The sequence below is a fragment of the Balaenoptera physalus genome (genome assembly GCF_965194825.1).
Source record: "Balaenoptera physalus genome assembly, chromosome: 6".
In the NCBI taxonomy this organism is placed as follows: Eukaryota; Metazoa; Chordata; class Mammalia; order Artiodactyla; family Balaenopteridae; genus Balaenoptera; species Balaenoptera physalus.
In genome coordinates this window covers 109,917,941-110,062,119 of record NC_138885.1, presented here as the reverse complement: position 1 = coordinate 110,062,119, position 144,179 = coordinate 109,917,941, and the positions used below count along the sequence as shown (strand labels likewise).

The following is a 144,179-nucleotide window of genomic DNA, read 5'->3' as shown; positions in this document are numbered from 1 at the left end:
GTACACGCCTCAACGGTAAGGACCAAGATCCCTGAGACGCCCCACCTGGCCACCACGCTGTGCTTCGCTCCAAGTGAGCGCTCAATAAATACCGGCCACACAGAACCGCGCTCCAAATGATTACATCAAAAGCCTTCGGTAACTCTGGAAGGAATTAGGACTGACCTTTGAGTAATTACTTCAAGACTGAAAAAGGAACAGCAGCAACGCAGAGCCTCAAAACCACTCCAGGAATAATCAAAATAAGAGAAAGATGTTTGGGAACAGATTCTGCAGTTCAGTTTCTGTTAAAGGGAGATGGCTCTCATCCTTCAAGCAGAAGAGAAATTAAAGTCATCGCCTCAATCCAATAGCTGGAAAGTGTCTTTATCGTGAAAATTCAATTAGCAGTCTGTGACCTCCACGTCACTTCTCCGTCTGTAGCTCCACTCCCTTCCCGCTGAGGTTAAATGCACCACAGAGGTCAGGAAGCGCCCCATTTAGAAGATGCGCCCTCGCCTTTTTAGAATGAGCTGTGCTTTGATTTTACACCTACGCTAAAGAGGCTGCTGGGTCAACGTTTATACGCGGGTTCCGTGGAAATTATTTCGCAATTATTACCTGTGTGTACCAAACGGAACTTATTTAAGTTTCCAGGGTATTGGCAGTACGACACCACCACCACATGATAAAAGTGCTCAATTCCAATGCTTGGCCAAACAAGAATTGTCCAATACACTTAAAATCTGATAGCTTTTATGTAACAGCCACTTAATAACTATCATAATACCTGCTTGTAAGGTACTTTAAAACATAGAGGGCGTGGACTGAACTCATCATGGGATAAGAATGCCTGTTGCTGTGCACTTCAAGCTGTCAGACTTCATGAAAGATCACGGCACAGCTGGGTATCTGACTGGTATAATATGGGTGCCAAGGCGCTCGCTGGCTAATTCAGGCTGATCAATTTCAAGCCATTCTAGTGTAAAGAGTGAATTATTCATAAACGTTTAGGGAACAAATCATATGACCTTAAACATTCATGCCCCCCACCTCAATTTCACCAATCTTTGTCTCCGATACTCTACTGCTGGTCTGTTAAATGTACATCACTGTAATCCTCCCACACCCATGATTCCATTCAAACAGCTCGCTCTAAATAGTCTTTTCACAGTAGGAATGTACAGAGGTACGCCTGGCTACAGAACTTTATACAGAGACTAGTCTATCTATTTATACCCACACAAAGAGAATACAAAGCACGCCGTTCATGAATACTAAGCGCTCAGCATTAATGACACCCCTTAATGATGGGTCTGCTGACCTCTAAGCCAGTGATACACGAAGCACGGATCTGGGCTGAACTCAACCACAGCCAGAGGAGGTCTGCTGGGTGCTGCCCTCCTCTCCCAGGAGCACCAAGTACGACAGCCACAAGCAGCGCCAGTGACCAGGTCGGAATTTCTGGCAACTTGACCCTTCTGGCCTGGTAATTCAGCATCCCTCATGTTTTCAAAATACCACCAAGCATCACTCTGTCCTAACTCTGGGTCTACCGTGTTCGAGGCAGTCCCTTTTTTGCCTTGGAAATTGCGCTGGCCTTAGCGCCGCCTAACACGCATCAGGAATGTCCACAGAGGAGTCCAGAGCAATCTGACGATTTTCTTTGTGCTTAGAACTTGAAAACTGCATTTTCTCAACACCGGGAAAAAGGGAAGTATGTCTTTTCATTGAAGATTTTCACTGAGAAGGAAACCAAAGCTTCGCAAAAACTGTCTTCCCAATTTATCTCCCTAACATCAGAACATTTCTCTGAAGTGTAGCACTGACATTTACAAAATTTCATTTAGACACCGTTAAGGACCATAAGGTTTCTCTGAAAAACCAGAGGGGAGGGGGAAGGGAATGCATGGTTACAAAATAAGAAGGTAGAGAAAACCATCCCAAAGGACGCAGAAAGGAAACACGCTCTCCCATATCCGACACACCTGTGTCAAGTGTTCACGCTATTAGAGCTGAACCGTGTCTCCCCAAGGCTCAGATGCTGAAGCCCCAACCTCCCAGGACCTCAGAATCTGGCTGTATTTGAAGACAGGTCTTTAAAGGGATGATTAAGTTAAATGAGGTCACTAGGGTGGGTCCTACTCCAAGAGGACTGGTGTCCTTGTAAGAAGAGGAGATGAGGACACAGACACACACAGAGGGACAACCACGTGAGGACACAGGGAGGAGACGGCCGTCTACACGCCCAGGAGAGAGGCCTCAGGAGGAACTAGCCCTGCCCACACCTGGATCTCACATTCCAGCCTCCAGCACAGGGAGGAATAAACGTTTTGAAGCCTGCCCCACCCTGTCTGTGGCACTTTGTTACGGCAGCCCTCGCAGACTAATTAATACACGCTATGCCATGCTCTGTGCCAGGCCCTGCTCTCGCTCCGAGGTATGGACAGAAAAAGCAGAAGGGAAGAGCTTTCAAGGTTGGTCTTGCCCCGGGCCCTCGTGTGTTTGGGTGGAACTCCGCTTTTTTCTCTACGCCTCTCTTTTCTCACCTGTATAATGGGATAATATGACATGAAGGCCATCATTAGGATTTCCTGAGAGAGTGAATACACAGTACCCAACAGAACTCCTCATACATCCCAAGCATGCAATGCACACTATCGTTTTTAAAACTGGGCCGCACCCAGGCCAATTCAACCTGTCTCTATGAGGTAGGAATTGGGCACCAGAAAAATCTGTAAAGCTCCTGGGGGCTGGGGCAGAGGTGGGCACACAGGTGGAGCAGAAAGATGAAGATCAGGAAGCCCGCCGGGCCCAAAGGCTTTTTTACCTTGAATCTCACGATGCCGTTGTTAAATCCACACTATTATTATTCCCAAATTAAGAACAGTGGCCAGCGCTGGGGCAGTTCTGGCAGGGGGTGGGAGAGGCGGAAACAGAGGTAAATAATCTTTTAGGCGCGCCGATCCTACGATCCTACGCGACGGCCCAGGGGAGATGTGTGGGGGCAGCAGGTGACACTGCTCTGAGCCCAGCAGAGCCAGGGCGGGGAGGAGGGTAGCGGATCAGTGAGGCCTCACCCCTCAGGGGGATCTGGGGTACCCCCTGGGCCTCTCCTGCTCCTCATCCAGTTCACCAGCCCAGCCGGCAACGTGCTCACATCAACACGCCCGTCCCGGCTCCAGGGTTACCTGCTGATTGCCTATGGGACCGCTTTACAAACAGCCCAGGGAAAATGCTCTTACAGTGACTGTGTTTAATCTTTAATGTGAAACATTCCATTGTTTGAGAAGGGGAGCTGTTTCTAATTGAATACATCTACAAATACGATGAGAAGGTATGAATTAAGGTGAAAGGGTAAAATGTGCCATTGAAAAAACAGATGTATTTTGGAACAAATCCAGAAATGTCTTCCTCCTGTTACATGTTAAGATTTCACGGGTTGAAGTCAAGCCAGAAACACGCATATTTGTGATGGAAAGACAAGTACTACTCCTTAAAATTGAGAGACCAGCAGGATTTTCTCACTTTATTCTGAAAGAAAAATGTAAATACTTTTGAAGGGGTAGTGGGGAAAAAAGGAAACATGCAATACTTTAAAAAAAAGAGCACTGTTTTACCACTTTAAAGCCATGGATAATTTAAGAACATAAAAATATGTGATGTGGTCTGTTCATTAAAGTGTAAGATTTAGTATAAATTGAATTTTAAACTATAATTTACCCAGACAACAATTTCAAATGTAATGACTGAATATGCTTTAACTGCTTCTAAATCCTGCTGGCAAAATTTAAGGAAACTCTTAATTTCTGCCAATTTATTAAGAAGCAGGCAAACTTGAGTACAGAAAAAAATCATTAATAAAAAAGTTTTCTGAACTTGGTGACCCCACAAGGTCAAGCAGACCCAGAAGCTACTTGTTTAACAAAAGAAGAGGAGCCAAGATGAGAGAAAAGACCACCTCATTCCATTAAAATAACATCTGGCTTCTTATCGACATGTGTTCATTTGAAAGACAACGATAAACAGGATCCTTCTCATGTTCGCTTTTCAAAATTATCCTTTTAAGTCGAGGAATTCATAAATGCTTTCCCTCACGTTTACGAGGTTTTCTATTCTGTCCTGGGTTGTGTTTACGCCTCCATGTGGTGTGTTTCTAGACATTAACCTGTTCATCCACGTTTTGGAGAGGAAAAGCATCTGGAACGGAGGTTTCCTACCAGTTTTCACCCACAGCCTCCTAAGCCCTTCTTGCTCTTCTTCCCTGTCAACAGCCGAGGAAATGCAGCACCCACGACCGAGGGTGGCGTGTCTCAGCCCTGGAAACCAGCGGGACTCCGGCTACTTCGTGGGGCAGCCGTGCAGAACCGCAGACTGCACTCCAGCTCCCCGCGCCTACGCGGATTCTGAGCTCATCGCACTCCTCGGGGGCCCATCCTTCAACCAGCCTGAAATTCTGCACTGCGGGCCAACGCTGAGTGTGCGATCACCCCTCCCAAGACGGGTGAGGGATGAGTGAACAGGAAAGGGAAATGAAGAGGGACCAACTTCCCTTACACAGTAAGTGGGTCACGGGCATGAAACGTACCGCGTGCGGAACACAGTCAGTAATAATGTCGTATCTCTGTATGGTGACAGATGGTAGCTAGACTTACCGTGGTGATTATTTTGAAATGTACAGATATAGTGAATCACTATGTTGTGCACCTGGAAATGACATAGCGTTGTAGGTCAATTAAACTTCAAAAACAATCAAACAGACAATCAAAGTCACAGAAAAAGAGATCAGATTTGTGCTTACCAGAGGAGGGGGCTGGGAGGAGGTGGAAGTGGACGAAGACAGTGAAACGGTACAAACTCCCAGTTATAAAGATAAATAAGTACTAGGAATATGTAATGTACAGCATGGTGAATATAATCAACACTGCTGTATGTTACACATGAAAGTTAAGAGAGCAAATCCTAAGAGCTCTAAATAATTATTAGAAAATTATCAACAACAAAGACAGAAAAAGATTCCTGTCCAGAGCTGAAGCGATTGACCAGTGTCTAGCTGACCTGCTGGCAATAAGAAGTCAGGACTTGGCCAAGGCTCAAGGAAACCGGCTAAAAGCAAAATACTTTGTGTAATTTCTCCCTCCTCTTAGATGGGCAGGCACGGGGCAGATAAAGGACATTCCCCAAGACTTTCATTAAAACTAAATTTGTTACAGGATCTTAAATGTCCTGATCTCTGGAGAGCAGAGACAAAGGTGCATAATGGAGATGTCAAAAAATTCTACTTCCTGGGAATTCCCTGGCCGTCCAGTGGTTGGAACTCCGTGCTTTCACTGCCGAGGGCCTGGGTTCGATCCCTGGTGGGGGAACTAAGATCCCGCAGGCCACGTGGTACAGACAAAAAAAAAAATTTCTACTTCCTGCTTCTCCCCTCTTCACAGTAGGTGCCTTCTGAATTATTACTGTAAAGAGAAGCAATCTTTTTTTTTTTTAAGTAGGAGATAAATATATTATTCTACCAAAGGACAAATGAATGTCCACGTGGATCCTGACGAGAGTGAAATCAGGTGTGCTCCTGGTGCCCGGACGGTATGGAGAACAAGACCATCGCTAGCTGCAGGCGTCTGCATGCACAGTGCAGGTCTCTGCTTCCCTTTACATACAAAGCTACGCTGCAAACTCAGTATCCACAAAGGGAAAAATAGGCACAAACACCAAAACCGAAGCTAACGTATCAATCATTTCAAATTAAACAAACAAAAACGCTGCTGTGGAAACCTGGAACTACTTGCGGTCGACATTTAGTGTCATGAAAACCAAAGCTTCAGCCATTCTCAGCAAACGACCTCAGCCAAAGACCTGAAGTTTGGAGGTGAGTCCTATGTCTCACCTCCACAGCCCACAATGTGGTCTGGGTTGTGAATGTAACTTTTGTATTTATTTACTCTCTGTAACACCAGTAATACAGCATCAACCAAAATGACAGTTTTCTCTTTTAAAAAGCCTCTAATGTGAAATGCAAAAAGTAAAAAAATAAAAGATTTAATGACAACCATGATGGATGAAATGTATTTCTGGAAAAAAACAACAACAAATAAACAGCCAGACTGAAGGCACCCAGAGACTTTTATCACAACCCAGTTCCAGCGCTCTCTCACATCTTTTAAAGTTTGAATCACGTATTCGACAAAAAGTCTGGTTTTGGGGAGCCCTGAGGGCATCCGTCAATGAAAGCAGCTGATTTATAAACAGAATTAAGTGATTATGAAAACACTGCGGCGTCATGAAATGCTTAAAAAGCACAGCATTGTTCCAAAGTTTCCTCGTGCACCTGCAACTGGGATATTGTCATCTGGTTCTGAAACACAAATATTTTTTCAGCTTTAAAAACACGCACAATCCTGTAGATCCAAAACGTGCCCAGTACCCTGTCAACGTTGTTCTTTCTTCCCCAAATCACATCATTAATAGCTATGCCTCTGGAGGGATGTCCAATCTTTAAGCTGGCAGATCTCAGTCACAACACATGTGTGTGTATACACACACACACACACACACACACACACACACACACATCGTGGCAGGGGAATACATCTGTGTCCCACTTTATTCAGGGACTTCAATATCAGCCCCTCGTCACCTCTGGGGACCCCATCAGTGATCTCTAGATGCTTTTTCATTGCATATCCCTCTCAGTGAAAACCTTTTAAGCATTAACTCCAACTCATGTAACCTATTAACTAGAGATAACACACAACAAACATTATATGCATTTTTCATAGACCACAAATAGACATTTTGTAACTATTAAATAAAAATACATAAACAGAGAACTTAAGTTTCTTCCTGCACTCCAGTAAATCCCATTGTCACTGCCAGAGGATATGCAGTCCACTTGGGAGCCCACTTTGTGAATTAAAACCTGAGACAAGGCATTTCTGTCACCCTCTACCCCAACTAAACATGGAGACTATTGGTGTCAAGGAAATGTACTAGGAGGCCCATGAAATTTATCAGGCAAGTCTAATTTCCACAGGCCTCTCCCCTTGTTCTCATCTGGTCTACAACAGTTTCTGTCATGCACTGGACACATGAGATCATTACTTCTTATTTTCACCAACTTCTGAGCTGGGTGCCCCTCCAACGCTGTTTCTCCTGGCAAGGCTTTTTGAAGAATTACGCTACAGATCTCTGGAAATTGTTGAAACTGGCACAGAATCATCGTGCATCTTAGAAATACAAACCTAATGTGATATTTTTTCATAATCAAATTAGGAGTTAAACCAAAGCGCGTCTCCCAAGACTGACCTGTGACTGTCAGGGACTGGCAACCCTTGTTTTTACGTTGATCACTGTGAATACTTGAGTCTTTACCAACACAGAGTTGGCATTCAAGTTTCAAGGGATTAGAATGCCTGATAAGATTCTGCTGGGAAAAGAACCTAAGGCAAGGACCCAAGTTTATTCTGTCTCCCAAATGAATCAAATGGTAGAGACATCAGTTCTCTGCTCAACTGCTTTTCTAAATACAGCCTAAAACTCGGCAACCACCTGGAACTTTATAGGTGCTGAGAATTATGTCTGCATACCGGTGCTACAGATGTCTGCATCATATGAACGGGGTAACATCCCTCCAACTCCACTTTCTCATTTCTCATCTTCAAACGGATGTCAAGATAAGAAGGGTACCTCGACGGGTAGAGCTGACCCAGCTAAGGCTAAAAATCACCCCAACGCACTAGAAACAAAAAGCACTGCTCAGTTACACAGAATTTTCTCCAGTTCCCAATCATGACTTACGTGGTCTTACCATATTAAAGTATTTGTTATTACTGATTTAAGAAATAAAATGGCATCACATACAGTAAGCTTCTTTTGCCCAAATTTCCATCTATTGGAAAGTTTAAACAAGCAGAAGTGTTTGCAAATTCGATACCGGATGTTCACACAAACTCTAAAGCCCAATGACAACGGGCAAGTCTATAATAGTATGAGCCAAGCTCTCCCAAGAAGCGGACAGTGTCCCTCTAGCCTTGCTCCAACATGGATGAGGCTGGGTGTCCAGGTTGCGGTAGACATGAGGAAAGTCTTCAACATCTTGGAGAGAGAGAAGGTGATCATCACGCCGGTGGGGCGGTGGGGGGGGGGGGGGGGGAGGGGCGGGGAGAGTCCTCACCTCCTCCTGCCTCTGTATTCTCCCTGTGGGTTGGTGTTAAGTGTTCCAGAAAGGAAAGTGCTCCGGGCTGGCTATCTCGGGTCATATTCTGGGTTCCAGGCTCAAGGGAAGTAAGCAGAGAAAACTCTCATGTTTTCTTTACAGTATTCAAGCTCCATCCACCACGATAGGAAAAAATGACAGGAATTCAAGGCAGAGACACTCTCTTCAAGAATAAACACTATGAATTTTGCCGTGAGCATTGTTTGTGCTTATTTTACAGGGTCTCCTGAAACTGGGAAACTACAACACTCGTAAGAGTTATTCAGAGGCACCCCACAGCCCAAAGTGTCTTCTGAATTGCTGGGGTCTTTTTTTACAGTAAAACATGCAACTAACTTAGCAATGTTAAGTTGAATATTGTTTACTTCAATCATGGGTAAAATGTTAGTTAAAGCATGGAACATAGTTTACTCAAATTGCTAGTTAATATAAAACCACCATAATCCTTAACCTACAAAAGTGTTAAAAAAAAAAAAAAAAAAAAGAGCCTACGCAACATTTAACGTGTGCCTTTTCCACATTACAATCCGCAAACACGGGGTAGGAGAGGCCTCAAGATCAGCTCATCAAGCCTTTCACTCTACACGTGAGGACACACACAGGTTCAACAACTTCACACAAGCAGACAGGCAACACAAGGCAGGACACAAGTGACCAAAACGCCAGGCAAAGGATTCTCTAGAAAACATGATATTCCTTATTTGATCACAAATAGTGAAATTACGACCCAAGGTAAAATTCAGGTGAACAACCACATAGAAACACAGACGTAGGAATTTATTTCTACAACAAACTAATGCAAACACAACTGGATATTTTTAGTGTACTTTTTGGTCACGTTATCAACCCACTGGGAAAACCACGCCTCTTAATGTGTGTCCTGTTTTTGAAACTAAAGACATGAGTCTAACCTACTGATGCATTTTACATAGTACTGCTCCAGAAACAGTCTCTGAAAGTGCATCCAAAAATGTCCCATCTCAACTGATTTGGCAGCAAGGATCAACTGGCATAGGAAATGTGCAAATCCTATAGGCAGCTCCAACAAGATAGCCGATATATTTTCACTATGATTTCTTACAAGTATTAAGAAGCTCTAAGTTTTGGCTTTTCCTTGCTTTTGATAATATCCACAGTGCAAAATCATTCTGAGAAAAACACATGGGCCCAAGTGTGCCACAGTATAAAATTCATGAGTCAAGGAAGGTGCTCGAAGAGTGGAGAGATTCACTATTAGGCATTTCATCCTGAGTTAAAATGTGATTACCAAGACCAGGAGAGCAGAGCTGATCGGCAGGTGCCCCGAGTTAGGGGCTGAGAGAGCGGGGAGTATGGAGGGAAAGCACCACGGACACCTTTGGGGTGACGGAATTTAGTTGTTTGGTATCCTGATGATGGTGGTGGTTACAGAAATTTAAGCATGCTGAAATTCATAATTTATCACATAGTAAATTTAGGAAATATACAGAGAATACATATGTGTCTGAATACAGCACGTGTGTGTGTTTGTGTGCGTATGCCAGCCCTGAAATTTAACTTAAGAAAAGCAAGCAAGCAATTGATGGAGACCACCGTAACTAAAAAAGATATATTATTACTGTCATTATTGGATATTTCCACACCAATTCCCAACTTCAGAGTAGAGGAAAACCTAAGGACACTGGGCTCCAAGCATGATAATAATCCTCCTTCTGTTAATACAAGCCTGAGAAACAGATTTTATTTTCTTTCTCTCTCAAGAAGAAAACTAAGGCCAGAGAAGGTAACATGTGCCCAGAGGCGGTCAGTGCATGGTGAGCTGGCTGCAAACCAAGTGTCCCCGACCCCATGACCACCAGGAGCCCACAGGGCCCCCAACCAGGCTGGGCTTGGCGCTCCTCTTGGGCGGGGGGGGTCACAGGCCACGGGGCCACGGGCTGGCTCAGGAGGACCAGACTCCAGGCGCCAGCAGTGCCCATTCGTGGGAGAGGGCCCCACTGCAGGTCCGCACCCAGCTGCCCCCAGCCGTTCACGAATCAACTACTCACAGGAGAGGACAGGGCCTGAAACAGCATCCAGAGTCCTGCAGGCCGCAAACGCCTCCCACACTGATGTGTCCGCCCGCCCTCCCAAGCACGGCGGTGGAGGTTACCCCAAGTCCAGGTTAACCGACATCTCGCTGGGCACAGAGAGGGTCCGAAAACAGCAGACAGGTACCAGGTGTTCCCCTGATAAATACCCAAGTCCCAAGAAGCCGACCAAAGGTGAGACCCGCTAAATCTGCAATGACATCCGCAAAACCAGCAGGAAGGAGCCCTGCAGGCGCGCTGGCATCGGGGCTCTAAAATACTCGAGTTGAGACAGAGCTCAGGCGACTCGCAGCCGCCCCCCCGCCCCCAACACCTCCTGGCCTTGCGCCGCTCCCGCCATCCACTTCCCACCTCCTCCTTTCCCTTCTCATTTACTTCCTAATGTATCCCAAAACGGCCTACGGGAGCCGGAGCCGTGAGAACCACAGCGCCGGATACCTATCTTGACATCCAGCTGCCCGTGGACCTTGCTCAAGACAGGACTGCACGGCTGACAGCAGAACTCAGGGCTGGTGTCTCCACCCTGGCATCACGGCCATTAAGCACCGGGTCGCTCTCTGGGGTGGGTCTGTCCCGTGCACTGTGGGATGTTACGCAGCATCCACGGACCCCCCCCCGCCCCCCCGGATGCCAGGAGCATCACCGTCCCCCTCCCCCAACTTGTGACAACCACACGTCTCCAGATATTGCCAAAAGCTGCTTGACGGTAGGGGACAAAACTGCCCTGAGAACCATGGGCTGACCACAAGCTTCTAGAGCTCAACGCTGAAAACACGGTTCCAGTAAGCCACCATCTCCGCTACCTTCGTCCCTACGACGTCCCTTTCTCTCGAACCTGCGAGTCACACGCTCCATCTCCACCTCTTCCTTCCCAACTACCAAGAACAAACCAAAGCCATGGAAACGGTACCCAACTTCCTCCATCAGAAGAAAATACTCTCTCCTCTGTTTCCAAGTTTAAATTTGCTCCAATTTAACTTTTCAATGGCTTCCAGTTCACATCTGCAATCTTCAATCAGGCAGTGGATTCTCAATAAATATTTGACGACGGCGATAATGCACAGAAGTGCTTTGCAGGAGGCGGCCACCTCCATGGTCAAGTTCCCGGGGAGCACATTCCTTAATGACTGCGTTTTTCCCCTGAGGTTTTAAACTCATTTTCTCACAGCAGGCTCTCTTTCCCTCTACAAACATGTTGACTGTTTGTCCCTTCCCACATCCAGCGTTTATTTTGGTTGCTGAGTCTCGCTCTACTCACGTGGCCGGGGCCATCCAGTTGGTCGAGCCCCATGGAAAGGATGGACAGGAGGGAGGGCCAAGGAGGGCAAGACCCGAGGGAGAAACTCACATCCAGTCTCCACTCACGAGGCCAGTTACTTCCTTCACGCTAAAAATAGGTATGGAAAAAAAAAAAAAAGTTTATCTTTCCAACTTAAAAAACAAAAAAGTTTACAAAATGACTTTAGTCTTGCTTCCTGATTGAAACTATTTTTTAAACGTCTTGGGTGGTGAAAGATTAACAACTTATTGGAAGTCACGTACTCTTCTTTTTTAAGGGAGAAAAAGGAGGCAAATGCAAGGTATCCGGGGACACCACACCTGGGACAGTCTCGCCTCACAGGGCAGAGTGATCGTGCTTGTCCTCTGGCCCGGGTCAGGCCTGGCAATAACCACGTGTGCAGAGCCCAAGACCCAGACACCTGGCGGAAAGCTCAAGGAGGGGGCAGCCTCAGGGTTGGGGTGTGGGGTCCTCCCTCCCAATAGGTAACTGATGAAGGGTCTGAATTCCTGACACTCAGGACCTACATGAGATGGCTCTTGTGGGCCTGGCTTCCCTCTGCAGGAACCCATTGCCCGCCTCTGGAAGAGAATCATGGATATCCCAGGTGTCTCAAAAGCTTGACAGGTCACAGCAGTCCTGAGAGAAAGCAAGAGTGAGGACAAATGGCAGAGGGGGATCTGGGAAGTCACCTCTCTCACAGATGCAAAACTGGGTTTTTCCCCCCAACCACAAATAAAATTTCTAATACGTTGCTATAAAAAAATACAAAAGACTATGCAAAGAACACACCAACTAAGTAATAAAAATAACATCCTGACTCAGGGACCAGTATACAGGAAACGGCCAGCACTCAGCCGCTTTTAAAAAATACTTTGACTATTGTTAAGCCTCACTTTGTTGGAAGGATTCCTGATCAGTCTTTTAATAAGAGAAGATTTGACCCTCAAGAAATTAAACCTTAAAACTTAAGACATAAACTTGGGGGGAGGGGTAGGTAGCCCATGGCGAACACCGCTTTAAACATATCAGATAAGGCCTCTACATCACCTAAGGCCTCTAAATCACCTACGAGGGGCTTCACTGACGGTCACACCTTGGGCTCCCCACCATCCCAAGAGATGTTCGCCACGACACACTCAAAGGCAGGCAACATGGGGACTGGCTATGCCATTTTTCACATGGGGAAACTGAGGCACAAAGACACTAAATGCCGTGTCCAAGGTTAAATACTCAGTGAGAGACTCCAGCTTGGAGTTCTGGTTTTCTAATTCAAAAGTGATCCAAACCACCTCAATCTAAAAAACCACAGCTGTCAACCTCACTGAAATCACTTTCCTAGGTCACCTGCTAGCTGAAATGGGCCTACCTTTTTTTTTTTTAAAAGTCTACCAGTAAATTATTTCAAACTCTTACAGCCTCTCCCCTCCTCCCACAAAAAGTAAACTAACTCTCTTTACTGCCTTCTTTATCAATCCTTACTTGCAGTAACTATAGAGAATCGCCTTCCAATAGAACATTCTGCAAGTTCTGCGCTGTCCCAATATGGCGGCCACTAGTTACACACATCTATTGGGTATGTGAATTATGGGTAGAGCACTGAAAGAACAGAATTGTTTATTTTAGTAACAACAGAATTGTTACTGAATCTTAGTTTATTTGAATCTAAATATGCACATGTTGGCTAGTGGCTGCCACACCAGATAATTAAGCTACAGATGAAAACAATCTTTCCACTGTGGTGGACATTTCATGATTTCTGCTGAGATTCATCTAGGTGTACAAACAGATTTCAATGTAGGTTCTTCTGTGTGGGAGAGGGAGAGAAAGAGAGAGAGAGAGAGAGAAAGAGAAATGGTGTGTGTGTGTGTGTGTGTGTGTGTGTGTGTGTGTGTGTAATTTAACGAGCTTGTCTCCAAGTGGGAAGATTCACACTATGTATACACAGGAAGGCAAAATAACACCAAGCTTAAGAGCTGGGCTTTCGGAATCAAACAATCCTCCCTCCACCATATATTAACAAGTCAGTGTCCTCTGAAGTAGAATGAAAATAATTGCTGCACACAGGGCATTAAGTGCCTGTAAAATCCTCACTGCATGGCATTAGAGTAACATTAGGAAAACTACTCTACCTGCACAATACCATAACAACTAAAACTTACAGGCAGCGTTGTAGTTTTCAAAAAAATTACACGTACATTCCCTCTTTCTGTCCTTGCACTACCCAATGAGCACCACGATTTCAGTTCCCGTTTTTATTTTTACATACAGAAAACGACACTCAGAAAAGTTACAGGACTTGAAGGTCAACGGTAGAGCAGAACAACAGGGTGGGCCCTTTCACTAGTTCAGGCCAAACGGGGACAAAGGCTGCTTTTCTAGCAAAGCGTTAGGTGTCCTGATGGAGCTGGACTCGGGCTCTATTCCTCTTTCTGCTGGCTAGCGCTGAAACCCTCCTAACAGCTCACCCAGGTAGACTCATGATGCCATCACACAGATGAGAAAACTGACACTCCCATGGTTAAAGGTGAGATTCGAGACCAACTAGGATACCACACACTTCATTTAAACACCCAAACTTTCAGGAGGGGTGAGCTTTGGGAGATTTAAGGGTCAAGGTGTGAAATTTAAATGAGGGGTGTTGACAATTCCCAGAGTGACTTAAGCCCTGGACAGAAGCACAAGAAGAGCCAACCTCAGAAGATCCAATGACACACACCCTGCTGTGCACAACACCAAATCAACACCTGAAGTCTCCATTTTCGTCCCACAGGTGTGTGTTCCCTTCAGGTCTAGAATATCCTTAAGGGGCTATCTTAATAAGTGGGTCAAGTGATGCACTTCAACTTTCATCCCTGGATTCATCATCCAGCTGGGGGGTTTTCCACGAAAATCTGCCGTACGTTTGAGATATTAACATCCCTAAACATAAAAGAGTCATCTTCACGTCTCAACTGTTCCATACTCAACATTCGCGCCCCCCTCCCACCCATCGCGTCTTTCCTAGGAATGACTAGTTGTAAACTTTTCATAAAATCGTCCTGGGCAATTTCCTACACCGAGGCCACCGTTCAGGACGGAGGAGTGGCGCTCCCCTCCCCCTCCCAGGCTGGAGTCCCGCCCCTCCCCTTTCAGGTTAACCCAGGGACCCAGGCGGCGCGCCTGGAGAGAAAAACATCCAGCAGTCAGGTCAAACCACATGTGACAAAGCAAAGCAGAAACCGTGGCACAAGGAATAGGGCATGGGTTTCTGTTTCTTTTGGGGTTCTGCTCTACAACATCAGCGACAGAAAAGAAAGAAGGAAAAAAAAAAAAAACACCCCACCTCCGACTCTAACTTTGTGGAATTTCCAAAGCGAGGGGCTCGGAGAATGCGAGGCCGTGCTAAGAACGAGCCCCCGCGCGGGCCTCACCGCGCACGGACAGCGCACGTGAAGGGCAGGCCCTAACCCAGCGCCCGCGGGCCTCTGGCAGCCCCCAACTGTCAAGGACCCGGCGACCTCCGGCGACCCCCGAAGGCGCGCCCCACCCCGTTCCGAACACCGGCCCCCGTGGGCAAGGTCCCCCTGGGGAGCAGCGCCCAGGACGCGAATCTGGGGGCACCCCTCCCCCCAGCCCGGGAGCAACAGGTCTGCAGCCTCCCCAGGCCGCTCTCCGCAGACCCGGCCCGACCAGGGACGCCCCCCGTCCGCCGAAGTCGCCCCCAGCCCGCACTCCTCGCCCGGGCTGGGGAGCTCCCGACTTCCTTGACGGTTTCTGCGGCTCAAGAACTGAGCCGCCCAGGGCCCGCGCCGCCGCGCTTCCAGCCGGCCCGGGGCTGGCCGGCCCGCGCCCGGGGATGAATGGGGCTCCCCTCCCCCCACGGGGGATCCCGCGGCGGCGCAGGTCCGTCCAGCCAACCCCGGGTTGGGCAGACAAAGGGGCACCGGGGGACAAATCGAGCGCTTCCCCAAACTTGCCGGCCGCCTCCCCCGCCCCGAAACAAAGGAGCCCCCCAGCCTCCGCCCGCCCCCAACGCGCCGGCACTTTGGGGAGCAGCCAAAACGGGGTATTGTGCAGCCTGCAGGGAGCGCGCCGCACCCCAGCCCAAGCCCGAGAGACACTTGGGGACCTGCCCCTCCAAAGCCCCGGAGGCGGACGGAGCGTGCGGGCGCCCCAGGCCGCCGGCCTGACCCCGGAGGGAGGGAACCGCCGGCCCCCATGCGGGACAAGTTGGCGTTCCCCCCCGCCCCACCCCGCGCCCGGCCAGCCGGCCGGCCGAGCCCCGCGCACTCACCTCGCCGCGAGCAGCGCAACTTGCGGCGGCGCCGCCGCCCCGAACCTCCCTCCGGCCGGCCGTCGCCGAGCCCGGGCCGTGCCGCGGCCGAGGAGGGCCCGGCACCCGGAGCAGCCGCGCGCCGCCCCCGGGCCGCCCCCGCCCCGCCGCAGCCGAGTCCCCGAGAGGCGCGGGCGCTGGAAAGTTTCGGATGCCGAATGGCGGCCGAATGGCGGCCGAATGGCGGCCGAATGGCGGCCGAATGGCGGCCGAATGGCGGCCGAATGGCGGCCGAGGGGGCGGCGGCGGCGGCGGCGGCGGCGGGGCGGCGGCGGCGGCGGCGGCGGCGGGGCGGCGGCGGCGGCGGCGGGGCGGCGGCGGCGGCGGCGGCGGCGGCGGCGGCGGGGCGGCGGCGGCGGCGGCGGCGGCGGCGGGGCGGCGGCGGCGGCGGCGGCGGCGGGGCGGCGGCGGCGGCGGCGGGGCGGCGGCGCTGGCGCCACCTCGCTCCCGAGCGCAGAGAGTGCGGGGGGATGGGGGGGGCTGGGGCGAGAGCGGTGGCGGCGGCAGAGGGCGGGACGGCAGGAGGGACCCGCACGGGCAGTGACCTCCGGGGGGAGCGGCCGCCAGCGCGCCGACCCCGGCTGGGAGGACTGCCAGGGAGGCCGCCTCCGCCGCCGGGCCGGCCCCTCCCCCCACGGCCCCCAGCCCGCACCCTCCCCCACCGCCGGGGAACGGGAGCCCGGGTCCTCCCCCCCCGACACACCCCCCACCCACACGCCCGGGGGGGAGGGGCGCGTCCCAAGCCGGTCCCTCCCCCACGGAGGGTGAGGCCACCAGGCCTGCCCTCCCCCACAACCAAGAGGGGGAGAGTCCGCCCCCAACACAGCCCCTCCCCCAGGGCTCCAGGGAAGACTCGCGTCCTGAGCCGCCCCGTCCCCACAGCGGGGGAACCTGCAACCCTCCCCCGTCCCTCACCCCTGACTCTGCTCTCCCCGCCGCGCCCGGGGTGGCTGAAGGGAACCCGGGTCTCCCTAGTGTATCCGAACCCCGTCCCTTCCTCGTGGCCTCCATGCGGGCGGAAGGAGACGCAGGCCTGTGCCCACCCCGTCCCAGGCCCGGACCCAGCCAGGAGGGGACAGGAGCCCGGTCACCAGCACCGCGGTTTCCAGGGGAGGGGGGAACCGGGCCACCGCTCTGTTACCCTCCCCCACCTCCAAGAAGCAGCCGCCCAGCTGCCCTAGCAGAACCCCTGCAACCTGCCTGAGGACGCCGCTCCCTCAAAATCGGCGGCCGGCAGGGCACCCCAATGGTCTCCTCCCCTCCCCGGAAAAGTGGGGGCCCAGGGGGGAGCCTCGACCTTTGCAAAATGCCTCCAGTGAAGAGCCGGCAGTGCGTGGGGAGAAAGAAACTCGGGCCCAGCGGGGTGGAGGCTCCCGGCGGGGGCAGGGGGAAGAAGCCGGGCGCTCGGGCCTTCTCACCCCCGCCCCCGCCCGGAGGCGTCGGGCCTCGGGCCCCAGCCAAGTGCTAAGGTTGCCGCAGCTCGCTCGGCCCAGCTCTGGTGAACCCGAGGCCCCAGCGCTCCTGCCTCCCCTCCTGCTTGGCGACAACTGCCCCCCACTCGAGGCCTGAGTTCACTTAAACAAACATCTGCACCCACCCGCCGGCACCTTGGGTGTCTGCTTTGCCGAATATTTTAGAATAAGTTTGCCCCTCCCTTTGGCGTATAAGGAGCTTCGCCCCAAGAGCCCAGTACACACTCAGCGTTTTACACTGGCACCTCACTTGCTCCTTGCTGGGACACCGGGCCATTTGCTGTACTGGTTGTGCAGAGAGGGGGCCCGAAGTGAGTGTTTAAGGGGCTGGTCCTCCATCAAAAAGGCAGACTAAAAATTATGCTGCCAAATATTGCTGTGAAACGTCAGTGATGTAAAACGACGGTTGCTGCACATTATTATTAGAGCACATCAATAAAAGATACACTTACACAGTCTCCATAATTGTGAATCAGCAGAATAGATTTTGCCTTATTTTGTATCAGTTGCCATTCAAGGCCCCCCAAAAGGACGTGGTGGGACCTTCCCTTGAGCTTGCCCGTCGTTGCTCCCGGGCTCCCTGGGCTTGTGAGGACTGATGCTGAGGTATTAACAGGCAATCGAAAAACCAGGGGGGCAACAGAAAACCCGAGCGAGCTCCTGATGCAACCCTGCCCGGGTTACACGTGCTTCCCTTCCCCCACCGCCTGCTGATGGGAGCGCTGCGTTTTTTCCGCCTGTAGGGTCACATTGTGGTTGATTGATTCTCCTTTCGCCTTGCTCAGTCATTCAGATTTGGAAAGTAAATAACAAGTTGACAGCATTACAGCTCTCGCCTTTACTGGGACACGGCCCCCGGCTACCGCACACTCTCGAGTAGCCGCGCAGCCAAACTGGCCCTCTGGCTTGCCAGCCGTGCTTGTCCTTAGCCGCTTGGAAATTCCGAACTGAACACCATGAAAAGGTTCCTTGGTATGTTTTGATTACTTGGCAGACGCCAATCATTTAAAGTATGAGAAAGTGGTGGAAATCCTCGCTTCCAAACTAGGACCCGGTGTGACCACTTTTTTTACAGCTGGTCTTCCGTAGCTAACAATGCGAGGGAGCTTGGAATCCATCTTGCCTGTTTGATCGTGTCCCAATAATCCCAACGATCTTCTTGCAAGTAAGGAGTCGAGCACTTTTACCACAGACTCCTAGGAGCCCCCAGGGACTCTGTAAGACCTCAGACAGGAAACGCGACCCCCTACATTTATCCTAATAACACCGAGAAATTCCACCTTCTGAATGCTAGACGGGTGGTAGGAACGTGTTAAATTAGACTATTTTATTTCATCTGTTTTGCAGATTTTTCGAATGGTGTAAGAAAAGAGGAGAAAAAGCACATTAAAGTAGAGCAGGAAAGGAGCTAGTGCGTTCTGACAAAAGTATAAAGGTTAATTTGGAGGCCGTGAGCAGCAACGATCTACACAGGTATCCACTGCACAATATCTATATTCCAAACAAGTATTTTTGGTTGCTGACTGCAGGGGGCTGGAATACAAGAATCCGCTCGCAACAAATGCTATCAGTATTCCCCCTAAACAGTAGCCAAATGTTTAATAAAAAGGCAGCAGGAACCCACACAAATATAGTCAACTAATTTTTGACAAAAGAGCAAAGGTATTTCAATGGAGAAAGAATATCCTTTTTAACAAATGGTGCTGGAACAACAGACATCCATAGACAAAACAAACAAAAAAATTAATCTAGCCCAGACCTCAAGGCTTTTCACGGAAACTAACTTAAAATTGATCATGGGCCTAAAAGTCAAAAGCAAAAACATAAAACTCCTAGAAGATAATGTAGGAGAAAATCTAGACGACCTTGGGTTTAGCAGTGAGTTTTTAGATACAACACCAAAAACATGATCCGTGAACAAAAAAAAACTGATGAATTGGACTTACTGAAATTAAAAACTTCTGCTCTGCAAAAGACACTGTTAATGAAAAGACAAACCACAGACTGGGAGATATATTTGCAAAATCCATATCTGATAAAGGATTATATCCAAAATATGCAAAGAACTCTCAAAACTCAACAATAAGAAAACAATACAGAATAAAAATGGGCAAAAGATCTGGGAAAAAAAAACTCACCAAAGAGATATACAGATGGCAAACAAGCATATGAAAAGATGCAGAATATCACATATCACAATGAAAACGCACATTAAGACAAAATATGGGGAATTCCCTGGCAATTCAGGGGTTAGGACTTGGCGCTTTCATTGCCAGGGCTGTGTTCTGTCCCTGGTCTTGGGACTAAGATCCCACAAGCCACGCAGCTCGGCAAAAAATCAAATGCTAACAGGGTGCTGAGCAACAGGAACTCTTCCGCGTTGCTGGTGGGAATGCGAAACATAAGACCACTTTGGAAGACAGTTTGGCAGTCTCTTACAAAGCAAAACATACGATCCAGCAACCATGCTCCTAGGTGTTTACCCAACTAAGTTGAAAACTTATGTCTGCACAAAAACCCGCACAGGAATGTTCAACAGTTTTACTCACCAAACACCGAAAGCAACCAAGATGGTCCTCAGTAGGTGAATGGATAAACAAACTGTGGCACATCCACACAATAGAATATCATTCTGCAATAAAAAGAAATGAGCTATCAAGGCATGGGAAGACAAGGAGGAACTTTAAATGCCTATCACTAAGTGAAAGAGGCCAATCTGAAAAGTCTACATACTGTATGAGTCCAACTCTACGGCATTCTAGAAAAGGCAAAACTGAAAAGATCAGTGGTTGCCAGGGGTTCTGGGGATGGGAAAGAAGGGACGCATATGGGGAACACAAGGGATTTTCAGGGCAGTCAATGGATTCTGCATGATACTGTAGTGGCAGATACATGACATTTTGCATTTGTCCAAACAGGTAGACCTGTACAGAAACGGAAGTGAACTCCAATGTCAGCTGTGGATTTTATCAATATTGATTCATTCATTGTAACAAATGTACTACTGTTACACAAAAGATGTTAACACTGGAAATGGTGTGTGGGAGGAGGAAAATTGGGAACTCTCTGTACTATATGCTAAACCGTTCTGTACATCTAAAACTGCTCTTTAAAAAAAAGTCTATTATTTAAAAAAAAAAAAAAAAGACAGTAGGAAGAGGTGTTAAACTTCTCGTGAGAATTACTGCCCAGTTTTCATGGAATCCAATATGTAATTTCATCGAGGCCCATCTAACGGCTCCTAACACATAGGCCAATATTTGTTTGCATGACTGGCCTACTCAGAAAGGCCTGCGAGTCCAGGAGTCGTGTGCTCCATGCCGCAGTGGCCTCTCGGTGATGTTTGCAGAGCATGTCTCAGCTGTGAGGAAGCATCTGCCACAAGCTTCTCGAATGAAACAAAGAAGAGGGGTATGCTCGCCAACTTCACTTACAACCCTCTGGCCGAGGTTTGCTTTGGGGCTTGCTTCTACTTTTCCTCAGGGAGACTGGAACCGAAACTACAAAGGGAGATGGTTGTATCAGGTGGTAGCACGTGGTGAACGCACTTGGAGAAGTAAACAGGAGTGAGGACAGAGATTTCCATCACCTGCCTGCCGTGGATGTGAGATGAGGTGGGTGGTCGCCCCTTCTGCTCCCCTTGACCTGGGTAGGCATCCAGTCTTTTTTTCAAGATAGGATGAATTGTGTCTCCCGCCTCAAATTCATATGTTGAAGTCCTAACCCCCAGTACCTTAGCATGTGACTATTTTTGGAAAGACGGCCTTTAAAGTAGTAAATAAATCAAATGCAGTCATTAGGGTGACCCTTTCTTATCCAATCTGACTGGTGTCCTTATAAGAAGAGGAGACTGGGACACAGACATGCACAGAGGGAAGACCGTGTGAAGACACAGCAAGGAGGGAGGACTGGGGAGAAACCCACCCTGCCGACACCTTGACTTGAACTTCCAGCCTCCAAGACTGTGAGAAAATAAGTTCTGTTTGTTTCTCATTCTTTTTGGCTACGCTGAGTGCAGGATCTTAGCTCCCCGATCAGGGATCGACCCCGTGCCACCTGCATTGGGAGTGCAGAGTCTTAACCGCTGGACCGCCAGGGAAGTCCTAATAAATTTCTGTTATTTAAACCACCCAATCTTCGGTGCTTTGTTATGGCAGCACGAGCAGCAAATGCATGTGAGTTATTGCTGTTTCTTTTCTATTTGGAATGTCACATTCACTTCACATCCTTTGAATACTGAAAACACCTCACATTGGGCATGGGGATGTTCGTGCACAGTGTCGAATTTGATCCTCCCAGTAATACTGGAGGGCAGGGATTTTTATCTCCAATGCTCAGAGTAAAAGACTTGGCCCAGGAGGTTAAAGGATTGAGAGGAGGGGGTTTGTAAGCACTTCTACGCCCCAGACCTTCTTTGGCAAGTTACTGACTATATTGATTACCACTGCATAAATACATAAAATAATATACATAAGATTACAAGGAAACTCGATTCTGTAAAAATATAGTTAAATTAAAAAAAGAAATTCCAATGTCATAATACATGTGCTTCTTTCTCAGTACTTCCAATCATAAGCTCTAGAGGTGGTACTAATAACTTCTGTCATTTCAAAGTAGTGGTGGGTACAAATAAAATCTGCTTCAACTCTAACCTGCTCTGAAAATACATCAGACTTCTCTTGGTGACAAATTGGTAACAAATCAAAGATACAGTTAATGCTACTGTCATCTCCTCTATAGTCATAGTTGTCAGAAATGCTCAATTTGGGTTAACTGCAGAGGTTTTCCCCATCCATGTTCATGGACCCCCTGCAATCTCTCCCTGGGACCTTCCTGCCAAGGGAGGAAGTGCAAGCTGCATCCCATGACTCTCTATGGCCCTTCTGCCTACCTAGACTCATCCATGCCACCACCATGGACCCCCTCCCATGGCTCATGGGCCGGGACCCTAGAGTGAGATGACTTTAAGGGGATGCCAAAAACTTACTCATCCAGATAAGTAATACGTGCTTCCCTGGTGGCGCAGTGGTTGAGAATCTGCCTGCCAATGCAGGGGACACGGGTTCGAGCCCTGGTCTGGGAAGATCCCACATGCCGCGGAGCGACTAGGCCCGTGAGCCACAATTGCTGAGCCTGCGCGTCTGCAGCCTGTGCTCCACAACAAGAGAGGCCGCGATAGTGAGAGGCCCACGCACCGCGATGAAGAGTGTTTATTTTGACAAAATTCAACACCCATTTATGATAAAAACTCTCCAGAAAGTGGGCATAGAGGGAACCTACCTCAACATAATAAAGGCCATATATGACAAACCCACAGCAAACATCATTCTCAATGGTGAAAAACTGAAAGCATTTCCTCTAAGATCAGGAATGAGACAAGGATGTCCACTCTCACCACTATTATTCAACATAGTTCTGGAAGTCCTAGCCACGGCAATCAGAGAAGAAAAAGAAATAAAAGGAATACAAATTGGAAAAGAAGAAGTAAAACTGTCACTGTTTGCGGAAGACATGATGCTATACATAGAGAATCCTAAAACTGCCACCAGAAAACTGCTAGAGCTAATTAATGACTATGGTAACGCTGCAGGATACAAAATGAATGCACAGAAATCTCTTGCATTCCTATACACTAATGATGAAAAATCTGAAAGAGAAATTATGGAAACACTGCCATTTACCATTGCAACAAAAAGAATAAAATACCTAGGAATAAACCAAAAAAGAAAAACAAACAAAAAAAAAAACTGGTAAATGAAAACAACATTTAAAATTGTGTTGTCATTAGAGTATACACAAAGTAATTGAAGCTGTAGGTATAGAAGTGATTGCCTTGAGAAGACATGTATAATAAGGAAAGGAAGAAAGGAAGGAAGGAAAGAAGGAAGGAAGGAGGGGAAGAAGGAAAGCAAGAAGGAAGGAAGAGAAGGAAGGGAAGGAAAGAAGAGGTCTTCAAAAATAGGGAGATTTAAGTGGCATTTAAGTAAACCTGCCAAAGGGAGCAGTGGCAATCAAGGGACCTGAGTATTAATTAGGAATGACTGATCACGTGAGTCCCATGAGGGTAGGGATCACATCTGCTTCTCATTTCTGGAGCAGAGCACCTAGCACAGTACCTGGCCAGTAGACGCTCCATTCACAATTGTCCAGTGTTGTCCGTGGGGCAGGAAAGCTACAAATACCATTGGCTGCGGCAACTGGGTGACTGGGGATGTGTGCAAGCTGGATGGCAGGCAGTGAGTAAAGAAATGAATAGGGAACAGAAGTGCCCTTGACCGGTGGGGAGGGCCGCGTTGTGCACCCCTCTGCTCTCGCTGCAGGGAGATGGCTTAGCGACTTCTCCTGGGGAGGTTCCTGGCCTCCATAATCTGCAGGAAGCCCTCTCAGAGTCAGTGGGCGCCCCTTGCCTCCAGGGCCCTGCAGACCCCACAGCGCAGTCCTAATAACCTAACAGTAACACCCAGCCAAGCCCAGTCAATATACACCACCAGAGTCTGTACAATGACCTTTAACATCCAGGATGGACCAGACTTTCAAGACTGAGTTGTCAACAGTGAGACACCAGTGGTTGTGGATTTCCATGCACAGTGATGTGGTCCCTGCAAGATCCTGGGGCCAAGGTTAGAGAAGGTGGTGGCCAAGCAGCATGGAAAGGTGGTGATGGCCAAGGCGGATATTGATGACCACACAGACCTCGCCATAGAGTATGAGGTATCAGCTGTGCCCACCGTGCTGGCCATCAAGAATGGGGATGTGGTGGACAAGTTTGTGGGCATCAAGGATGAGGACCAGCTGGAGGCCTTCCTGAAGAAGCTGATTGTCTGACAAGCAGGGAAGCGTCCTGACTGCCCCTGCCCACCTGGGCCCCGTGGTCCCGGGGGACCCAGATAGAACTCATAGCCCTTCTGTGCCGGCCCTTCCTACCTCCTTCCTCTGCCTGGCCCCTGTGGGTCCGTGCTTTGGAGACCAGGCCTCCAAACACAGGAGCCTCAAGTGCTCCCAACCTGGCTGACCGCCAGGGTGGCCGCCCAAGGAGCGGTGCCGCCACCGAGCTGGGACAGCCGTCTCCTCACCCACTCTCTGCTCCTTCTAGGGCTTGTTGCCGTGCTCCCAGGATGCTGGGACAGAGTTCCGGGGCCAGCCTGCAGTAACAGCTTGGTCTCCCTGCTCCCTTCTGATCTGAACCCCGGTGCCTGGCTCATCTGCCTCCTGCATTTTTCTTTCCTGCTGCTGTTTTGTAAAAAAAAAAACAAAAAAAAAAAACAGAAGAAGCAAAAAAGAAACCCAGGGCTTCCCTGGTGGCGCAGTGGTTGAGAATCTGCCTGCTAATGCAGGGGACACGGGTTTGAGCCCTGGTCTGGGAAGATCCCACATGCCGCGGAGCAACTGGGCCCGTGAGCCACAATTACTGAGCCTGCGCGTCTGGAGCCTGTGCTCCGCAACAAGAGAGGCCGCGATAGTGAGAGGCCCGCGCACCGCGATGAAGAGTGGCCCCCGCTTGCCGCAACTAGAGAAAGCCCTCGCACAGAAACGAAGACCCAACACAGCCATAAATAAATTAATTAATTAATTACAAAACAAAAACAACCCATAGAATACAGTACCAACAGCAGACCCTAATACAATACACGGTCGTTGGTGATAACGATGTGTCAATGTAGGTCCATTTATTGTAACAAATGTACCACTCTGGTGTGGGATGTTGATGATGGGGAAGGCTGTGCATGTGTGAGGGCAGGGGGAGTATATGAGAAGTCGCTGTACTTTCTACTCATTTTGCTAATGTTTTGTTATTTGTAATTTCTTCTTCTAAAAAAAAGAGGATATTAAAAAAAAAAAAAAGAAATGAGTTATCAAGCCATGAAAAGACACGAAGGAACCTTAAGTGCATATTGCTAAATAAAAGAAGCCAATCTGAAAAGGCTGCATACTGAATGACTCCAACGATATGACATTCTGGGAAAGAAAGTAAAGAGATGTGATAGTCAGGGGTCAAGGGTCAAGGCGGGGTGAGGAAGTGATGATTAGGTGAAACACAGGAGATATTTAAGGCAGTGAAACTATTCTGTAGGATACCGTATTGATGGACACATGACATTATTTGTCAAAACCTACGGAACTGTATAACACAAAGAGCGAATTCTAATGCAAACTATGGACTTTAGTTAGTAATGGTATATGAATATTGGTTCATCAATTGTACTAAATTGTAACTGCACTAAGGCAAGAGAACTAAGAGAGAACTAAGAACCGCACTAAGGAGAAACTGTGAGTGGGAAAAGGAGAGGATATATGGAAACTCTCTGTACTATCTGCTCAATTTTCTTTTTTTAAATTTTATTTTACTTTATTTCTTTATTTCTTTATTTTTGGCTGTGTTGGGTCTTCGTTGCTGCACGCGGGCTTTCTCTAGTTGTGGTGAGCGGGGCCACTCTTTGTTATGGTGCACAGGCTTCTCATTGTGGTGGCTTCTCTTGTTGTGGAGCACAGGCTCTAGGCGCACAGGCTTCAGTAGTTGTGGCACGCGGGCTCAGTAGTTGTGGCTCACGGGCTCTAGAGCGCAAGCTCAGTAGTTGTGGCACATGGGCTTAGTTGCTCTGTGGCATGTGGGATCTTCCCAGACCAGGGATCAAACCCGTGTCCCCTGCATTGGCAGGAGGATTGTTAACCACTGCACCACCAGGGAAGCCCTATCTGCTCAATTTTCTGTAAACCTAAAACTGCTTTAAAAAATTGTTTATTAATTTTGTAAAAAGTGCAACCCATGGCTTGACCAGTTCTGTATATACCACTTTCTTAGGCAGTAAATTATCTTTGCAGAGCGCCTTTGGGCAACAAGCAATGATGCAGCATAGCCCACATAGACAGAAGGGTTTTGAAGACAACAAGCCTTCAAACTCATCCCCCCACTAGAGTGTGAGCAGGAATGACAGAAGGGGGAACAGAATGTGGTGTGTGGAACCCTGGGTCCCCCTTTTAGCTACAATCAAGGAGTCACTGAGCACATGAAGGCAGCCTCGCAGGGGTAGCACCGCTCTAAGAAACAAGCGACACTTCTGACTTGTTTTACCCAAATAACTTAAACAAGCAAATAATAACCAAGTGATTCATCCTACATGATCTTCAGTTTTCCCATTGATACAACTGACAGTATTATGCATTATAGATGCTGCTGTGTTGTTTTCAAGCCTTCCTTGAAAGCCTTCACAAAAACGTCAAAACATCCTCGCATATGATACTGATGATAAGGAAGTGGATATGTGTGATCACATATGAGATATCTTATTAAGGGAAGTGTGGGAGGGTTCTTCTTTAGAATATTTTCAAAAAGCTCTTCTAAACACTAGATATATTTTTTATTACTTTTACTGCTGTTCTTCTCCTACTTGTTACCTGAAGTTTTGTCTAAGGACCGCAGGGGTTTTCTTAACCTTACAAGTAAGTTTCTGTTGAGTAGAACCTCGTCATGCTACTTGTTGCTATTGATAGAGTTTGTTAAGCCAACAGTGAAAGCAATCTGTCCTCTCAATGCATGGTAGCACTTCAATAGTGGAGATTCTGGAATGAATTTTAAAATCAGAGATGAGAAGCATTTCCCCCACCCACCTGGGATTGGAAAGAGAAAATTCAGTAAGACAAAACAGGATGCAGAGCTTAAGAAGTGGGTTAGAGCCCACGAAGTTCTAAGAATCACAACTGTTGAAGAAATATTAAGCAGACCAGAAAATTAGTGAAATGAGTCCAGGTTGAGTGAGACTGAATGCTTTCCCCAAGTCCCACATGGTAACTGCCTTTTTTCTTCTGTAGGGGGAGAAAGAATTGGGAAGAGATTTCAGATTTCTAGAGATTCCCTTGAATAGTTCCTACTGGACTGCTCACTGGGACAATATTCTTTTTCCTCCCCAAGGTGGCCATATGCAGCAGCAGTTCACCCCATCCATTCACTCTCATCACTTAGAATGGAGTTGTCCCCATGCAAACATCGAGCAATGGCACCGTGAGAATTGATAGGCTCATGAAAGCAAGGCTGATGGGAGCCCTGGGGTGCACCCCCAAACTAAAAGGACTCAGGTTGCAAGACCTGTCACTTAACAGTCACAGCAGGATATATTTTTGGTAATTGAAGCCTAATTTGGATTGTGTTTTTGGAAAACGATAACATTAGTTTTCTAAAAACTAGAAAATTTGTTAGGGGGGAGTGGTGGCTCTCTCCAACTCCACTTTGAAGCTAAAATGGCAAACTGTTTGGAATACAAACTTTTCCTTCCCGTGGATTTATGTAGTAGATGTTTCAAAATGACTGGCAAATACATAGAATTCATACAAAGTTAGAGGCAAAAGGGTGCTCCAGAACCCTCTGGTTGAATCTCTTCACTCTATAGTTGAGGAGAATGAGGTCCAGAGAGGCTAAGTGTTATGCCCAAGGGCACACAGCTGGCTCACAAGACGAGACTTGAATCCGGATTGCCTATGTACTGGCCAATGCTCTTCCCTCTCTACTGTGCTCTACTTCCCAGCACCACAAGAGGACACCTACTGTGTCTTGCAGAATCTAGACTATTTTTTGAAAGCTTGGAACTAAACTTGTGACTAATTAGAATACAGTGTTCCACCACCTTTAAGTCACCAGCTAAAATCCACTGCTCCCCGTCGCAGCACGCCCGAGGCCTTCTGGGTAACCAAAGAAAGATTATTGTCTCAACTCAGTTCTCTGTGTCTAGGTACCCACAAAATGGAAATCACTTTACTTGGGGAAGAGCAAGAGGACAAGATGAGATGAAAAGGAAGCATGTTTAAAATGGATAAAAGGAGGCACTTTTTCCCCACTACACACAATTGAACTGGGGAACTCACTGCAGCAGGATATTAAGATCAATGGTGAAGATTTGTGTTTTAAAAGATTAGACATTTCACATGCATATCATCAACAGCGACACTCAATGGGATGAAAGTAAGATGGATGAAAGTTCTCAAGCTTCAGTGCATAAGTTGATCACCAACTGGGTCAGATGAAAAGAAAAAAAGTTGTCTACTGGATTAAAATTTCACAGAAAGGCAGATCTGGGGGGTTCCAGTCATTGCTGCTGTGTAACAAACCACTCCAAAGTAGTGGTGTGAACCAACAGGCATTTTATTATGCACATGGATACGGTGGATCAGGAATTTGGAGAGGGCACAGCAGGGATGGCTTGTCTCTGATTCATGATATCTGGGGCCTCAGTTGGGAAGACTTGAACAACTAGGAATGACTTGAGGTTGGGGGCTGGAATCATCTGGAAGCTTCTTTACCTAACCTGGGATGACTTGAAGGCTCACTCAGCTGGGACTGTCAAGTGGAGCATCTATATGTAGGTGTCAAGAGGGAGTGTCCCAAGAAAAAGCACTTCCAAAAAACAAGTGTCCCAAGAGACCCAGGTAGAAACTACACGGCCTTTTATGACCTATCCATGGAAGTTTTAGAGCATCACTTCCAACACAGTCCATGGGTCAAAACCGTCACAAGCCCACTGAGATTCAAGAGGAGGAGACTTAGGACCGCCTACATCCCTCCCCTATGGGGAATGGCAAGATCACATTGCAGAAAAACCTGTGGGATGGGAGAGGTTTTCGCAGCCATCTTTGGAAAATGCAATCCCCCAGGGAAGTGGTGGGTGATGTGAGGTTACAAGAACACACAATCTAGTGGAAAAAACTGACATATGAACAGAGAATCACAGTACAATAAAATAAATTTCAAGGTAGTTATTTCCCCCTCTTTTACAAGAATTCTTTTTTTTCCCTTTGATAAGAGTCATCACATTAAAATTTTTTCATTCATTGTCTGTCTTCTACTAGATTGGAATCTCCATGCATTTAGTTTCCTACTGTAACCCCTGTGCCTAAAACACTACCAAGCCCCAAATAGGCACTCAATAAATATTTGCTGAAAGAGTACATGAGTAAAGTGCTGTAATAGAGAAGTAGTGGGAGGGCTGTGGGAGTACAGGCAATAACAAAGCACTCAGCTTGACAGAAATGACATTTGAGTGGGTCTTGAATGCTCTTGAAGGATAAACAACAATTTTTCTGGTGGAAAAAAAAGGGCATAAATTTTTCTCCTTAAATCTCCTCCAGAGACTTCATTAGCCAAGTTTAAGTGGGCAGATCTCATCCTAAGTGTACAGACTGCAAGTAGTAGTTACAATGTTCTTGGTTGCAAGTGAAAGAAAACAGGGACTCAAATGTATTAAAAAATAAGCAGCGTATCGTATCACATAACAACAAGTCTGGAGGCCAACAGTTCAGGCAGCCTCAATGCCATCCTTCTTCACTGGGTCAACTTAGCTCCTTTGTGGTTGCAAGATGGTGCCCACAGTGGTAGGCATCACAGGCAGACAAAACAATACCCAGCAAGGGAGAGGACTGCTTCTCCTTTGGAGTAAGAGCTTTCCCATAAGCCCCTGACAGACTTACCTCACACTGGCCCCCACACCACGCCTTATTGGCTAGAACTGTGTCCCATGCATGTATGTAACCTAAACGCTGATAAGAAGAAGGGGAGAAACACGAGCAGTTAGACTAATCACGTGTTACTCCTTGGGGCTTGACCTGAAGCTCCTGCCTCTCCTGAAGCACAGGGCTATGCAGAAAAGGGTGGATTCCCCCACAAAACAGAACAAAACAAATAACGGGGGTTTTGTTAGGAAGGAAAAAGGGGAGATGACTCCTCGGCACATAATCAACAGTGTTTGCAACATTAGGCTTGGGGAAGGTTAATGTTCTGTTTTCTTTGTGGATGACTATTACCTAACAATTTTATTTATTCTTTTTCATGCTTTTTGCTCCTTTCCTTTCTCCTCTGCACTAGTAGTCAGTTGAATACATCAAGCGCTGTATCAATAGGAAAGAGTGTCATGTGTACAGTGTACATACGAATCTAATTAATCAAAAATATGTTGATTAGACGTGAGTGCACTTTCAGGTAAAAACCTTGATTCACATGCTTCTGATAGCATAGCCATGCCCAGCTGTTCACCACTTGAATCGTGCTCTTTCATGGCCTTGTGCCCGTTACTTGTGCTGATTCCTCTGTCTAGGAAGTCCTTCTCAGTTTCCTTACCTATAGTGGATACTAGTGATTGCCTCTCCAGCGTCCATTCTATCCTTCTAGTAATTTGCTTGAAGAGATGGCAAACTGCCAAACTACTTTTTTCAGACTCCCTTGCAGCTAGGGTCTTGATCTGAAATAAGTTCAGTCAATCAGGTGCACTTGTGTAAGATTTGGAGGCAGATGCAAGGAGAAGGCATCATTCTGTTGCTGTTGCTGTTGGCCAGCAAGGTTTGAGCAATAATGTTAAGAGGCATTTAATGCTGTTGGACTCCATGTCCTGTTTCAGTGTCTAGTCACCAGTTTCATGGGTGTGAAGCGCCCTTGCTGCAGCACCATCCCAACTTCTGGAACATAGCTACTGTGGTAGGCCCATGAACTCAATAGCCCAGGGGTACCCCCCTGACTTCTGCCCCTCCAGCTCATCAATTTTGTAAGCCTCTGTTTGATTCTCAGTATTAAATATTTCTCTGTTTGAAACACCTAGAGTGGTTTCTTCCTGTACTAAACCCTGACTCATAGATCACCTAATTCATATTCAGCCTTCCAGGCACAGCCTGGGTCTTCCCTGAGCCACCAGGTTGGGCCAGGTGCTTCCTCTGTGCTCCCACCACGTCCTGCCTGGTAAGCCCATGCCTCTTTATCTTTGCACCCCTGGCACCAGTGTTTGGCTCACAGCATGTGCAGCATCAATATTTACCGAACTGAAGCTCCCTCTGCCAAGATACCAGACAGGTCCTGAAATCTAGTCTAAAGGGTGCCCCACCTCATGCCTGGTCGGCAAAGCCCAAAGAACAAGTGGCTCTAGACTTATACTGGATTCTAGATGAATCCAGAGCCCTCAGCTTTTCCGTACTTTAGTCCCCCACACAAGAGGCCACACCAGAATTGAAAATTTGACCTGATCCCCAGGAAAAGGATGATAAGGAACAAGGGAAGTTGCTTATCTCAAGAGTTACCATCTGGTGGTTTTCAGGACCCTCTACTGCTGGGCCTACAACGAGGCCTGCAATCAATGGCAGCATAGCCTTTGGAGCGAGGAAAACCCAAGTTGGAAGGTGTGTGCCGTTGTGTAGCAAGTTACTTTCTGAACCTCAGATTCTTAATCTATAAAATGGAGTTGATAATATCAACCTCACAGGATTCTTGGGAGTAAAAGAGATTATATATGTAAAATGCTTAGCACAGTGCATGCACATTGGAAATGCCCAATACCCATCAGTTACTGTTACGGCCACCATTGTTGTTGACTGTGCCATCACTGTACCACAATTCTGTTACATATTTTTTACTTCATATACATGTACTTTCCTTCAGCCCAAACAGACTCACATGCAGTTAGACTAGAACGTACTTCTCTATACTTTCTTCCGAGGTGTTCCATTTTACATCATGATGTGATTAACCCTTTTCTGCAGAAGATCCAGCTAGGCCCAAGTTTGGGGCTGTGCTGAGGAAATAACAAAACCATCTATGTCAGTGGCTCTCGACCCTAGCTGAAAATCAGGATCACCTGGAGAGCTAAAAACAAAACGGCAACAAAAAGAAACAAATAAAACGAAACCAAGAAACAATGTCTGGGTCCGTCAGCCAGAGATTCTGATTCAGTAGGGCCCAAGCATCAGTAGATCTTAAGGCTCCCCAGGTGATTGTAATGTGCAGCTGAGAGCCATTGCTGAGGGTGGGAAAGATTAGCGCTTCCATCGCCTCTGGGAAAGAAGAAAGAAGCTCTTACTTTTCTATAATCGCCACCACAGTGGAGGAGGGGAGAGGACTAAAGATTACAGTTGAATGATTCCACTTATAATGTGAACAAGGCATTCTTATTATGAACCTGGATAAATGACTCATCATGTTAATCCTCTGATTAGTGTCTGGGTTTCTCATCTAGAGGTGTCTGATCTGACGAGAAGAGGAGTTATCAGAAATGCTCTAGGACATGGAAAAAGCTAGTCTGGAAATACCTGTGAGGGATTTCAAGTTGGCTTGTGGGTGTCTGTCCTGTGCCAGCCCTGTGCACACTCGCACACTTGCGGGCTGGTTGCTGATGTCAGGTGTACGCACTTTGATCCAGGGCAAGTGAAATGATCCCTGCTTTGGCATAAAATCTAGCTAATATCTAAATGCTAGAGATAGCTGGTGACAGCTGGGAGTGTGCTCAGACATAAAGTACAGGCATACCTCATTTGATTGCGCTTTGCAGACTTTGCTTTTTCACAAATTGAAGGTTTGTGACAACCCTGAGTTGTCAGATGATGGTTAGCATTTTTGAGAAATAAAGTATTTTTAAATTAAAATATGTACTTTTTTTAAAGACAGAATGCTCTTGCACACTTAATAGACTGAAGAATAGTGTAAACATAAGTTTTATAGACATTACTGGAAAACCAAAAAATCCATGTGACTCACTTTATTGTGATATTTCCTTTATTGCAGTGGTCTGGAAGCAAACCCACAATATCTCTGAGGTATGCCTGTACATCTAAAAAATGTAACTTCTTCCCCATTATTAAAGTGATACACAAAAGAAAATAGAGTGGGAAAACAGAAAAATAGCATGAACCCAGTAGAAACTAATAACAGACTTAAATAGAGTTATGAGGTGCTAGACATGGTTTTAAGCTCTTCACCATATAAATTCATTTACCCCTCACTACAACTCTATGAGGGGTAACTCCACTTTACAGATGAGGAAAGAGGACCTGGAGCTGTCGTGTGACTTGTCCAAAGTGGCAGCTAGTAAAGGAAGAGCCAAGGTTTGGACTCATGCTGCATTTAACAGGGTAGGGTCAACCTCAGAGATATATATAGCTCATAAGGTAAGCTTTATCCAAGGATTCAGTGCCACTTGCTAAAGTTTAAAAAGTTAATCTCAGTTGCCATTTATTCATCCATTTATTTCACAAATATTTACCAAAGGCATCTATGGGCAGCACACTGTTCCAGGCTTGATTATCAAGATACTGAAGAGTATACAGAGGCTACCTGTCCAGTCATTCCTATAGCATTGAACTCTCAAGTGTCTCAATATGTATAATCAATACAAGTATAGTAAGATTAGAAATGCAATAACTATTCTCTGATTACAAAATCCAAAACCAATACTTCAAAACTTTCAAAATGTCACAGTCTTACTGGATGGAATGTTTGGCATGATCCTCCGTATTTTCATCAATTAATAAGTACACCTTGGACAATAATTTAAGTTGAACCTCATGAATTCCACTTTGTAGCAACACGTTTAATATAACAGTAGTGTCTTCAAGTCAGAAATTTGGTGTTTTTGGATGGATGGATGGATGGATGGCTAGATGGAAGGATAGATGAGTGAATTAATAGCTAAGAATGCCTGGCAATGTTCTAGTTGCTTAAAAATTGCATCTTTAAAAATAATTCAGTGTTTTCCAGTTTGTTAAACAATAACTATGACTCAGAAGAAAATTGTGATTTCTGTCCTTTCCATGGACTAAACATGCAACTTCAAGGAAGCCATTATGATGCCAGTTCCATCTGATTGTTGTGAGGATCAAATGAGCTAACTGAAATGAATTATGTAGCACCCTGCCTAATACATGTTAAACAGCATATTTTAAACTGCCTTTAAAGTGAAATACTATGTGCAGAAAAGCAAAAATTCAAATGATACAAAAAGCTATACAATGCAAAATACGTTTCTTTTGGCCAAGTTTTCCCGCTATTATTACTACTATTATTAGAGATCTCCAAGCAAAAATAACATCTCCCTGTTGATTAAGAAGGGAGAGGTTTACAGACTAGGAGATAACATCCTTTGAGTCAGAACCAAGTGAAATAACACATGTATTCTGGTTCAATTCCAGCATGAGTGATTAACATTCTCCAACTTCAAATAATTTTTATTATTAGCCAACACTTGTCCATCCCCAATAATACACATGTTGCATACAGGCCACAGAATGAGGCAGCCTCTCTTGGCATGTTCACAATCTGTGCATACTTTCCACTGAGGGTTTCCCTTTCTTTTTGATTGCTATTCCATAGCTTTTCAACTCCCACTACTTTCAACCCTGGGATGTTTGCCGACACTGAGTGCCAAGTAGTTCCCAAAAAACCAAAAAAATATAAGCACCTGTAGAATCCCAGGGAAGGAAAGAGGTAAAGTACATTTTAAACATATTTATTAACGGTTTTAATGTTTGTGAAGAGATTTATATTTATTTCTTTTAACTTTGAGGCTGGGATTATTTCTCACAAAGTCTTGTTGATAAGCAGGAGGAAGAGGGCTATTCTGCAATTTTGTCTCCCAGTCTGTGTAAGTGGGATCCAGGACACAAGAACGACTCAGCCCTAAAGTGCAGTCCTGAGTCCCTCAAGAACTCAGGCCCTCCTGCCTTTTTGCCGCCTTCTTCCAGTAGAAGGAAGGGGTGGGGGGAGCGGGAAACAATTCAAACCCTCTTTGTAAGGGGCGGGGCCGGGGCGGAGCCTCCCGGCGGGCATTAGAAGCAGGTGACCCAGGCTGGGCGGGAGAGGCCAGTCAGCCCGAGGCCGTGACTCCACTGCGGCCAGCGCCGCCGCCGCCGCCGCGCGCAGTTCAATACCCGCCGGAGGTGGGCCAAAGGGTGCTAGAGCGCGGGGGAGGAGCGGAGCCCGGCGCGTCCCGGGAGAACCGCCACCGCCCCCAGGAGTCCGCTGGAGCGCGGATCCCCCTGCAGGGGAGGAGAAGAGCGGCGGGCGGGACGCGGCGGCGGGCGCGCACCATGCAGTCCTGTGAACACACACTGGCAGCGATGGGGGAAAATAAGTGTCCCTGGACTTTGGACTAGATTACAGCCAGATATTCCAAAAGCATCGAGACACTGCCCTCTGCGGCCTCTGAAAACAAATGAGACCCATAACACCCTTGCATAAGCTTTTAAAACATGGATCAGTGTAGCAAAAGGAAAGCTGTTTCCCCCCCGCCTCACCTTAATATATTTTTCTCTTCCTCCTCTTCTGAGAAAGCCTATATAGTGATGAGCACACACTTTACTGTTAGAGAATTCTGTTTGCTTTTCTAATCTGTTGAACCATTCCCTCATTTATATATTAAAGTCTATGTATTGATGAATACACACGTACACACACCACGCATACATACTTTACTGTTAAAAATTCTGTTTGCTTTCCTAATCTATTTAACCATTCATTCAAGAAGAGTGTGAGGCCATTACTGGGGAAGGGGGTGACAGTGCATTGGCCAGCAGAATACCAGTGACCAGGACTGAGTGGGGACTAAATTTAAGAAGCTAAAATGGCAAAAACAATTAAAATTTGAGGATGTCTCCCTAGAAAAACAGCAAGTGTAGGGATTTGCGCTTCATTTATACCAAAGTTGGAAAAGTCAGATTTAAGCCCAGGTCAGTTTTTACATTATGGATATTAAGTAAACAAGTGTATAGTTTCCATAGTGTATTTAAGCACTTTGCTGGTGGAAAGAAGCCTGGTGTTATAGTTTTCATGGACTTTCAGAAGCTATTCACGTTTATAAAAATGCACTGCTCTTACACACTCATCCTCTGAATCAAAATTTCAGTATATTCGACAAAACCTTGTACACAGAGCTACAGAACTTTTTGCACATCTAATTCCTCTACTTGTTCAGAAGCTTCTTAGAACCTTGAAATAGATCCCCTGCCTGAGGGCCAGTTCCTCTCTTGTTTTTCAAATGAGGAACTTTTCTGATCACCTTGACCTCTTCCCTCAGTTAACATTTCTTCCCAGAAAGTACAAAGATTATTCTGCTGCCTTAGGTCATTGTGACTAATTTGGGTTTTTCCTCTTCCTTTTTTTTTTTTTTTTTTGTGGAGGAGTGTAAAGATGATGCAGAATGTATCTAAAAGTTGTGGGATGATGTGGTTGAAGTGATTTAATTCTTCCTGTTAAAACAACTATTTTTCATTTTGGCAACATACCAAACCTAAAAAGAACAACCAATTTACTTTAAAAAAAAAAAAAAAAGACAGTTAAGACAAAGGATACTAAGCCAAGGAAAGGCAATACAGGTAATGCATTTGGAGGTCTAGGTCCAGGCCAACTCTCAGAGCTGCCTCTGTTTTCAGCCTCTGTTCTCACCGCTGCTCTCCCCCTCCCTTCCCTCAAAGATGAAGCCCACCTGCTTCCCTCAAGTCTTACCTCAGCCACCCCTCCCGCTACCCAGGGCAGAGAAGCCCATCTATTTATGGTCGCCCCCTATTTCCATCTCATATGCTGTTTTCTTCTGATTTTTATTTTTATTAGGCAAACAATCCACACTCATGAAAACAATTATAAACTGGAAGGTTGTGGGGTGATTTAGCAGCTTCTTCACAGCCAGCTCTGTGATTTTAGTGAGGATTTAAGGCCCAGTTTAGTTTCACATGTACAGCTTTTGGGCTGTCCCTTTCATGGTTCAATTGTAAGCAACGTCTCCCATCACAGATTAGGGGGTAAAGATTTAGAAGAAACTAATATGTGACCTCTCAGTAAATCAGTTGATAAGACTTAGGAAGTCATTTTAATTTATATTATTAACCTCACACTTTGAAGTTGTCTAAATTGGCTGAAAATAAGTATTCTTGGTGCCTTATTGGTTTATCCTTGCAAACCTTTGTCATGTTTTCTCGTAGTCATTTCCAGTGATAAGCCTGTGTGTGTATTGTGTGTAATTGTGAGCAATGTACAAGCTTAAATAACGTGCTGACACCACTGTTTCCAAGTGGGTATTCATTAGGCCGTTTCCTCCTGGGCTAGGGCTGCACTAATCCCGACACCGGCTGCCAGGAGAAAACCTCATGGAGCCCACACCGCACCTTAATAACAGCATCCGCGACCTGCAGTCTCAAGTACAGAATGGGAACCCCAGAGCTAGGAAATGTAGTTGTATATTTTAATGAACTGCTACCCCTGCTAAAGAGGCTTCTTTCACTTTTGTGCTCTACAGAAAGACCAAGGGGGGTAGGAGGGACAAAGCCTTGAATAACTGCTTTCTAACACCGAATGTGGCCAACAGGACAGAGAACATCACAAATCTAGGCAGGTGTGAGGTACAGTGGCTGAGGATTTCCTGCTCCCCCTGCATGCCCTCTCTTGCCTCCAAAGTCCGATCAAGGGATCCTGGGAAAGAAATACGCCTGGGTCGAGGAGGGTGGTTTTGAAAGAAAAAGCTACCAAGACATTAAAGCAGGGTGAATGAAGGGTAGGCAGGATGAAAGTAACTAAGTAACCTGGCTCAGAACTCTCAAAAGCTTCTAGCAGCTTGATGACAATTACAGGATTTATTTCAGTCTGTGGTACATCATTTGAAGACAATATTACTTCATGTTGTTACAAACTGTATGTATAGTGTGTATGTGTTGTGGGTGTGTATATAAATAATATATATTATATATATGAGAGATTTAGTGACTTTTGATACGGGTTTGGTGCAGGTGAATTTATTACTGAGCCAAGTGAGGCACATACTGAGTCAGTAGTTCGAGTCCAGGGCATTCAGTACTTTTCCTGATTTCCATGTGTGTATAGTGCCTGTCCCATGCGGTATTGTTAGTGTCATGTCAAATCCAGAACTCACAAAGCAGAGCCAGCGATATTTTATTTGTAGACAATCAACTAGAATCTATAAAATTATTACTGGCAGATGATTATAATTCCGGATCCCTAACACTAGCAAAAGGAAACCCAGAGCATCTTGATAAGAAGTTTTCTGTTTTTGTTTTGTTCCTGGAAGTCAGTAGAATAGCAGTTGTATGTGGTTATATTAGTGCCAAGATACTTAATTTGCTGACCTTATTATTTCAGAAAAAAAAAATTGTATGTATTATACTTGTGGGAAGTTAAAATAATGCTTTGAGATTTTTATCAAATATGGAGAGTAGTTATTTATGAAAAACAAAGAAATGTCTATTTTTGTTTCTTTGTTCCCAATTAATGTAGCTAAATTTTAAAGTGCATTAAAGCAATGGTAAAGCAAATAAGATGCTGTACAAGTAGTTTTCTCATGCTTTCATGGAGAGACACTGTTTTCTAAGAGTATCTGAAGGAGGTATGTGCATTCTAACTTCATGATCAGATTTCTCGGATGTACTTTGAATATAAGTGGCAACGTTTTTATTGATAATAAAATCAAAGAAATTCCAATCACCAGAAGGAGAACTAATGAAAACATGTTTTACCTGAATGAATATACTTCATAGGTTTCTCCTGCTGATCCTGTGATTGTTTCATGATTCACTTGAAGAAATGAAGGAAAATACACATAAGAACAGAGACATTACCTGAGATTGTGTTCTATTTTATCAACCCTCCATCTATACTCTGTACTGAAGCAATTTGGATAGAAGTGCTGCTGTTGTTGTGTGTGTCTGGTTTGCAGTCAGAAACTCCCAAAACTTCATCATTCAGCAGTTAGATCCACAACTTTGTATTAAGGTCTAAATACAAGTCAGGGAACCCAGCTAAGATAAGAGGATATATGGTTCTCCCTCTGTATTTGTGGGTCATTGGTTCCAGTAGTCTCCCTCCCCCCCGTGCCACCCCATACCAAACTCCATGGATGCTCAAGTCCCTTATAGAAAACGGTGCAGTATTTACATATAACCTACGCACAATCCTCCCATCTTCCCCCGCACCCTCCTTTATACTTTAAGTCATGTCTAGATTACTTATAACACCAAATACAAATCCTAAGTAAGTAGTTGTAAATATAATGCAAATGGTTGGTGGTGTGCAGCAAATTCAAGTTTTGCTTTCTGTAACTTTCTGAAATTTTTTTCCCTAAGTATTTTCAGTCCATGGTTGGTTGAATCCACTGATGCAGAACCTGTGGATACGGAGGGCCAACTGTAAATTGATTTAGAGTTGGCACTTCCCTGACAATCTGGACAGATGCTTAGTAAACCTGAGATAATTAATTTAGCATCAAAGTGAGTACTATGAGCATTATTAGATTGGTACATGTTAGGGCATTTGGGAGAACAGAGAATACAGCAGTTGAGCTGGATCCTGGTGCAAGAGCCACTGTGCCTTACCCGTCCAGGTCTCTAGTTGGCACATCTTCCCAATGCTTTCTCATTGTTCATTCCCCCCAGTGGAAAAGGGGGGCACTGTTGGACTTAGGAAGTTGGAGAAATAGGTAATAATGCTTCTTTTAGTGATTTAGTTACAGAGCTCTTACGTGCAACAGAATGAGAGGAAGTAGAATGGTTCTGTGCATAGATTTGGGAGCTAGACTGATTAGGGATTCAACTCCCAGCTCCATCATTCATGGGCTGTTGATCCTGAACAAATTACTTAAGCTCTTAGTACTTCGTTTGTGTACTGCATCTTATACTTTCTCATCTGTGAAAGGGGGATAATGATAGTACTTATATTTTAGGGTTGAGAGGATCTAAAAGATGAAATCAGGTTAAGGTAAGTAAAACAAGGAGGAAGCAGCCATTCAGGCATGGAATGGAAAGGGAATTGAAAGACTAGTTTTCAAATTTGTGTCTGCATAAGAATCATTTGGGCTTCCTATTAGAAATGTAGATTCCCAGGCTTCAGCTCCAGGAATTGAGATGAATTTGGGATCCAAGAATTAGGTCTTTTTGTTCTGTTTTAGTAAACTTTTAGAATGATTTTAGGTTTACAGACAAGTTGCAAAGATATATCCGTTTTGCCCTAATATTAACATATTATCATAGCACATTTGTTAAACTAAGAAGTCAACATTAACGCACTACTGTTAACTCCAGACTTCATTTGGATTTCACCAGATTTTCCACTGATGTTCTTTATCTGTTCTAGGATTCCGCGTTGCATTTAGAGAAGCTTCATTTCTTACAGGGACTTTCAGCCCATGAGAGGCAGGTGGTCTGGAGACCACATCTTGAGAAACACTAGGACATGTCAAGGGCTGAGGAAGGTCAAATTGCCCCATCCTCACCACCATCCTGGTGGTGGGGGTGTTGGATATAGAAATTTGATTTGAAGAGTTGGGATGGAATCCTCTCCCTTAGATGAGAGGGGTTACCTTAAGAAGTGAGGCATCTATTCCTAATGCCAGATGAAATGAGTTTTGGAGTTTGGAAGGTGGGGTTGCTGCCTAGCCTGAGGAGATACATCTAGGGATGTGGGCAGATCAGGGGAGTGAGTGCAGCAAATTGGGAACAACTACTTTGTGGGAACACAGGAGGGCTCAAGTAGTTGATTAAAGGGGATTACAAGGGGCCAGTTAGCCCGTGAGCCATAGAAATCCTGTATTTCCTGGAACCTGGTGATAGTGTTTTAGAAATGGCTCATAGTAGTAACCAACATCAAGCACTGCCACATTGGACACGAGCAGAGAGTCAAAGGGTGAAGCTGAGATGACCTTGTTGAGAGAGGGCAGTGGGAGGTGGACAAAACACTGATGCCCTGCGTTTGGAAGAGTCGGTTCCCACAGTGAGGAGATAAAGGGCCACCATCTGGGGAGCTAGAAGTAAAGGTCAGTAGAATTGAGAACGGTAAGATGAAGGAATAGATGTTGTAAGAAAAAGCTAGCAGAGTAATTTGAGGTCTTGAAGTAGAGATCGACATATTCTTGAGGACCTTAGGTTCTGAGGCTGTCACTGACTTTCTCTAATCACATTCAAATTATTTAGCTGCCCTCACAGCAGTTAAGTAATCACCTAACCTGTTCCTTTTTTTTTTTTTTTTTTTCTTTAAAGAACATTCACCTCTTTTCATTTGACTCTGGATTTCTCTTAATTTCTATACTACTTCACTTTCCTGGTTCTTTCTGCATGTTAGCGATCCTAAACCATAAACTGGTATTCATAACATTTCTTTCACATGAAGTACATGTTATCTCATCTGCCAAACCCATTTAAAACGGACTAGTGGAAATTGCCTCAGAAGCCAAACAGATTGCACCTGTGTACAAGGGACCAGGTGTCTCTGAAGGGCTCCTAGATCTTTTGTATTCTTGCTGGCACGGTGTCAGGCTGGCCAGGCTGGTGAGTGGCTAACAGTTAAGATTTTAGGTGATCTAATCCTTAACTTGATAGATGCTGGGTGTAATCTACAGATTCTGCATAGAAATTAGCACTTACCCCTGGGAGAGCCCCTACCAGCTGTCAAGTGCTTTACCAAATAGCTCTATACTCAAGAATGCGGCTTCTGGGTGAGGGAACAGTCGTAGTCATTTTACATGTGGTTAGAGAGAAGTCTTGGGTGATGAAAGATTTTAGCTAACCTACACGCTATAGGTAAACATTTCCAAAAACATTGCATAACCTGAATACAGAGTGAATTGTTTTCCAGTAAATACTGGCTTCAGCATTTTTCAAAAATCAAGGAATGGTATATTTTATAGAATGGGAAAACTAAGAAATGAAATTTGACCTGTTGTAAAACTAGGATTTAGTGCTGTTGAATTTCAAGAATGGGCATACAGGGTACATTAGGAGTAAATGTGAAAGCATAGGGTCATGATGGAATCTGATACAGGGTGGAAAAAATTTCTCTTAACCAGAAACACTGGGCCCTAAGAAGTTGTCTTAGGGTCAACCACATGAATTTAACATACAAAAATGGCAATTTAATTTGGTTCAAACATACATTTCAAACTTTTGTCTTTTCCTTGTAAAGAATAAAGTTCAGTTCACGGTATACCAGAGTTAAAATTGCACAGATGTCAGTATTCCAATAGAGAAAAATAATTTTTCTTAAAAAGCGAAAAAATAAAATTTGAGTTCAGGTAGTCAGATATTCTTTTATAGTCTTACTACTTTAGGGAACAAACCCTTCCTCGGTATAAAAATCTGGAAAAACATGCCATAGTTGCCACCCTATTAATAACTAGTTTCCATGCCCCATATTTGTTGGAGAACCTACTTTGTGATGTTTAAATTTTTACCTTAAGTTGCCTCAATTTCCCATTTATTAAAATGGCTGTATTGCCTCTAGAATTAAAGCTGAAGGGGAAAAGCAATTTTTAGCGATTCCCCTTATTCTACCAACTTGTTCTTGAAGCTACAGTCATGCCCAATGTTCCTACCCCCAATTTTTTTTTTTTCAAACCTTCGACCACTCGAGATATGTCAGCATTTCTGCTTAGTAACTGGCATATTACTACGCGGTGCAAACTATTGATATAAACAGTGACTTGTGATCGATTTTTTTTCCCTTCTGTACTAAATCAGATCATTTCTCCTCATCAGCAACTTAACAAGAACAAAGTTAAAGATGTGACCTTAGGAAGGTAACTAAGGTGGAGGAAATACTACGGCAATACTATCAGGACTGATGGAATATTGCTCAAGTGCAGTGGCTAGGGTCTAAAAGAAACTTGAGAGATCTGGTATATTTCCAACTGAATGTTAAGTGAAATAGCATGTTAAAGTCAAATTACGTGGCTTGTTTAAAAGTCACCCTCTTAACAGCAACCACAATTCTACTGCTTCCTGTTCTTCCATTTTCTTTCCTGTTCAATTGCTTGAAACCCTCAAACAACAAGTTCTGATTCTACAGTATTCCTGTAATTCCTTTCTCTGTGGATTTACCTACTTTTATCTTTCAATGTGCATTTCCATCTTGGCACCATAACAAACAATTCAAAAATGCCATCTAATGCATTATGCCACTGAGCACTGTAGCCAGTGATTTTAAGTGGACTAGATTATCTTCAGGTTGAAAAGAGCGTAAGCTGAAGAAATAAATGTCTACATCTTAACTAAAGGCAGGGGTCAAAACAACTTATGAATGGTTAGTTGGAAAATGCTTTAAGGCCCGACTATCAGAGCTGACTGAAAACATTTGAGTTAGGCAGAGTTGTAATGTTATGTGAACAGTGAGAAGTGTTACAAACACAGTAGCCATATATTTTAATTAAAACAGAGTTTATTAGCTTTTCTTTTAATATAAACATGAGGAAGAAAAACCACATAAGTTGTAGCATTCTTTTCAAAATAAAACTGCAATCAGTACTTGAATTTCCAAGCTCCAAACTCCATAAACAATATTTTTTGAGGTGGTAGATTGTAGTATTTTATATACCATAATTTATCATTTATGTCTCTGTCCCTTAAAAATGATGGAACCTGCAGCACTCAGTATAATGTGAAGCCTTGCTATAAAGAGAGAAAGTACTTCTGGCCCAGAAATGCTTTGTTTACAGGCAAAATTCCTAGGATTACATTTGAGAAGGTAGGAGGAGAAAGATTTCACATAGTTGAGAACACTTTTTTTTTTTTTTTTTTTTAATATTTCAAGTTTAGGTGACATCGTTACCAATCTCCAAAAAGACTGATTACTGGACCTCCCTGCCTTTTAAAGCCTGAGGTAAGGGTTCCTAAGGTTTATATGTTTCCTCTTACATAGAACTTGAAGTGAGACACCTACAGCCAGGTTAACACACAGGATAGAAAAGCTGTTTCGTATCACTTACTCTCCTGTCACTACTACTAGGGTCCAGTTCTTTTCAATTTATTACATGTGAATTAACACTGTTGTTCATAATTCCTTCACCAAATCTAGAAAAAAGAAACTTAGGTGATCAAGCAGGTAAGCAGCCCAGCCTTGCAAAGGACTATTTTAAAAAGAGGAGGGGAGGTATCCCCTCAAGTCTTAGTGCAATTTTAAGCTTTGATACTTGTAGAAGTATAAATGCCACAAACTTACGAAACATCATTTGAAAGTTTAATCGAATTTCTTCTAAACTCATTTAGTTTTGTAAATTTTAAACGTTAAGCGTTTATTGTTTTATTTTTTATTTTTTAAAATTTATGTATTTATTTATTTATGGCTGTGTTGGGTCTTCGTTTCTGTGCGAGGGCTTTCTCTAGTTGTGGCAAGTGGGGGCCACTCTTCATCGCGGTGCGCGGGCCTCTCATTATCGCGGCCTCTCTTGTTGCGGAGCACAGGCTCCAGACGCGCAGGCTCAGTAATTGTGGCTCACGGGCCTTCCCAAGCCAGGGCTCCAACCTGTGTCCCCAACAAGAGAGCCTGCGACAGTGAGAGGCCCGCGCACCGCGATGAAGAGTGGCCCCCGCTTGCCACAACTAGAGAAAGCCCTCACACAGAAACGACCCAACACGCCATTAAATAAATTAATTCATTTAAAAAAATAAAAAATAAAAAAATAAAAGCTTAATGTTTAAAATGTACAAAAGTAAATGAGTTTAGAAGAAATTCGATTAAAGTTTCAAGTGATGTTTTGCCAGTCTAGCATTTATACTTCTGCGACACTGTTCTGGAGTATCCAAGCACACTATATTAAAGCTTAAAATTGTTCTAAGACTTTTGGGACACCTTCTATTTCATCACCGGCTTGTTAATTACTGGACCACCATGTTGGCTGGAATTATGAAAATATCCTTTAACACAAGTACATAACAAAGAGGAAAATCATCACAAAATCAGAAGCACCATTATAGTTAACAAGAAATGCAGCACGGACCCAATAGAAGGAAATAACCTACTTTCTCTGTTTATGATCGCAAACATGCTAATATGCTAATAAGTACTGCCTGCAAAGAATTTGGATGACATGTGTTATTCAGCAGCTTTTTGGTTTAAATTGATTGCCAATAATGACTAGCAGCTTCAATGATATAGTAGGGAGGAAGAACCCTGCAAAACCTAACGATGCTACAACAGTCTGTTCCGAAGTTTGGCTTTATGAGTTGTTAGGAGTCCCATGTTTTTTTTTTGTTTTTTTTTTTGTGTTTTTTTTCTTTTTTGTTTTTTTTTGTTTTTCTTTTTTGTTTTTTTTTTGTTTTTTTGTTTTTTTTTCTTTTTTTGTTTTTTTACTTTTTTTTTTTTTTGGAGTCCCATTTTTTGATGGTAATACTGCACTGATTCTAAAGGAATATGCAGCAGTATGGGACAGTGAGGTAAGAAAAACATAGAAGTTATATAGCTAGTGTCTTTAAAGTCTAAAAATTTAAACTATTAATTAAAAAACCTCACATAGCTCACAGCTATCAGATATCTGTGCGTGGATTGGGAGCAGATATCTGTGCGTGGATTGGGAGCTTTTAGCTTTGGAGTGGTTTTTGTAACTCTGTTTACAATAAAAAGGACAGAAGAGCGTGTTACATTGACGAGGTCCCGTTCTTTCCTATGAGCATAATCTTCGCTTGTCCATGAGTCTCTTGAATTCAATGTCTTTCTTTAAGGTGAAAATACTAACTTTGCTGGTTTCTGAGCAGGAGAGGTGATATTTCTCCAGTCTTTGTTTCGAGGGGTTTATGATGTTACAACCCCTCACTTCTCCCTTAAGAGAGGATGGCATTGGAGCGCCGAATACCAATGAAATGATCAGCGCTGAAAGACCTTCTCATAGCAGCTCTACACACGTCTTTGTATTTGTCGTCACACAATCTGGAAATGGCCTAGGAAAGTCAATCAGGTAGAACATAGGTATAATTAGGGGGGAAAAAAATGTTCGGACCTTAAAAAAACAAAAAAAGCATCATTGATAAGCCACACATCTCCATTCGTTTAGATAAGTTCATAGTTACTGCTACTTTGGATAGCTGATATCTACACTAACTGACAGTTCCCTAAGGTAATAACCTTTAAGGGCTATGATTAGATTGCTGGGGCAAGGGGTAACTTGCCCTAATAACTTAGAGTTACTTAAAAATTGGCTTCCTAATGATAGGCTCCTAATAGCAATATCATCTGTTACCTACACACGTGATCCTTAAACGTAATGGACATACACTTGGGCAAAATCAGTGTTTACTCAGCTATTCAACTTCTCTTCAGTTTTCATTAGTTATTACATACTCTAAGAAAATTTTAATCAGGTAGGTATGTGCTGAAGGTAGGAGAGGTCTAATGACAAGCGCTGAAAGGTGCTATTTCACTTGCACATAAATTATGGTAGAAAAACATCTTATTCTAAAGTACCACCAAGGTACCACAGAAAGTATCAATTTTAAATGTGTTCATTTCAGTTGTGAATTTTGCTGTATACCCACCAAAAATCATAAGCCATAAGTATTACGTTGTTCCATGTACGTTACCATTTATATTAAAAACTCATGTACTTTCTACATCCAGTATCTGAATCCACATTATACCTTCCAAGTATAGGTCTCTCAGGTTAGCCACGGATGCTTTGTCTAATAAACTCATGGGACTGAACTGTGATACACACACACACACACACACACACACACATACACACACACACACACACACACGAACTGCAAGCTGAGTAAAAAACAGTTAAGAGGGAATTCCCTGCTGGCGCAGTGGTTAAGAATCCGCCTGCCAATGCAGGGGACACGGATTTGGGCCCTGGTCCGGGAAGATCCCACATGCCGAGGAGCAACTAAGCCCGTGCGCCACAACTACTGACCCTGCGCTCTAGAGCCCGTGCTCTGCAACAAGGGCAGCCACTGCAATGAGAAGCCTGCGCACCACAATGAAGAGCAGCCCCCGCCCGCCGCAGCTAGAGAAAGCCCGCGTGCAGCAGCGAAGACCCAATGCAGCCATAAATAAATAAATACATTTATTTATTTATTAAAAATATCAAGACAGTAGAAATAGTCCAAAACATCAATTATTAAAAAAAAAACAGACAGTTAAGAGTGGTAAGTAGATTCTGTAGGTACATCTGATTAGGGATACAATTTTAAGAAATTATTCATGTATGGTTATATGTAAGTGTAGAGGTTCAAATGGAAAACCATTAAGAACAGATTAAATATGATTGAAAGTATTCTGAATTATGGTTACAGAAGAGACAATTTTTTTTTTTATAATGTGGGATCCCTGTATAAACCATAAAAGACACAGGAAATATGATGCCAACGGGTCAATAAGCTCTTCAAACTGTTAACAGCTTTCCATTTTCCTAATCACTGCTTAATATAATTTAGCTACAGGTGTGGCTTCGGTGGCTGACAGAAAACCCCAGTTAGTGATTTCACAGCCTTACCTCTAAGTTCTGTGCTCTTTCTTTGCTAAGAGGAGTGAATAGAACATTCAGGTTGTTGTCATCTGCTAAGGAGCGAAGGTCAAAGTAGTATTTGGCATACACACTGAAAGGAACATTAATATTAAACTGAAGTAGCTCCACGAAGTGCCTTTCCATCTCATTCCTGGGGGAGGAGGAGAAGACAAAACCAACACAGGACAATTTTAGTCAACTGGGCTATCTTCAAAAATACCATTCTGAGCTACTAGGATGGCTCTAAATACTGTTTTGAAACCAATAATGGCTACCCAGCTGGATTAATACCCTAATGTGCAAACAAGGTACAGCTATTTGTGGTCCTTTCTGCGTCCCAGCACTTTGAGTCTGGGACAAGGGGGAAGAGGTCATGGCCCTCTTATGCACTCATGCTGCTGACTCAGGGGCTCATTCTTCAGAGTTCCATTAGTGCAGCTGTACGATTCATGCTCCACACTCACTCACGAGGCCCCGCTCTAGTGATCAGTTGAAAGGAATGATGTATGCTGTTTATTAGCTCTGAAGAACTTGCAGACATTTTCACCGGGCTGGTGACAGGAAGGGGCTTACTGAAGTAGAGACGAGCCAACAAAAGGAGTGGGCACATCACCACGGCAACAAATGGATCCATCGAGAGCCACTGCTATTATCTCTGAGGGGGGAAAACTCTTGAGGCAACAAGGATTCATCTCAAGTAAATAAATAAATAAGCTACATTCGATGGGAAAGGGAATCCCCCCACCCCCACCCCCACCCCGTGCATGGGGCTGTGTCAAAGGGCATAATGCAAGTTTCTGTTCACCTTAAAACCTTACTAGGGTGAGTTGTCGTCACCATGACAGGACAGGATGCACTTTTTAAGCTTAGGAAGGCAGTAAGATTATGTCTCAGCTAGACTAAACCCACTTTACGATACGACCTCTGATAGAGCAGTTGTTGCCCCCGGTGTTAGGAGAGCAGCCCAGAATGTTCAGACCTACCGCCCCTTGCCAGGACAGACTGCACACGCCCACAGAGGGCGAATTCAATGAAGTGGGAAAGTAGAGTGCTGGGAGCAGGCTTCTGCTATATGACCATATCCAGCCATTTGCTTGCCAAATGTTTAAGTAAATAAATATAAAGTTAGAGTAAATCTTACCACTTTTCACAGCAATCACTTTAGAGAGTTGATTAGATAAAAATGATAAATACCCAAACAAACATGCAAGTGGCTTATTTTACAATACATTTGGTTTCTTGGTTTTCAAGTGTTAATATTTTATCCATTGGATAAATCAACAAATGCTCCATGTTCTCCTGTATGGAGAGCAGAGTATGAGCAGAAATGAGGTTTCTCATTTGTTGAACTTTAAACCTAACTGAACCTACTTCCAAAATTAATTTCCTGTTCATACGGCCAGAAGTCTATAGAAATGTAAATCAGATAATGTTTTGATAATCAGCTAATCAGGACTTAATTTACTACAGGAATAAATGCACTTCACTATCCCTTTTATATTTTCTCCACTAATACATTTTAATTGTGTGGAAATACAGTACTTCATAGGATTAACATGTCTATTAATAGAGCTTTAATCACTGAAGAAAAGCATTATGCCTACAGAATATGCATCTTCTGTGTTTTTTGCTGTTTGTAAATGGCTAGGTGGCTGAAGAGCCTACCACTTACAGGCGCAGCAAACTGTCTGAACAGCAGCTGCTCAGTTTAACTTACTCTTTTGAAGGGAAATATATATTTAACAAGACACAGAGATGTTAGAAAGTGTTAAGGAAAAGCTGATAGACAGCAATTTTTCAATTCAGACTCAAAATGAGACCATTACAAATAGTAGTCAACAGCAGAGGGATGAAACAAATGTGTATTAAACACTTTGTTGTAATGCTTTCCAACTCCCAAAGATCATAAACAAAAGCAGCCTATTATAAACATAACTCCTGGTGATTCTCCGTTCTACACAGAAAAGCGTTGTTTAGAATTAGTTTCTTCATAGCTGGACAGTGCCGCCAATGCTCCTGGGCTCAATGTCTATGAACACCCACACGTTTCCCTGCATGTTCTCGGATGTTGTACCTGGAACCAGAGCCCCAGTCAGCTCAGCTGCAGATTCTGAGAAAATTTCAGCTGCCATCATGGCAGGGATGGTGTTCACGATTACAAATTTTCCTTCCTTCAAGGGACCAGTTCAAAGACTGATGATAGTGTTGGTCAACGTCACTTTAGTTTCTGCAACTTCCAAAAGTACTTCTATTCATTTCAAATTCATTATCTGCTGTTCCACTGTTTGCTAAGATTGCTACCAGCAATATCACCACGACCACCTGGTTTACATGATCACCAAAGTGGGCATTTTCACCAAAAGCCACTTTGACAGCTACTGACAGTCACTGGTCCCTTCTCTTAGTCACAGCTTTCCTCGCTTCAGCTGTAAATATGCACTTTGGTAATTGTGAATTATCTAGGGTAAGGGGCAAAGGTAACAAAAACAAACTCTTGCCCCTGCCTGCCATCTTGATCGGCCTCTGCTGTCCAATATAATCAAGAGGTGTCCTTTCACATTTTCCTGAATGCCACCCACAAAGACAGGTTCACTGGCAAGCGGGCACTTCGAGAGTCTGCTGGAATTACCTCTCTGGCTCATCCTGCTTCCCACCCTTGGGGCCCTTCACCAGAGCCAGATTGGAAGCCTGGCGTTTCATGCCAATGTGAGCGTGCCATCTGTGAGGAGAACCTGCCTAGTTAACTCAAGGCCCCACAAAGTGCCGCTGTGTTTGCTGAGTGCCCTGGGTGAGGCCCCAGGGATGCTTCCCGGACGACCTGAGAGGTAGGTGTTTCCTAGCTCAGCAGACTTTAGGGGAGGAGACAGGAACACAGGGATCTGAAACCTTTATATGTGGCTACCTGTACATCATAGTTTCTGTAACAACAGAACCTCAGATAAAAAGGAGAAAAAGACCAGCAAAAGCAAATACACAATGTGTGACTCAGGTTGAAATTATAACCTGTCAGTAGTCTAGAGGCCCTAAGACCTTAACAGTGGCCACTTGCTTCAAAGACCAGGCATGTGCCCCTTAAAAATGGACTGGACCTGGTAGACAGCTTTAAGAAAGCTGTCAAGTTACTTACTGTACCATGTTGCTCTGGTAGTGAGCTTGTAAAATGTTTGGCAAAAACCACCAGAAAAATAATTTCAATTTCTCAAGCAGAATATTACAACAATAACACATCAAGACCTACCAATGAATGAGGGGAAATACAAATTGTTATACTACAGCTAGATAGAAAGAAGGCTGTAATTTTATGTCTATTTCAGCTCTCTGCACAAGGTAACCTTTCTTAAAATGTAACATTTCGTAAAAATGTAAACTTTATGAGAGCAAATGAGGTATTGGAAAATGGTTAGAAAGTTCACGGTAACCTTACAAACTCACATGTCCTCAACTGTAACGTCCTTGAGGATCTGGCAGTCGTCCACATTCCATACAGCCCGATCGTCCCAAAACTCGGAGGCAAGAAGAATGGCTCCCAAAACAATTCTTTTCCAGTTAGTGGGGCAAATGTCGATCTCAGCATAAGTTAAAAGCCTTTCTAAGTAAACCTGCAAAAGTAGAGCACTGATCTTTGATTTTCGTTCAGTTTAAGTGCTGTGATAAGAATTGTTAGGAATGACAGATTTCATCTCTTTTTGACACCCCTTTTATTCCTAGGTTCTACAAAGACTTTGCTCAGCCAAGCCAAGGCCAGAGGCCAGGTCACAGTTGTAAGTCAGATATTTCTGTGAGTCTGATATTTCTACTCTGCCCGTGTGAATTTCCAACCCAATTTTGGTCACAGGAATGAAAGGACATCTCAGCAAAGGGCATTCTAAAGACACGCATTGTATTATTACCTTCCCACTTGTCAAGGGCAGCACATACAGCCCAGTGTCGACTTCAACTGTTCAGTAAATGCTTGAGTGCCTATCACGTGCAATGTTAACTACAAGACTGGTGGTGGTTGCATGGCGATTTTACATAACGCTTGAGTGTGTAAAATTCTGGTAAGACTGAGCACATCTTTACCTTCTCTTCAGAGTCAGTCACCAGTCCTTTTGTGGCATGAACTTGAAGATAAAAACTGGTGGTCAAGAGAGCCTCCCAGTGGCTGCTGCGTGGCACAGCAGGACAGGCAGTACAAAGGGGCTTTACAACTGTCAAGTATTCCCATATTTTAGTGCCTTTTGAAGGAACACACATGCATACAAAGGGTAGTCCTTTTCATAGCCCCAATTTTTCACATCTCCATTATCATTTCATTATTCATTTCTGTCTTACATAATCTGCAGCTTAGTCAATTCTTTTGGTTTTAAGGTGGGAAGACCTGCCTGTGTCTGTATCCCTGGGGCTCCTCTAAACCTGCCGGTTTGTGAGATGATTTCACGGTTTCTTTTACATGTATCAAATGTCTACCCTACAAAGAACTGGATGGAGTTAACAGCTGAGCAAAGATTAGAGAGGTAAGCTGTGATTTGTTGTTACCTCTGTAGAAGAGTGTATATGCCATTTGACAAAAAGAAAAATGTCCAGTTTGAAAGAGTCTGTTTACTCTCTGAAGGGTTATCAGATTGACAGCTCAGATTCGCCCATGCCCTCCAAACTCTACTGTGTTTTCAAACACGGGTATTGAGATTATATGTTCTTAGTGAAATTCGGCTCCCATTCCCCAAAGAACTCAGCACTCTCTAGTACCCTAAGAACGACTCTCCCCGCAAGGTTCAACTCTCTACTTTATGGGACTCATCAGAGGCACTGAAACGACACTGGCAATCTCTCAACTTCCTCTCACCTTTGTACTGGCAAACTTGGTACACGTGCTGATATTCATTTATCCCACTTGCCCTCCTGTCTCGGAGGAAGCGAGATTTCTTTCTTTTCACTGAAGCTAACTCTCCTATGAATGAAGTTGATCCCACCTCACTTCTGCAGAGCACTGTGCCCACAGTTAGTCTCCTTTTGAACAACTTCTCCCTGTCAGAGGCTTCCTCCAGTGTGAATGCTTCCATGTCCCCAGCCTGTCCCCCACTGCCCCTAGACGGCGTCCTCAGGCCTGAGGCCAGCTCCTCATCTCCCATCCTCTCCTTAACCCACTTCAGTCAGCCTCCTGCTGCTACCACTCTACAGAGACTACTCTTGCCGTGGTCACCGGTGCCTTCACACAAACAACCCAGAGCTCTTCGTCCCAGAGCTCCACTCCCCAGGCCTTCCCTCATAAATGAAAGAGCACTGCCACACGCCCAGTCGCTGAGACCAAAAACCTGCACTTGAGTGTATCCTGCTCCAATCTGTTAGGACTTCTTGTTATCTCTACCTTCACTGGTACCCTGACCGCTTTTCTGTCTGTCACTTCTGACTTGTATCGCTGCCACTGCCTAACTTCTCTGCCTCCCAACAGACTACAGTCTGTTCTCCCCAAAGCAGCCAGGAGAGCCTCTTAAATTAAGAGTACTTTATGCGCCTGCTCCAGATCTGCCAGAGGCTTCCCATCAAACAAATACCTTCTTCCCGTGGCCTGCAAGTTACGAGGCCCTGTGCGGTACGGCCTTGTCCTTCCGTGACCTCATCACCTATGCTCTTTCCCTCATTCCCTGCTCGGATCACAATGGCCACCTTGCTTTTCCTTGAACACACAGAACAAGTTCCTGTCTCAGAGCCTTGCACTTGTCCCCTCTGCCCGTAATGCCAGCGTACCTGATCTTCCTCAGTTCAGCCAGGTCCTGGGTTCAAACATTACCTCTTTAAAGAGGCTCTTCCTGAGCTTTCTAGTAAGCCCCTCTAATCACTTTATCCCTTTACCTTGCTTTCTCTTCATGGTTTTTACCACCACTTGAAATAGTCATCTTTTAAAAAACACTCATTAAAAAAAAACACTTATACTTTGCTATACACCTGAAACTAACACAACACTGTAAATCAACTGTACTCCGATAAAAAAAAAAAAAAAAAAAAATTTACGTCTTCCACACTTGCTCCATAAAGGCGAGAACTTTATTTATCCAACTTGTTCTCTCCTCCACCCCCCACATGTAGAAAAGTGACACAGAGTAGGTATTCAGTGACATGGTATTTATGACATGAGCAACTTCTTGGTAGCATTTAGCGTTTGGACCATACTCTCCTTCTTGAACCTCTCCTGGTGTCTCTTAGGGTTCTCTGCTGGGTTTCCTACCACTGTAGCCACTCCTCTGGGGATCTGTCCCTTAAGTGCTGACAGTCTCTAGTAGGATCTATCTTCTACCCACTTTTTATTTTACATACTTTCTCTGCATTTTAACAGCTACACTTAATTCCCTCCCTCTAGCTCAGATTCATGCTCCAATCCCATATATTCAAATGATTACTAGACACTGCCATTCTGCTGTCTCGCAGGTACATCAAGCTTAACTTGGCTACAAAGAAATGCCCCTCTTCCAACCCAAATACTCTCCTTCCTGCATTTCCTAGCTCTCCATATGCAAGCACCATTCCTGCCTCTCTCAAGCATGTGCTAAGCACTCCAAGTGGCCTGTAGCGCCAAGAAAAGGCCTGTGTCTGATCCAGTACCCACTGAGGGGTCTCTTTTCAAAAGGACAAGCCTCCTGTCCTAAATTCTGCCTTGATAGGAGCAGGCAGTGAGTGGCCTAAGTATTCCTTCCCTGCAGACCACGCAGCTGACTTTCCCCCCTACAGGTTTGCTATAGGGAGGAGTAAAACAATCCCAACTACCTCTCACTTGAATATGATTTATTATTCAAATGATAAAATCTTACCATAGGAATTAGGAATGGATGACAAAAAGGTCCTTACACAGCTGTAGCTTAGCAGGCTAACTAGAGTAAAGCCTTCTGAAGTCCTACTGGCACCCTAGTCCTGGGCAACTTCACATGCAGGCAATAAGAGGACAGCAGGGATGGTTAACACCATTATCCATTATCCAAGGAACAGAGAACTGAGGGCAGTAGTTCTCAGTCAGGACACACATCAGAACTGCCTAGGCAGTGCAGTCTGGGACTCAGCTTCAAACTGCCCGGAACCTGTTTCTGCCTGTGGACCAGAGCGCTCAGTGATTGCCCCGCCCCACCACCACCACACGCGTCGTCTGTGTGTGCGTGTGTGCACTGTGCGTGCGTGTGTCCCCTCAGGTGTGGAAGGAGAAACCAGAAATCTCTCCTGCTGCCTTTAATAGCAATTGTTTTGTGATGAGAAAAGCAATGGCAACGTTTTAAATCATAATGATGATTAAAGCTCAAATGTGTATACTTTACTTTCTTTTGATAGGTTTCTCTTAATAAAGTTCTAATGATCGTTTCAGGAACCTACTTTCATTTGGGAAAAACAGGACCATACCATGTGTACAAGACAGAAATTTCTACAGATGCTTTATGAAAGAAAAAATATCTTACCAAAGTTACTACTGCACCTTCAGCAGTTAGCTGTGCGGCACTAGAAAGAGTATGAACAAATCCGTAAATGAATTTGTGTTCAGGATCATGCTCGAAGTATTCCTCTGGAATCTTTTCTCGCTGAAGGGAGAAAAAATGCAATTTAAGTATCCACGGAAGAAAAATACTTAAAAGTACCCTTAAGATAGCAGTCTTCACACTTGGGCCCACGTGCCCCTTAAAATAATTCTGATTGGGTGACATGTCTTGTAGTCTTTTAAATCTAAACAATGGGATCCTAAAATACCACAGTGATCCAGTACTCACCACCATTCATTAAAGAAAAATACAGGCACAACCGCAGAAAATTTATGTATTTCCACGTTCCTCCCCACAGAATTCTAACCAAATGTAAACTATTGGGTTGGCCAAAAAGTTCATTTGGTTTTAAGTAAAAATAAAAGACACAGTTTTCATTTTCACCAAGCATTTTATTGAACAATATATTCACTAACCAAACAAACTTTTTGGCCAACCCAATACTTTTAGGCTCAAAAGTCTTGCTGATCACCATATGTCATACTTTTCTGTAGTCAACTTTGAAAACACATTTCCAGTGTCCTGTAACCATAAGGCTCTAAGAATGTGCTGTCCTGTACAGCAGTCGCCAGCCACGTGTGGCCACAGAGCACCCGGAGAAGTGAATTTTAAAACTTTGTCATTTTAATTCGTTTAAAATGTAAACAGTTTTCTAATTTTCTTCTTAGAGGCCTTATCATATTAGGTTTATTTACAAATATTTATATTGTTTGATGCTATGGAACATCATCCTTTAAAAAGATACATTTTCTGTTACTTGGGTATGTTTACTTACCTGCTCACTATTCACACAAAGTGCAACTCGGTTCATATCCATCAACCCCTTATACAACACGCCTTCGGGAAAATGACTAGACACAACATGGCGTGGGGAAGAAGACTTAAAGGAAGATGAATTTGACTTCGAGCTGGAGGAAGTAATTTTCTTCTAGTAATTAATTTCAAAGCAAATCAGCATGAAATAAACACAACTGTATAAGAGAAAAATACCACTTCAATAAAACTGACACTTACTGTGAGTGGATGTAATCTCTCATCAAAAATATCCAAGGATCTATCTGCAACTCTATAAAATAAGAATGTGCATTTAAAAAATTAATTCAGGACTTACTATCTTAGTAAAATATCGGCTAGGAGTAGAGAGAGGGGTAGAGGAAGCTTAACCTTCAACGAAGCAAACAGTTTTATAAATTCTTCTCCTGGATTCCACCCTTAGAAAGGTTTCCTGACCTATTTTTACTCAGCACATCAAGTTCTGTGAAACCTTTTCTACAACAACCAGCCAGAGTTGCCTCTATAAGCACTGACCCTCCCTAACAGGCAATGCTAGTAAACCAATATATTTTCACCCCTCTAACCTCACACTGGAATATGCAAGAACATTTTATGAAGCAGTGGTGGTGGGCAATAAATTCTTCTCACTTCAATCAATGTGAATATGAGATTCATGGTTTTTTCCCGTTTTTTTCTCTTTAGTTCTTTATATCCTTATTGTGTATTTCTTCTTGTCTCTTTTAAATAGTTTGAGTTAAAAATGTAATTGTCTTTTTATTTTAAAAGAAACCAGGCTTTTTAATTTAAAATTTCACCACACTAATACACTGCGCTCATTTGAACAGCGGTTCTCTAAATGTGGTCTGCAGGCCTCTGGGATTCTCCCCTATCCCCTCCTTCAGGAGGCCCAAGAGGTCAAAACTGCTTTTATAAGAATACTAAGACACTACCTGCCCTTCACATTGTGTGACATTTGCTATGGATGTATAAAAGCAAAAGTGGGTAAAACTGCTGGTTTCTGAGCATGAATCAAGGCAGTGGTACCAAACTGAATTAGAAGTCATTCAATTATTCACTGCCACTTGCAGTTAAAAAATCTGCTTGAAGAACATCCTTGATAAAAGAGTAAAAATTAATAGTGTTCTTAAACCTTGGTCCTTCTTTTTAATATTCTGAATAAGTGGAAAGTATGCATTAAGCACTTTTACATACTGAAATATGGCTGTGTTAAGGAAAAGCACTTGTGACTTGGCGGTAAGTCATTTTTTTCATAGAACACCATCTTTATTTGAAACACTTTTTTCATCGAACACCATCGTTATTTGAATGTACAACTGACACAGTCATTCTTTCAAAAATGAACAAAGTGAGCCTGTCACTTCAAGGAAAATAACTCTAAAGTTATTTGTTGCCAATGATAAAATTCAAGCCATCAAGCTAAAAATATCAGGAGTTTTGGAAAACTTCTACCTTCGATTGTGAACTTGACAACTTCTCAACACTTAAAAGACTTTTCTGGTAAGACTGGTGGTGATACTAACAAAAGTGAGTTTTTGACACTGTCTAAAGAAATGTGAACCAATACTTTCCAAATGACCAATGTATAATATTATAAAGTCAGGTACAGGTAAAAAGATCTACTCAGTATGCATGACAGATCAATGGGTATTAATTTAACATAGTATTTATTACAAGTTCATTGATATGATTTAGAATTCCATTTTAACTAATTTAAGAAACTAGCACATGCAGACTTTTGGTACAGTATCAAAGAATATACCAAATTATCTGAAGGCTTTAAAAATACACCTTTTTCCAACTATATATCTGCAAGCGGCTGGATCTTCTTCATATTGTTTCTTCAAAACAAATGACTGAAGACAGAATAGATATGAGAATCAGCTGTCTTCTATTGAGGAGATACTTTTCTCTCAATATTTTTTGTTGTGGAAAATAGTTATTTTTCATTAAAAAAAATGATTTATGTTGAACACTGGGGTTCCCAATCAGGGGTGATTTCGTCCCCCAGGGGACTTCTGGCCATGGCTGGAGACAGTTTTGGTTGTCGTAATGTGGAGGGAAGAAGGTGCTACTGGCATCTAGTGAGTAGAGGCCAAGGGTGCTGCTATATATCCTATAACACACAGGACGACACCCCACAACAAAGCATTATCTAGCTCAAAATTTCAGTAGTGCTAAGGCACACCCTGTTTTAATATACAATGAATTTAATTTTTTAAATTCTCAATTTCAATTTCTAATACAGTAAATTATCAATATAACCCATATAAACAAATACTCTTTGGGATGCTCAGTAACCTAAGAATTAAGGGTCCTAAGAGAAAAATAAATGATTCACTTCTATATTGTAATAAAAGCACTCTAATAATAAAAGCTTATGCCAGTAACATCTATAGTTATTACCTAACACTAAACTTGATACCTTGTAAATTAATTAGCTGGAATAACAAGATAGGTTTCAAAAGAGCTCACCTGTTCTTGATGTGGTAATATATTGCTAAGGTCATACTGTGGAGGAAAAAAAATACATTGTCATCACTGATTTTTATCATATCAGGCCTGAAGACATTTTTAAAAAGGGGTTAGCAAGGAGGGAAGACCTTCCAGAGGCCCAGTGGCCCCGAAATCCTCGAATTCAGAACAGTACCACATGGGTGCTTTCCCCCTTGTTTTAGGTTCTTCAGCTTTTAGCAAAATTAGGAGACCCAAAATGCTAGATATGCTGTTAGAAGGCATGTTTTGGTTGATTATTATAATATATAAATTATTACATATGTCCCCTGTCATTTGTCCTTCTACCCACAAAACCTTCTGTCCTGTACAAGTTATATCTATCTATACACATGCTTAAATTTAAGCCATATAGTAGTTTGTGTGTGGGTGTGTGTGTGTGTGTGTGTGGTTGTTTTGTTAGCCCCTGCATTTCAGTTGATTTAGTTCGCTATCCACCTACCCATCCGTTTTCCATTATTTCCCTAAAAGTAAATAATAAAAGTGCTCTATACCAAAATGATTTCAAATCACTTTTACATAATTATTAGAAAATTTAATAGCAAAATTTTATAGCCACAAAACTGATGATAGGTCTAGCTATCCTGAAATAAGCAGTGCTAATAAGACAGCATAATACTACACAGTATCCTATTAATGACAGGTATTTCCAAATTATTTTAAATAAAGTATTAACGAACAGATAGATACAAGTCCTTAGGTAGTCTTTTTTAAGTTACTATATTCCTAAGTTATTCACAGATGTTGTATATTAGGCAACAAAGGGGTTCTCTGGTTAAGTTATATGCTCCCCTTTGTTCTCAGTGTCTAAAATGAAACTCAAAATAATTGAGGGAAGGCAAATCTGAATTTTAGAATAGGTCTATAGAATCTTAGCACTTGTATAAAGGCCTGTAACACCGTTAGCATCAAAGATGGATACTTCTATAGTGCTTCAAAGTTTCATCTTCAAATTGATTTTAAAATCACAGCATTAGAAGTTTTATGATGGAAAGGACCACTGAACCGTAGATGACATTTAATTAAACCACCCATTTTACAGATAAGGGAACCAAGGCTTAAAACTGACTTACCTAAGGTCCCACTAATTATCAGAAGCAGTTCTCTTTCTCCTGCCCTCTAACCAAATAGTGGCTCCCAAGCTCAGCTGCACACTGGGATCATCTGAGAAGCTTTAAAAACTGCCTGGCTTCTGCTTCAAGATGTTCTGATTTAACCGGCACTGGGTATGACTTGGGCATCAGGACTGTTTTTAAACATCCCCAGATGACTGCAGCGTGCAGCAAAGTTTAGGGATGAATGAGTTAGGGTTAAGATCGGAGAATCACTCGGGATGCTTTTGTCCATATAATCATGCTTCACATCATTCCCCATCTTGTCAACAGGTGTGTGTGCGTGGGTGAGAGAGAGACAGACAGACAGACAGACACACAGACACTGTGTCTTGGAGGCGGGGGCAGGCGGGTGGACTTTGTGCATCCAGAAACATATATCTTGAAAAGTTGCATAAGTGATTCTAATAAGGCTCACCTACCCCACTGAGAACAGCTACCCCACTGAAAACTAACCCCATGATAAACATTTTCAAAATCATTCCTAAAAGCCAATTGGCCCTATTAATTTTCTCAGTAAACCTTTATTTCACCAATAATGAATGTGATGAATGATCATTTCTAAAACTTCATGAGAGCAAATTAAAATTTACTGTACTTCCAAAAATTAGACTAGGTCGGGAAAAAAAAGGATGAAACCTTCTTGTCTGAGCAAGGTAAATCTTTTTTTTTTTTTTTAATTTTATTTAATTTTACTTAATTTGGGATGCATGGGGTCTTTGTTACTGCGCGCGGGCTTTCTCTAGTTGCCAAGAGCGGGGGCTGCTCTTTGTCGTGGTGCGCGGCCTTCTCACTGTGGTGGCTTCTCTTGTTGCACGGCACGGGCTCTAGGTGCGTGGGCTTCAGTAGTTGCACACGGGCTCAGTAGTTGTGGCTCGCGGGCTCTACGGCACAGGCTCAGTAGTTGTGGCGCACGGGTTTAATTGCTCTGCGGCATGTGGGATCTTCCCAGACCAGGGCTCGAACCTGTGTCACCTGCGTTGGCAGGCAGATTCTTAAACCACTACACCACCAGGGAAGTCCCTGAGCAAGGTTTACTTTCAAAGTACTTTTGAATTATATACTGGACATCAGACTCTTTTGAATTCAAAAGAAGCTGCGACTCTAGCCAAAGTAGAGTGGTTTTTGTACCCACAGATTCAGTGTCTTGGCTGAAGAAAAACATTGAGTGATTATGTGATAAGTGCCCAAACTCAGGACTTTAGAGATGGGGCTCAGTTTTTGCTGAAACATGACTTGACTGCAACTATTATTGTAAGCAAGAGAGGAAAGTTACATTATTATGACTGTGAACTTGCTGTCTTTAATTAAAGTAGAAGTTACTGAGAATTTAAATAGCTAAAAAAAAAGCTGGCACATTAAAAACCAATTAAAAATACAATTAGCTTATAAAATTAAGACAACAAATAAAATTAAGGATAAGGACATTAATATTTTCAAATAGCATTTCCCAAACTGTGTTCTGGAAAATCAACATTCATATCCTAAGGAGATGTTAATGTTTCGTGGACAACCGCGAGGGAGGAGGCAAGAAGCTCTGCATCCCGTTTGGTTTTTTTCTCTTAAATAAGCTTGAAAGGTTCATCATTAGGGTGTTTTGAAAGTGCATCTCCAATTGTGGACTATGAGGTGCTCCCAGAAATTAAAGAATAGTTTCCATCATCATGACACTGTTCGTGTCTCCTTAAGTATAAGCCTGACCACAGCCATGTTTCCGAAACCTCACCTCTTTTATTGTTCTCTGCTGTGAGTGATACAGTGTGTTGGAGATATATATATATAAACAAAACTTAAATGTGTCTATTAAGTTAAAACCTCAGTTGAACAAATTTCATCTACAAAGAAATTAAGCTTGAGTGTGTATTTCTTAAGACTGGTTTGATATATTCTCCCCCTCTTTGGGGGACAGGAAGGAGAAGTAAAATTTCATACAGAAAGAGTGCAGGAAAAAAAAAAAAGCACAGTGGGATAAATCTGACAAACTCCAATTAAATTTAAATGCAGATTCGCTTTGGTGCCAGCAGGGGACAAGCTGTTCCTTCTTCTAAGAGCAGCTTCCAAAGTAGTGCACGTTGTTTGAGGACTACAACTCATACAGTAATAATTGTCTCTAGAAACAGCCAATCAAAAGCACCTCTCTTTCTCACTGTGTTCAACAATGGCTTAGCAACAGAAACGCGTCAAATAAAGATTTATACTTTTTCTGGGATTTCTTATTTGCTAACTGACTTTCCCTTCTATCATGCGCTCTAAGATTAAAATGGAAACTGAAAATTCATATTTAGGTCCTTGAAATCAATCTATAGTTGACACCAGTTTTTTAACCTGATCACTGAAAAGGACAATTCAAATGAATGAACTTATGTATGGCTAGGATGCTTTTAGCGATAAGGGGGTCTGTCACTCAGCCCTTGGCAACCTACTTGTACTCACCATTTTACTGTGGTTCTAAGATTAGGCTGGCTGACCGTGCTGTCATCTAGAAATATTGTTGAGCATGAGCTATACTTTTTAGTAAGCTGCCCTGGAGATACCTGAAGGGGAAGGGAAATAGAAGAAAATGTCACAGTAAGTTAAACCTATCAAGTGTGTGTTTTTCCTCGGTTAAAATGTCAAACGATAAAGCATTAAGATTTTTCTTACACTCCATGAACTGCCTGAGTGTGATATCATGTGCAGCTCTATGGGAAACCTCTATACTCTGACTTCCACAGACGAGCTTTGAGAAATGGGTTCTAAAATGCTGCCTTGATATAGTACCTATAATCAAACCTGGCAAGCACCTATTATAAATTACCTTTATAATAATGTAAAAAGTTTAGAATAAGATTTCAGGGTTTTTTCCTTAAGCAATGAAATGCAGCTGAGATTTCCTATTTCTATTCATTTACTACAATAAAACGTAATGCTTTATATAATACCGATGTAGGAGCATTTCACTGCAGTAAATGAACACCAATAATAAATGTTCAGGAGACAGTGTGACGAAACAAACGTTTTCCAATCAGAGGCTGGGCATGCCAGGGCTGCTCTATCACTAAAAAGCTGGGGGCCATAAGTCTCTCTGGGCCTCAATTTCCTTATCTGGAGGACAAAAAGGTACTGCTTAAAGATTCTCTCGCATCCAAAAAAAACGGATAAAACAACTCTGAGAATTTAACTTCTCACTTCATGTTTAAGTAAGACTGCCATTACATTACTCAAGTGAGAACCTCAGAGAATACTTGCCATTCATTTCAAAATTGTACTAATTCTGTTCTACGTGTTATTTGACACTCCTGCCTCACCCATGCTGCTCTCTGCCTGCAATGCCTTTTTCTTCCTCCTGTCCCAGCAAGCTTGACCCCATCTGCCTCTAGGATCCCTTTGCCAGCAGGCGCACCACAAAACTTCTCACTTTCTGCACACTCACACATCTAATTTACCAACTGTTCCATGGTCTCAGCTGCTTGCATAGTACCACCCTCTTAAGTAAACAAGCTTCTCCAGGTTAGGAAGATTCTTCTCCTACCTCCAGCTACTGAGCACAGAATCTGGGACAAATTAGGATTCGACAAGTGTTTGAGAAATTATTTAAGATCAGTTACAACTGGAGGTAAATCTTACTAAAGGTACAAATTCGTGAGAATTTATCTACAGTGGTGTTGGATAGGTGACAAAGAACTTTTTGAGACCCTCTAGAGAATGAACTATCTTTAAAACACTTTAGAAGTATCCATTTATTTGTGAAGAGCCCATGAACACGGCAATAGTCAAATACTAAAATGGCCTAAACTATGTTAGGACAACTCTCTTCCTTAAAGTAAGGCCAATAACCAAATCCCAATCACTGAAAGCCACTGGAAGGAAGAGTAGCATTCTTTAATACCACAGAATACGAACAATTTTAAAGCTGGGTTTTGGTTTTGGTTTTTGTTTGTTTACTAATTCAGATGAGCCTTCCTTCTTCCTATTAATATAAAATAGTTTTCACCATGCTGTCACACTCTCCCATCAATGTCCTCCACAAATACATGAAAGGTGAGGCAGGGAGAAAATCTAGTTGATGCTTTTTAAAATACAGAGCATTTAAATAAAAATTGCCAGTATCCAATAATCAGAAATATCCAAATGGCATATATAAAACACCATTTTGCTTGTTTCAGATGCTTTATGCAAAGCCACTTATTCCTTATTAACAAAAAGTTCTAGATGTAACATATTTGAAACAGTATCACTATTTGGAAGACTAATTTCTCCTTCAAGCTAGAAATGTTTTAAACTAAAACTCTGATATGGTCCTTAAGCTATTTGGTTAATGTGTAATTTTAGAATCTCAAAAAACAGATACAGCATGAAAAATGAAAATTCACTCATTCAAATACTTTGATTCTAAACGAAGCAGGTTATCTTTTAAGGTCACTACTATTAGGGTATAATATGACATACACTACACGTAATAAAAGTCAATTCTGACCAAAAATCTATATATATGAGGGGAATAAAAATAGTAAGGAAATGTACCAAAATATAGACTAGTTGGTAGAGCTTTGGGTGCTATTTATCCTGTTTTCCTCTATTAAAAACTTTTTTTCCTATTATGAATGTATATTGATTTGTCTTTGGAAATATTACTGCTAAAACATTTAAAATTTTTAATTAGATGTGCTCTATAATCCTATGGGGGCTCATTTAAGTTGTATCAGCAACTTACAGTCTACTGGCTCGATCCTACAAAAGAAACACTTCCACAGGCCTACTCCTGAAACTATTCAAACTTTCCAGCATCTAGTGTTCACTAAAGGATGGCAGAATTGAAGCCTCTGAGCAAAGCCTAGATATGTTAGCTGCCAGCAGATTACTTTCCTCTCATCTTGCTTGAAAATTTAAGATAACTGTCCCTTATGATTAAAGCTTTACCATTGCTGGCTCACAACCTCAATAAACTGCACTGACACACATAAGGGTATAAAATGCAAATACAAAAAAAAAAAAAAACAAGTAGCAAAAAACACTACTGACAGTTTAATGTTCATAGGTATTATTTCAATTGGTCACTGAAGAAGAGTATTTATCTTCATTCAGCACTAAGGACAAAATACATGGACTTTTACAATCTTTATAAGGGGAAAGGTTGCTTAGTAGACTGCAGGTTTAATGGTGAAGACTAGAAAATAATCATACCTAGGAGGCTAGTAAGTAACAACCCTCAAAGCTTATCATTAAAGGTCAAGTACCTGTTGAAATCCTGCCCCCACCCAATGACTCTTCCCATTGTGCCTACTGCCTCTGATTTTAACCCATTAAAAGAATAAAGCTGGAGAGAGCGAGAGTACGAAGTGCGGCAACCCGAGTCATGGCAGGACAGGCATTTAGAAAGTTTCTTCCCCTCTTTGACCGAGTATTAGTTGAAAGAAGTGCACCCGAAGTTGTAACCAAAGGAGGCATTATGCTTCCAGAAAAATCGCAAGGAAAAGTATTGCAAGCAATGGTAGTAGCTGTTGGATCAGGCTCTAAAGGAAAGGGTGGAGAGATTCAACCAGTTAGTGTGAAAGTTGGAGATAAAGTTCTTCTCCCAGAATATGGAGGCACCAAAGTAGTTCTAGATGACAAGGATTATTTCTTATTTAGAGATGGTGACATTCTTGGAAAATATGTCGACTAAAATAAGTCACTATTGAAATGGCATCACGTGAAGCTGCCCGTTCCCCCAATGGCATCACGTGAAGCTGCCACTGAAGTTCTGAAATCTTTCATCCTGTAAATAATTTCCGTGTTTCTTTTATAATAAAGTAATGATATCCAAACTAATGATATTCATTGTCTCTGAAATTTCGTTTTCTCTGTATTGATTTAAACATTCCCAAATAAAAGTATATAAATGAAAAAAAAAAAAAAAGAGAGAGAATAAAGCTGAAGTTCACTTTTTTCTTCCCCCTTTTCACAAGTTTTGGATACGTTTATTAAGAATCAATGACTTTCACTGAAAAGTCTGTAATACTCCATCTATGTTGCACATTAATGGACAATATGGTAGGGTGAGTGGTTTGAATAGAATTCATACTCAAGGCCTTAGTAGAAAAGTATAATATTCTAATTATAGGTATAATCAAAAATATTGTCTGAATTAATATCGTTAATTATATTGCATTAAACTTCAAACTCAGAACCTATATTCAAAGAATAAATCTAAGTTTGAGTAGACTGACCACAAATCTATTTCCTCTCCCCCTTCTTTCAGATATCATCTCATTAGAATTAAAGGCATTTTTTAAAAAAGCTATACATAAGACAGGATAAACAGCAGATGATTTTTAATGTTTGAAAGGTGAAAAGACTAGATAAAGGAGTGGTAACTGACATGGCAGAACAGAGGAAGCACAACCTTGGTACCTACAGAGGCTGACTAGGACAGGAACAAGAAAACCAGTTTGTCTTACAGAACCCAAGGCAGGCTCAGAGTTCAGAGGCGTGGTCCCCAAATCCTTGCAGTGAGGCCCATCAGTTAACGAGTTGTCCAAGTGATGCTTCCAATTAGATCTTAACAGACAGCCAAGGACCATCACACGTTTGAGGGAAGCCCCCAACAAGTAAGAGATGAAAACAGGAAGAAGGAATGGGACTTCCCTGGTGGCGCAGTGGTTAAGAATCCGCCTGCCAATGCAGGGGACACGGGTTCGAGCCCTGGCCCAGAAAGATCCCACATACCACAGAGCAACTGAGCCCATGCGCCACAACTACTGAGCCTGCGCTCTAGAGCCCATGAGCCGCAACTACTGAAGCCCGCACGCCCTAGAGCCTGTGCTCCGCAACAAGAGAAGCCACTGCAATGAGAAGCCCACGCACCCAACAAAGAGTAGGCCCAGCTCACCGCAACCAGAGAAAGCCCACGTGCAGAAACCAAGACCCAATGCAGCCAAAAAATAAATAAATAAAATAAAATATAAGGACGCTTTAAAAAAAAACAAAACAAAACGGGAAGAAGGAATTGATGGGAGTGATAAAAACTCAGGAGCAAATGAAAACTTGAAATTGCATCAGTGAAAAAAAGAATGACAGGATATAAGAGAACTCTATAAATTGAAAATACGGTAGACAAAACAATATATTCAATAGAAGGATTAGAGCACAGTCAAGGAAATCTCCAGGAAGCAGGACAAAAAGACAAAATGCAAAGCAGGAGGGGAAAAAAGTTAGCGATCTGGTAAGTCTAAGACTTCCAACATCTGAATAATAGGAACCTGGAAGAAAAAAACAGAATATCAAAGAAACACACCAAAAAGGTCTATACCAAACCAAATTATGAAATTTCAAAATCCCAGGGAGAGGGAAGGTACTAAAAGGTTCCCGAGAAGGAAGGGATGGGGGAAAATGACTAAAATCGGTAATGTACAATGTACCATACAATGTCAACAGGTTTAAGAGCAACAGTGTAAATGAGAAGATGAGAGGGAAATGTCTTTAGAACGGCAAAAATTAGTTTCAACTGAGAATTCTATACTTTATCAAATAGAAGGAGTTTCAGAGAGGCTAGATCTCTCTAAACTTTCTGCCCATGTGCCCTTTTCCCAGGAAAATGTGCTCCAGTAAAACAAGGAAGTATAACAAGACAAGAGGGAAACAGAATCTAGGACATAGGGGATCCAACATAAGAGAGCAGAGTTATGTGAGATCCCAGATGACTTCACACAGATATCCCAGGAAAAGAGGCATAGAGCAGGCCTAGGGGAACACTAGTCTATATGGGAGTAGGAAGACAAAAGATTGGGGCAAAGTGTCTCCAAGAAAAAAATGGAACAGATGTGGCTTAGTAGACGGAAAATAGTTTTCATAGGCATGTGACAAATGTTAAAACATTTGGGGAAAAAAATAGCTGTTAGAAAACAGGCAAGTGAATATAGTCAGGAAATTAATTCCACAGAAAAAATGAAGAATGTGAAAGCAGGGAGACCGGGCAGGGAGCTACTTACTGCATTTGGCTGTGTGAGATCACGTTGGCTAGGAAAAGGGGGATTGGGTTATCCTAGAGAAGTGCAGAAGTGCTCCAATTTCATTAATATTTAAGAAAAAGAATGAAGGGTGTACAAGGAGGAGGCACAGTCAGAGAACTATATGGCTCAGCAATGCACAATATTTGCAGAGTCGTAGTAATGTAAACATTGATTCTGATTTAATAAAAACTGATACATGTTGAGGGAACACAGGGAGGGAAATAACGTCATGGTGGAGCGAAGAAGCTCAGCTTTCACCTGCTATGACAAGAAGTCAATGGACAGTGCTAAAAATTAACTTACCTGTTATACTTTTATTACTTTGGTTAAAAAATAAGATCAAAAAAATAAGGCAAAAGAATTTAAGGCAGATCTTTATACTACAACCGTATTAGTGAAATTTAACGTAAATGTCAGAACCCTTAAAAAATGGGCACTACTAAGTCAAAGACTTTCCTGAATACATTTGATAATTAGGAAAATAGAGATTTAGAAAATCTACAAAAAAGAGGTCCATGCTAACAGTATTGGATCCATCATATTTTTAGGAATCATGGCAGACATATTTTTAATTCAAACTATTAATTTCTTAACTTTTCAACTGTTTACTTACATGGTTGAAATGGTTGCTCCTCCTCTTTTCCCGCACTAAGAATAAAAAAAATTAACTGATGAATTCTGATACAAATGCCATAGAAAAATAAAAGTAGTCACTAATTATCTGATGGATTACCAATAACACAATGAGATAGAATTCCATTCTATTTTTTAAAATAATTTCCAACAAAATATATAATTTAAATCACCCAGCAAGATGAGTCCTATAAATAAAATCTAAAAACTTAGTTTCACTTTTTTGACCTAATAGATATTCTGTATTAGGCACAAATGAAAGACTCCCCATTTACAAAAGAAAAGGACAAAGCAAATCAGGCCAGGTGAGAAACTTAGCTAATAAAAAAATGTACCTGCTGCATAGCTGAACTACTAGCCAGGAGTATTTTCTCAGTCTTCATTTACACACAGCTTACTTTAATTACCACAATCTACAGATGACGACTCTAAGAACCAGTTTCTGGCCAGGCACTCGTCTCCGAACGCACCAGGATCTCTGGAAGCATCCTGAACCACTTAATGGTAACCTACTCAAATACCTTACTGAAAAAATACACAACTGGAAAGTAACCTATGTTAAACGTAAATTTTAAAATGAGTGTGCTGACCTAAATGAACATATCTACAGCACACAAAACGGTTTTGCTCCAACAAAGGCCAGAAGAATAAAAGCCTGAAGAGGGTCTTAGGCCACACTCTTGCTCACATTGCCTCCTTTAACTCCAGACAGGCATCACAGGCACGGATTCCTTAAGGCTGAAGAGAGAGACAGGCATGGGACAGCTTTTCTTTTACTGTCTCCAGAGCCCCTCTACATGTGAGCAGCTCATGGCTCTGGAAGAAACTGAGAAATAGAGCAATCCTAACCAGAAAGGAGTGGCTCAAGTACACACACTAGAAAAATGCAAGTTAGAAACCCCAGGAGCTTCCAGGTTGGTGAGCATGTAGTACCCTTGCAGAGGGCATCAAAGCTCTGTGCCCTGTCCCCATGCCTGGCCCTATGCATCTCTTCCATCTGGCTGTTCCTGAGTTATATCCTTTTATAAAAACCAGTGATCTAACGGAAAAAAACCAAAAGCAAAACAACAACAACAAAAAACCAAACCTCCGTTTTTTATTGTGCTGCATCACTTTAAATATTATGGAATGTTCACTTCTTGTATTCCTGCTCTCGTAATCAACTGAAAAACTTGGTCACGTATGGCTTTTTAGCAAATAAACTAGGATTTAACATAACATTCAGGAAGACAAGCAGGCAAGCAGGAGTGCAAAAAATTCTACGGTTCTGATTCTCATCTTAAAACAAGGAGGACACAGGAAATGTATATGAGTTTCACATGCTGAGGATAATCTTCTGGAAAACCCCATATGGCATGTTGCTCTTATTACCCTGGCACAGCACTACATTAGGATGAGAAAGTTTTGAATAGCTTAAAAGTTCTGAGTAGCATAAATCTGGATGTGAGATAGGCTCGTCTGGTTGAACACTGTGTAAAACAGGGCCAAAATCACAAGGCTCAATTCCCACATATAACAACTGATTTTTCTGATTTGACCAAATGAAAACCTAACTGTGACCTAAACCCTATCATTTGTCTTTAACATATGTGCTCTTCGGAGCAAGGGGAAAAGGACAAAGTAGCATGGAGAAATAGACCACATCTAAATCATGTGGCCAGTTGACTATGTTGATAAAGAGGTGGCAAAATGTATAAACAGATAGTCTAAGTGTTCTCCTCCCTAAAACACTGACAACTAAAGGAAACTGTATCATCAACATATTAAAATAAGACAAGTGAATACATAAAAAAGTGAAACATTTAAACCACTGTAAGAGTTTTTCTAAATACCTCCTATAATACACAAAACAAAAACAGTTTTCACTCTTTTTCTCAGGGAAAAAAAAGCATTGCCTTACCATCTGTTTGAGATTTGCTCGGAAAAATGGTGCTTGCCCTTGGGTGGTCAGAAGGGTTTGGTTCCAAAGCTAAGTCTGTATAGGAAGAAGAGAAAAAGGTGTGGTGATTTAGTTGAGTAGAAAAATACATGATTTTAAAGATAGCTACACATTGATTGAAACCACTTATTAATAGTCTTGAGAAGAGCTTTTAGTAATGACAAAAAGGCAATTTTAGTAAAGGCACAATATAAAAATTCTATTGGGAAACAGCAAAATTGTAGAAACTCTCCATACATGTGGAGTAAAACCATGGCTATGTCTTAGACTTCTTTAACTTGCACCTAAATAATCTATGCCATTTTTAGATGAATCATATATGTGACTCCCCTCCTATTTATCAATTAAAAATTCAGTCACCCTCTTTTAAAGCTGATATTACTAGCACATTCCAGGAACAGTCTCAAGAAGCAAGTTATGCTGTGGCCAACTACTGTCAGATACCAGCTCAATATATCAAATATGCCAAAACGAAGTGAGTTGCTTTTGGCAAATGTTCTTCAGACAATCAAATGGCTAATTCTAACTCCATTCAACAAATGAACTCATTTCATTGGCTGTGGTTTATCTGGGGGCTATTCATCATGGCAGATTTAAGAGGACTACATAAAAGTTCAATGTTCTAATCTAGAGGAACACTTCCATGAGAGTGATTTTTAACTTTGCCCTCTATTTCCAAAGCTAAACTCACTTCTTCATTCCACGCTGCATGATTAATTTGGGGCTTCAATAAGAGTACTTTCTGGAGCAGATCATAGGGCTACTAGAAAAAAATTTTGGCCATACCTACACGAAAAGGTGGGTCTGCCTGTAGCCCACCTTGCACCAAGGTGGGATAGCGTCTTCTATTTAGGCAGAAATACAAAACAAGCACAAGCTACCACACAGGATAGTAAGGTTGTTGTTTCAAACAAACAAACAAACATAAAAGCCCTATGACACTTCCTCAGCAAAGTCCATCTCAAACCATTTAACCAATCTTTTAAGAAACTGGACCAAGATTCAGATAAAGAGTAATGGTTAAGGCAATTATTTCCCAAACCACATAATAACTGATCTGTTTTTGAAAGATGGCTTTGATGGTCAAAGTGAAATACAAATATATCCCTGCCTCTTAGAGAATCCAAAGAATACACACATTGATATATTAAAAACTAATTAGTCTAGTAGTGAATTCTGTCTAACCCAGCATTTCACAAATGTATCTACCTAGAATCCCCTTTTCCCACCCAGAAAGAATGTGGCACGAACAGTAATTTTGGACTTCCCGTTTTAACAGGAATCTGAGCCATCCATTTTAATGTCATTGCCAGCACTAGTAATTTACAGAGCTAAACCAACTGCTTTGTTCTTCATGAAAATTCCTTCACTGAATTTGAAGTTTATCAAGCTGCTTTTGGAGAAAATATTCTATTCAACATTTTTATGTAAAAGACCCATACAATTATTTTAAAGTTTTTTTCTCCTACATATTTGAAAAATTAAGACAATGGGAAAATAAATTATTTCAGCTGTACACAAAATGGCAGGCAGAGACTTTCACAGCTGCCTCTAACCTATAGCTTCCGAAAGAATTCATGACTACTTACCTATACCAAAAAGAAAGTAAATAGACTACATTTGAATCTAAAAAATAAGCAGAAATGTTTGCAAAGTAGCTGTCTTATTTATCAGTGTCTATGGCATGGTAAAACTTAACAATTTTCAATGGAAGTCCAGGAAAATTAAGTGCCAGAATCAAAGAGAAGCAAGCTTTAACACACACACACACACACACACACACACACACACACACACACACACACAGCCGCCAAACCAAGATGTGCTACTACAGATCTAAATACAAAAGTCAAGAAGGCTGGGATAAAAGAAATGACAACATTCAAAAAAAAAAAAAGTAAACTTAGCCCAAGTGACCAGAAAAAAGCTGGCACTCTCCCTACTCTATCCTAGGGGGTTCAAAGGGAGGCACAGGATCCAGGAACGGCCAATCAATCACAGCTGTCCTGGGGCTTGCCAAGAAAAGAGAAAGGCAGAACTGTACTCTAGGATCCTTAGCTAGTCTTGAGCTGCTGGACACTCCCCTTGCTATCATGAGGGGAAAGGCTTTTCAGGAGACATCAACAGAGGAGAGCAGAACTGAGATCATTTAACTCCTGGGTCAAGTAGTGCTTAACTCTGTGATGTTCTTTTAACTTGCAACTGAAGGAGACCTGGTTAATCAGCAGTACTGATGATCACACTAAAGGTGGGGAAAGGTAAAAGTCACTTGCTCATTCCTTTATCAAATATCATGAACAAAAATCTGCATGAGACAAAACGATGCTCTGTTTAAAAGTTACACACAACCATTCACAATCATTAACACACAATGATTCACAACCGTTACTTTTAGTTGCTTTTCTTATACGTTAAAAAAAGCTCTAATTAGTGTACAATTTATGTCTTCTTGTTACTAAGAAGCGCTCTCCACCCCACTGTTGCATATTTATTGTTTAATGAATACACACTGGCCCATCAAGTGTTATTCCTATACTGGACTTAGCCAATCCCCTATTGCTGGGGATTGGTGCTTACAAAGTTCTATTCTTAAAATATTATGAGGAAAATCTTTATGTACATAGTTTTTTAAAATAATGGTTTTATCTCCTTAGCAAAGATCTTCGGAAGTGGAATGACTAAGCCAAAAGGTTAGATCACTTTCACGGCTCCATGTACAATGCTAAATTGCTTCCTAAAGAAGGTGGGGGGCACATTAGGGTATAATGCTACCAATCATGACATTTTGAGTTCCTACCCTTGCTTTGGATACTTGAAAAAAAAAAAAAAAATTCCTACTGATATGAATGAGGAACCTCACTGTAGATCTAATTTGTATTTCTTCTGATTACACAGTTTGACCATTTTCCCACAGTTATCAGTGTTATTTCCACTTTGGTGAGTTGGCCTATCATTTGAATGTACTGTAAACACCAGGGCCCTACTGCTGTCAGTTTGCATGAGGTTTTCAGAAAATATTAATCTTTTGTTTATAGCCTATATAACTAACAATTTTCTATATAACTTGCACTTTTTGCTAATGAAAAATACCACATCACTATCTTATAGAATGGACATGTGAGCCATTAGACAGTAAACTCATACATACACACAATATTTCTGCACTTCCCATGAACTATCTTCCCAAGAGCCTAAGGAGACTATGATAAAACCTACCACACTCTTCACTATCACAAAGGTAAGACTGCCAACTATTAAGCAAAGCTTTACCACCCACCATCCCTCTCATCCCTCTCCCCACCACATGCACACACAGTAATTTAGAGACTTCAGGGAATTACTGTGCATTCAGGAAATTACATGGATTCTTCCGAAAGTTATTTCTTTAGAAACCTCTAAGAATGTTTTACCCAGGAGAAATATTCTTGAGCTCATGATTAGGGGTTATGATTAAAACTGTATTTTAAGACCCATCATTTTTGTATTATCAATTTAAATTGCAACTTATTTGACAGCATGATAGGTCGATGTAGAAAAAGTATGATTAAAAAAAAATTAAACTCGGTCTTCATGTAAACATTCCTCAGAGGAAACCTGTAAAACACCACCGACACTGAGTACTGTTTTTCCTCCAATCTAAGATTCTACCAGTTGTTAAGATCCATCTCAATTGCAGTTGTTAAAAGTGTGAAAACATAGGCAACTTAGAACAAATGAAATGCATTACTGAAGGCTAAAAGTGTTAAAACTATGCTATCAAACTGTCGATAAATGATTTGTCCTTGTTAAAATATTAGAGGGAGAGGGAAGTGACCAAGAAAGCATCTGACAGAAGCAGCATATTTCAGAAAGCGATTAATATCGACATATTGATTTCAATATATTCCAAATAAACAGGAGATGTCAGCAGTTTCTGGGCCAACTGCTGAGCACCAGTTTACTTAACGGTAACCACTGCATTTACTGAACTGCCCTAGCATCCCTATACTGTGCAGTGTATTAGTTTTATGGCTCATAATACAAACATTACAATCTTTACAATTACCATGTAAACTGATGATTTCATCTCTTTGCGTCCACACTTTCCACCGCAGTCAGGGAGTTCCTGCCAGCCAGCCCTGAGCTGGGCTGCCTCACCAGCGGGTACACAGCAGGCTCCTGCACCTGCCAGGCTACTGCTCACCCAAGCCTTGATCCTGCTTTCCTAGCTTCGGACAATCCTGGCTTCCAAACTTCCCAGCTCTGGTTTCCAACTGCTTCTGTACCTGCCTCTACCCTGGTTCTCAGTTTTGCCTTATTTTAATCCTCAATCAGTGTTACAGTGATCATGACTGAGAGGTGACACATAGGTAAGTACACCTGGCTTTATATATTTCTAAAGAGCACTTTACTCAGTTTCTTGGACTTTTAAGAACCTTTCTGGGTTGCAAGTTACCTTCATTTCATTTCACATTACGCAGTGTTACTGTTTTAACTCTTAAGTTTTATTACTTTAATACACTAAAACAACAACAACAAAAAAGGCTGAGAAAAAAGGTAGTATTCCAAAGAAGCTCACATAATGTCAACAATAAATTCTGTTCCTATATGCCATGCATTTGGAATTTACAGTCCTACTCTCTATCAATACTCATTTTTAAAACCTTGGACAACTCAATTTATACCTAAGAGAAGAATTCCTACACTACCTAACTCAGAACATGGTGAGAATCAAATGAAATGCAAGAGCAATCTATATACTACAGCCTATTTTAGACCCTTATTAATATCGCTTTTTTGTTCAAGCCACTGTTGGCTCTCACCTGAGCTACCGCACCAGCCTCCTAACTCGTCTCCCTCTCTGCTTCCTTCCACCCTTACAGTCTATTCTCACACAGTAGCTGGTCTGATCTCCCTCCGCCCTCTCTACCCCCCTTCCCTTTTTCTAAGAATTAACATCATTCCCCTGCATATAATCCTTCAATGGTTTCCCATTACAATTAGACTAAAATTCATATTTTTTGGTCAAGGCCCACTAGGCATACAAGGTCTTAATCCCCCATATTCCTCCTGGCATTCATTCACTCAGCTGCAGCCACCCATCTTTCTGTCCTTGGCACGCATCAAGCATATTCCCTTCTTAGGAACTGCACAGAAGCCTCTTCTCCCACAGCCTCACACGGCTCTCTTAGGACTGCTCATGGGTCGCTTAAGGAGAGAAGCTGTCTTTAACCACCCCTTGTAAAACTGTCCTCCTCCCCAGCCCATTACCTTCATTTTCTTTCTTAGTGTTCTCACTACCTGATGTTATTCTTGTGTCGTCAGCCCCCAGGCACCTCTAGAAAGTAAGGACCTGAGTTAGGATACGGGTTTTGTCTTGTCTAACCACTGTTTGTCCTGCCTCTGGAATGGTGCCTAATAATCATGTTTCAGTGTACCCAAAACCAGTTAAGGTTCTCCCAATTTTCCCACATCATCTAAGATTTCTTCTAATGCTGTCTTTTGATGTGTCTGTCACCTAAGACCAGAGTTAATTTCAGATCTCTTAGAGTAGTAGTTTAGTTACTCAGAATCAAAGACACAAGACAGGTTACCAAGAACCACGAAAACCTAAAAGAGGAAATCTAATGTTCAGTGAAAAATCAATGGTAACTTTAATTTGGGAAAAGAACATTTAATGTTAAAATACCTTTACTACAAAATGACTCACCCTATGAATTTAATTAAGTCGTAAGACAAAGTGTACAATCAGAATGCTATAGGGAAGTATCAATACAATGCATCAGTTTTTATCTGTGTCCCCTGAATAAAGCATTATAATGGGATTATAAAAGATGCTCAACCATAAAGGCTGGGTAAATGAATTATGCTCCAAGGTTATTCGATGGCACAGTAAACAGTTGGTAAAAGGCAGGCTGTAGAGCTATGCGCAGTTGCATGGAAAGACATCACCCTGGAGCACTCTCTAGGTGTCAGCACGGTTACAGGAGCTTCATGTCGTTACTTTTCTTTATAACAAAAAGTTACAAAGTGGCACATAAAGAACAATCCCATCTTTGTAAAATAAACACAATGTTATGTGTATATGCATACAAAAGGTTCAGGAAGAATCAACACCAAAATATTAATAAAAATTCTGGATATTCTGAGTGTGAGTGAAGGACTTTTCTGTGTTTTCTCAATCTTTCACATCAAATGTTCATTAATACTGTCACCAAAAAAAGGAAAGATCTGTTGCTCAGAGGTTTTTCCACATCATATTGCCAATTCCTTCCCTACCCACTCTTCAGGGGGATGGGAGGTAGGGGTCACTTGAGAGAGCACCTTTCACCAGAAAATTAGCAAAGCTCCTAAGGTCAGAACATAAAGGCTGTATGAAAAGTTGATGAATAAAAATAAAATCAGATAATAGGACCGTAGCATCTTCTTTTCTATTATGACACTACCATCAGTTATATTAGATATACTGTTAAAGACAAAGTAGTAAAAAATTCTTTTGAGTCTATCTGAAATCTATACTACGTTCTTAGGAGTTACTTTTTTGAGATGGCTTGAAGAAATCATGTTCTTCTCCAATGTTTCTGAAGAACAAGACAGAGCATCATTTATGTACGATTTTCTCTAAGTAACCAAATAATTCTTCACTGTAGAAAAGCCAAAATGTTTTATATCTGAGTAGGTATTTCTCAGTTTCCAGGGAAACTGATACAAAATTGTCTGAAATAAAGACATGAAGAGCAAACTTCCAATGTGCCTGTACTTTATATTTGGTGTTCTGACCTTGTTTCTATGGAAACTTAATTAATAGGCAAATGCTGAAATTGAGGTTTCTCTTATCACTTTATCGAATGCCCCCCCAAAAAAGAAAAATTGAAATGAAATTTTAACAATCATGTTAAACATAAAAAGGTAAATTCTGTACTCATGAACTCTATTTTTCCAGTTCCTGATTTAGCACTCCTTCCTTATCATACATAGTCGTATGCTAAATGCTTAGTACCTTACCTGCCCGCTTACCAGCTTCCCCTAATGTCCCTCTGTCCAGGGCATTCTCGGCTTCAATTGGATTTCACCAGAACAAACTCTTTAAATTATATCAACGTGTTTACCTGACTGATAAATTTAGGCTATTTCATGACTTCTACTTTTATTCATATCCATTGCAATGTATGTACAGACAGAGAATGGAGAGGTAAATGTTGCTTCTGAGTTGTGTACAATAAACTGGAATGGCAATAATCAAAACTGGAGTATGCTGAGATAGGCCTAACTTATGGATAAATTATAATAAAATATAAGGTGCACTCTAAACAGTTTCTTAAGCATGCCAAGAACTGAATTTGGCATATCTACCACCTCCCAAGTCTGTCTCTTTTGTTCAGTAGCTGTGTTACACAGTCATTTCAGATCTCTAAGTCTTGGCTTCTTCATCGGCAACAGAGGGAGAATATATACGGGCCTTATTTGTAGATGGAAGGGCCGAGTGAAATACACAAGAAAATGCATTGTAAATCTTAAAAGAATTCTATAAAGGTCCAATTTTCGTCTCTCATCCTACACTAGCCAACTACTAACTGTTTTTAAAAATCATTTAGAGGCTTACCTTATAGCAACAAGCAGAGCAGTTTTCACAAGTACTTACATGCTTTGTGTTTAAAGCTACAATTAATTCACATAATTTGTTCATTCTTTCACAATATCTAACGATTCTGAAAAGGGAGTACTTTCCACTTACAAAGCCACGTCCATCATAAGGGTGAATCCACAGGCTTAATTATTCTAACTTTTAAAGAAATTAAATAAACCCAACTAAAATTTAAATAGAAGAGCTGTAAGACATTTCGTCTATGAAATAATGAAATAATCTCTGGCATTTAAATGAAACAAATGGGCCAGTGGGGCTTTAACATCTTTATGATACAATGTTTTATACTTCAAAGAACAGTCTTTATTAAAGTGCCACTATGCTACCCAGAATTTTTTTTTTTTTTAACCTAGAGCCATCCCTTTCCAAAATTCTAGAGGCAAAAATCAAACATTTCCTCTCTTCTCTCTCTCCTCTCCTCCCCGACAACACCCACCCCCAGCCACTTAGTCTACAGAACTTTTACCTGAACATTCCTAAAGTTAAATAGTATTCTACTGGGGGGGGGGGGGGCGGAGGAGGAGGGAGCCATGGAGACATTTTTCTGCAGGATGGATGTGGTATGTTAACTCCCAAACCTTTATATTACAAATTACAATCTGAATTTGTTTTTTCTCCTTTGAAACTTCTGTCCAGCAGTCTCAGGAACCACCTCACCCCTCCCTTAGAACAGGCAACGTGCAAAAGAAGTCGGTTAAGGCTGTGCAACTGAAGACATACTTGTGTCAAAGTGGGAATTTAAAAGTAATCAGAACTCCATGGGGTCTCCTTTGGTAAAGAAAAAAAACCCAACAACTATTCTCTGCAGCCGTGGCAGTAACGTTTCACACCGTTCACAGTTATTTTAAGCCCCTCTCCCACCATTTTCTTTCCTATCGTGTTCAAATTATAGTTAGAAGGGATAAAGTAGCTTCTATCAGGGCGACTGAAAACATTAAAATCCAAAGAATTTTAGTTAAGAACACCACACTGACTCTGTCCATCTCTATTTTGAATTTAAATGACAAATCCTCTAATGTTTGTCTTAATTGTCTCGAGTATCAACTACCTTAAGGAATAGAAATCTGTCATCAGGCCCTTACCTAGTTCCTTCGCTTAGGTACCATCTGGATAGGGAGACGGGATGGATACGCCGAAGTTAGAGTATTTAAGTTTGCATTAAGAAAAGAGAGACTACACCAGAAAGTCTCTGCTAAGTCCCACGAGATGTTAAATAGAACCACGAACAGGAAGGGCCGCGGATTGGAGGGTCTCAGGCCGGGCTGGGAAATGGGAACGGGGGAAAGAATTGGGCATTCGGGTAGGGAAGAGGGAAGGAGACTGGCCGGACGCGACTGGTAAAGAATAAGGGGTGGGGACGCCAAGCAGAGCCAGCCTTCGTCCCCGGTGCCCAGCCCTGGGAGAGCCAACTCCGGGCAAGAAGGAGCCCTAGGCGGCGTCTCCCTCCCGGGGGACCCTGGGGGCGGCGGAGGCCAGAGGTAAGCCCGAGAGCAGACGGCGCCGACCCCGCGAGGGGCGAGGCGCGCCCGCCGCTTCTTACCTTCGGGCATCTCCCGGTCGCTGATGTGCTGCAGGTGGTGGCCTTCGCCACCTGCGAAATCCAACTCGGCGGGTTCCACGGTAGCCGCCGCCGGAGCTACTGCCACCGCATTCCCGGCCGCCGCCTTGTAGACCTCAGACTCGCAGTCCGGCTCCGCTGACCCCCTGCGCCGGCCCGACTTGGGGCTGGCATTGGGGGACAGGCAACAACACAGCGAGTTCCCCATGGGGCGCCTTCACTCCTCGCCGCCGCCGCCTCCGCTCGTCCCCCGACTCTGCCGAGCACAGAAGCCGCCCCCTCCCCCAACAATGGCGCGGCGGGCACTGGCAGCCCCGGGCTATGCCGGGGCTGTGCCGCACATGCAGACGCGACTTCGCCCGCCGCTCTCCTGTCCGCCCAGCCGCCGGGGCCCCGGGCAGGGGTACGGCCCCGGCCGCACCCCTGCCCAGCCGCTGGGCCCCGGGCAGGGGTCCGGCCCCGGCCGCACCCCCGCCGCTGCCTCCCCGGAACCAACTAGTCTGTGAGGGCGGTGACCAGACCCGCTTATTTAAAAGGGCTGGGAACCAGACAAGCGCTGAGACGCGCAGCCACTGAGGGAGAGAGCGCAGCCGGAGCTCCTCCTCCTTCCGCTGCCACCTCCCGACTGAAAGTAGCTAGCCCGGCCGGCCCTTGCCTACCGGAATGTGTCCTTCGGTTACCTGGTTACGACGGACCAATCACGACCAGAGTTCCCTCCACGCGCCCTCCTCAGAGCGCAGGCATGTGACTCACAATGCCCCGCCCCCGCCCGCGGCTGCCCCGCCCCCCGAGCGGCGCACCCCAGACTCTGGTTTCCATTCATCTCTCGCGCTCCGAGCTTTCCGGTCCTGCGGGAAGCGCCGCGGGAGTTTGTTAATCGAAGCCGTCCTGAGTCAGTGGGCTCTGTAGAAAGCCCCTGTTCGTAAAATGCCAGTTCAGTTAGCAACTCGGTTTCACCGGGTCCACAGTTGACTCATTTGATGTATTGCTCAACGAACTTAGTTTCACCCCAATTTTTGACCGTTTTTTATAACTGAATGCTCCTCCTGTCTTGCCTTCCAAAGAGTGTTAGTTTCCGCCTACAGTTTAACCATAGCAACCCCCGGGGCCCTGGTCCTACTCTCAATAAAGAGCTGTGGCTGTGTCTTGAATGAGACTCGAGGACACGTCACCCCTCCACTTCCTCATCAGCAAATTAGGGACCAAACTCCCCCCTCCCACCTCTGAGGCGCTGGGATTCAGCAACTCGCTTTTCTCGCCTGTTGCTCTCTTCCACGGCAGGAGTTTCCAGGTTTCCCTACTTTAGCCAACAACAACGCATAAAGCACGATTTTCTCATACAAACTTGAGAGTCACAAAGTGAAGTACCACGGTCTTGATTTGATGAAGATGATAACGATAGTTAACATTTGGCAAACACTATGCGCCCGCCCCCGTTCCAAGTGAGGTACTCATTTAACCCTCGGGAACAAAATCCTCAGAAACCTTCATTTTACAGATTTTACAGACGCTAAGTCACGTTCCCAAGGTCACATGATTGCTCAGGGGTGTGGCCAGGATTTGATCCCTGATTGTGTGGATCCCCAAAGGCACCTTATTGTGATCATCAGAAAATAAAGGTCGAAGTCAAATTTGGTTGGAAGTGGCATAGTGTATCAGGATTTTCTTTTTTTAAGGAGGAACAATTTTTTGATGTGGATTTTAAAATACTTTCCCTTCATTCAACATTGATTAGTCCCTCCTACATGCCAGGCACCCGTGTGTGAAAAATAGTCCTGCCCTCAGTGACCTCAGGCACGGTGAGAAAACAAAGGCTTAGAAAGCCCAACAGTCTGAGGTCACACTGCTGCAAAGTACTTAAACCTGAAATTCAAACCTAGATCTCTTAACCCCAAGTAGATGCTGGGGTAAAGAGCTTGGTTTTCTTCCCAGAAACATGAGAGCCATTGAATGTTGTGAAGTTAAGGAGTCACTATCAGGTGGTTTGTAGTGAGGTCACGCTTGAGAATAAGTAGGACTGATGGAAGCAACAAAACCCATTAAGAGACTTTATATTCATCTAAGAGAGGAGTGAGGGCTCAAACTAAAGGCAGTGGCAGAGATTGGAGTGGAGGGAAAGGATCTGAGGTCATCTGGGAGGTAGAATAGAAGTGCTCAGTGACTAGATATGGAGCGGGAAGGGGAAAAGAGAAGCAAAAATGGCTGCTAGGGTTCTGGCTTAGGGAACTATGTAGAGTGTGGTTACTTTTTCTTAGATAGTGCAGGAAAAGGAAGAGGTTTGGGAAGGAAGATCATTTTGGGTTCTGTTAAGCGGAACATGGAAATGGAGCTCTCTGGTTGAAAGTAAGCCTCTGCAGGCTAAGTCCATTTTGTGATATCCCAACTTATGTTTTCAAAAATAACACATTAGATTAACCAAGATGGCGGAGTAGAAGGACGTGCTCTCACTCCCTCTTGCGAGAGCACCAGAATCACAACTTGCTGCTGGACAATCATTGACAGGAAGACCCTGGACTTCACCAAGGAGGATACCCCACGTCCAAGGACAGAGGAGAAGCCACAGTGAGACGGTAGGAGGGGTGCAATCAGAGTAAAATCAAATCCCATAACTGCTGGGTGGGTGACTCACAGGCTGGTGAACACTTATACCACAGAAGTCCACCCACTGGAGTGAAGGTTCTGAGCCCCACGTCAGGCTTCCCAACCTGGGGGTCCGGCTACGGGAGGAGGAATTCCTAGAGAATCAGACTTTGAAGCCTAGTGGGAATTGATTGCAGGACTTTGACAGGACTGGGGGAAACAGAGACCCCACTCTTGGAGGGCACATACAAAGTAATGTGTGCATCGGGACCCAGGGGAAGGAGCAGTGACCCTGGGGGAGACTGAACCAGACCTACCTGCTGGTGTTGGGGGGTCTCCTGCAGAGGCGAGTGGTGGCTCTGTTTCACCGTGGGGATAAGGACACTGGCAGCCGAGGTTCTGGGAAGTTCTCCTTGGTGTGAGCCCTCCCAGAGTCTGCCATTAACCCCACCAAACAGCACGGGTAGGCTCCAGTGTTGGGTTGCCTCAGGCAAAACAACCAACAGGGAGGGAACCCAGCCCCACCCATCAACAGTCAAGTGGATTAAGGTTTTACTGAGCTCTGACCGCCACAGCAACAGTCAGCTCTACCCACCACCAGAGCCTCCCATCAAGCCTCTTAGATAGCCTCAACCACCAGAGGGCAGACAACAGAAGCAAGAAAAACTACAATCCTGCAGCCTGTGGACCAAAAACCACAGTTACAGAAAGATAGAGAAGATGAAAAGGCAGAGGGCTATGTACCAGATGAAGGAACAAGAAAAAAACCCAGAAAAACAACTAAATGAAGTGGAGATAGGCAACCTTCCAGAAAAAGAATTCAGAATAATGATAGTGAACATGATCCAGGACCTCGGAATAAGAATGGAGGCAAAGATTGAGAAGATGCAAGAAATGATTAACAAAGACCTAGAAGAATTAAAGAACAAACAAACAGAGATGACCAATACAATAACTGAAATGAAAACTACACTAGAAGGAATCAATAGCAGAATAACTGAGGCAGAAGAAAGGATAAGTGACCTGGAAGACAGAATGGTGGAATTCACTGCTGCGGAACAGACTAAAGAAAAAAGAATGAAAAGAAATGAAGACAGCCTAAGAGACCTCTGGGACAACATTAAACGCAACAACATTCGCATTATAAGGGTCCCAGAAGGAGAAGAGAGAGAGAAAGGACCAGAGAAAATATTTGAAGAGATTATAGTCGAAAACTTCCCTAACATGAGAAAGGAAATAGCCACCCAAGTCCAGGAAGCGCAGAGAGTCCCATACAGAATAAACCCAAGGAGAAACACGCCGAGACACATAGTAATCAAAGTGGCAAAAATTAAAGACAAAGAAAAATTATTGAAAGCAGCAAGGGAAAAACGACAAATAACATACAAGGGAACTCCCATAAGGTTAACAGCTGATTTCTCAGCAGAAACTCTGCAAGCCAGAAGGGAGTGGCATGATATACTTAATGTGATGAAAGGGAAGAACCTACAACCAAGATTACTCTACCCGGCAAGGATCACATTTAGATTTGATGGAGAAATCAAAAGCTTTACAGACAAGCAAAAGCTAAGAGAATTCAGCACCACCAAACCAGCTCTACAACAAATGCTAAAGGAACTTCTCTAAGTGGGAAACACAAGAGAAGAAAAGGACCTACAAAAACAAACCCAAAACAATTAAGAAAATGGTCATAGGAACATACATATCGATAATTACCTTAAACGTGAATGGATTAAACGCCCCAACCAAAAGACATAGACTGGCTGAATGGATACAAAAACAAGACCCATATATATGCTGTCTACAAGAGACCCACTTTAGACCTAGGGACACATACAGACTGAAAGTGAGGGGATGGAAAAAGATATTCCATGCAAATGGAAATCAAAAGAAAGCTGGAGTAGCTATACTCATATCAGATAAAATAGACTTTAAAATAAAGAATGTTACAAGAGACAAGGAAGGACACTACATAATGATCCAGGGATCAATCCAAGAAGAAGATATAACAATTATAAATATATATGCACCCAACATAGGAGCACCTCAATACATAAGGCAACTACTAACAGCTCTAAAAGAGGAAATCGACAGTAACACAATAATAGTGGGGGACTTTAACACTTCACTTACACCAATGGACAGATCATCCAAAATGAAAATAAATAAGGAAACAGAAGCTTTAAATGACACAATAGACCAGATAGATTTAATTGATATATATAGGACATTCCATCCAAAAACAGCAGATTACACGTTCTTCTCAAGTGCGCACGGAACATTCTCCAGGATAGATCACATCTTGGGTCACAAATCAAGCCTCAGTAAATTTAAGAAAATTGAAATCATACCAAGCATCTTTTCTGACCACAACGCTATGAGATTAGAAATGAATTACAGGGAAAAAAACGTAAAAAAGACAAACACATGGAGGCTAAACAATACGTTACTAAATAACCAAGAGATCACTGAAGAAATCAAAGAGGAAATAAAAAAATACCTAGAGACAAATGACAATGAAAACACGACGACCCAAAACCTATGGGATGCAGCAAAAGCGGTTCTAAGAGGGAAGTTTATAGCTATACAAGCCTACCTAAAGAAACAAGAAAAATCTCAAGTAAACAATCTAACCTTACACCTAAAGAAACTAGAGAAAGAAGAACAAACAAAACCCAAAGTTAGCAGAAGGAAAGAAATCATAAAGATCAGAGCAGAAATAAATGAAATAGAAACAAAGAAAACAATAGCAAAGATCAATAAAACTAAAAGCTGGTTCTTTGAGAAGATAAACAAAATTGATAAGCCATTAGCCAGACTCATCAAGAAAAAGAGGGAGAGGACTCAAATCAATAAAATCAGAAATGAAAAAGGAGAAGTTACAACAGACACCGCAGAAATACAAAACATCCTAAGAGACTACTATAAGCAACTTTATGCCAATAAAATGGACAACCTGGAGGAAATGGACAAATTCTTAGAAAGGTATAACCTTCCAAGACTGAATCAGGAAGAAACAGAAAATATGAACAGACCAATCACAAGTAATGAAATTGAAACTGTGATTAAAAATCTTCCAACAAACAAAAGTCCAGGACCAGATGGCTTCACAGGTGAATTCTATCAAACATTTAGAGAAGAGCTAACACCCATCCTTCTCAAACTCTTCCAAAAAATTGCAGAGGAAGGAACACTCCCAAACTCATTCTATGAGGCCACCATCACCCTGATACCAAAACCAGACAAAGACACTACAAAAAAAGAAAATTACAGACCAATATCACTGATGAATATAGATGCAAAAATCCTCAACAAAATACTAGCAAACAGAATCCAACAACACATTAAAAGGATCATACACCACGATCAAGTGGGATTTATCCCGGGGATGCAAGGATTCTTCAATATACGCAAATCAATCAATGTGATACACCATATTAACAAATTGAAGAATAAAAACCATATGATCATCTCAATAGATGCAGAAAAAGCTTTTGACAAAATTCAACACCCATTTCTGATAAAAACTCTCCAGAAAGTGGGCATAGAGGGAACCTACCTCAACATAATAAAGGCCATATATGACAAACCCACAGCAAACATCATTCTCAATGGTGAAAAACTGAAAGCATTTCCTCTAAGATCAGGAACGAGACAAGGATGTCCACTCTCACCACTATTATTCAACATAGTTCTGGAAGTCCTAGCCACGGCAATCAGAGAAGAAAAAGAAATAAAAGGAATACAAATTGGAAAAGAGGAAGTAAAACTGTCACTGTTTGCGGATGACATGATACTATACATAGAGAATCCTAAAACTGCCACCAGAAAACTGCTAGAACTAATTAATGAATATGGTAAAGTTGCAGGATACAAAATTAATGCACAGAAATCTCTTGCATTCCTATACACTAATGATGAAAAATCTGAAAGAGAAATTATGGAAGCACTCCCATTTACCATTGCAACAAAAAGAATAAAATACCTAGGAATAAACCTACCTAGGGAGACAAAAGACCTGTATGCAGAAAACTATAAGACACTGATGAAAGAAATTAAAGATGATACCAACAGATGGAGAGATATACCATGTTCTTGGATTGGAAGAATCAACATTGTGAAAATGAGTATACTACCCAAAGCAATCTACAGATTCAATGCAATCCCTATCAAATTACCAATGGCCTTTTTTACGGAGCTAGAACAAATCATCTTAAAATTTGTATGGAGACACAAAAGACCCCGAATAGCCAAAGCAGTCTTGAGGGGAAAAAAATGGAGCTGGAGGAATCAGACTCCCTGACTTCAGACTATACTACAAAGCTACAGTAATCAAGACAATATGGTACTGGCACAAAAACAGAAACATAGATCAATGGAACAAGATAGAAAGCCCAGAGATTAACCCACGCACCTATGGTCAACTAATCTATGACAAAGGAGGCAAAGATATACAATGGAGAAAAGACAGTCTCTTCAATAAGTGGTGTTGGGAAAACTGGACAGCTACATGTAAAAGAATGAAATTAGAATACTCCCTAACACCATACACAAAAATAAACTCAAAATGGATTAGAGACCTAAATATAAGACTGGACACTATAAAACTCTTAGAGGAAAACATAGGAAGAACACTCTTTGACATAAATCACAGCAAGATCTTTTTTGATCCACCTCCTAGAGTAATGGAATTAAAAACAAAAATAAACAAGTGGGACCTAATGAAACTTCAAAGCTTTTGCACAGCAAAGGAAACCATAAACAAGACGAAAAGACAACCCTCAGAATGGGAGAAAATATTTGCAAATGAATCAACGGACAAAGGATTAATCTCCAAAATATATAAACAGCTCATTCAGCTCAATATCAAAGAAACAATCACCCCAATCCAAAAATGGGCAGAAGACCTAAATAGACATTTCTCCAAAGAAGACATACAGACGGCCACGAAGCACATGAAAAGATGCTCAACATCACTAATTATTAGAGAAATGCAAATCAAAACTACAATGAGGTATCACCTCACTCCTGTTAGAATGGGCATCATCAGAAAATCTACAAACAACAAATGCTGGAGAGGGTGTGGAGAAAAGGGAACCCTCTTGCACTGTTGGTGGGAATGTAAATTGATACAGCCACTATGGAGAACAATATGGAGGTTCCTTAAAGAACTAAAAATAGAATTACCATATGACCCAGCAATCCCACTACTGGGCATATACCCAGAGAAAACCATAATTGAAAAAGACACATGCACCCGAATGTTCATTGCAGCACTATTTACAATAGCCAGGTCATGGAAGCAACCTAAATGCCCATCAACAGACGAATGGATAAAGTTGTGGTACATATATACAATGGAATATTACTCAGCCATAAAAAGGAACGAAATTGAGTCATTTGTTGAGACGTGGATGGAGCTAGAGACTGTCATACAGAGTGAAGTAAGTCAGAAAGAGAAAAACAAATATCATATATTAATGCATGTATGTGGAACCTAGAAAAATGGTACAGATGAGCCAGTTTGCAGGGCAGAAGTTGAGACACAGATGTAGAGAATGGACATATGGACACCAAGGGGGGAAAACTGTGGTGAGGTGGGGATGGTGGTGTGCTGAATTGGGCGATTGGGATTGACATGTATACACTGATGTGTATAAAATTGATGCCTAATAAGAACCTGCAGTATAAAAAAGCAAACAAAACAACTAATACTAAACTTTCATTGGGTTATTTGTATGGAAATATGTTAATATAAATGTTTCAGACATTATATGAAATTTCTAAAAATCTTATATTTGTATTTGTATGGAAATATGTATGGAAATATGTTAATATAAATGTTTCAGACATTACATGAAATTTCTAAAAATCTTATATTTGTATGGAAATATGTATGGAAATATGTTAATATAAATGTTTCAGACATTACATGAAATTTCTAAAAATCTTATATGTTCTGGTATAATGTTATATGTAATAATCCTAGTTATTACTTTAAAATGTATATCTCAGAAATAACTAATTTTCTTGTCAACTGCATTATTATGAACTTTCATCAAATCTTTTACCGTGGTCATTTTTAAGGCTTTTGTCATTTACAGACAGTTCTGGGTGTACTCTGATGATTTTGCAAATATGTTCCTATAAAAGGGTTTCATCTTCAAGAAATTCATGGAAAAGACTCTGACAAGTACAGGTTTCTGGTAACTGACTGTACTGCTGAACTGAATGAATAAGCATTTTCAGAACTCTGATGAAAAACTTATGAACTCATAAAAGTGCTAACAAAAGATCAAGATGAAAAAAAACAATTAATTACATGGGACTGAGTGAACTGATGAGGATGAGTATAATTTTTGTGACTTTCTGTCTGAATTAAAAAAAAAAAAAAAATCCCACAAGGACTCAGAGGCAAAGAATATACAAATCAATTTTCACTGCAAAGTAAAGGAGCTGTTACAGTGGAGGATTACTGGACTGAATGTCAATATTATGACATAGTATGAGTGTGTTTCATGTTTGGTAATGGCAATCATTGTTGCTTTTGTTGTGGTCATCCATGTACAATGCTTGGTGTCAGTCTATTTATCTCTTGTAAAAATAAAATACAGTGTGTGTGTGTGTGTGTGTGTGAAAAAAAAAAAAAGGAAATGATATAAATGTGACTATGAATGAGTGTATTCAATAGTTAAAATGATCTATTATATTAGTGATATATATTGTGGAATTAGTATTGTTTTTCTCTAAAGAGCAATGTGGAATAAAAGTTATTTGTTTCATTTAAAAAAAAAAAAAAAATAACACATTAAATCAATTTAAAAATGTGATTGGGGAAATTCCCTAATGTTGACGGCTAAGAATATCACATTTTTCATGGAGCAACTTGGAATCTATGGTTTTAGTAAATGAGGCATCCTATGTAAAATAAAACTGGTAAATGAGAGCTCTACCCACCACCAGAGCCTCCCATCAAGCCTCTTAGATAGCCTCAACCACCAGAGGGCAGACAGCAGAAGCAAGAAAAACTACAATCCTGCAGCCTGTGGACCAAGAAACACAGTTAGAGAAAGATAGACAAGATGAAAAGGCAGAGGGCTAGGTACCAGATGAAGGAACAAGAAAAAACCCCAGAAAAACAACTAAATGAAATGGAGATAGGCAACCTTCCAGAGAAAGAATTCAGAATAATGATAGTGAAGATGATCCAGGACCTCGGAATAAGAATGGAGGCAAAGATTGAGAAGATGCAAGTAATGATTCACAAAGACCTAGAAGAATTAAAGAACAAACAAACAGAGATGACCAATACAATAACTGAAATGAAAACTACACTAGAAGGAATCAATAGCAGAATAACTGAGGCAGAAGAACGGATAAGTGACCTGGAAGACAGAATGGTGGAATTCACTGCTGTGGAACAGACTAAAGAAAAAAGAATGAAAAGAAATGAAGACAGCCTAAGAGACCTCTGGGACAACATGAAACGCAACAACATTCACATTATAGGGGTCCCAGAAGGAGAAGAGAGAGAGAAAGGACCCGAGAAAATATTGGAAGAGATTATAGTCAAAAATTTCCCTAACATGGGAAAGGAAACAGCCACCCAAGTCCAGGAAGCACAGAGAGTCTCAGGCAGGATAAACCCAAGGAGAAACACGCCAAGACACATAGTAATCAAACTGACAAAAATTAAAGACAAAGAAAAATTATTAAAAGCAACAAGGGACAAACGACAAATAACATACAAGGGAACTCCCATAAGGTTAACAGCTGATTTCTCAGCAGAAACTCTACAAGCCAGAAGGAGTGGGACGATATATTTAAAGTGATGAAGGAGAAGAACTTGTAACAAAGATTACTCTACCTAGCAAGGACCTCATTCAGATTTGATGAAGAAAGCAAAAGCTTTACAGACAAGCAAAAGCTAAGAGAATTCAGCACCACCAAACCAGCTCTGCAACAAATGCTAAAGGAACTTCGTTAAGTGGGAAACACAAGAGAAGAAAAGGACCTACAAAAACAAACCCCAAACAATTAAGAAAATGGTAATAGGAACAAACATATCGAAAACTACCTTAAATGTGAACGGATTAAATGCTCCAACCAAAAGACACAGTCTCGCTAAATGGATACAAAAACAAGACCCACGTATATGCTGTCTACAAGAGACCCACTTCAGACCTAGGGACACATACAGACTGAAAGTGAGGGGATGGAAAAAGATATTCCATGAAAATGGAAATCAAAAGAAAGCTGGAGTAGCAATACTCATATCACATAAAATAGACTTTAAAATAAAGAATGTTACAAGAGACAAAGAAGGACACTACATAATGATCAAGGGATCAATCCAAGAAGAGGATATAACAATTATAAATATATATGCACGCAACATAGGAGCACCTCAATACATAAGGTAAATGCTAACAGCTATAAAAGAGGAAATCGACAGTAACACAATAAGAGTGGGGGACTTTAACACCTCAATTACACCAATGGACAGATCATCCAGCCAGAAAATTAATAAGGAAACACAAGCTTTAAATGACACAAGAGACCAGATATATTTAATTGATATTTATAGGATATTTCATCTGAAAAGAGCAGATTACACTTTCTTCTCAAGTGCACATGGAACATTCTCCAGGATAGATCATATCTTGGGTCACAAATCTAGCCTTGGTAAATTTAAGAAAACTGAAATCATATCAAGTGGCTTTTCCAAACACAACATTAGGAGATTAGAAATCAATTACAGGAAAAAAACATAAACAACACAATCACATGGAGGCTAAACAGTACATTACTAAATAACCACGAGATCACTGAAGAAATCAAAGAGGAAATCAAAAAATACCTAGAGACAAATGACAATGAAAACATGATGATCCAAAACCTATGGGATGCAGCAAAAGCAGTTCTAAGAGGGAAGTTTATAGTAATGCAATCCTACCTCAAGAAACAAGAAAAATCTCAAATAAACAATCTAACCTTACACCTAAAGGAACTAGAGAAAGAAGAACAAACAAAACCCAAAGTTAGTAGGAGGAAAGAAAACATAAAGATCAGAGCAGAAATAAATGAAATAGAAACAAAACAAGAGCAAATATCAGTGAAACTAAAAGCTGGTTCTTTGAGAAGATAAACAAAATTGATAAACCTTTAGCCAGACTCACCAAGAAAAAGACGGAGAGAACTCAAATTAATTGAATTAGAAATAAAAAAGGAGAAGTTACAACAGACACTGCAGAAATACAAAGGATCATAAGAGACTACTACAAGCAACTCTATGCCAGTAAAATGGACAACCTGGAAGAAATGGACAAATTCTTAGAAAGGTGTAACTTTCCAAGACTGAACCAGGAAGAAATAGAAAATATGAACAGACCAATCACAAGTAATGAAACTGAAACTGTGATTAAAAACAAAAGTCCAGGACCAGATGTCTTCACAGGTGAATTCTATCAAACATTTAGAGACCAGCTAACACCCATCCTTCTCAAACTCTTCCAAAAAATTGCAGAGGAAGGAACACTCCCAAACTCATTCCATGAGACCACCATCACCCTGATACCAAAACCAGACAAAGATACTACAAAAAAAGAAAATTACAGACCAATATCACTGATGAATATAGATGCAAAAATCCTCAACAAAATACTAGCAAACAGAATCCAACAACACATTAAAAGGATCATACACCATGATAAAGTGGGATTTATCCCAGGAATGCAAGAATTCTTCAATATATGCATATTATTCAGTGTGATAAACCATACTAACAAATTGGAGAATAAAAACCATATGATCGTCTCAATAGATGCAGAAAAAGCTTTTGACAGAATTCAAAACCCATTTATGATAAAAATCCTCCAGAAAGTGGGCATAGAGGGAACCTACCTCAACATAATAAAGGCCATACACGACAAACCCACAGCAAACATCATTCTCAGTGGTGAAAAACTGAAACCATTTCCTCTAAGATCAGGAACAAGACAAGGATGTCCACTCTTGCCACTCCTATTCAACATAGTTTTGCAAAAAACTATGTAAATAGTGCTGTCAGGTAGTGCTTCTTCTTTGGAAGAAGAAAAAGAAATAAAAGGAATATAAACTGAAAAGAAGAAGTAAAACTGTCACTGTTTGCAGATAACATGATACTATACATAGAGAATCCTAAAGATGCCACCAGAAAACTACTAGAGCTAATCAATGAATTTGGTAAAGTTGCAGGATACAAAATTAATGCACAGAAATCTCTTGCATTCCTATGCAGTAACAATGAAAGATCAGAAAGATAAATTAAGGAAATGATCCCATTCACCATTGCAACAAAAAGAATAAAATACCTAAGAATAAACCTACCTAAGGAGATAAAAGACCTCTACTCAGAAAACTTTAAGACACTGATGAAAGAAATCAAGGATGACACAAACAGATGGAGAGATATACCATGTTCTTGGATTGGAAGAATCAATATTGTGAAAATGACTATACTACCCAAAGCAATCTGCAGATTCAATGCAATCCCTATCAAATTACCAATGGCATTTTTTACAGAACTACAACAAAAAATCTTAAAATGTGTATGGAGACACAAAAGACCCCGGATAGCCAAAGCAATCTTGAGGGAAAAAAACGGAGCTGGAGGAATCAGACTCCCTGACTTCAGACTATACTACAAAGCTACAGTAATCAACACAATATGGTACTGGCCCAAAAAAGAAATATAGATCAGTGGAACAGGATAGAAAGCCCAGAGGTAAACCCACACACCTATGGTCAACTAATCTATGACAAAGGAGGCAAGGATATACAATGGAGAAAAGACAGTCTCTTCAATAAGTGGTGCTGGAAAAACTGGACAGCTACATGTAAAAGAATGAAATTAGAACACTCCCTAGCACCATACACAAAAATAAACTCCAAATGGATTAAAGACCTAAAAGTAAGACCAGACACTATAAAACCCTTAGAGGAAAACATAGGAAGAACACTCTTTGACATAAATCACAGCAAGATCTTTTTTGACCCACCTCCTAGAGAAATGAAATAGAAACAAAAATAAACAACTGGGACCTAATGAAACTTAAAAGCTTTTGCACAGCAAAGGAAACTATATACAAGATGAAAAGACAACTCTCAGAATGGGAGAAAATATTTGCAAATGAATCAATGGACAAAGGATTAATCTCTAAAATATATAAACAGCTAATGCAGCTCAATATTAAAAAAAAAAAAAACACCCAATCAAAAAATGGGCAGAAGACCTAAATAGACATCTCTCCAAAGAACACATACAGATGGCCAAGAGGCACATGAAAAGCTGCTCAACATCATTAATTATTAAAGAAATGCAAATCAAAACTACAATGAGGTATCACCTCACACTGTTCAGAATGACCATCATCAAAAAATCTACAAACAGTAAATGTTGGAGAGGGTGTGGAGAAAAGGGAACCCTCTTGCAGTGTTGGTGGGAATGTAAATTGATACAGCCACTATGGAGAACAGTATGGAGTTTCCTTAAAAAACGAAAAATAGAATTACCATATGACCCAGCAATCCCACTACTGGGCATATACCCAGAGAAAACCATAATTCAAAAAGACACATGCACTCCAATGTTCATTGCAGCACTATTTATAACAGCCAGGTCATGGAAGCAACCTAAGTGTCCATCGACAGACAAATGGATACAGAAGATGTGGTACATATACGCAGTGGAATATTACTCAGCCATAAAAAGAAACGAAACTGAGTTATTTGTAGAGATGTGGATGGACCCAGAGACTGTCATACTGAGTGAAGTAAGTCAGAAAGAGGAAAACAAATATTGTATATTAACGCATATTTGTGGACTCTAGAAACATGGTACAGATGAACCGGTTTGCAAGGCAGAAATAGAGACACAAATATAGAGAACAAACATACGGACACCAAGGAGGGAAAGCGGGGGCAGGGTGGTAGTGGTGTTGGGATGAATTGGGAGATTGGGAATGACTTATATACACTAATGTGTATAATATAGATAACTAATAAGAGCAAATGATTTTTCCAAATGTGCTATAACATACACACACACATGCACGCACACACTGTCTCCTGTTTGTAATCAATTCTATCCCACCTGGATCTTTTCTTATTAATCCCCCTCAAAAAAAAAGAATTAAATGATAGTCATTATTCTAGAGATATGAGTATCCTCCCTATTTTTCTCCCGACCTTACAGGTGAGTCACACAAAGAAGTTGGTACCTGCTCACCGTCGCACAGAGTCACCTGAGAGCATCCAGGCCCCAGACTCTGGGGTCACAGAGCCAGGGTACAACCGGGCAGCTGATGGTCCAGGCAGCCTCCCGAGACGCCAAGCTGAGCACTTATGATTAACACATACGGTATTCTCGGAAGGTCGTGTCTCTCTCCCTCATAACAGCCATAAACATCTGCGATCATGTTTTCCGTGTGTCACTCTTTTCCTGCGCACACAGCCACAGCCGTACCCCCAGCAACAAGCAGCAGTCACCACTCGGGGCAGGAAGGAAGCACCTGTCGCCCGCCACTCACGCCCCCCTGCCCCGCCCCAAAGCCTGCGCTTCCAGAATCTACCTCCTCTAGTGGTCATGGGTGGGGGGAGCTGGGGGGTGCTCACCGGCATGCACCTTGTGTCTGGACCCCTTCTGTCCTGCTTTGTCCTCTCAGCTCCCAGCACAGCTCCTAACAGGTGCTCACACTTTGCTCTGTTAGTGATGTACACGCATAAATGGTGTGCACGCAGGTGCAGGTATGTACACATCTGTAACCACAAAGTACTTTTCCAAATGACATTTAAGTTTACCTTCATAAAGTCCTGACCCCTTCAGGAAAACCCTCACGGCTGTGGAAAAGGCCAGCTTGGCGCCACTTCTCCTGGCTGCCCTCCCCGGCAGGAAGGCAGTGAAACCTCTGGCGTTTCTAATGCCACAAATGCAGAAGCTGCTATTTGTCTACCTTGTCACACAAGCCATGACAGCCTGGATCTATCACCAAGATGACAGGACTAGCACTGCCTATGTCGAGCCCACACACCTTCCCCAAAGCACTGCTGCCGCCTCAAGGGGTCCGAATGTCCCCAGGTTTACAGTTGAGGAGTAATTTCATGCTCCTCAGCACGTAACAAAAACTTAAGATAATTATAATGTGAAGAGTCAACTAATGGAGCCATTTGGTAAAGTATAATTATCTGAAGAGAAATCATTAAGGATAATACTCAGCAGGATAGAGATGAGAAGAGAATACGGTATATTTTACCATTAACAGTTATGCTGATTTGTAAAATTGATATCAAAATGCAGCAATTATAAAAATATAAAGGCACAATTTTATTCAAACCCGAAATAGCTAATCAGGGATTCCCTGATGGCACAGTGGTTAAGAATCCACCTGCCAATGCAGGGGACGCGGGTTCGAGCCCTGGTCCAGGAAGACGCCACATGCCGCGGGGCAACTAAGCCCGTGCGCCACAACTACTGAGCCTGCGCTCTAGTGCCCACGAGCCACAACTACTGAGCCCCCGTGCCACAACTACTGAAGCCCGCACGCCTAGAACCTGTGCTCTGCAACAAGAGAAGCCACCGCAATGAGAAGCCCACGCGCAGCAACGAAGACCCAATGCAGCCTAAAATAAATAAATAAATAAATAAATTTACAAAATAGCTAATCATAAATATAAATTCTCAGTACAAGAGCCAGAAACAGAACTTCCTCCCTCTTACAGCATGACATACCATTAATTCAGATAAATACTTATGATTCAACAGTGCGTATCAGCTGTTACGTACCAGGCATGTAATTTATTCACCCAGTCTTGCGTCTCTTTCTGAAAGAAAGGGGAACTTCCCCCCTCACTCACAAGCAGCCTCACTGGCAAAGCTGCAATCATGCCCTTTCCAAAGGCAATCATTGACTTAGACTGGTCCATATTTACACCTGAGGGTGGGATGAGGCCCATAAAGCATACGGGCACCAGATACCCAGACAAACGTGGGTTCTGAAAGCAAGAGAGAAGGGGCGCGGCTGTGACTGGGAATGAGCAGGGCTGATGGAGGCTGGGACAGAGGCCAGGGACGGGGTCAACGTCCAGGGAGAGACGAGAGCGTGAGCAAAGGCCCTGAGGCGGCCTCAAGCACATCAGACAGAGACATGAGCTGGCTGGGTGGTGCTGCCGTTGTCTGACATATAAACACAGAGAGAGAGCGGGGTTTCGGGATTCAGATTAGGCGGAGGATCTTGGAAGTGTTAACTGGACAGCCAAGCGGGGCTCACCGAGGCACCGTGTTGGGCATCAGTGGGTTAACCAGAGGCAGGTGAGGCCACCTGGAAACATACAGCGAGAAAACAACCTGCAGCAGAAGGTCTGTACACCGCACTCTGAAAGGCAGAGCAGAGGACCAGGTCCCCAAAGAGCCGGAGACGGAAGGAGGAAAAGCAGAGGGTCGGGGAGGGAGGCGTGCCAGGTGAGCCGTCAGCAGCTCAAACCCCTTGGAGGTGAAGCCAGAGGGGCAGCACGTCTGGGGACACGGTGGCCTAAGTGTTGCAGGGACAGAGGTGAAGATGGTCAGCTGGGGGCAGGGACCACGAAGGGACAGCTCCCAGGGCAACACACTCGGAGGGAAAGAGTCAGGGAGGTGGGTTCAGCTCCCCTGCCACCTCTTGGATTCTGACTTAGCAAGGGAAGCTGGTCTCCCTTTAAAGAAGACCCGACGGCCACCGCACTTAGTTTCTGAAAGTCGTGTCATGCAAAATGTGTGCGAACGTTGTCAAATGTGACATTTATTGTCAATAGAAAGTGTTGTAATTCCTGATAGGAATAATTGGCAGTTATGTCACACTTTATAAATACAGATTATTCTCCTAAACACTAGCTCAATGAACAAAAATGTCCTAATGTAGAATCTGGGTGCATCCATGTGGTTATATTCTTACTGATATGAATTCATAAAACAGACAATAAAATATACACCTGCTGAGAGCATTCACATTCATTCTAGAAATGGAATTGGATGCTTACAATGATTTGTCATTCAAACTACTTCGATTAAAATACAAATAATTACAGTTACTTCTCTTTTAGTCAACGCTTAAATGCAATTACCACTCACTGGAAGGGGAGGGGAGTCAGCCTTCAACTAAAATCAGCACGAGAAATAAAACAGTATGAATGCTAATAACACCATGAGATTTACAATACTGAACCTTACCATTTATATGATCGTATTTATAATAGTACAATTCAGCGCCATAATACAATGGTATTCATCCAAATTTCAAATGAATTTTGGTGCCTATCAAAACTAGAATTGCTGTCAAATGTCAACAGTTTAGAGTCAGATTTATTCACTCAGAATAATAAGTGTGACTGTAAATAACCTGCAGACAGTGTTGAGTGCAAAGCGCCGAGACTCAGCCGCTCTGGAAACTCTCACAAGGTCATCGCCGGTGCCAGGGCTCCACGGCAGGGCAGCTCGGCGCCCACACGTAACTGGCCTTTTCTAACTGTTTCCAACAGGGCCTGCTGAGTGGTCCGCTAAGCAAGCTAAGAGTCACATTCACTTTTTAAAAGTCCTACTTCCTTGCTTCATTAAAAGATAGCTAGTTAACAATATTTATGGATGTAAAACTACAGCCTCCGTAGAAAACAGAAACTGTCTCACCAATAATTTCAATTGAGAAATCACAACAGCATAATATTCGCCACACTTTTGCAACAGCCTTGAAGATGAGACGCAAGAGAGGAAGGAGGTGAGGCTGCGGGGAGGCCGGAGGGCGGGCGTCCAGGGCGCCGAGCCTCCGCTGCTCAGCGCAGAATGAGTGGGGACCTCGGTGGCCTGGGGGAAACTGACATCCAGTGTTCCCTGAAAACAAGCCCAAAGCTCTCCAAAGGTACAATCTGAATGACAACATGCAGTAACCAGCTGATACTAAGGAAAAGCACACGCCAGTCGAAACACAAATACTTTTTTCCACGAAATTCGCATGCACTTTTCCCCCAAAAGCATTTCTTGAACCTGCCTTGGTACATTGCAAAAAATACAGGTAGATTCTAATTAGCGAGTTTCTGAGGATGTCGGAATCAGGTCTGAAGTGACTCAGAACCCAGACCACAGGTTCTTCGGGCGAGGGGGAGGCAGGGGACACACGGTTCCCCGTCCCCGTCCCGCCTGGAGCGGCCACCCATCACCCGTGTCCACGTGCCTCAGAGCGAGTGTCTGCTCTGAGAAGGACAGCGCGGGGGCCTGGGGTACAGAGACGGACCTCACGTGCCCGACGCCACCTGCTTCCTGTGGTGGCAGGCGAGCTGCTCTCATAATTCTGCAGCTGGGGTACCCGTGTGACAGAGAGGGAACCGGGCTATAAACTCACTGACACGAGCTCCCTCCCTCCACCCAGCGATAAAGCAGCTCGACGTCTCCGTCTGCCACTCACTCCCTTGACCGAACTCACATCAGTGCTGCCCTCTTGTCACCCTTCGTAAGTGTGTCTCCTGGGACATCTAGGGACATGGAACTAAATTAACGTTGAAATTTAAAAAGCCACATTTATGTTTATGTAGCTATACAGGCATGTAGATATAAAAGGTCGCTGTTCTACACATGTTTGGTGAAATACGGCAATTTTTACATCTGGTATTTTCAATAAATAAGCACACTTTTTAAACTTGGATCTTGGAAACCTATCCAAGATAGGAAACCTATCTCCTGGTAAAGTCAGGTAATTCCCCATCTTAAAATATGTGAATCTTGCTTATGACATCATAGAGATCATCAGAAATTCTACACTTGAAATCAAAGATGAGTCAGCAAGGATGAGAAACACGTGACAAAAGCCTAGAACAAACGGACATCCTTCCCCAGAGGTTACCTGTTTCCTTTAGCTCCCGCGACAACTCACATCTCTAACTAGATGACGAAGTGGTGACATTACTAGATGCCTACTTTAAATGACCTGACATGCTCTCACCTTCCAGTCGCCAAGCTCACCGTGAGAACTCACATATGACTGGCTCTCCCAGGCTTCCAGCCCCTCGACTGAAGCAGTGATGTTAATTAAAAACAGAAAATTGCGTTCAGCACAAACCAACAGCAGTGTTTGAACAGGAAAGCAGGACACCTTTACTCACTGCACTGGCGGTTCTCCACCCAGGGGTTTAACCACAGGGACACAGGAGACTCAGGGACACAGGTATACGAACTGGCTCAACTTAGGGAATACATGTAACAGGGTACGGCTACCTAAAACGAAAGAGAAAAAGAAGTTCCAATCCTGAGCAAGAGACATTCAAATGTGGCCAAATTCTCATGATTCAAACCAGCAGTCGTAAAGAACATGTTGTTTTTCTGACTTCAAAAAAATGTTTACAACTAGAAATATAATGGGTTTGAAACGATTTTCTTGTATGTCATCATTTTTCTAATTAGAAGCACTAAGTTCTCCTTCTTAACTGAAATGATTAAATAACTCTGTAAACTCAATGATGTTATGGACAGTTACTGATAAGAAAAGCAGCAAATCTGCATGCTTGTCTAGACTCCAAGGATTCAAGTGAAAAATTTATGGCCATCAGAGGTCCACAGTGCAAAGATGTTTAGGGCCATTTTCCAGCCAAGGTTCCAGCCATGATTGTGAGCTATGAATGTTCCTGTTTTAAAAGACACATGTGTAGACAGAACAGTTAACAGATTTGTTATAAATGAGCAAGAATCTGAGCTCTGCTGTAGGCTGGAGCACGCAGCATCTGAGCACACCTGATTACTTAGGACACCGGAGGGACCACTCCTGCTATTACGGGATCCATGTTACTATTCCAACACTTGTCCTTTGGTGCTGACACAACTTCCTGGCTGGAACACAATCATGGCTGGAACCTTGGCTGGAAAATGGCCCTAAACATCTTTGCACTGTGGACCTCTGATGGCCATAAATTTTTCACTTGAATCCTTGGAATCTAGACAAGCATGCAGGTTTGCTGCTTTTCTTATCAGTAACTGTCCATAACATCATTGAGTTTACAGAGTTATTTCATCATTTCAGTTAAGAAGGAGAACTTAGTGCTTCTAATTAGAAAAATGATGACATACAAGAAAGTCGTTTCAAACCCAGTATGAGGCACATAGGATGCATCTTATAATCAAGGTTCTTATTACAAATAAGCACTAGTTACAGCCTCAGCAAATGGGGTATGGAGCCCCTTTCTGAGCCCCCAATTTAGTATCTTAATGGAGTCAACATTTAGCACCCTGGAGAGTACTTATTTGAGAACCTGCAGTTGACATATTTTTTAAAAACTTAAGTTATTGCCAATAACTCGTCCACGGAGTCAATTATGCAGTATGATCAATCCACTTGGTTCTTCCACTATAATTACGGTGGTTACACACAGGACGGCTGCAAGAACACCTCAAGCAGATGCGCAGCTCCTAACCAGCGAGCGCATGGCCGCAAGACTCCAGGCAGTGACAGAACTCCCAGCCTCTTTCTTAAGCACTTGACTTCCGACTACCCCAAGCACGTCTTCCCGGTTTAAGGAAAACTGCTCCGTGACAAAGTACTTTACACAATCAGCACGGAACTTCACATGAAATTTAATTTCAAGATTTTGTGGAAACACCCCAGAATTGTATAACTTGATGGAAGAAGCAACTGTCTCTACATAAGCTTTTTTTTTTTTTTTAAGAAAATCATACAGTCATTAGTACTGCCCTGGTTTAGAAGCATCCTGACACACAGGAATTTATAAAAGCCTTCAACCCATAGTCTCCGAAACATTTCTCTGTTATCCTGAAAAGGACTGCTAGACACACGCCGGTTTTTACTGTCGCTCCCGGGCTTAGGGAGTCTGTGAGGACAAACCCGAAGGGAGGCGGTTCCAGCCGGATTAGTCAATCAGTCGGGGAGCCTCGGCTGCGGTTCCTAAACTGTTTCCAGAACACTCGGTTATGCTGGGGGTGGCGACGCGAAGGCTTCCAAGAACTTTTCGTTTTTGACTGAGCCACATTTCTGTTTTCCCCCAACAGTTAAGTTATTTAGAAGTAAGAGGGTGGAGGGGAGTCGTCTGGGGCAGGGATAAGAAGAGATGTCACACAGACACGCACGCACGAATCGGTATCACGAACTGGGCGTCCAGAGCTGAGCTGTCCCCTAAGTAGCGGGGCGCTCGGCCGGGGGGGACCCCAGCCCGGGCAGAGGCCCCCCCCAAGACGGAGAGGAGCTCAGGAGGACGCCCGCCGCGGCCCCCGAGGCCAGGAGCCGCTCGCAGGGAGACAGGAGGGGCGAACCCCCAACCCCCAACCCTGGAGAACCTGATTCCCACGGGCCACGGAGCCGCTGCACCTTCACGACGGGGAAAGGCAGACCCTACAAGTTTCCGTCTGGGATGCTGGGCCGGGAGGACGGAGGGTCAGGGGGTCTGCGCCCGCCCGCCCGCCCGCACGAGCCGCCCCGGGAGATGGAGATGGGGACGCAAGAGGGAAGGGGGCGCCGGGTGAGGAGGGGGCGGAGGATGAGGAGGGGGCACGGGGAGGGAAGACGGGTCGCGGAGGAGAGACAGGGGCGCTGAGAAGGGGAGGGCCTGGAGGGAGAAAGGGGTGCAGAGGGGAAGGGGGCGCAGGGAGAGGAGGGGCGCGCGCAGAAAAAACGGCCGGGAGGTCCGGCACTCACCCTCGCGGGCACTAGCAGGCGGCCGGGGCGCCCGCGGGGGGCAGCCGGGGGGAAGGGTCCCTCGGCGCTCATCGCCGCCCACTCGGCGGGACCAACGCTCCGGGCCGCGCGAGCTCAGCGCCGAGGACCCGCGCGAGCCTCCTAGGGCCCCGCGGGCGCCACGTCCACGCCCCTCTGCGCTTCGGCGCCGCTCGGGCTCGGCTCGGGCTCCGCGGGCTGCGGCGGGAGGAGCCGAGCACCGCCCACCGCCCGTGAGCACCGCCCACCGTCCTGAGCACCGCCCACCGCCCGTGACCGCCGCCCGCCGCCCGTGAGCACCGCCCACCGTCCTGAGCACCGCCCACCGCCCGTGACCACCGCCCCCCACCCTGAGCACCGCCCACCGCCCGTGATCACCGCTCGCCGCCCGTGAGCACCGCCCACCGCCCTGAGCACCGCCCACCGCCCGTAACCGCCGCCCACCGCCCGTGACCGCCGCCCGCCGCCCGTGAGCACCGCCCACCGCCCGTGACCGCCGCCCACCGCCCTGAGCACCGCCCACCGCCCGTGACCACCGCCCACCGACCTGAGCACCGCCCACCGCCCGTAACCGCCGCCCGCCGCCCGTGAGCACCGCCCACCGTCCTGAGCACCGCCCACCGCCCGTGACCACCGCCCCCCGCCCTGAGCACCGCCCACCGCCCGTGACCACCGCCCACCGCCCTGAGCACCGCCCACCGCCCGTGACCACCGCCCACCGCCCTGAGCACCGCCCACCGCCCGTGACCGCCGCCCACGCGACGCGCCCGAGAGGAGGGGCGCGCGGCTGCCGAGGGGCGGGACGCGTCCCGGGCTGCGGCGCTCCGGGGGAGAGCGGGAGAGGTGATAGCCTCTGGGGGCTGCCGCTCCTCCGGGCCGGGGCCGAGCGCTCCTGCCGCTCGGCGGCCCCTCCCCGCCCCTGCTCCCCGGTGGATCTGACCTGGGGCGTCCCCCCGTCCGCAGTCGGGTGCCTCCGGGCCTTCCCCTCCCTCGGAGGGTCACAGGGCAGCTGCCTGCCGGGTCCCTGGGGACCCCTCCGCCGGGGTCTCCCCGTCACGTGGAGCTGGTGCTGGACCCTGGGGACTGTCCAGAAGAGGAAAGGACGCCTCTCGCGCCCGCGCGCCCCACCCGCGCCCCGGGCTGGCGGCTCGGCGGCGCCCGTGTCCTCGCTGCGGACCCGGCGACGCCCCGGGGCGCGGGGCTGGGCGCACCTCCGGGCAGTGGGGCAGCAGCCGGTCGGCGAGTCCCTTGCTCTCTCAGGACAGTATCAGGCTGCGTAGACTCAAGTCATCCTCGTTCAAGCGTAAATGAAAGTTTGGCATAAATCTCAGGAAAACACACACACACCCCCCCCCCCCCAAGCTACCAACCTTTACGAAGGGCGTGGGTTTTCCTCCCTTTCCACATCCCGCGTCTCCCGGTCCCGCAAACTCTCAGGGGCGCAGACGCGCGCGGCCTTTCATCTGCGGAAGCCCGTTCGCTGTCCTTCCGAGGCGGGAAAGCGCGAAGGCCGAGGTGGCAGCACCGGCGTGACCCGTCTCTGCGAGTGGGACGCCTGACGCATGGCGGGCAAGTGGCGGTGGAACAGACACGAGAGACGCTGCTCCTTCTGACGGTAACCTGGTTTTTTCGAGCTTTAGCGGGAAATAATGGATGGATAACAGTGTGTAAATTTAAGGTGTACAGAGTGTTGACTTGATCCACTTATACCGCCGTGTGATTACCACCCTCGGTTAGCTGACCTTCACCAGGTCACATAATTACCATTTCTTTTCAGAAGTGGGAAAATATTCAGAGCAACTTTCAAGTGTATAATACAGTCTTGATAACTAGAATCACCATGCCATACATTAGACCCCCAGAATGTATTCATCTTATAACTGGACAGTTTGTACCCTCTGATCAACACCTTTGCAGACCCCAACTCCCCAGCCCCTGGTACCCACCCACCTACTCTGTTTCTCTGCGTTGGGCTTTCTTAGATTCCATATTGAAGTGAGATCATACAGCATGTGCCTTCCTCTGACTTAACGGAATGCCCTCAAAGTCCATCCATGTGGTTGCAAAACGGCAAGATTTCCTCTTTCTGGTGGCTGAATAATATTCAGTATACGTACATATAATATACATACATATACACATAGGCACATATATATCACATATATACATATATATCTGACATATATCACAATACATATACATACACACAGGCACACCCCCCCACGTCTTCCTTATCCATTCATCCGTTGCTGGACACTTGGGTTGTTTCCATGTCTTGGCTATTGTGAATAATGTTGCAATAAACACGGGAGTTCATATACCTTTTCAATACCCTGTTTTCCTTTGGTTATACACCCAGAAGTGGGATTGCTGGGTATAATAATAATTTTATTTATTTTTCGAGGTACTTCCATGCTGCTTTCTCCATCTTCCTATGAGCAGAAAACTAGTGTGTGTTTTTATTTTTTTTATTTATTTTTTTTAAACTGAGGGATTTTTTTAAAATTTATTTTATTTATTTATCTTTGGCTGTGTCAGGTCTTCGTTGCAGTGTGTGGGCTTTCTCTAGCTGCGGCGAGCAGGGATACTCTTCATTGTGGCGTGCAGGCTTCTCATTGCGGTGGCCTCTCTTGTTGTGGAGCACGGGTTCTAGGTGTGCGGGCTTCAGTAGTTGCAGGACCTGGGCTCAGTAGTTGTGGCTTGCGTGCTCTAGAGCGCAGGCTCAGTAGTTGTGGCGCACGGGCTTAGTTGCTCCGTGGCATGTGGGATCTTCCCGGACCAGGGCTCGAACCCGTGTCCCCTGCATTGGCAGGTGGATTCTTAACCACTGTGCCACCAGGGAAGCTCCTTGTGTGTGTTTTGAAAACCATATTTACTACAAAAGAAGTGTGTTTGCATACGCCATAATTTCTCGATGTTGTCTAAACTAGAAATTCACTAAAGAGTAAAAAAACTAATAATTATTTAAGAAAAAAGAGCATCACATGATCATTACCATATTTCTATTTTTAAACCTGATATTAATATGAATTACAACTAAAACTTACAAGAACTACATTGTAGAGCAGGTATCACTTTTTCCCAGTCTTCAGATAATAAATTTTACTGCTAAATTCATATTGTTTAGGAAATTTGTTCATATTTGTGTGCTAAGGAGTTGAAGTGAGTACTATTTTTGAGCTTTTTTGGAAAAAGTGACATTTCACTTTAAAAAGGATGGTGTGATATAATCGACACTAATATGCTACTCAAAGAACGGGAAGGGAAGGAGGGAGGGAGGGAGGAAGGGAAGAGAAGAAGGAGAAAGGAGAGAAAGATTCCACAGCAGTGGAGGGGGATTCCTGTAGGAAACCTCGCCCAGGGGAGCCATGGCTGTTGGAGGCCCTTGAGAATCGGCCCATCCTCGGAGGACTCAGAAACTGACCAGGGCTATAGCACCAGGGTCCTGGGGCCTGTGCAACTGCAGGATAACGCAAGGGCTCTTAAGTCACGGTCCAAGAGTGGGTTTTAGGCAGGTGATCAGTGAATGCCTATAACTGTATGTAAATATTTATATCTTTTACCGCTTTTTTTTTTTTTTTTTTTAAGATTATGGGCACAGAGCCACCTAGTTCCTAATGTGTTACCTAACACTCTTTTTTTTTTTTTTTTTTAATAAATTTATTTATTTATTTTTGGCTGTGTTGGGTCCTCGTTTCTGTGCGAGGGCTTTCTCCAGTTGCGGCAAGCGGGGGCCACTCCTCATCGCGGTGCGCGGGCCCCTCACTGTCGTGGCCTCTCCCGTTGCGGAGCACAGGCTCCAGACGCGCAGACTCAGTAGTTATGGCTCACGGGCCCAGTCGCTCCGCGGCATGTGGGATCTTCCCAGACCAGGGCTCGAACCCGTGTCCCCTGCATTGGCAGGCAGACTCCCAACCACCGCGCCACCAGGGAAGCCCCCTTTTACCGCTTTTAATAGTCAATATTTTTTTCAATCATTCACACATTCAACAACAATTGATTGCTGACCGATGTCTAGATGCCTTAGTAGATATTGGGGATGTGATGAATGTAAGACCACCAGGTCCTCACGGAGCTCAGAGTCTAGTGGGTCACGGACATAAAATTACTGCCTCCCTTATTTGAGGGATTACAGACATTTTATTACCCATGTAATAAAAATGTCCTTCCCAAATCAGGTTCTTAGCTAACGTGTTAAATATCTTTGAGAATGTATGAGTGAACTCAAAACTGATTATGTCACCGTATCCTTACCTGAGTAAGAATATTTGGAGAAGATATTAAATATATCGAGTAGGCATTGTAATATTCAAATATGTACCTGAATTTTTAGAATGGTCTCCAAATAGAAATAAACCATGAATATATTTAGTTTTGACTCATAACCAAGTCCCAAATCTTATCTTCAGTTATATAAGTGTACAGAGGCTCTGAGGAGAGAATTGGTTTCTGAACACAAAGATACTTTGATTCTCATAGGCTTAAGAAAAATGAATAGAAATTTGAGCAACACGATACGATTCTCCTCAACTTTTGCTGTGACAAAAACAATTATGAGGCTAGTTTCTCATTTAATACTTTCTTTTTCTTAATAAGTACATTAGAAATGTACAAAGTGTATGAATTTTGAAAAGTTTGAACTTCTGATTTATTTACTTTTTCTTGCAGAAAATTGCTTGCAATCTACAGGTTTTGGTTTTCTTTTTTTATAAGAAAGTGCTTTAGTAAAACACCCACCTACAACCAAGAATATGGGATTCTTTTGTTTCATAGTTTAATAAGATAATCATTCAGTTACCTCCTTCCTTATTTATTAAAAAATATGCGCTGGACTTGTGTTATGTATCAGGCTTGTGCTACACGGGACCAACACGATGGTGACACAGACCACATGCTCCGGTCCAGTGTGCAGAATACAACACAGGAAGCGTAAGCAGAAACAGCGGGAGCCAAGGGGTTTGGCATTAGTTGGCAAGTGAGTACGGGATGCCCGAGATTCTGTCCAGTCTCCTCAGTCTCCCCTCCCTCAACGCCATGGTCCTCACCGCCCACATCTGCCCCACCAGCCCCAGGAACCAACCACCTGCAGTCCCACTGTCAGTACCCCTCCCGCCAGCTCATTTCCTCTGCACGTCCCCTGTGTCTCACTCTACACTTACAGCCAAATAATCTGCTGGCAACCACTGGCCCCTCCCTCAAAAATGACTTCAATTTCTTCCTTATTCCATTTAAATTATAAAATCCACCACTGTCCTCAGTCTCTTACAAACATTCCTAACTTCCCCCAGTTTTTCTCGCTGTCATGACTTGCCTCGTGAAACCACAGACCTGGTTAAGCCCAACTATCCACCTGTCCCTTACCTTTCCCCAAACACCTGAACCCCATGAGGGAAAACCACAGAGCCCTGCCGACCGGTCTGTTTCCATCCAGGACCACATCTCAAGCAGGCACGCAGTCACTCCTGTGGTTCGGCCACCCCTCCTGGTGGGCTTGACTTCCAGGCTCTAAAACAACTTCCCTCCTCCCTCCTTCCCATATTCTCTCTCTCTCTCTCTCTCTCTCCCCGTTTCCCTCCACCTCCATTCACTCTGCTGCAGATATTCTCTCTAATTCAAAGAGAAACTAGAAACAATTAGATAGGAGCTACCTCATGTGTCTCCCACCCTATAATCAAATCCGCCCACCTTCTGTTCCCTCCACAGACACTTCCTGCTGCCCGTCTCAGGGGACATGCCCTGCCTTATGGAATAGTCCGCCCCACCCCAATTGCTAAGGAACCTGTCACTTTCCCCTTTTCCTGCAGTATCCCTTCCTCCCCCCCATACCCCCTCCCTCATCCTCCGGAGGAATTGCCCATTTTCAGCTCCCTCCCACACCAGATTCTCAAAGAGCTTTAACTCCCCACCTCAGGCTCTCCTCCATCCTCTCCAGCTGGCTTTATCCACCTGCCACCAGGAGTCAGCCTCCTTCAGGGCTCCCTGACAGCCCCCCTCCACCCAGACATTCAGGGTCCCGCACGGATCTGATCAAACTTGAGTGAATATCAACCTGAAAAATCAATTAATGAAAAATGACGAAGTCTTTGTAGTTACTTGAAGGCCCAGTTACAAGTTGATCCTCAGAAAATGAAAACCAGAGTTCTTTTTCCTGGAAATTTTAAGAAAGGGGCCAACAGTCAGGATTAACCTGGACAAAGGGAAACATATACTTTCAGTTCCATTGCTCCTAAGCCAGGTCAGTGGTGTTTCCCTGCTCCTCTTTGGAGAAGAAGGCCTGGTCTCTGCGTCTTCAGAAGGCACAGCGGCGGAAGAGGCACCGTCCCTATCTGCTCACAGGACAGCTCTGTGGGCAGCCGTGCACTTACCCGGTCATTCCAATAACTTTCAGTGCTGGTATCATAGTCCCAATCTGAGGAAGAAAACCAGGGCTTGAGAGGTTGATATGTAAGCCTTTGACTCAGCAATACCACATGTATGAATTTATCATAGTACGTGATAAAAAGAATTGGGCACACACACACACAGATACAGCACTGCTCATTCCAGCCTTACTAAGACAGAAGAATATCAGAACACCATCTTTATACATAAAAAGGGATTAATTAAATAAAATGTCATCCGTACACATTTTTTATGAAGCTGTTACCAAGAATGAGGTATATTTACATTTATGTCTAGTAGACAGAGTCTACAATATGTTAAGAGAAAACAAAGTTATAAAATGTACATACTGAATAATACACTTTATGAGAAAACGTAGTAGCATTTACGTAATAGAGCATGCATGTAAGTAAGGTGTGCTCTGGGGCAGGCTCAGGAGAACCCCAAGTCCTCCGGGCGAGGAGAGGCGTGTTGGCAGCCTGGCTGCAGTCAGGGTACCAGCGCCTGAGAAGGAGGTGTGTGTACGCGCGTTGGCATCTGTACTCCCATAGACGTGGGGATGGTGGCTGCCTTGGAAATGTATGTGATTATGAAGAATACTTTTATCTCATCCTTCATAAAATTTGTAGTTTTCACTTTTCAAAGAGAAAAACTAGTACCTGTATATCAATACAGTTCTATATGCTATCAGTACCATATAGCTTTATATGTAGTATACATATGGTGAATACTACATGATAAACACTATACAGAAACACGTTTTTTCCTTTGGAAAAAATACATGTGAATTTATATTCAACTGAACTCTACAGCAAGTTTCCAAACATGATTTAGTGTGCATACTGTTTCATTGGGGACTATTACTTACAACTCCTTATGAAATTTTATGTAAAATACAGATTTTTATTTCAAGTCATTTATTTTCTTTGACTTTCATTAAAATATCAGTATTTTGTAAGTCTCTCTCTCTCTATACACACACACACACACACACACACATATATATATAATATGGGAAAAGTGGCAAGTATTTAACACATCATGAATGTTTTTGCACAGAGAGTGAATATCAATTGGGATTTTCTCCAAAAACAAAGATTTTGGAGCATCTCGGGAAACTCTGAACTCTCTGATCCATGGTGAGTGGCTACAAGATATTGACAAGCTTTGATTCCCCTGTGAACCTCCGAAGGTTAATTTACCCATAGATCCACCCAACTGAATAAATACTCTTGAGATTGTTTATACAAATCACCACCACAGAAGTAACTCCCACCTCAGACGTGGCCCAGCCGTGATGCTTACTCCCCACCTGGTCCCGGAGCTGGTCCCTCACTTTCCACTTCCCTGGTGAGGTGACCTGGGAAGAAGGATGCAGGTAATTTGCAGAGGTCACCTGGTCTGAGGGCAGGGAGGGAGTCACACCCAGTAGTCACGTTTGGAGCCCCGGCTCTGAAACCCCTCCATATTGACCCTGGAGGACACGCATTTTTCAACACGAGATTGTGAGGTTTAAAAGAGACAATTCCCTTTCTCTTTTAAAAATGACAGTGAGAGTAGATTTATTTTTATTTTAAAAGTCCTTTTGATAAAAATAAAATAATATGTTTTAAAAAGTCATAAAATATATGCCAAATATACCAAATGCAAATACTCAGTTGTTTTACTCTCCCATTAAATTTTTTTAACATCCTTTTTTTCATTTTTTTGGAAGTATAGTTGACATACGATATTATAGTAGTTTCAGATGCACAACAAAGACATTTGACATTTATTTACATTACGAATTGATCACCACTATGTTTAGTAACCATACGTCACCTTGTAAAGTTATTATAATATAACTGACTATATTCCCTGTTCTGTGCATTACATCCCCATGACGTATTCATTTTATAACTGGAAGTTTGTCCTTCTTAATCTCTTTCACCTACTTCACTCATTCCCCCACCCCCATCCCCTCTGGCAACCATCTGTTTGTTCTCTGTGTCTGAGTCTTTTTTCATTTTGTATTGTTTGTTCATTTGTTTTGCTTTAGGCTTTTCTTTCAGATTCCACATATAAGTGAGAACACAACATATTTGTCTTTCTCTGTCTGACTTATTTCCCTAAGCATAATACTCTTTATATCCATCCATCCTGTCACAGATGGTGAGATTTCATTCTTCATTCTTTTTTATAGCTGAGTAATATTCCATTATTAATATTCTGGCATATATAAATATATATATATATATTTCACACCTTCTTTGTCCATTCTTCTGTTTATGGGCACTTAGGTTGCTTCCATATCTTGCCTATTGTAAATAATGCTGTAATGAACACTGGGGTGTGGATATCTATTAGAATTAGAGTTTTCATTTTCTTCAGATAAATACCCAGAAGTGGAATTGCTGGATCCTATAGTAGTTCTATTTTTAATTTTTTGAGGAACCTCCATACTGTTTTCCACAGTGGCTGTACCATTTACATACCCACCGACAACGCACAAAAGTTTCCTTTTCTCCACATTCAATCCTGAGAGATTTACCAGCCTTTATTTACTGACATGTACATCACTACTTGTTTATTATTTTATTTCTACGATTATAATTTTTCTCTAATCTACGTATAGTTCTGTTTCAGTGGGATTTCTAAAAGGATGGAAAATGTGTGAATGATCACCCTGTCATATTCTAGGATTGTTTTTATTGCTTCGGATTTAGGTTGATAGGCTTGAGCTGGTAATACACAACTCCTCTTAAATAATCGACATTGGTTTGTTGAGGGACTTTCTTTATATCACAATAATTCCTCTTCTTTTATCTCCATGCCCATCCCCTATCTTACATGCATATTTATTTATATATGTATTTCTTTAGAATTATGTAGTGGGGGGTGTGTGTGTGGTATTTTGCTATAGAAATCATTCTATTTCTAACATTCTCCACCTTACTATGTTTTTAGAACTATTTTTCTAAACCTAGTAAAATTTTATTTTATTTTTTATTGGAGTATAGTTGCTTTACAATGTTGTGTTAGTTTCTGCTGTACAGCACAGTGAATCAGCTATATGTATATCCCCTCCTTTTTGGATTTCTTTCCCATTTAGTTCACTGCAGAGCATTGAGTAGAGTTCCCCGTGCTATACAGTAGGCTCTCATTAGTTATCTATTTTATACATAGTATCAATAGTGTATATATGTCAATCCCAATCTCCCAGTTCATCCCACCCCCTATCCCCCGTGGGTATCCATGCATTTGTTTTCTACATCTGTGTCTCTATTTCTGCTTTGCAAATAAGTTCGTCTATACCATTTTCTAGATTCCACATATATGCAATAATGTACGATATTTGTTTTTCTCTTTCTGATTTACTTCACTCTGTATGGCAGTCTCTAGATCCATCCATATCTCTGCAATGGCACAATTTCATTCATTTTTATGGTTGAGTAATATTCTGTCGTATATATGTACCACATCTTCTTTATCCATTCCTCTGTTGATGGACATTTAGGTTGTTTCCATGACCTGGCCATTGTAAATAGTGCTGCAATGAACATTAGGGTGCATGTGTCATTTTGAATTATGGTTTTCTCCAGGTATATGCCCAGAAGTGGGATTGCTGGGTCGTATGCTAGTTCTATTTTTAGTTTTTTAAGGAACCTCCATACTGTTCTGCATAGTGGCTGTATCAGTTTACATTCCCACCAACAGTGTAAGAGGGTTCCCTTTTCTCCACACCCTCTCCAGCATTTAATGTTTGTAGATTTTTTGATGATGGTCATTCTGACCAGTGTGAGGTGATACCTCATTGTAGTTTTGATTTGCATTTCTCTGATAATTAGTGATGTTGAGCATCTTCTCATATGCCTCTTGGCCATCTGTATGTCTTCTTTGGAGAAATGTCTGTTTAGGTCTTCTGCCCATTTTTTTGATTGGGTTGTTGTTTTTTTTGAGATTGAGCTGCTTTAATATGACATATAAACAATGCATTATCTCAATTACTTCATAAAATTCCACTATTTTACTTATCTAATTGCCAGATAAATAAATGATAAATCTTTAGTTTATCTATGAATTTTGCTGCTATAGCAACCTTGTGATTAAAATCCCTTTCACTTTGTCTCCTTGTGGATGCCTGAGGAGCGTCTTTGAAACAGGTATATCACTTAGTATTAACAAATTACACAGAAAATCCTGTACAAAATTTATCATTGTTGTTCATCCTTCCCACACATTAAAAAAATCCAAACCCAGCCTTCAAATCTGTCTCATAAACAATCGCTTTGCTTGCCCAGCGATCTTTTTGCCTGTTGCTGCCATTCTTCCAAATTACTATACTTCAGAATTTCAGATAATGGGAACTTTGATTGTAAAATGAGTCAGTGCAACAAATAAAGAACAATGGAAAACTCATTGCAAATTTATTTCTAAAGAAGGAGGACATGAATTTTGAATGTTGAAAGGTGTTTACAGTTTTTGTGAAAAGGCTTCAGAACGTGGAAGCTTAACTCCTTTTCTTAAGTGGTCAATGATTTGAATTAAAAAAGTGGAACCCGAAATGTTGCACTGCTCTTTCAAAACTTTGCAGAGTGTTAGGTGTGATGCATGATAGTCGTGTGCTGGGGAGGACAGAAATTGTTGCTGCATGGACCTAATGTCACCACCCCACAGAATACCTTCAATGGTAACAATAATTGATTTTAGGGGCAACTAAGGTTCTCCTGAGCTTTCTATACAATGGGCCAGAAGCTAAGTGTCATCTGTGGATGAGCTCACGGTATTTTCTCTGGAGCCCTGTGAGCTCAATGCCAGTCTCATCCCATTTTACAGATGAGGGGTGGAGGCCTGTTTTGGCCCAGGGCTGGTGAGCAGGGGCCTGCGGTTGGAGCACAGTGTGTGGCCTTAGCACGGAGCCCTGCGTGCCGTCTGTGCGCCTGACTAATGAATCGACGTACTTTATTCCTTGAACTTCGATTTCAAAGCCCAAATCCTAACGCCTACTTTGGAGAGTTGTTATAATGACTAATTTGTCAAATGTCTGGTGTCATCTGGAATATAAAAGGAGCTCAGTAAATTTACTCACTACAATTATTACCAATTTCATCAATTGCTATGACAATTAGTCGTATTGTAGACATAATAGCTGCCATCACAGATAGACTGGGAGTCCTGACCTGACTCAGAGAAGTGTCACATCCTCTCCCCTTAAACACAAATGACTTCTCCCTCAGAAAGTGTGCTGTAACGTTAAAAAGAAATCAATCTACAGTGTTGCCCACAATCCTTTGCTTTTAATGGGCTCTTCATTTCATTACGTATTATGATAATTCTGCTAATTCGCCCTTCAGTAAACTACAACGTGAAAACTCAGTAGAAGAAAGTATTGTTTGCCTTAGCAAAAATTAGCCTCTGGCATACAACCAGACACAAAAAACTATCTATTTGGCGTGGGATTTGCAAACAAGTTTTCCTAATAGTAATTCTCAGACTCTGTATTAGAGCCCCTTCTACTTTATGGAAAGTAATTCTGATCTGCTGTGAGTATAACTCCTACTTAGTTGTGGCTGGAGCTCACAAAGGCAGCCTGTTCTGTAAGAGTTGATAAGCTTATAAGCAGAACACCAACCCCCGTAGGATTTTGTTAATTTGGAGATCTTTAATGTTCTTTAATTGCCTGATAATATTTTTTGAACTGATTTTAAGAATTACCTTTTAAAAATCATTTTCCCCCCATTTCCTTGGTTAAGATGGTGGAAAAAATAGAAAGGACTGAGCTATACTTTTCTTGAGCTAGAAATTGCCATCAGCTTGATTTTTCAGATGTTGCATTACTATGAAGCACGGTTATTTCTCAACACGCTTTTTACATGCCGAGTAGGAATGTGTTAAGGTGAGTGTGGAGGAGTGCTATTTTACTGCCCTAGAGGGTTTTTGTTGTTGTGGCTTTGTTTCATTTTGTATATTTTTATAATTGCCTAAGTCCAGCTGAAAAAGCATAAGATATATGGTTGTAGATTATAACACGCAGCTCTGTCCTGCAGGCAAATATTGCCCAAAGTACAAATAAATGAGAGGTCTTTTATTAGAAAAAATACATAACTATAAAATGGCTAATACATTTGCTCTGTAAATTGAGAATAGATATTCAGGATAAATTCAGGCAAGAAATCCTCCTCCCAGATACTTCTGTGCTAGCTCTTTCCCTCATTCTGTAGCCATTTGTAAACACCTTTAGGCTGGTACTTATTAAAAATGATCTTGTGTTAGTGTAAATTATGCACACACACTCACATGCACACACATGAACACGCACAGATGCACACACATACACATTCACGTGCCCTGGAAGTGAAGACAGGCCTGGAGGTGAGGACAGACTGAGTCTGGCAGTGTCAACAAAAGTTCGTCCTAAAGGAACCCCGACCACTTCTGCCAACGCTCAGTGTCCACGGTTAGTCCTGTGGCCCCTCCCTGCCCAGGTGGGCACCGGCCCTGTGCCCTGGCCGGCAGGAGCAGTGACCAATTCCAAAGTCACCCAGGTGCGCGGCACAGCTTCCCATGCTTTCACAGGCCGAACGGGCTCCTGCACGTCCCAGGACAGCAGGACGGCCCCTCAGACCCTGGGGATGGAAGCCCGACTTGGCATCAGGAGGTTTCACGCTGCTGCCTCTCGCTCAGGTCCTGCTGCGGCAGCTCTCGGCCTGCAGACCTGGATCTGCTTCTTACGGAGAAGGTTCCCTTCCCTCCTTTCCTCTCCGTGCAGCCGGACAGGAGCAAACTCACCGCCTTGAGCACCCTCCGAGGAGAAGCGCCCAGGTCAGGGCCCTCCGCCCGGGAGGACGGGTCCTCAGTGAGTCCCCATTTTGTTCCCTGACAGACACTCCCTTTTGCATGCGACCTGCGGCTGCACTTCGGGGACGCCTTTGGTTTTGCATCCTCACCTCTGGCGCGGCCTGTGACCCCCAACCTGCCTCCCCCAAGCCTGCCCCGCTGTGGGAGAGTGATCGAGCATCATTTAAATTCTCTGGCACTCGCAGACCTTCTTCAGGCTCAGGGTTTCCTCTACAATCAACTATTTCAAACTCTTGGCGAGCTTCTTATTTGGGGCTCCTTGCGACAATAGCTACACTCTGGTATTAGGGCCACCCAGCAGGTGTGTGGGAAGCACATCTTTAGCCCATTTCCTGGAGACAGACGTGTAATTGAGGAGACGCCGAGGGTACCATCCCACCGTTGAAATTAACCGCCTCCCTGCCAGGCTGTGCGTCACAGGTTGGCCGCTAAAATTGTCTACATTCCAACTTCTGTAAGTGATGGTCTTACTAAGTATTCATCACTGCAGAACAATTTCCCGTGGTCGCTGTCACAGACCGCCACAACCTCGGTGGCTTTCATTGGTTCATAAACTGGCCCCATCCCCAAGAGGACAGGGAGAGACCGAAGAAACTGGCAGACCTCCAGACTGGGGGGTGGCAGGTGTAACCAGCGGGGGGCTTACTTATGAGGCTTGCCTTGGACCGCAAGACAAGTGGCTATCTGCACCCACCAGCCAGATTTTAGAAGTTTATAGAGGGCTTACCTGGGTTCCATCAGGTTCACTGTCTAGACGGCCTCGACCTCGAGGCTGTGTCTAGGGTGGGGATGGTGCAAACATCCCAAGGTCAGGGGTGAGGAGCCCCAGTTGCCCGGGACCAACTCGTGGGTCCTCTCAATTACTTTCTCCATCAGCTTTGAAACAGTACAGATCTAATTCTTACAGTTCTGCAGGCCAGGGTCCAAGGGGGTTTACAGTCTAACAGCCAGGTGTTGGTGGGCTGCCCTCCTTCCACAGGTGCCAGGGGAAGGTCCAGCTCCCAGGGGCTGCCGTGCTGTCTGCGTCCTGGCCCTCCTCCCACCTGGGCCAGGAGCACTGCCTCACCTGCATCACCTGGACTTTGACATGTTGCCCTCTCATCACATACGTGGACTTGTGATCACACTGCCCGCACCCCCTCCCTGACAGTCCGGGATGACCTCCCTTCTCAAGGTCAGCTGACCACTGGCCACAGTTCCGTCTGCAACCTTCACTTGCTTTGCCACGTTACGCACGTAACCACAGGCCTCGAGCAGGACGTGCATGTGTTTGGGGACCAATTATTCCACCTGCGGCTTGCTTTCTTCCCTCCATGCTTTTAAAATAATTTTTTTGGATCACCCTCAATGGACATCCCACTTGTGGTCCCATTTTTTATTTCAGTCAGGGTAGGTCTACAGTATTAACCACCACCCCCAAATCTGCATCCCTCACACAATGAAGATTTAATTCCTGATCCGGCTGCATGTACACGCGTGTGGGCCTCACCAGAGGAAAAGAGGAAAAGAGCCCTGACACCACTCACACTGGCCCTGAACGGGCATCCTTGCCCAGATCTGGTCATGGGCCCCTCTGCCACCGTCTGATATTGACACTAATGACACCACATCTGGCACCTTGTTTTTGCTAAGACAATATTTTAGTTCTTTAAGCAACCTTTAAAGCTATCATTCTGCTCTTGTTATAGATTGTGTTGTCAGCTTATGCTATGTTATCTTTCTTTTTCATAATATGATTTCAATTAATATACTGATCTCTCTAATCTTCAGATTTCTTATTCTATTTTTTTCAGATATGTTTTCCTTAATCCTTCTTAATTGTAAGGTTCTTAACTCCTGTTTTTAATCTTTAATTCTACCCACTGCTCTCATTTTAATTTTTCTCTCATTAATATTCTAACTATTTAATTATAATATTGTATCATTTATTTACTGAGTTCCTAGGTTTTTATCTTGAAGTTCATTTACTTTAGATCTCGTTATTATTTTTCTTTTACCCAACCGTTAGTCTATTATGCCCTTACTTCTCTTATTTTCAAATTGTACTAATTACCTTTACTTTGAATTTTATTTTAAATAACTCTTTTTTTATGTGTGAATATGGAAAACGTAGTTAACGGATATTACTTCTCTTCATCACAGCTTCTTCTTTCTTTAGGGAAGGAGCTAACCTTTTCCATAACGTAATTCATGGTCCCTCATACGGTGGTCATGTTGAAACAGTCATTTCTACTGCACGATCCACGGCCTGGTGGGTGGAAGTTTACCCCTCCAGCTTTACAAATTTACATCACAGATGTAAGAAATGAGGAGGAGGAGACCCGTAGAGAGAGAGCAGACATTAAAAATAAAGAATGGAAGTTGTTTACCCAAAATTTTCTTTGGGAACAAGCACTGGACTGAATCTCTTTCAAGGGTTTTGTGCCATACCTTTTAAAGAAAGCAGAAAACTTCTGCACCCCAGGCTCTGGGAGGGGAAGTTTCGTTAAAAGGCACCTGTTCTAAATGGTTGTCTTCTGCCTTCTGTGTCCTCATGCTGCTTTAACAAAGCACACCACACTGGGCGGCTTAGAACAACAGACCTTAAGGTCTTATAAGTCTGGGGGCTACAAGCCCAAAGTCAAGGTGTAGGCAGGGCCACGCCCCCCTGAGACCCGCCCCTTCCGACCTTCTGGGGACCCCTCCTGGGAAGCATAGCTCCAGCTTCACGCGGCTTCTCGTAAGGACACCAGACCTACTGGATTAGGGCCCACGCTGCTCCAGGGTGACTCATCTTAGCTAACAGTACTTCCATTGACCCTGTTTCCAAATAAGGTTGCATCCACGGATATTAGGGGCGAGGACTTCAACGTCTCTTATGGAGACACAGCTCAATCCACAACATACATCAAGGTGCTGATTTCCAGACACCAGATTAACACCGACATCAAGTCATTTGTGGTGAGGAACACGCTGGCGAGAACTTCATCCTGAAACACAGAAGCTGGCGACTCATCCGTGGCCGAGGCTGGACCCTGCACAGCTGGTCCGAGTTTTTTTTTTTTTTTTTTTTTTTTGACGCTTTGGAAGCCATTTTATTTTTCTTTAATCATTCGTTTACCTCAGTTAATTTTAAAATCTTAGTTTGCAGAGAGGCAATTTTAGGCTCCTGATAATATTTGGAAGCCTCAAAACACCAGTCAAAACAAGCATTCGATTCAGTTTTGGAAATTTTAGAGCTATGGTTGTCCAATTCAGTTTTGTGTGTTTTTTTTTTAACATCTTTATTGGAGTATAATTGCTTTACAATGGTGTGTTGGTTTCTGCTGTATAACAAAGGGAATCAGCTATATATATACATATATTCCCATTTCTCCTCCCTCTCGCGTCTCCCTCCCACTCTCCCTACCTGAGTTTTAACTGGTGCCCCTGAGGCTGCTGGTGGGGAAGCAAGCAGAGCGCTGGCCGCGAGCCGTGTGGCTGTGTGGACTCTGAAAACCACAGAGCGCTTCAGATGCACAAATGGGAAGGTCAGCAAAAAGGCCCTGGAATGTGGACAACCCTTCACTTAATCTCATTCTTTACAGCCAAACCCATTTTTTTAATACCTACGTGAAACAGAAAAGTGAATGCATTCATTAGCATGACCCAGGGGTAGAGCCCGTTTACAGCATATAAAAACAAGTGCCAACTGAATTCTATTGTTCCAAGATCTTTGCTTAACTGATGACCTTGACAACTATTTTGAAGGTCACGCACCACAATACATAATTACTCTTGCCATAAAAGTGTATGTCGGAATCATAACTGTATTTAATTAAAAGTGTACATATTTTTTAATCTTAAAGATGATATAGGTGTATTATTAGTTTATCCAGAGTAAATCAGTGTAAGAAATTTAGAAAATTTAAATTATCTAGATTTGTCATGAGAAAACTCAGACCTCATAACAGCTTAAATGAAAAATGATAATATATTGCACAGACTTTTTAAATCAAAATTATCAAACCAAATTGATCTGTCCAAGGCTTATCTTCGTTTGAATCGATTTCTTATAGGAAAAAATACTTCCATGCTAGCACTTTCTCAAAAGTTTGTTCTTTTTATTTTTTTTCATTGAAGTCTAGTACACTTCAAGTGTTAGCAGTTCCGTTTTTTTTTTTTTTTGTAAATGTTCTTGGAATTCAAGGAATATTAGATTTATGCAAACACTTATTAGTCTAAAACCAGCCGGAGAAGGGCTCCTTTATTTCAAGGGGCCCCATAGTCTAATTTATTGATTACTCTGGAGGCAGGACTATCTCACAGTGGCAGGTGAGGCCTTTTTCTGACTACAGGTGTGCAGACTCGCAGGGCACCTGCAGCGGCTTCGGCTTCTCAAGTTCAGCCTGGGGTGGAGAAACACAGACACACCGCAAGGCACGTCCGTATCCCTCTCTGCCGTGTCCAGACAGTCCTTGTCCAGACACAGACCAGACGGCAGACTCGCAAATCCTCCGCTGTTGCTGCCGACGGACCTCGTCACAAGCCGGCTCCTTGCCCTCCGCTGCCCCCAGCTGAGAACAAGTCATCGAGCACGCCCGACCAGGACCAGCGAGGAAGCCTGGGGAGGGCAGGCCTAGCGTCGCTCAGGCTGTGGCTCTGAAGGCCCTTTGTCCACAACCAGCGGACTTTGAGCGAAGGAGACTTTCCTCCGTAATGTGGGTGGGAGGGCTTGAGAGCAAAAGCTGCGGTCTCCCAAAGAAGAAATTCTCCCTGAAACACCCAATCCCGGCTGCTGGCCTGCCCTCCAGACTCCAGACTGCCTCAGCCATCTCCCTCTTTGTTCCTCTCTCTCAGCACATGTAGGGACCCAAGGTTTCAGCAGGGGAGACAAATCGAATTGACTATCTGACCTTCGCCGCACTTCACACTGCCGACTTTATTCTCACCACGGACTGTACGGTTTATATCTGGTAAGTTGTACGGAGTCGGGCCTGAGTTTGCTTCCTAGGGCTACTGCTTATCAGCTCTGTGCTCTTAATGTATTTCACATCTTCTCCTTTAGTTTTATCACCTGTAAAATGGAGGCGAATCCACTTCCTAGAGATTTTCAAATATTGACATGAAGCAGTGCAGGCAAAGCACTTAGCCATGAAATAAGCATGTCATGGAGCAAGTGCTCAGGAGATGTCAGCAGCCCTCACACCTCCTGCTGCTGTTGGTCTGATTACATGTGCAATATAGACGTATTATTACCACTTGCATCTCTTCCAAAAAGTTGGGATAAATTAAATGTCCAATATTATGTTTTAAAGCCTCACTAGAAAGAATCTGATGGATTTGCTATTCTCTATTCCCCCAATTTTTGTGACTTTTCTCTCCCTACGTTTTACGATAAAATCACTGATTTGTTTGTTCAGTAATTCTTTGCAAATAAGACTAACAGAAATAGATGTTCTTTCACTGGGCAAAGGGGATCATAGGAAGGAAGTTTATTGATTTTGGCTATTTTGTCTTTGGGGAGGAAAAGCGTAATTGTTTCTTGGCAGAGTTTAGTCTGCTTCCGTCCAGGGTCGCTGAGCCTCACTCACCCGAACTCTGAAGCCGGGAAGAGAGGAGAGTTAACCCTTCAGAGGTCTTGCTGATACTGAAAAGTGCCGTGATGCTTTGGACAGAGGAAGGCCAGATGTAAGGGCCAGAAGAGAGAGAGAGCCCCTTTGACTCTGCTTTGAGGGTTATCCTGACTTCACTGCATCCTCTGCACTGCTAGGGATTTGCCCTGGAGCGTGGAGCAACTCGCTGGACCATCGTCGGGATCTAGCTGAGGTGGGGAATCAGTGTCTCTTCCCATCACGGGGAACAGTGAATAGCGAAGCCTCCTGGAGAAGGGACGGCTGTCTCGGGGGCGTCCTCCGAGGTCCAGGGCGGCAGTGCTGCTGTTGGGTTCTCTTCCTGATTAGTTCTCACTTGGCAGTTCCACTGAAATGTCAGAGTAGAAGCTCCTTTCTGAAATACGGAAACGGCGTGAGCGTGGGTAGACCTTGGTCTCCCCACAGCAGCGTGGACAGTTTTCGGCATCAGAGCTTACAGTGAGCACAAGTCTCCCAATCGCTGGGATGGATTTCCCAGTTCAGTGGTTACAATTTTCCAAATGACTGAATTTGACGTACAGTTTACCCAGAACCGACAATACCTTTCAGGCTTTTTGATAACAAACCTTCTCAGTTTGGGAATATAGTTTACTTTTTCGACACGGATTGTTGAAGGCTGATTTAATTTGTCTTATTTAGTAGCCACAGAAAAAGCCTAAGTCCTGGGCTTGTTTAATTATTATTGCTCAGGTCAGCATTTTAGGGGAGAAATAGGCTTTTTGCTGATGTTTGAAGGAAGATTCTGTTATGCCCCTTCTGTTAACCATGGGACAAGTTAAGGAAATGTCTCTCTTTCACGTTGAGTACCCTTAAGTTTACTTCACTGAAGCTAAATATCCTTCAGAGCAAGGAAGGTCCCTAACCCTTGATTTACTTGCCTGATGTTCTAATATGTGTTTTTTGTTTACATCCTCACAAGCATTTTGACCTTTTCCATTTAACAAACAAGGGCTTTATGTTTTCACTTTAGTTTTCCAACACCAGGTATTTTATGTCAAATTCCTGGGCCTTTGACAGCAGCTGTTACAATCAGTAACTGTTGTAACACTGTTCCCTTTCCAGGAGAGCAAGGAAACTGTGCCAAAAAGATTGATTTGCTGATATTTTGCTGTTATAAGACATAGAGTTAAACTGTTAGGAGAAATTCCCAAAGCCAAAAGGAGTTCTGCAAATATCAGCCAACTGCCCTGAAACGTATCTGGCTTTATTAAAATGCCTACAACTCTCCACCCGCCTAATCTCATGGAAACAGAAGTTTGATCTCCTTACTAAGTATGACTTCACTACAAATGTTTTGCATGGCTTTATTTAAAAAGTATCAACATTTAAATAGAAGAATCAGTGTGAGTTTTTCACTCTGATTTAATGGAAATGTCAAAGAAAAAATAAAACTATCAAATCTGTACTATTGGAAAATGTCAAACTTATGGACACACACACACACAAAACCATTTCATATATCTTATCTCATTATATATTTCCAACAGCTTTCGGATGTAAGTAGAAAGGCAGACAGAAGATATATAGCATGGTAAGAACATGAGCCCTCGGGGATGGAAGACCAGGGCATCTTACCAGCAAACACTGAGTTATAAATTTAACGCGCTTATCACCTCCTGAAGCTCCACCTGAAACAGCGCCACTAACTTCCTTCTTTCTTGTCGGATGCTTTACCAGGTCCAGGTCCGGGTGACTGGAGGTGGTGGTGGATGGGATGCGTCTATCCTCACAGGCACTGGGGCAGGGCTGCCACACAGACACACCTTCTTTAGGAGGTGAGACCAGACCTTCCGTTAGGATGAACTGCAATCTTATCACTCATCTCAGTACTGTTCGCCAATTCCTGGACACAAGCAGAAAACCAACGTGTACAGTTTCTTGAGCAGCCTGAGAACTGAGTAAGAGATTTTGGTTGTGCTGTCATTGTTCATTTATGTGTTGATTTCCTCAGGACACTAAGCCTTTGAAGTATTTTAGCTCTTGAATTCATCTTTATAGACTCATTAATTAGCAGACACCTAGCACAGAAATAAAATCACAGAATATTTGTTAAATAAGTAAACACATAGGATTTTTTTCTTTTTCATACATTAATAAGGCAACTTGTTAGATCTGGACTGGGAGAATTGAAATAAAAGTAAATAAAATGTTTAGAAAATCTAGAACTTAAACAGTAATACTAACAATATATTGTATTAATTGATCACATATTTTTAAAGTAATTACTTTGTGCTGAGAGTGGTTTTCGGTGGTACAGATCCAATGGAAGCAAGATTGATTTGATTTGTGTCCTTACCCTTAGAGAGCTTACGATGTAGCCACACGGCTGTTTTATTAGGATGAGTTATCTTTACCAGATGGAGGTGAGATCAGCACCATAGGAATGAGCAATATATTATTTGCAATGTTTTGGTGCCTTGAGAAGATTCTGTGCCCTTGCGAACTCACACTAGGATATCTTTTCAGCACATTTGGACGCTCAGTAGGAGTTTGGAATATATTTCCTCAGAAATAAACCCTTGACACTGGACTAGTTACAGAGCAGGGTTGTGTACAGAGCAAAGCATAGGAAATTGGTAAAAGGTTCTTCCAGGACACGGTTAATCCTACCGTTGTCTGGACCAAGATCTGGGCTCTGCACCTCTTCCAGCTCCCATTAGGGTCATTAGCAGCTCTCAGGATGACGCCGAGAGGATCTAAAAACTGAAACGTCAGAGCTGGAATGAACTTTAGAAATCATCTGGTCATTTGACAGACCAGGAAACCCCAGAGCCAAGAAAGTTCCTGCCCAGCCCGTGACAGGCCCTCTTGGTCATGGGTTTGGAACTTTCATTCCCAGCCCTGCCCACTGTCTGAGAACTCAGAGTAACAGATGCCAGCGCACGCATTGCTGAGACAGAGCCAGAACAAGTCCCCGTCCCCCCAGCTCTCCATGCCCTCCTGCTCAGAAACAGATAAGGCTGCCAACCCATGACTTCCCTCCCACCCCGGTCTCTAACCAGGGTAGCCTCTCTCCAACCAGAAACTGAGAAGGTGGCTCCAGCCTCCCAGGAAGGGGAAGCCACCCTGGAGGCCATGGGAAGACCCAAGCACTAGAGTCCCCCCATCACCCTTCTCCAGGGGAGCAAAGCAGTGTCATCAGTGCAGGTGAACTCGGAGACCCCAGCCAAGCCAGTGGTCAGAACAGCTGGGCAGTGCAGATAAGGAAAGCAGACAGCAATAACCAGGGCTGGATGCAGCTTCAGAAGCACAGCCCCATCCATCTCCTTTGTGTTTCGTCTTCTCCTACCTTTTCAGTTGAACTTCAAGATGAGAAGGGGGAAAGTCAGACAGATAATTAACAACCCACAGCAGAGAAGGGAGACAAACCCCTCCCTGCGGTGGGCAGGGAAGGAAGAGAACCACTTAGAGTAGCAAGTACTGTGTATTTACTACTGGGTACCAAGGATGTCTGCTCCTCACAAGGGCCCTATGAGGGGCATATCCTTATCCCTACCCTACAGATGAGAAAACTGAAATTCAGAGAAAACCCGATCCAAGGTCCCACAGCAGCCGAACAGCAGAGATAGGTCTGAACCCGGATCTGACGTCTGACTTAGAGTGCCCTTTGCTTTTACACCTGCCTGGAGCAAAAGCCCCTGAAGCCCCCACCAGTCACCTGTGTGAATAGGCCAATACCAACACGTGGGGCCAGCTGAGGTAGTGAAGACCTTTCTCATTGACACCAATTCCTTTTCCCTCGTAGAAAGTCGATCTTTGCCAGAGCCCCGGGTTAGGAGGCAGGGAGCTGAGTTCTTGTCCTGGCTCTGGTCCTGACTCCACTGTGTGAGTCAGGGCTGGCCACCACACATCTCTGGGCTCAAGTTTTCTCATCCGTAAAGCAAGTGCACTGAACCAAAAGATCAAAGTCCATTCGGACTCTAAGAGTCTCTGCTTTTGAACGAACAGCCTAACAGACCAGAGCAGAAGGCTTCAGGGCGGAATGACTTGCTTCCTAAAGAATCTCCGCCGGATGTGAAACTGGTCTGGACGATGGCTACAGAGGCAGAGGCACAGGGCATGACCTGGGCCTGAGGGTAGCCATAACTCCCTCTCCTCCCAGACTGCCCTCTGGACCCTGCGGCCAGCATCTCCTGGGTCTCACTCACCACAGAGCCTGCAGAGAAACAGCGACACGCTGCAGAAGAGAAAGAGTACGAGGCAGGAAGTCAAGAGATCTGGGTTCAAGTTCTAACTCTGTCACTACCTAGTTGTGGGGGTCCAGGCAAATGACCTCCTTTGGCCTCCTTTTCCCCCAAATCAGCCCACATCGGGGAAAGGAAGAGGGATTAGTTACCCGAACCAGAGAGTGGAAAGCTAGACTCATCCAGCCAGGCATTTCCCAGACTGCTCTAAAGAGCACTGCCCCAAGAGATGTTAATGGATGAGCTCAGAACAGATAAGTCTGAAAAACAACCCATATCCCCTTTTGGAAATTCACAAGGCACAATGGCATAGGAAGCCTCTGAGAAGTTCTGCACTGAGCAAACGTGTTCACCTTTGTTCCTTCAAACATCCTTAAGCCTGGAACATTGTTATCAGGGCACACCTAGTTACCATCCTGTGGCGTGCTGGCCAGGCCACCTTTGATTTACAGATGGACCTCAGGATGATTCATGTCCTAACTCCTCATATCGTAAAACCCCTGTCCTCACCCCCAGCCCCTCAGAATAGTCACATTCAGTACCAGGCATGCCCCCTCACTCTCAGAGCCAGCTCAACGCCCGGATCCTCTGCGAGGGGCCTTCCTCTCCCCTGTCCCCAGAGCCGCTATAATCTCCAAAACGGGACTCACTGCCAAGGGCTGGGGGACATCTCCAGCACAGAGCCAGGAGGCTGCGATCCCCTAACATCGCCTTCATGTAATAGGAAAAAATACCAATCGTTACATATGAGAATAAGGACTCATTCTCATCCTCCTCCCTGACCCTCTAGGTACCTGGCACTGTGGCCTGTGGACTTCTGGGCATCATTTCTACTTTAAAACAAGGCCCAGGTTTTGGCCTAGATCCCCAGAATCAGGGTTGGAAGATTCTGTCAAGGCCATCTCCTCCACAGCATTCCCAACAGAATGCTCCAGAAAGCCCACATCAGGGTTAACCATACTGTTAGCAGAGACCTTCTCCCCAAGTTGCTGTATGAGCTTCCACTCTGGCCCTTCCAGTGTGTGTCCCTTGCCTGGGGCTTCTGCTCTTTCTGAAGGGTACAGGGTGACAAGTTTGGGGGATGGAAGTGCTCTTCCAGCTGAGCCATTCCCCTGGGAGGAGGCTGAGCTGAGGTGGCTATTACCCCAGCTCATGAAGTGAGGTTCTCCCCACACCTGAGGGGTACCCTGTCACTACCTCTCTGAGGTGCCTGTTTTTACAGGTGAGGCCCTGAGGTCACGGCACAAGATGACAGGAAGCCAGGGCACTTGACCCCGTGTGGTCCCACCACTACTTTCTAAGTTTGAAACTGGGTCTCGGGGTCCTCACGGCTGGAGAGGTGGGGAGAGCAGGCAGGTGAGGAGGAAGCATGGCTGCCCCCTTGCCCCTGACAAAGCAGCCCCAAGGAAGCACCTGGCTCCTCCTGCCACCACCGGCCAAGCCAAAGGCGCCAGCTTTGAAACCAAAGCTCACCAGTGAGATGAATATTTCAGAGCCCCAGAGAACTGGACACCCGAGGGACCTTCCATGACATCTGCCTCTGACCCTGGTTCCCAGGCCTACCCCCCTCATCCCATGTCCAGGTTCCTCAGGGGGAACCCCAACCCCTGGATACCACACAGAGGCCACCGTGGGGTCAGAAGGGATAGTGACCCCCAGCGGACAAGAGCTGGTGCAGAACCCGCAAGATCAGGGCCGAGCCTCCCAGCAGCCTTCCTCCACTGCCCCTCCCGCTGTCCTCTGTCTCCACGGTTTTCCCCTTTCCCATTTTCCTGTTTGGTTTTTACTCTGACCCGAAGAGGCCATGTGGAGGATAGTATTGATACTTCCGGGTAGCTTTCTGAATCCAGTCTGAGGGCAGTGGCTAGAAGGGGGTGGACTGAGGCAAAGTCGTGGTGACAGAGGTGGCAGGTTCCCCACGCGAAGAATGGGGGCTGCTCATGGCTTCCACCCGGTCCCCAACTCACTCAAATACTCAGTCACCTGTCTACACCAAAGCTGCCACCAGGGCGTGCAGAGCCAAGCCGAGGCCAGGCCAGGCCCTGGGCCGCCTCCCCTCCCCCTCCCACCAGCTTAAGGCCGTGACAGCCTTTATCCCACTCACAGCTGGCCACCCTGGGGCTGGCACTGTGGACACGCCCAGCGACAGATACGCGCCAGGAAGCGGGGGACAGGACACCCTCAGACTCTGGCCCGATTGTGCCCACAACCCGCGGCTCGGCTCCCAAGGCTAAACAGGCGCCACTCGCCCGCCCGGGGCGCACAGGGAAAGAGAAACGCCAAAGGTGAGGGAGACACAGCCCCATTCTGGCCCGCTGCGCACTCCAAGAAAGTTTGCGACCCCATCCCAGCGCCGCCCCAGCCCTGGCCGGGTCCCCGCCGGCCCGCGGCCCCCCACTCCCGCCGGCCCCGGGCCCCTGGCTTGCCTGCCGCTCCCGACGGTGCGTCCCCGGCCTCCCGCTGTCGCAAGTTGAGTACCCCCTCGCCGGCCTGGACTGGACTGGTGTTCCACGCCCCGCCCCGTCGCGCAGGCCCCAGCCGGGCGCTGGGGTCCGCCCCGGTCCCGCCCGCATCCGCCCCGGTCCCGCCCGCGTCTGCCCTGTTCGCGCTCCTCCCAAGTCCCTGAGGACTTCCTAGTGTCTTTGGATTTTAAGGCATTACGTGATCATTGTTGGAAACTCAAAACTACAGGAAAAGATCACTTCTTCCCACTCCTCCCGACTCCCAGCGGCAAGCGCTTGCTTTTGATGCTTCTTTGCCTATATATATCTACGTATTTGACTTGTTTTATACGATGTTTTGCTTGTCGCTTATTTTTTTACTTCACATTTTTGCACGAACATTTTTCTTGTCACTAAATATTCTTCAAAAGCATAATTTTAAAGCCACAAAGTATTCTATCACACAGCTATTGCTGATTTATTAAATCGGTTTCCTACTTTTAAGGACTTTGAAATTGTTTCCCATTTTTCTCATTATGAAACATAAATCAGTGATGAACATCCTTGACAATTCTATGCTTTGAAGCCAAATGTACTTTTCAAGTTTTAAACTTCAAACGTCCAAATGCAGAGATAGATGGAACTTAGAACCTCTGCCCCTGGGAACTAAGACATTGCCTGCCTGAAGTTACTTCAACCAGGAAAGCAGGTGTTTTAGAGTCAGAAATCCTGGGGTGTAGATCACTACAATCAGTGCACAACATTGTGTCGGGGGCTTTGCACCTGTAGTCTCAACCCTCACAGCCACTAACGGTAGAATGTACTAGTCATTCCATTTTACAGGCAAGGAAATAGGTTCTGGGAAGTTTTGAAACGTTGCCGGAGTTTACGTAGTTCCAAAGTCCATGGTTTTTTTCCATTACGCCAAGGCTACCGGTAGATGAACGGCTTTGTTTAAGGTGCTTATCTCGTGCTAGTAGCTGCAGATCTGCACTGCACTGAATGTTGTTCACAGCCTGTTGACACTTTTCCTTTTTGAATGGGGAGGGGTGTGACTTGACAAAACACAGCTTGAAATGAATGCGGTTGGACAACCTCGGGATTCCAAACCCATCACTAAGCACTTTTCTTTACATTATTATCTCCAGCGGCCAGTCCTGCTCTTTCACAGAGCAAGGCTTAGGAAGGAGGAACCTGTGGACTCATCTGGAAGCTCATTTGCATACTAAACATAAGTGAAAGCAGTGTGTTTACTACTAGAAAGCATAGTAAGCAAGGTTACCACTTGGACTGTATTGAGATCAATTAAAATAAAGGTGTTGTTTAAATTGCCCCCTCCACACACACTGTGTATGTTTGTTTGTATATAACTTAAGTAGGAGTTACTCAGGGGCACTGGTGGACATTATGGTGGGCTAACTCCCCCAGCCACCCCAACCCTTCAGTGTAAGTTCGGTTTGGGGTCAAAGACCTCACTTTAGGAAGTCCCCTCCCAAAGGGAGCAAGAACGCACCGGGGCAAGTACAGTTCTGCTCAATATCAGTTTACCCCTGGATCACAGGACAGAGCCCTCATGAACTGCAAAGCCCTGCTGCATCTGGCCGCGTCTCCTGACATCCCTTCATGCTGCCTGCACTTGGGCCCCTTCTCCAGAAAGTACGCTCCACTTTCTAGAACTGCTACAATGATTTCAAGCGGATTCATTTTCCAGCCAGCAAGCACATCCACCCCCTGGGAAAGTGGGCCGTGGGGATGCACACAGACAAGCCCAACACAAGCCTTGCTCCATGTTCTTTCTCCTGAGCCCATTTTCTGATCATGGAATCAAGATTGTGTTGACTGAAAGAAAAACACACAACGTAAAACTTCTGAGTTAAGTTTTATTCGGGGACCTTATTAAGGACCATAGCCTCTCAGATAGCTCTGAGAAACTGCTCCAAAGAGATTAAGGAGGAGCCGGAATATACAGGATCTTTTTTGCTGGGAAAAACATGTATTCAAGCATAAAAAGGTTACTGCTGATCACAAAGAACAGATATCTCAAGTTGATGATTTTAGTGTTCTATGTATGGGAAGATGCAAGAATCTGGGGTCATTAAAATTTTTTCTTAGATATGCATCTTAACTATCTAAGGACACTGATATCCAAAGCACAGAATGCCTCCTGTTGTTTTTTTTTCCCCCCACCCGGAATTCCCCTCAGGGTGCACTGTTGGTGGGTGACTGCAGTGACCAATGGCTTGATCCTGTAGAACTGGAATGGCAAGCAATGTTTTTTTCTTGACAATGATAATCCTAAAAGAACATCAGAAGCCCCAGGCCCAGGGTGACCATTCACAATAGGTAGTCAATAGTGTTGTCTCCTTCTCTGGACCCCATTGTATGCCTGGATAAAAGGGATAGGGCCTTATCTGCAGAATCCTTAGCAGATTATTAATTAAGGCCCTACTGTCTGCCAAGCAGACAGGAATTTCCGGTTCTAAAGATGACAAAACTGAAGGACACAGCCCTTGACCTCAAGAAACTCACAATCTAAGGGAGAGAGTAAAAGACCAGATAATTACAATTTTGTCAATTTTACCAGTGCTGGGATAGAGGAGTGTTCACTTGGTTCTGTGGGATCCCAGAAAAAGGAGCATGGTGTGGGAGTGAGGGATGTTTCAAGAAAGACTCTTGAGGGGGAATTCCCTGGCAGTCCAGTGGTTAGGACTCCAGGCTTCCACTGCAGGGGACCCAGATCGATCCCTGGTCGGGGAACTAGGATCCCACAAGCCGCACCACATGGCGGCTGGGGAAAAAAAAAAAAAAGAAAGAAAGACTCTGGAGAGGCAGTAACACCTGATTCCATGTTGGTGGATGTTTAAGAATCAGCCTAGCTCGTGCAGGGGCAGGGAAGCAGGTTCTCCAGGTAGACAGAACAGCATCTGAAGCAAGGAGCTTAGGGCCCCTTGTCCCAGCAATCTTGGATGGGGCGGGTGGAGTGGGGCGAGAGTGGTAAGAAATAGGGCTGGGCAAGGAAGCAGGGGTCCAGGAATTGAAATTTTACCCTAGGGCAACAGGGAGCCAAGAGACTGTCAACAGCCATCTAGAGGGAGGTTGGGAGGACGGGGGAAGCTTGGTGGTACCCCTGGGGTAAAGTTGCCAGCTTCAGCAAAGAAAGATGCAGGACGATCAGTTAAATTGAACTTCAGACAAACAACAAATCACTTTTAGCATAAGTATGTCCCATTGCCCCATACAATGTTGGGAAATACTTACACTATTTATTTGTTTCTTATCTGAAGTTCAGATTTAAGTGGGTGTCATGTATTTTTCTGGTGACCCTGCTCTGGGAGGAGAGTCAAGTCAGTGGCCGCAGGAAGGTTGGGGGATGAAAGGCATCAGGCTGATGTTTATTTTAGGGATGGAGTAGCCTAAGTTTAGTGATTGATGACAGGGGGTGGAGTGGTTCCCTGGAGCCCAGATGGACCCCAGGGAGTGGGTGGGAAAACTTGACTGGAGTGGGGGTAAAACCGAGCAAAGGGCTCGCCTGCCCACGGCACGGAAAGCCAAACACTGACAGCTGGAGTTTGCAGCAAAGTAAGGGTTGATTACAGGGCGCCAAGCAAGGGAGTGGAGTGGGAGGCAAGCCTCAAATCCACTCCAACTTGGTCTTTGAGTTAGGGGGCTTTTTAAAGGGGAAGCACAAAGAGACTGGGATTAATCATCATTTTATGACATTTCTGTGACATTTCTTAATCATAGTTTTGGGAGTCGCGATGTCTCTTGTTTACAATTCTCTGCCCAGGTGATCCATGACTCCAGGGTCCATTAGCTCATCATGCCCAGAAGAAACAACCTGAGTTTGTATGTTAATGATGATATCCATAATAACAATTTTAGTATATTAACGATGTTACCGACAACAGCAATTTTAGTCATCTGACTCGATTAGTGTTCAGTTAGCATAGAATTGAAATCAGAGGGGACAAGAAAGGGAATGAAGTTTTGGATAGAGAGGTTAATCATAAAGTCAGTAAGGGAACTCAGTTTTAGGGGGACTTGGTTTCAGAGGATCCAGAGAAACTTCTCTGCTGCCCGACCCCAGGGCTCCACTAACTGGTTCCACACATTCCTCCTGCCATATGCCCTGTTACTTAGAGCTTATGTGTTACTCCACCCAAGAGAGGTCTTTTCATTTCTCACTAACTTTCTCAAAGAAGCTGCCCTTTTCCAGAAGGCTTTGTATTACTGAATTGAGGCATTTAACCTGGCCTGGAGTAAATATGCCTCTTTCTCCTTTTGGAAGGCAAAGACAAAGTCTCATTTATCTCTAGGCCTCAGCACAGCCCATCCCCATCATCCATGGAATTTAAGGAATTCTAATGCTCTAAATTGGCATCAGGGCAAGGCTCTCAGGCAGGAATGACAGATATTAGAGTAGGGGGAAGGACATTAGAGTTCTTTCCCCTAAAAATTAGCCTTAATATCCATAAACATTAGTTAGCACTTTCATAAAGAAATAGGGAGTGGGAAGAATGGTGGATTCAATGTCCCAGGAGCAAGAGCATGTCCCAGCTTTGCCAGGAGTGGCTGTGAGGCCTGGACCCACCTCTTTATCTCTAATGGGTTTAATGGGTCTAATTGTACTGCTCTTTCCTATCTCCTACGACTTTCAATGCCTCAAATGAAATCATCTATGTGAAAGGCATTGAAAATGGCACACAGTGATGTTGTTAGTGACTCTACCAGACTAGACAGAGCTGGAATCAGGTTAGATAAGAACTTCTCCTTCCCAGGAGGAAGGCTGGACTACAGAACCAGCCTGACATTCACCACACCGCGATGGCCAGGCAGGGTGCAGGGTACAATGCTTTCCAATCTTCCCTGACCATCAGAATCACCCGAGGGGCTTGTGAAAATATATAGATTTGCTTGGAGAGTCCTCTTTCTAGATCTCTGAATCAGAATCTTCAGGGAATGTGGAAATGAATCCCCGAAGGAGAAAGTAATTATCAGCCAGCTTTGGTGCTAGACAGACCTGGGTTCTGTTTAAATTGCTTAACAGTGGTTTTGTGACATCGGTCATATTACTTCTCTGAGCCTTGGTATCCTTATCCATATAAAAGGAGGTGATAATATAGGACGGTAAGGATTTAAAATAGCAGTTTTAAAGTGCTTGGGACCTAGCAGAAACTCAATTGCTATTGTTGTTTGTGAGATAGAAACCCAGTGACTCAGTGATTAACACAACCTCAGTTTGGCCAGCTATATGATTTCGTTTGGAAGACTAAACAGGACGTAGATGGAGGAATTTGCGGTAGCTCAAGAGGCCCAGGTTCCTTCCAGCTGTGTCCTCTCACACCCTGCCCATGGCCGCCCACCGTGGACCTCGGCCTTCTGAGTCATCCCCACCTGTGGGGGGGTTCTCAGCTTTTGCAGCCCCCCTCCTGGTCAGATTGAGAAACCCTTCCTCATATTTCACTTGCATTTGTCTAAACAACTCCCCTGTCGAAAAAAACCCAACAGCCATTTCCTCTTATTTCCAGCCCAAGATAATAGCTGCCCTGGAACCTCTCATTACCATTAACTGCATCCGCTATGATCTCAATTTCAAGCGCCCCACGCTCTGACCACCATCTCTCTTTCCAGCTCAAGGACCCTGCCGCCAACAACTCCGTGACCACATTGGGACTGCCCATCTGTGAACTGTCTTCCCTGTGTCTCCCAGCCTCGAGTCCCTCCTTAACCAGCTCAGATCCATCATTAGAATCACTCCATTCCGTTACCCCTCTCTGCCTTGTGGTACTCAGCAGGCAAAACTGCAGCTCTGCACCCACATGCTGAAAAGGAGGAGAAAAACACGCAAGGCACTGACTGATCTCACTCTGAGTTCAGAAGACTTAGGTTCTTCTCCTCCATTCATGTTAACATTCCCATCCACACTTTCTCCAGTCGCTTCAAAACTCCAGCACCTGCTCCACAGCCTCACTCTCAGCCTTGATCTTGTTTCCTATGTCACTGAGCAAAGAAAAGAACTGCCACCTGTATCTCCACTTGGCTATCTAATAGCTGACCGCTTCTCAAAATTTATGTGCAAACAGATCACGTGGGGATCTTGTTAAATGCAGATTCTGCTGCAGTAGGGTGGGTGGGGCCTGAGAGTCTGCATTTCTAATGTGTTCCAGGTGACGCTGAGCTGCTGGTGTGGGGACCACTCTCTGAGTGGTGAGGTCATGGGCATCTCAACCTTAATAGGTCCAACATTTAACTCCTAATCCTTACCCCCATCCATAGCCCAGTCTGAATGAGGTTTCTCGCAGCTTCCTCCTTCTCCATCAAGGATGCAAGATGCACAGGAGGGGATGGAGGGAGGGATATCAAAAGGAACTCCAGCTTTGTGAGTGCTGTCCAACAGAAATATGGTGTGAGCCACATGAGTAATTTAAAAATTTCCAGTAGCCACACTTAAAAAGTAAAAAGAAACAGGTGAATTTAATTTTAGTAATATATTTATTTAACCCAACATATCTAAAAATGTTATTTCAACATTTAATCAGTATAAAAAATTATTAATGAGATTTTTTTCATGCCAAGTCTTTGAAATCCAGTATGTAGAGTACACTTACATCACATCTCAATTTGGATGTTCAATTTTCATCAGAAAGATTGAATCTTTATCTAGATTTTATAAAATGTACAGTTGAAAAAGTGAATTGACATACAAAGTTTGTTCCAAACATATTTGAGTGTTTTCCAGTAACTGGAACAAGTATCGATTTTTATATTTAAATTTAAATGAATTAAAATTAATATTAGATTTCTCAGTTGCACTAGCCATATTTTAAGTATTCAGTGCCTAGTGGCTACCATATTGGACAGCACAGACCTAGAGCAATTACACTGTGGTCATCAGTTGGGAGAAGACTCTTGGGGTCAGGGTCTATGCTGTAATTCATCTCAGAGCCCACCACCTCAGATGCATGGCCTAGGGCCTGCACTCAGTACTTTTTCCTGGAAAGAATTTATTCCCCAGTCAAAAATTGATCTCTAGGAAGACACGATCAGTTTCCAAACATGACCACTAGGGGGCAGGATCTGGCTATCATCCCTTGGCAAGGAAAGGGGGACCCTTAACAATTTTCTAGGTGGAAGATCATTCAGCGCAGCGTTTTTCATGCTGCTGGTCATGACCCATTAGTAGCATCAATTAAGTGGGTGATACCTACATTCAAAAAAAGACTAGAAAAAAATGAGAATATAAGCATTGCTATTGTTCTGTGTAACTTTGTTTCAGTTTTATTTATATATGTATTGTGTATGGGTCTCCATGTAAAAAAAAAAAATGTCTTTCTTAACTGTGAGTCACGGTCAAAAAAGTCTTAAAATCACTTTAATCTCCCTTGTCTACAGATAATGCAACCAAAGCCACAAGTTGACCAGTGTTGAAGCTAGAAAATGGGGACATGAGAGCTCCTTCTCTTTTCTCCTCTTTCTTCACATGTTTTACATTCTCCATAATAAAAAGTTAATTTAAGAAGAAACTGAGCTCAGAACAGTGAAATGTCATCTGATGGGCTCACAGTTAGGAATGGCAGAGCCAGGACTCAACCCAACCCTTTAATACTAATTTAGCAGGTATTTCTGAGGGGCAGACTATGTGTCAGGTGCTGTGCTAAACAACGGGGAGACAGGAGGGGATGAAATAAGCACAGCCCCTGCCCGCCTGGAGCTTGCAGACCAGTCGGGAAGATAGACATTAGTCACTAACCTCACAAGTAAATGTATTGTTACAAACAATAATACCTGCACTGAAGGACAATGGACTCAGCACCCAAGAGAACAGCACACGGGGACCCCGCTTAGATTGGAGAGGCCAAGGCAGCTGCTCTGAGAAGCTGGCATCGAAGAGCAGCCTGAGTCACACAGGCTGTGTGTGTGTGTGTGTGTGTGTGTGTGTGTGGTATGGGTGTATATATGGTGTGTGTGTGGTATGTGTGCATATACTGTGTGTGTGTATAGTGTGTGTGTATGGTGTGTGTATGTATGAGTGTGTATGATATGGATGTGTGTATGGTATGTATGTGTGTGTTTGGGAGTGTACATGGGTGGTATGTATGTGAATGTGTGTATATGTGTATATATGTACATGTATCATATGGGTGTGTTTATGGTATACATGTGTATGTGATATGTGGGTATATGTATGAATGGTGTGTGTGTAGGGGTATATGTGTATATAGTGTGTGGGTATAGGTGTATGGTGTGTGTGTGTGTGTGTGTGTGTGTGTGTGTGTGCAGTGACAGGCATGCTGTTATTATTCCCTGAGTGAACAAGCTATGTGAAGGCGGTGGAGGCTACTCGAAAGCTGAAAGAGCTTGGGGTGTTCCAGAAATTTCCAGGAGACTCGTGTGCCTGGAGAGTGGTGAGCACTGGGCATGGCCTAAGAGGAGATGGGGGAGGTGGGCAGGGCCAGATCTGCAGGACCTCCTGGGTCTTGTTAAGGATTTGGAGTTTTACCTTATAGGGAAGCCATTGAATCGTTTTGAATAGGGGAGGGACATGATTTGGGCTGTATTTTAAGAAAACCCTCTGGTTCTGAGTGGAGAATGGGTTGAGGGGTGGAGCATGGGAGCAGGGAGGCCGGTTAGGAGCTGTCTCAGTGAGTGGGTGAAAAGTGGTATCCTGCCTTCACCTCTGAAGGGTCAATACGCCCCCAAACCCACATATCTTCTTTGGCCTCATTTGGCTGCCTACCTTCCATTTGTCCCCAAACCCATCTCCACCCTTCTCCACTGTGCTCAGGGCTGGCCTGGGTGGACACAGCAGGGGGCCCTTTGTCCTCCAGCTTCAGCTGGGTTTGGCCAATGGAGAGCCCCACAGGAGAGGGTCGGCCAGGAGCCAGTGGGGCTGGGGTATTTGTTCTTCTCCCGCCCAAAGGGTCATCCCACAACCAGAGGTCACAACTGCAGTCAGGTGGCCCTGTCCTCGAAACTCTGTCCCTCCAAGTTCCATAACTGCTCACTCCCCGCACCTGTCAGGACCTAGAGGTGGTGACACAGTCCCACTGTCCCTAGCCCTGGAGAACTGCACTGTCCCTTGTGTTTCCTATCCCCTGCCCATCACCTGTAGAGTAGTCCTTCCATAAAGTTCTCCTCCGGTTACCACTCTGACCGAACCACTTCCTACCCCACTCCCTACTCCACTCCCTACCCCAGCTGGCAAAACAGTTTCAGTGGAAAGAGCCTGGACTCGGGTCAGATAAAACCAGGACTGGACCTGGCTCTGTCATTTACTAGCTCTGTGTGGGGTAGTCACAGCCTCTCTGAGCCAGTGTGTTCATATTAATGTAAGGACACCATTATCTTAGGACGATGAAATAACACATACGAGGGCTTGGTGCGTGCCTAGGGCGTAACAGACAGTCACACACGCTAGTTCCGTTCTTCTTCCTTGCCCCGCACCGAGCAAACACTTATGCCTCTGTAATGGGTCGGCGCTAGGTGCTGGGGTGACGGGCACACCAGGAAGCACAGGGCACCATTTCTGCCTGCTCGGAGGCCACAGTGGCTCCCCCAGCTCAACTCCTCCTAATTCAAAGTGGAAAGTAGTGAGGGTAACATTTCAAACCATTCATTTCTTTTTGACTACTAGGTGGCAGGCATTTTTCCAGAGTCTCGAGGTAGATTAGTGACCAGGCATTGCAAAGAGTTGTGGTGATCAGAGGGGCTTCAAAGAGGACGTTGCATTTACTTTTAGCTTTAAAGGAACTGTTACTTAAAGGTAGGGGCATATCAGTCTCCCTGGTCCTGAACTTTACCCTCCTTCCTTCCTCCCCCTGGGAGAGCCTGCAAAATTCCCCAGACTGAGAACCTGGGCCTTAATTAGTTACAGTTACTCCTGGAGTGTCTTAGATCATGTGTGCTGGGGTGGAAGGCATCTTGAGAAGTGAGCCTTAAAAGACTTCTCCAGGTGTGGTAAGGCAGGTGTAAGGGGGCAAAAGCACAGGACAGTGACCACTGCAGGCTCACTGAAAGCTGGGGACATGGAAGGGAGAGGTGGGAGCACAAAACACTAGAAAACTGGGTTGAGACCATATTGCTAAACCAAGCCATGTGAATTTAATGCTGCAGATACTGGCTTTGAGCAGGGGGCAGACACAATTCAGAGCTGGGCTTCCAAAGCCTTTGTCTGATAACCTAAGTAAGGTGGACAGGGGCTGGAGGTGCCCACGATGGACCACGTGTTGGGACTCAAGTGCCCAAATTTGGGTGATGGCTGAGCACTCACGAGGACCAGACCTTGATGTTGCAAGAATGATACATGGTACAATAACATCAGTGAACATTTAGTAAGTACCCGTGATGAACTTGGCACTATGTCCTTTACTTGGGTAATTGTGGTTAATCCTTAGTAAATAGCTCGGTGCAAACTATCAGTCCTTTTTGCAGAGAAGAGTCTAAGCCCCTCACCCCCTACACCTGCCCCACCACACTTGGAGATGACCAGAAAGAGGATGGGCATTTAGGTTTGGAACTCCAGGGGGAAGCCCGGGTGGACATTTCTCTTTGGGAGTAATGAGTGATATCAAGTGATTGTTGAAGTCAGGGGAAGCAGTGAATGTGAGGGACAGCAGCAGAGGGGGAAGCATCTAGGGATGCAAGAAGAGAACCAGAAGACACTGTCACAGGGAAGGCGAAGAAGAAAGAAGGCTCTGCCCGGAGGTTAAGTGACAAGGACTGAACATTGACAAATGCGTTTGAGGTTCAAGGGGTCAGAGCCAAATTCGGATGGAATGGTGAGGGCAGAGGCTCAGTGGGGTGGCCTGAGAATAGATGGGAAGTGAAAGTAGAGGCAGCAAGGAGGACACTTTCTTTGTTTTAATAAAATAATACTTTTAAAATTAAAATAGTATTACCTTCTCATCATAGACGGTCAGAAAATATCTTTTTATACAAATGTGATTTTTTTTAAGTTTTATTTATTTTTGGCTGAGTTGGGTCTTCGTTGCTACACATGGGCTTTCTCTAGTTGCGGCAAGTGGGGGCTGCTCTTCATTGCGGCACGCGGGCTTCTCATTGCAGTGGCTTCTCTTGTTGCGGAGCACGGGCTCTACGCGTGTGGGCGTCAGTAGTTGCAGCACGCGGGCTCAGTAGTTGCGACATGCAGTCCCTAGAGCACAGGGGCTTCAGTAGTTGCCGCACGTGGGCTCAGCAGTTCTTTTTTTTTTTTTTTTAGCAGGTGGATTCTTAACCACTGCGCCACCAGGGAAGTCCCCAGAACATATTTTTAAAGTATAAAAAAAATAAAACAAGTGATACCACATGAACCCATCAATTGAAGATCATCACTGATAGCATTTTAGATATTTTTATGTATTTTTGCTTATAGCAGTCATATCAATTACACAAAATTTATACTGCTTTTCCTCCCACTTAAGATTAAAATGTAAAATTTACCCGCAGTACTAGTTTGGGTGCTTTTGGCTGCAAGGATCGAACCGGTGCCCCCTGCAGTGGAGGCACGGAGTCTTTTTTTTTCTTTTATAAATGTATTTACTTGTTTATTTATTTTTGGCTGCGTTGGGTCTTCGTTGCTGCGCACGGGCTTTCTCTAGTTGCGGAGAGCTGGGGGCTACTCTTCGTTGTGGTGCACGGGGCTCTCATTGCGGTGGCTTCTCTTGTTGCGGAGCATGGGCTCCAGGGTGCGCGGACTTCAGTAGTTGTGGCACACAGCCTCAGTAGTTGTGGCACACAGGCTCGGTAGTTGTGGCGCACGGGCTTAATTGCTCCGCGGCATGTGGGATCTTCCCGGACCAGGGCTTGAACCCGTGTCTCCTGCATTGGCTGGTGGATTCTTAACCACTGCGCCGCCAGGGAAGCCCGAGGCATGGAGTCTTAACCACTGGACCACCAGGGAAGTCCCCTGTATCGTTTTTTAAAAACAATGTTTATCGACATATGAACACTGTTCTACATGTGTGTATTCTGTTTTGTTTTTTTTTAACTTTTTATTCTGAAGTCATTTCAGGCTTACAAAATACTTGCAAAAAAGTACAAGGAGGTCCCATACACCTGACACCTAGCTTCCCCAAATGTTCACTTCTTACTTTTAACTACAGTGTTAGTATCAAAACCAGGAAATTAACATTGATACAATTCTAAAAATCCCTTTACCGTCTTTACTCAAATGTTACCAGTTGTCCCCCAGCGTCCTTTTTCTGGTCCAGGATCATGCAATACATTGGGTTTTAACTATAAACACCATTTTAAAGCTGCACAGATGTTCGCAGAACCTTAACTCTTCCCTTACTGCCGGACCTGTTGGCTGTTTACAACGTCACCATTGTGTACATTTCAAATGATATATTTGGGGCAGATCTTTTGGGCAGGTGGCTAAAAAGGAATTACTGAGTCAAAGGATATGAATATTTTTAAAGCCTTGATGCATGTTGGGAATTGCTTTCTAGAAAACTGTACCAGTTGATACCTCCAGAAGTAATGTATAAATACTCATCTTCCCATATTCTTAGAAGCCTTCAGAATTGTATTACTGTCTTTAATCTCTGCTATTTTGATAGATGAAAATCTTATCTCATTGTTTAGCTTGCATTTCCTTGATTCTTTTGAGGTTTAACATTTTTTCATGTATATATTAGCCATTTATCCCTTTATTAATTGGGGGTCTGTGTTCTCTCATTTATTTAAGGTCTTTATATATTAAGTAGATTAACTTTTTGACAAATTTGAGACAAGTATTTTCCACAAAATTTTTTTTTTGGCTTTTTCTTTTGTTCATATTATCTCATAACATAAAGGTTAAATTTTTTTTTAAGGAACCAGAAGAGTAATTCTTTCCCTTGTTAAGTCTTCAGTTGCTTTTTGTCTGAGTTTAAGAGTAACATATGCCTATTAAAGAAAATTAGAAAAACACTTATATTGCTTTTAGCCCTAGAAAGTCTTCCACTGTCCAGAGATTGGACATGTATTTAATTTTCTTCTAATTTGCTATGTTTTAATTTTATGTCCTTAGCACTTTAATTCACCTGGAATTTATTTTGGTGTATTCTGTGAAGCATGGGTCTAAATTGCTCTTTTCCAAATAGCTAATCAGTTATCTAAGCACCTTGCTTTCAGCACTACTACTAACTAATCTTTCTGCTTCCCACTGTCAGTGTTAGCTATTGTTGCAATAATGCCGCATAACAAGCAAATCCAAAACTGAGGGGCATACAACAACAAGCATGTACTTCTCATTCGTGCCCCTGTGGGCAGGTTAAGTTTCAGCTCATCTAGGCTGGGCTGGCTTCCAAGCTGTGAGTGGGATCAGGTCACTTCCATGTGTCTTTCACTCTCCTTAAACCAGCAACTAACTACCCGAGGGATGTTCTCATGGTGAAAGGCATGGCTACAGAGACCAAGTTCAACTGTAATAGCACATTTAAGACCTCTGCTTGTATCATTCCATTGGCCAAAGCAAGTCACAAGGTCAAGCCCAACATCAGTGGTGCGGGAGAAATATTTCACCTCCATGGAGATGGTGTATAGTCACATGGTGAAGGGTGTGTTTTCAGGGAGAGATGAAGAATTGAGAACCGAAATGCAATCAATCTACCACACCCACGGAAACAGTCTTTCAGGAAACTAGGTTGTGTTAAGATAAAGGCAGAACAGAATCTAGATAGGGACCCAAGGTCAAGAGAAGTTTGTTTTGTTTTAATTTCTTTATTTTATTTTTGGCTGCGTTGGGTCTTCGTTGTTGCGTGTGGGCTTTCTCTAGTTGCGGCGAGCGGGGGCTACTCTTTGTTGTGGTGCACGGGCTTCTCATTGCGGTGGCTTCTCTTGTTGCGGAGCACGGGCTCTAGGTGCGTGGGCTTCAGTAGCTGTGGCACGTGAGCACCGTAGTTGTGGCTCGCGGGCTCTAGAGCGCAGGCTCAGTAGTTGTGGCACAGGCGTCTAGCTACTCCGTGGCATGTGGGATTTTCCCGGACCAGGGCTTGAACCCTTGTCCCCTGCGTTGGCAGGCAGATTCTTAACCACTGCACCACGAGGGAAGCCCCAAGAGAAGTTTTTTAGGCAAGGAGGTACTCGAGTTTGCTTATATAGAGTGAGAAAAGGGGTGGAGGGGTGGGTGGGCACAGAAATTATTTACCCTAAAAAGCATATTTGTTGAAAGCAAAGGAATTGGAGCTGGGCCTGAGGTTTCCAATAACAACTGTGGATAATGAGAGGAGATCTCAGCAAAGTAAAAGATCTGCCAAACAGAGGCAGACCTTAACCCTGACAGTGCCCCCCAAGCCAAATGTCTGCAAGCAATGAGGTATTATCAGGTATAAAGTGTAGGAGGGGGTGAATAATGAAGCATCAGTCTGGCTGGGGCAGAAGATTCTCATGGGAGAGGAGGTGAAACCAAAGCAGATTTGGAGCAGATTCGTTCTGGAAGTCTTCCAGAACAGGCCGGGGGAGGGGAGGGTGGCTTCCTAGCCCTGCATGAGTCCCCCAAAACACCCACTCTCATTCCTTATCCCCAGCCTTGTCCAGCTCCCTGCATTTCCTAAAATGTATCTTGGATGATTAGCTATAATCTTGTAAATGTGTGTGTAGCATGAGATTAGATTTAGGATTCAGTCGTCTCTGTATCTCTGCAGGCTCATGCTTGAGCCTGCATTTCCTGTTTCAGATGACAGGGACTGTGTTTTAATTTCTCAATATAATGCCTGGCACAGCCTTACCTGCAGAAAAGTGTGTTCACAGTGACTTTTGATGAGGTTCTGTAATCCTTCACTTTGCATGTATAGACACGGATTTAGAGACATGCAAGCTCCCTTGGCCCGGAAGGGCCTTCTACAAACTAGCTTGTCAGTCTTCTCACTCCCGCCTCTTTTGCGGCATACACAGGGGTTTAATTCAATTCTATCTGATTTTTGTTTATTGAGAGCCTTTTATGTGCCAGACACTGAGAAGAAGCTGAATTGTGGGTAAGGAGACAGGGAGGGAGCAGGCTATAGCTCCGGCCTTTAAGATGTATCCACATAAGAGAAACTTCATGTCTGGGGTTACTGAATGAAACCCAGGATTCGGTGTTGGGATTACAATTCATTGGGGATAATTTAACCCACCTCTTGGCTTTTTTGGGGCGGGGGGAGGAATGAGGCCTCCAGTTCATTGTGTGTAATGATCCTATACCTCTATACTCTCCACACTGGGGACTCAGTCTTTAGATTCAGCTATCTAATAAGGGTACCTCAGAGGGAGAGAAAAAGTGTGATTTGGGGGTCAGGTTATCTAGCCTCTCTCAGGCCAGAGCACAGGCCGAAGCCCAAAAAGCAAGAGAAGAAAACAAGAGCAGTGCCTCCCCTGCTTCCCTCCCCAACTATCTCCCCGCTGGGGAGATAGCTACCTTCACTGTTTGCAGATTTCTTTCCCTCCCTGTGCTGGGCTAGGGCTAGAGCTGGAGCCAGAAAGAGCCCAACCTTAGCTCCGGTTTGCCCAAATCTGTAGATGTCACCACACCTGTCTTTACAATTCCTTCCAACCCACTGACCTTAACAACTTCTAGAACTCATTGGTAAGGCAGCATGGTGTGGAGGGGCGGTGGTTAATGAGGTGGAAACCCCACTGGTCTTGGGATACCTTGGGTCCTAGTCCTGCCTCTGCCATCCATTGCTGTATAATCTTGGTCGAATCACTCCCTCAGCCTCTGTGGCCTCTTCTTATCCTTCAGGGCATGGCTTACATGTCACCTGCTCAGGGAGGCCCTCCCCCATCTAAATTGGCCCTCTCTGTCCTCCATATCATTGCCCCTTCTGTTCGATTTCTTTATAGCACCACAATTTGTAATCACACACAGGTAGCTATGTATGTGTATATATACACGTATATGTAAGTATAGATAAATACATATATAATTATATTTGTTTGCTCATTTGGTTTGTTTCTCTGCTGGATTCTAGATTGTAGGCTCCAGGAATGAAGAGATTGTGTGTCTTTGACCCTTGCATTCTCAGAGCCTGGCACAGTGCCTGGCACAAAGGAGGACACAGAAAAGTAATTTAGTGAATGAATAAAAAGAATGAATGGCAGCTGACCCATGTGATCTCCCAGGTTCCTTCCAGCTGAAAAAGTTTATGAGGCTACGGTTTCCCGCCAAGAGGCCCATTCCAGGGCCTCTCTCAGAGTTCCCCGTTGGGGGAAGGTGGGAGGGTGTGGGGCCGAGCCCCGGACTCCAGCGATTTTATACCGGGATTAGCGCAGATCAGAAGCCGGCTCCGGCCACGCCTCCCGATCGGCCAGCCGGGGGCGGGGCCAGGCCGCCTGCAGCCCGGTGATATTCCGGGCGTGCACCAGGCCAGGGGCGGCGAGTGGGCGGGTGCGAACGCCAGCCAATGGAGGGGCCGGACCAGAACGCCCCCAGTCCCCCAGCTTGCGGGTGCAGGGGGCGTGGCCCCAACCCCTCAGGTTCCCCAAGTGGGGGCCTGGGCCGAGCCGTCGCCTAGCAACGCCCCGCCCCGCCCCCTGGGCGGCCTCGGGCGCCTACCCCCAGCATGGCCTGGCAAGGCTGGCCTTCGTCGTGGCTGTGGGTCGCCAGCTGCGGGCTGCTGCTCCTGGTCCTCGTCCTGCTCGTGAGCCCCAGCAGCTGCCGAGCGCGGCGGACCCTCCGCAGCCTGTTCACGGCGCGTAGCCAGCGGCTGCTCTTCCGAATCGGGTTCGTGCCGGGCTCCGGCGGGATGCGGGGCTCGGGAAAGCGGTCGCGCTGGAAAGGGGGACTGAGAGGGGTGCCGGGGGAGGGTTTAGGGGTTCTGACGGGGCTAGGGCTAGGGGATCCAGGGCCAGAGAAGAGCGATCGGAGAGGCAGGCTGGAGAAGCCACTGATCTGGGGGGACTGAGGAAGAGCAGTTGGGGGTGGAAAATTGGGCTGGGCTGGGGAAAGCAGTTTGCGGCGGGGGGGGGGGGTGTGGGGAGCAGGCCAGGGTAGCCAGAGAAAGGGGGCGTTGAGAGGACATCTGGAGAAAAGAGCCAGATGAGGGGCTGGAGACAAGGGAGCTGGAAAAAGAGAGCAGGTGCAGGAGCCCGGGCTCCCGCCACCCCCGCAAGTTCCTCCAGTGGCAGGTGCTGGTGAGAAGGCATGTCTCAGACCGTCTAAGTCTCACGTGAAACCGCTAACCCCTTCCATGTGTCCCTGTCCCCCTCCCCATCGCTCAATTCCCTACCATTCAATGTAAGCTCTTCTGTCCCAACAGAGAGTCCCAACTCTGTAGGTCAGTCTGTCCCTTTCCTTCAGTCCCCTCCCCCACCAATCCTGGCCCCAGTCATAAGCCTCAGGCTGTGAAATCCGACCCTAATCACTCAGCCTGACTTGTTGCTGGTTCACTGACCTCCAATGACTTTTTCCTTTCTGACCACCCCCACTCCCACCCCAGTCCTCATTCTTCCCTTCCAGCTACTTCGACTCCTTCCTGGACCAAGCAAGGTTGG

General features: G+C 44.0%; 2 protein-coding genes and 1 pseudogene across 3 annotated transcripts in view; 2 read left to right on the top strand and 1 right to left on the bottom strand.

Annotated features, from left to right (window-relative positions):
- Nucleotides 1-24,392, top strand: part of LOC309662922 (thioredoxin, mitochondrial-like) — a 54,391-nt pseudogene extending 29,999 nt beyond the window's left edge. The window contains exons 2-4 of the transcript in view: nt 3,111-3,225; nt 4,254-4,483; nt 23,663-24,392. The product of the transcript in view is annotated as a thioredoxin, mitochondrial-like (transcript). The remainder of the gene's footprint in view (nt 1-3,110; nt 3,226-4,253; nt 4,484-23,662) is intronic.
- A 20,458-nt stretch (nt 24,393-44,850) lies between these two features.
- Nucleotides 44,851-119,038, bottom strand: LOC309662921 (cyclin-Y-like protein 1; the record flags this gene model as incomplete). The annotated part of the gene is made up of 13 exons (XM_082466131.1): nt 44,851-45,766; nt 47,326-47,488; nt 50,770-50,936; nt 54,756-54,875; nt 55,848-55,899; nt 58,101-58,136; nt 61,685-61,785; nt 67,835-67,869; nt 69,755-69,829; nt 78,958-79,121; nt 117,375-117,457; nt 118,774-118,855; nt 118,941-119,038. 13 exons carry the CDS (start codon nt 119,036-119,038, stop codon nt 45,650-45,652), a joined length of 1,293 nt encoding a protein of 430 aa, XP_082322257.1. The 3' UTR covers nt 44,851-45,649.
- Nucleotides 64,180-65,185, top strand: LOC309662486 (10 kDa heat shock protein, mitochondrial). Its single transcript, XM_082465243.1, has one exon. It carries the CDS (start codon nt 64,587-64,589, stop codon nt 64,893-64,895), a length of 309 nt encoding a protein of 102 aa, XP_082321369.1. The 5' UTR covers nt 64,180-64,586; the 3' UTR covers nt 64,896-65,185.
- Nucleotides 119,039-144,179: the final 25,141 nt, after the last annotated feature.

What these genes read in the sequence shown, in the direction of transcription:
- LOC309662486 (XM_082465243.1), top strand. Translation starts at nt 64,587, where the DNA reads ATGGCAGGACAGGCATTTAGAAAGTTTCTTCCCCTCTTTGACCGAGTA.